At 38.6% G+C, this 142,113-nt stretch overlaps 12 protein-coding genes, 1 long non-coding RNA gene and 2 pseudogenes across 21 annotated transcripts in view; 11 read left to right on the plus strand and 4 right to left on the minus strand.

Moving 5' to 3' along the window:
• The window catches only part of LOC144639383 (uncharacterized), a 2,644-nt gene extending 2,199 nt beyond the window's left edge, over positions 1-445 (plus strand). The window contains exon 2 of the mRNA XM_078498696.1: positions 1-445. This exon is cut by the window's left edge and continues 598 nt beyond it. The gene's annotated coding sequence lies outside the window, so the exon portion shown is untranslated.
• A 726-nt stretch (positions 446-1,171) lies between these two features.
• Positions 1,172-5,538, minus strand: LOC144639382 (glutamine synthetase-like). Its single transcript, XM_078498695.1, has 4 exons — positions 4,672-5,538; positions 3,697-3,924; positions 2,649-2,815; positions 1,172-2,363 (listed from the first exon to the last, which is right to left on the minus strand). Exons 1-4 carry the CDS (start codon positions 5,038-5,040, stop codon positions 2,039-2,041), a joined length of 1,089 nt encoding a protein of 362 aa, XP_078354821.1. The 5' UTR covers positions 5,041-5,538; the 3' UTR covers positions 1,172-2,038.
• A 5,773-nt stretch (positions 5,539-11,311) lies between these two features.
• On the plus strand, positions 11,312-25,457 carry LOC144638675 (uncharacterized). Of its 4 annotated transcripts, none has more exons than XM_078497899.1 (4): positions 11,312-11,375; positions 11,490-11,531; positions 12,098-12,179; positions 13,166-13,919. In XM_078497899.1, the coding sequence occupies exons 3-4, from the start codon at positions 12,110-12,112 to the stop codon at positions 13,627-13,629; spliced, it is 534 nt and encodes a 177-aa protein (XP_078354025.1). In that variant the 5' UTR covers positions 11,312-11,375; positions 11,490-11,531; positions 12,098-12,109; the 3' UTR covers positions 13,630-13,919. The 4 variants fall into 4 exon arrangements, with proteins under 4 accessions (XP_078354025.1, XP_078354027.1, XP_078354026.1 ...); XM_078497901.1 differs by having other exon boundaries at positions 11,314-11,375; positions 13,169-13,918; XM_078497900.1 differs by lacking the exons at positions 12,098-12,179; positions 13,166-13,919 and adding exons at positions 23,865-23,946; positions 24,678-25,457 and having other exon boundaries at positions 11,360-11,375.
• A 4,772-nt stretch (positions 25,458-30,229) lies between these two features.
• Positions 30,230-33,686, plus strand: LOC144638436 (uncharacterized). The gene is made up of 5 exons (XM_078497635.1): positions 30,230-30,273; positions 30,361-30,408; positions 30,880-30,966; positions 32,400-32,518; positions 33,268-33,686. Exons 3-5 carry the CDS (start codon positions 30,903-30,905, stop codon positions 33,598-33,600), a joined length of 516 nt encoding a protein of 171 aa, XP_078353761.1. The 5' UTR covers positions 30,230-30,273; positions 30,361-30,408; positions 30,880-30,902; the 3' UTR covers positions 33,601-33,686.
• Positions 33,687-35,666: 1,980 nt separating this feature from the next.
• LOC144638631 (translation initiation factor eIF2B subunit gamma-like) lies at positions 35,667-48,691 on the plus strand. Its single transcript, XM_078497837.1, has 11 exons — positions 35,667-35,906; positions 36,873-37,030; positions 38,937-39,114; positions 40,473-40,581; positions 40,773-40,862; positions 41,721-41,851; positions 42,148-42,329; positions 43,062-43,142; positions 43,641-43,789; positions 45,250-45,353; positions 47,754-48,691. The coding sequence occupies exons 1-11, from the start codon at positions 35,756-35,758 to the stop codon at positions 47,804-47,806; spliced, it is 1,386 nt and encodes a 461-aa protein (XP_078353963.1). The 5' UTR covers positions 35,667-35,755; the 3' UTR covers positions 47,807-48,691.
• A 2,376-nt stretch (positions 48,692-51,067) lies between these two features.
• LOC144638642 (1-acylglycerol-3-phosphate O-acyltransferase ABHD5 pseudogene) lies at positions 51,068-52,280 on the minus strand (annotated as a pseudogene).
• A 2,889-nt stretch (positions 52,281-55,169) lies between these two features.
• Positions 55,170-59,849, plus strand: LOC144638641 (glutamine synthetase-like). The gene is made up of 5 exons (XM_078497858.1): positions 55,170-55,269; positions 55,337-55,737; positions 57,466-57,693; positions 58,081-58,247; positions 58,930-59,849. The coding sequence occupies exons 2-5, from the start codon at positions 55,375-55,377 to the stop codon at positions 59,252-59,254; spliced, it is 1,083 nt and encodes a 360-aa protein (XP_078353984.1). The 5' UTR covers positions 55,170-55,269; positions 55,337-55,374; the 3' UTR covers positions 59,255-59,849.
• Positions 59,850-63,455: 3,606 nt separating this feature from the next.
• Positions 63,456-66,387, minus strand: LOC144638507 (kelch-like protein 40). Its single transcript, XM_078497700.1, has one exon. It carries the CDS (start codon positions 66,336-66,338, stop codon positions 64,563-64,565), a length of 1,776 nt encoding a protein of 591 aa, XP_078353826.1. The 5' UTR covers positions 66,339-66,387; the 3' UTR covers positions 63,456-64,562.
• Positions 66,388-68,696: 2,309 nt separating this feature from the next.
• On the minus strand, positions 68,697-71,937 carry LOC144638489 (putative skeletal organic matrix protein 5; annotated as a pseudogene). The gene is made up of 4 exons (XR_013567956.1): positions 71,713-71,937; positions 71,054-71,090; positions 70,272-70,410; positions 68,697-69,601 (listed from the first exon to the last, which is right to left on the minus strand). The product of XR_013567956.1 is annotated as a putative skeletal organic matrix protein 5 (transcript).
• A 7,659-nt stretch (positions 71,938-79,596) lies between these two features.
• On the plus strand, positions 79,597-90,720 carry LOC144638684 (uncharacterized). The gene is made up of 5 exons (XR_013567980.1): positions 79,597-79,667; positions 83,655-83,802; positions 88,713-88,826; positions 89,715-89,845; positions 90,702-90,720. It is a non-coding gene; the product is annotated as an uncharacterized LOC144638684 (long non-coding RNA).
• A 1,856-nt stretch (positions 90,721-92,576) lies between these two features.
• LOC144638637 (uncharacterized) lies at positions 92,577-116,509 on the plus strand. 4 transcript variants are annotated; one of them, XM_078497849.1, is made up of 6 exons: positions 92,577-92,691; positions 95,128-95,200; positions 95,873-96,241; positions 106,294-106,662; positions 115,483-115,955; positions 116,352-116,509. In XM_078497849.1, exons 3-5 carry the CDS (start codon positions 95,921-95,923, stop codon positions 115,852-115,854), a joined length of 1,062 nt encoding a protein of 353 aa, XP_078353975.1. In that variant the 5' UTR covers positions 92,577-92,691; positions 95,128-95,200; positions 95,873-95,920; the 3' UTR covers positions 115,855-115,955; positions 116,352-116,509. The 4 variants fall into 4 exon arrangements, with proteins under 4 accessions (XP_078353975.1, XP_078353971.1, XP_078353974.1 ...); XM_078497845.1 differs by lacking the exon at positions 92,577-92,691 and having other exon boundaries at positions 93,382-95,200; XM_078497848.1 differs by lacking the exons at positions 92,577-92,691; positions 115,483-115,955; positions 116,352-116,509 and adding exons at positions 107,840-108,297; positions 108,767-109,409 and having other exon boundaries at positions 93,386-95,200.
• Positions 116,510-120,542: 4,033 nt separating this feature from the next.
• Positions 120,543-125,634, plus strand: LOC144638655 (uncharacterized). The gene is made up of 3 exons (XM_078497872.1): positions 120,543-120,788; positions 121,459-121,827; positions 124,820-125,634. Exons 1-3 carry the CDS (start codon positions 120,639-120,641, stop codon positions 125,183-125,185), a joined length of 885 nt encoding a protein of 294 aa, XP_078353998.1. The 5' UTR covers positions 120,543-120,638; the 3' UTR covers positions 125,186-125,634.
• A 2,923-nt stretch (positions 125,635-128,557) lies between these two features.
• Positions 128,558-131,224, plus strand: LOC144638678 (uncharacterized). The gene is made up of 2 exons (XM_078497905.1): positions 128,558-129,615; positions 130,512-131,224. Exons 1-2 carry the CDS (start codon positions 129,453-129,455, stop codon positions 130,799-130,801), a joined length of 453 nt encoding a protein of 150 aa, XP_078354031.1. The 5' UTR covers positions 128,558-129,452; the 3' UTR covers positions 130,802-131,224.
• A 51-nt stretch (positions 131,225-131,275) lies between these two features.
• LOC144638653 (collagen triple helix repeat-containing protein 1-like) lies at positions 131,276-137,450 on the plus strand. Of its 2 annotated transcripts, XM_078497871.1 has the most exons (5): positions 131,276-131,529; positions 133,972-134,044; positions 134,717-135,085; positions 136,375-136,841; positions 137,294-137,450. In XM_078497871.1, exons 3-4 carry the CDS (start codon positions 134,765-134,767, stop codon positions 136,738-136,740), a joined length of 687 nt encoding a protein of 228 aa, XP_078353997.1. In that variant the 5' UTR covers positions 131,276-131,529; positions 133,972-134,044; positions 134,717-134,764; the 3' UTR covers positions 136,741-136,841; positions 137,294-137,450. The 2 variants fall into 2 exon arrangements, with proteins under 2 accessions (XP_078353997.1, XP_078353996.1); XM_078497870.1 differs by lacking the exon at positions 131,276-131,529 and having other exon boundaries at positions 133,777-134,044.
• Positions 137,451-139,749: 2,299 nt separating this feature from the next.
• LOC144638992 (uncharacterized) lies at positions 139,750-141,062 on the plus strand (the record flags this gene model as incomplete). The annotated part of the gene is made up of 2 exons (XM_078498261.1): positions 139,750-140,249; positions 140,759-141,062. Coding segments are annotated over 2 exons (804 nt in total), but the record flags the coding sequence as incomplete, so codon positions are not given.
• Positions 141,063-142,113: the final 1,051 nt, after the last annotated feature.

A 142,113-nucleotide genomic window follows, 5' to 3' on the forward strand; every position in this document is an offset into this window, starting at 1 on the left:
CAGAAGGGAAAATGAAAAAGTCTTTTGGTGACAGATCTTTTAGTGCCAGTGCGCCTACACTTTGGAATGCGCTTCCAGCTAGCCTGCGTAATATTAGTTCCATTTTTATTTTTAAATCTCGTCTTAAAACATATCTTTTTTAAATTAGCTTTTTTTTAACTCTTAGATCTTGTCAATAATGTGTATATAGTTAGTATATTTTAATATTTTTAGGCTTTAATATTGTAATGTACCGGTATATGTAAATTTGGGACTGGTATCTTGGCAGTATTGCAGGTGGGTGAGCTAGAACAAAAGGAAATGTGGGTCATTAGCTTTTTGAGCCCCACAAATGGGAGTGCAGTTTTGATCTCAAAATAGAGGGTGGGTGATCACATGTATAAAATAATGTAAAATTATTTTTAATATCAAGTTACACACCAAATAAAACTGATCATTGTGTTAATTGTGAGCATCTTTGTATTCATGCCCTAACCTAGTCCAGTCCTTGCCCTGTCTGTCACACAATGTAATGTTATCAACTCTGGAAAAATTAGTCCAGGGACAATGATTGTTAGACTTGCTCCAAGTTGCTCGTTTTTTTTCCTTGCATCCAGATAGTTATTTTAATTAAAAAAGGCTAAAAAGAGAAAAAGTAAAAGACAAAACGTCGACTCTCTTTTAGCCTTTTAAAATTATTTTATGAGCAGAGTTATTTTAATAGAGCACTTAAGATGGTTTCTGCCGAACATTCAAGCAATACAGGCAAAAATAAAGTTACCACAGAGATCTCATAGCATGGTAACAGTTTGAGTACAGCTAACAAAAACCTACCAAAACTTTAGCTTTCAAGCTGACCCTCCCCCCCCCCCCCCACCCCAGAGAAAAAATGGATTTGAAACTATCAAAATTTCAGAATTGGGGCGCTGCAGGTGAGACAAGTCGCTGGTTCAGTGATCCGCTGTCATTTTGTTTTTCAAGCCCGTGCGCACCCTCCATGTCCATATCCAAACAAATGATTTGGATCAAGTCTAAATGATTTTGTCTGCACACGTTCACAGAATTATCAGATTTTTTAGCTGCCAGTAATTACCATTGCAAAATGTATTTTTGAGGTGGTTGTCAGTCATCTCTGCCTCCTGTTCTGGAGCTCACTAGTATCTTTATAATATCTTAAAAATAACTTACAATCTTGTGTTCAAAACATTTGGTTTATTCAATTCAATAAGAAAACTGAGATTTTAATTACCACTCAGGGGACACAGTTTGCCAAAGAGGAATACAATAGTCTTGACAATATTCAGTTATTGATAATCTGAGGAAATATATTTTTTAAATTTAAAGTCGAACATAATCTGTTTTCAATTGGTTAAACTGCAATTTTAACCATACAATAAATTATTTTTTGCTTTAAATAATGACGTGTTGTTCTTGAAAAATTGGTTTATAAAGTGAAGCCTAAAATAAAGCAGCCTTAACGACATCTTAACACATTCCCAGATCTGTTGTGGGCACGCGCAAAGCCAAAGGTGAGAATCTCACTCGATCAGCCCACAAGATCTGGAAAGAACAGTTGACTGTCCTTGTCTTATACAATCAAAATGGCTGAAATGTTATAAATTATTTCGTACCAAAGAGTCAGATAAATAAATTCAAATTTCAAATGTTCAGCTAAATAATGAATTCTTTTATCTCTCCATAAATTATGTGGGCATTAAGTTTTTAATGTTGCTATGCTAACTTTTATGACCTTAAGGTGATCACAACTTCAATTCTGATTCAATGATAATCATTTTAACACCGACTGATAAAGGGTAGCAGAATCAGTACATCAGCAGTTATTAGGGCTGTAAACTAAACCATGATTTTGCTTCTAACACTAATAAATAAAAATTAAGAATGAAAGTGAACAAGTCAAACAAAATTGACCTTACTAGTAATTCTCAAAAGTGTTATGTCTGCAATAAAAGCAAGCATCATCTATAAAGTCGCGCATCAGCATGTGCGCTCTTCCATTTGACAACAATTTCTGGTCAAATTCACTCAATGTCAGTTCTCTTTACACTTTTTGTGGTATTGTTGTTCTTACAATAGCTTCAGTAACACGGTATGGATCACAGTTTGATGAAGGTCGTCTGTCTTCAAGATAGCCCTTGCCATCTTCAGCACATTGGCGAGGGATACGTACACTAGCAGCTCGATTGGCCACCCCATGGGAGAAGTTCTCAATGGATGATGTCTCATGATGCCCTGTCAAACGTCGCTTATTATCTTCACCTTCATTGGGGTCATACATCCTTATATGGTAGTCATGCCTGTTTGACAACCTTTCAATGGCTTCATAGATGTACTTCATGCCTCCTTCCTCTCTCATAGGCTGGGTACTGCAAAACATGAAAATAACTACATGTTAAAATAATCACCTCTGGGTCAAGAAGGTCAAAGGATATTTTTCTTCACAGGGTCCCCAAACAGCAATCATAAGAAACCAGTTTTTTTAATTAAAAACGAGCAATCGTATATTGCAATTCCTACAATATCATGCAGCAACAGCAGCAACAGTTTTCTAGTAGTTTGTGTGGAGTCACTATGGAGTCTTACATTTAATAATATACAAAAAAATTGCATGAAAATGAAGCTTTCTATCTAACCATTGTTTATTTCTATACCTGTAGTTTGTGTGGGCTCCTGCTCCATTCCAGTCCCCAGGGACAGGTTTAGGGTCAAAAGTGACTTTAATCCCGAAGTCTTCAGCAACACGGTGTAACAGAAATCTTGACATCCACAGGTGATCACCCATTGCAATACCTTCACATGGACCAACTTGGTACTCCCACTGGAAAGACAGCAAGAAAATATATGTCCTTAAACTGTTATCTGGACATGAAGTCAAAGAATAATGGAGATGTGCGGGGTGTCTTCCAATGATCGATGTACACACTACTTCCAGTGTGACATCATAGCAACATATTGTTGTCAAAAAGAACAGTGGCCTTATCCGTAGTTTAGATATTTAAAATATGAATACCCACTTGGTCTTGATTTTGCCTAAGTTACATGAATGAGTGCAAATAAATAATATTTATTTAAAACCTGTATCTTACAACTGACAGTGTTTAATTCAGGGCCACCCAGACTTACCAAATCTTAAAGATAAAAATCTCAAACTCCTCACAAAATTTCTCTTCTTTTGAAATGCACCTCACTGAATGACACACTAGCTACATTACGGCATGGTCACCCATTGACATTGATTTTCTTATGCCACCAGTGTGAACAACATATAACATAATGACATAGTTATGACATATTAAGCATAACTATTAAATAATTGAAGTCTGCAGCAGGCCAAGTGGCCCACACAGCCAGTTTATATAACATTAAGGAATTAGGAGTATTTATACTCTCCCTGGATGGGATGCTTGTCCATTGGCCTGCAAGGTTACCCCCAGCATTAAATCCACCAGGGCCCATTTATACACCTGGGTAGAGAGAGGCCTTCTGAGGGCGGAGTGTCTTACCCAAGAACAGAATGCAATGACCCTGTCCAGGGCTTAAACCAAGACTAATCCCCAGGGGGGTTTTTTTTTTTTTCCCCCCCCCGCTATATCTGAAGTCCAGTGCACTAACCACTGGGCCACCGCACCTCCCATAAATGTATGTACCTGTCAGAGGCAATTCCTTTAGTTACTGCAACTGATAAAAATTCTCCATTACCTGAGCAGGCATAACTTCTGCATTAGTTCCAGCGATTTTGATTCCAGCATACAGACAAGCTCTGTAGTGAGCTTCCACAATATCTCGTCCAAAAACATTTCCAGTACCAACAGCGCAGTAGTAGGGTCCCTGTGGTCCTGGAAAACCTCCTTTGGGCCAGCCTAAAGGATGTCCGTCCTTGTCTAGCAATGTGTATTCTTGTTCAATGCCAAACCAGGGATGAGAATTCTTGGATAAAACAAAAAATAAAATAATTTTAATTAGAATTCCACTTTTGACAGTTCTGACAGCCCTATGTATTAAACTATACTCCAAGAGGGTCCTGAAGGTGAAAAATGGGAACTGGGATTTGGGCAGTTTTATTGGGAAAATGGAATTTGGGTCACTGGGACTGGGAATTACAGACAGAAAAACAGTAGAACTGGAACTGGGATTTTGAAATTTGGGGAAAACAATAGGCTGGGAAATGATTTGGGATTTGCGCAAAATGGCTGAGAAAATGGGATTTATGTGCCCCCTTCAGGACCCTCCTACTATATTGACAGAAAGCAAAGGAACAGACTGTACGAAACCTACATTCCTACATCTTTGGTGGTACAGAAAAAAATATGACTGTCTCCAAAAACAGGGAGAGTGGAGGGGAGGGGTGGTAGAAACTCGGCCAACTTCACTTCAATCGATAAAATTATTTTAAAATTTTACTTAGCGACTGGCACCCAAGGAAAAATAAAGAGTTTGTAAGAGAAGAGTCTTTAAACCCCCCCCCCCCCCCTCTCACCACCCCACCCCCCCCCCCCCCCCCCCCCCCCCCCCCCCCCCCCCCCCCCAAAAAAAAAAACCCCCCCCCCCCCGGGGCACCGCACAGATAAGCTTACGGGAATGAGGGCTTAATAATAAAAGAAAAGCTTACTCCAACATGCATTTCTTGTATTTTTTTGTAACGAATGAAAGCTTGTTTTAGAGAACACTTCTTACCTTCACAACTTCGCTATCCATGACATCAAAACAGCTTTTTCTCGTGTTGGTTCTAGTCGGTTTGTGGTTGTACTGGTACGTCTCGCACAAAACCAGTTTGTTTTTTCCCTTCCTGAATGGATCTCTAAACAACGCCACGGGATGAAGATAAACATCGCTATTACAGCCTTCAGCCTGATATGTACTGGAGCCATCGAAGTTCCATATTGGCAGATCATCTGGTACAGTCGGCTCCATGTTAACTGTTTTCGTCTTGCAGCGAAGATGTTCACCAGTTCCGTCCACCCAAATGTACATGGCTTGGACGCTCTCTCCTTGATCAAGAGACATGTACTTCGACAGCGCATACTTACTATTTTGCTCTTCCATGGTAGTAAAACGATAAACCGACCTCGATAGCAGCTATTCGAAGAGAGCTCCCGCTATAAACGGCACAAATCTAGAGCAGAACTGACCCGAAGGAAAAAAATTTCCACACGAAACGAGCAACGCTTTGCAAGGTTTATATGCAGGGCGCGTAAAGTTGACAGCCAATCAAAAACACGCGTGACTGATTGCGTGCGTTGCGTGCGTGATGGTCTGATGGGCATGTGACTTGCACATTGGTGCTGTAACTTTACTGCACGCTGGGCCCAGAAACAATATTCTGCCTGATTCTGCCTGTTTTAAATGCTTCTTTTGTTTTCGATGCCTAAAATAACAAATTGAAGGTAGCGGTGAGGTGTTGTTACATGATTTTCTCGACATGACAGCACTTGCTGGATACTGTTTCACGTTGTTTGAGTGTTGAGTGTAATATCCCGGGGGTATATGTGGTCTGAAAACAAACAGATCATGAAATTGATTTTTCCGTCAAAACTAGCTCTTCTGAAGACTCTTTGAACTGAAAAAAACTTAAATATAGATGATCTATCGTTCTTGAACACTTTCGACATTTTAAACATTGGCTCACACTAATTTCATTGTGTATTTTACGGTTTTGCACGGGAAACCCTGACGGTCGTATAATTATGACAGTCACGAGATTTCCTACCTAAAATTTATTTTTGGATTGAATTTGTTATGATAGTCTTTTTGTCTCGGCAAGTAAGATATCGAACTAGAATAGAACCTGAAATAGAATAAATGCCTTGCCAACAACCTTGAACAAAACAACAACAAATACAATGTTTTAATACCTGGATACTAGAAGTGTGCCCGACACTCACGTGATGTGTCTTGATGTCCCGGGGTGCTTGTTTGTTTCACGTAGCGCCTTCGAACCTTTTTCTCGATTTTTCGTCCTTTTTCGGCCCATATCTTGAACAGTTTCTGTGTGATTTTTTTCAGCAATCTCTCTCGGAATCCTTCGAGTATCACCAAAATCTCACGCCCAATAGTCTATTGACATAAGGATTCACTTGTTTCTAAGCTAAAATAAAGTGCGAATTTCTTCTCAGTCACCTAAATATATCTTCAAGTGGTACATATCTCGTGTCATGTCCCGGAGAGCTTGTTTGTTGAAAAAACACGTGAACAACAAGCTAAATTATTTTTGAGTAATGAAAGCATTACAGCATAAGGGATATGGGAGAAGATCATGCAAGTTCACATTTTTTGCACTGTTGGCTTTTTTAAAGACTTCAAAGCGCTTGTGTTCTAGTTCTATGTACTATGTAGCAGAACAGATTCCGCCGGATCCCCAACTCTTAATCTTATGTACCATAAACGTACCAAAGCGGCTGGCATGTTTAATACATTATGAAACTGAATGTTGTCTGTATTTACCCCTGTCATATTAACCCTTTTGCTCTCCCTGGCTCTCTGGCCTCAAATGAGAACAGAAGCCTGCCGGCCAGTACTGACGACCCTGCTCAAGAGGTTTCTTTCTTCATTCTTATACTGACGCGAAAAAGCCGCCGTTGCTGAGGTCGAACTAAGCGAGAGTCGTTTTCGACGCTTCTAGGCTCATATTTGATTGAATGAAAAGAGAAAACCTCTTGAACTAGGATGAGTGCTGACTAAATTAAACCAACCTTCCATGACAATCTAGCCTGCGTAGCATGCGCCTGTGTATTTTTTGGGCGCGCATTTGGGAAGCGAAATGCACAATACGGCCACACGAGGGAAAATCGTGGCCGTCTCGCCATGCACCTCTACGCACGCTAGGTACACGCGTTGCCTGCGCGTGGCTGGCCGTTTTCTCGCGCGATGTTACAGATTCAGCATGTGACGTGGTAAAAGTGTTGGGGGTGAGTTAGAGAGAGCTTTTTACGTTGCGGCACGGAAATTAGAAGATGGTTGAAACTTCCATTTCCTCTGTTTTCTTGCTACGGGAAACCAAGAGAAAATAAGGGGAAACTCAGATTTCTCAGGCCCTTCTCGCGATGCTTTGCTGGTCACAAAAAGTACAGTAAAGTTTCGCCGAAGAATAAACTATTCGGTTTGCAATTTTTACTGACAGATATAATAATTTCTTTTCTAGTGGTCTTAGCTCGTTGGCTAAAGACAAACACATCTCCAGTGTGCTTTGGTGCCAAGGTACCATCACTATGACACGTTTTATGTTCCAAGGGGCCTGTTGGCCGCCATTAAACGGTTCACTTTTACGGTTTCGTGTCTTGTGACACTCGAAGCACTTCAGTCTTTCTGGGTCTGTGGACACCATGGCGGGTGACATTCGTAAGTTCAGCAACACAGAGAATGTGCCACCAAATTCTTACAAATTCTTTCATTCTTTATTTTGCTCACGTTCGTTTATACCTTCGTTGAAGGGAAAATGTTCTTAGCGCCCTGAACAACATTACATGATACTGAGAAGTTGCCTTTTCGGCGCTATGTTGTCAGGCAGAGAAAATATGGCAAATCTAAATAAAAAAGGTGATCTTGTCGTTCTTTTGCTTATATCTAAGGGGACACTTTCGTATTTGATGTATAATTACTTAGCTCTCGTTTCGACACCAGTTGTATTTACAACACTTAGAATGCATATATCACTTTCTTATATCAGTATCCTTTTATTTTAAACGATTTTATGGAAAATCGCTTAAAAAACACTATTTTTCATATTTATTTTATTTTCACAGATTCTAAAGACAAAACAAACAGAAGATATAGGATCACTTAGAGTTTGTTTGCGTTTATGTGACAGCCATGCAAACACGTTAATCACATAGAACTCAATCGTTTACGATCAAATAACGCATTTGGCGCGCAAAATATTAGCATGTGGCGGCCAGCACACAGAAAGCAAAAACAAAGAGAAGTAAAGGACAACTTAGAGTCTATTTGCGTAACAACCTAGAAGTCACACACGGTTGATCGAATGGCGAAATGGGGCAGTTTTCACTACCTAGAAGAAGCTGTCATAATTGTGAGTGGACTGGAAAATTCTCAATTTAGATCTCAGCTGTTCCTCTTGAGTAAATTCATAAAAGAGAAAGAATCACTTAAGGTCTATTAGCATTTATTTGACAAGCAAACACATTAATCACACGAAACTCAAACATTCGTGATCAAGTGACACAGCCGGTGGGTAAAAGTCCATGAGATATTTTCCTCCTGATTACTGAACAAGAGCGGACATAGAAACTAGAAACAAGAAAAAACAAACCTTGCTGAATAAAGTTGCACTTTGTTACCAAAATAATCAACATCTAGATTCTCTAAAGACTAAAATTATCAATAACATTTGCCTTGATGCAATACCCAAATCTGGGAACCATTAGTCAGAGAACTATATATGTGAAAAACCGCGTTGGAAAAACATCTAATTTCAGTTTCCTTCGCCTGATTCCTTTCTCATTCACAAATATCAGACAAGGTAAAACAATCTTAATAGGGAAGAACAAGACTGTTTAAAAGGTCTTAAAAGGTAACACTAACTTCCATGCAGCAGAAATCTTATTTTTCCAAAAGCAAAACAGTGACTTTGAATGGGAACACATTCGAAGTTCCAACAACTTCTTTTTGCTATTTACCTTTTTGTAGGAATATGACGAAGCATTTTAACAACACGAACAAAAACTACGTGTTATAAAATTAACGCTCGAAAAGTTATGTTTACATGCATTTAATTAACGCGATTTTCCGTGTAGTGGTTTTAACAATGAAGTAATTCAAAGGGACACGCCTAAGGAAGCTTAGAAATCTACGAAAAGTGGTCCAGTATTGTTCAAAGTTACTATTCGAGTGTACTGAAGCTATAAACAATTGATATTTATGTGATGCCATCAGGAACTTTTGATCTCGACTTGAAAATGTCAGGCTGATTTTTTCAAGTTCTGCCCTTGTGGCCTGGAAAACAGCTAAAAAACTCCCATCACCCTTCAACACAATTTGCTTTATATCTTCACTTTGAACGTTCTAGATGCATTTCGTGTACGAGCAAGAGAACTTTGCCAATTTAGCACTTTTTACGGACAAGGAGAAAAATCCCCATGACAGTGTCCCTTTAAAGTGCATAAAATTAACGCGAATTTTTGAAATTCGCGTTAAATAACATGCATCGTTAATTTCTTATAATAAGGTAATTCTTTTTTAGTCAAAAATTTCTTTAAATTATTTCTCCAGAGGCACGCGTACACTCTTTGTTCCCAGAAATGATCAAAATCTTATTATATTTTCTCTCTTATTATTTCAATATAGCAACACGTGAAGAGATTTAAGAAAATCAACCAGGGAAAATGATCTTAATATAGCGCCAAAATTTTTGTAACTATTTGAAACTTAAATGATGGTTATATTTTGTTTATAACTGACTTAATCCAGTTAGAACTCGCACATTTGTGATCAAATTATACAGCTAGCGTGAAAAGCCTTGCATATAGTAACGTGTAAATTAAACAACTTTAATCTCAGCTGTTCGTCTTAAACAAATTCAAGCAAGGCAATGTTGATAGATAAATAAGAATTGCTCAGAGTCCACTTGTTTTAATATGACAAACAAACATGCTGTTGAAGGTAGCGTGGCCGAGTGGTTTAGAACGTTGGTGTTATAACCCGGAGGTCCCTGGTTCAAGCCCTCTAAAAAACTAAAACTTACTACCTCATACTACCTATCTCGAAGCTAAGCACACTGAATGGCGACCACTTTAAACGTTCACTTTTTTTTACACATCATGCATACACACAAAACTCACACATTCGTGACCAAATGAGGCAGTTGACAAGCAAAATCTTGGCAGAAACTGTTATGATTGTGGACTGAAAATAGTCAATGTACCTTATTATGCGAAATTAACGCTCCATGAGATTGTATGAGATTAACGCGAATTATCAAACTGTTCGAGTCAATTTAACTCGCGTAATTTTTTGTGAGCGTTCATTTCCGCGACATTATTTAAGTGGAGCCGCGTTAATTTCCATACCTTAATTTCATTCCAAATGCTGGATACTGTCCGAATACAAATAGAAACTAGAAAAAATATCCTACTCTTCTCTGTACACCATTTTTCAGTCTTTTTCAATGTAGAGGCCTTAAAGTTATGTCATCTGCAATATTTCCAGTTTATTCCTGTTTTCAGCAGAGCGGTACAGCGGCCAAATTATCTTTAGAGACATCACAAACCGCGTTAATTTTTTGCACTTTGAAACATTGTCCCGTCCCTCGCGTTAATTTCCTTTTTTTAAACTTTTTCACTCCAGTTCGCCTTATTTAAGTGGCGTTAATTTCAAAGACCTTAATTTAGGGAAGTGTTAATTTCTTGTAATAAGGTATAACTAAGCTGTTCGTATTAAACAAATTCAGGATTAAGGGCCGGAATACAAACGGAAGATATAAAACCACTTAGAAACTCATTTATCACTTAGAACTCAAGCATTCATAATAAAATTTTATTCACTCCATTTTTCCTACTTTCTACCGGTAAACAACCGTGGTTGGATCCTCTGTGCGAACATCTTACTTCATAAGGAAATAAACATCAATTATAACTTATGCTTGTGCACTATTTTTAGGTATTATATTATTTATATTCTCAATGATGAATATTAAACCGATTGTGGACGTGCTGTTCAGTTTACATCCACAAAAAAAGAATAAGATTGTTACGACGAACAATTACATTTAAGCCGTGCTTATGCAATAAAATGGACTCAATTTTTTTTTCTGAAGAACAAAAATTTGCGTGACTTGAGAATGAGAATTCTTGAAAAAAAGAAGAGGATGTGTAGTCAGGTTAATAAACATAGCCTGTTTGCAAAGTCATCGTTAAAAGCAATCATACAGGTTTAATCTTGGTTTATAAACACAGACACTATGTTCTCAGAGTTGTCAAAACTTTGATGGCTTGCTCAAAATAGAACTTTAGCTAAGTTTTGCACAAAGAGCAAACATCATTCAATTATTTTCCCTCTAAATTAACCTTCTACTATAAAGTTATGTTTCGCAATTTTCGAAATAATTGGGAATCATTTGTTAACAAATCTTACAAAAGATAAAACTCTTTTAGGGTTTCATGCTTAGTGGGTAAAAAAATATCCATGCCCACCGGCGCCAAATTACCCAACTCCCCCTTCAGAAGTTAAATGGTTGGCCCCTTAAAAGCAATTAATTATAGACCAGTGAATTAAGCTGAGAAAACAAAACTTAACAAACACATTGAATAAAAAGACTCGATCGTGACTTTATTCTATTGGACAAATGCACAAGTAAACAAACCATTCCAGCGTATAACATTGATCGCTCTTCAACGAGAAGCACATTCAGTTTTGAACAGCGAAATGTGAGTATTGAAGAGGCTTCAGCAGAAGTTTGAAGTTGTTTATTTTTCGAGGGATTCTTTGTGCGTTTTGATGTTATATCTAAATCGTTTTTCTCTTCTGTGCTTACGTTTAAGCTTTTTTGCGCTCTATCAATCCAAGTGCTGAGTTAAGTAAAGGTGAGTGATTTTTAAATAATTATGTACCATCGCTGATTTTTTAAGTGTTCTCCTCCCTCGGTGAAAAAAAGAAATCTGAGAAAGAAAAACGGCTGACTCAAATGCCCTACTGCGCCAAAGTAGAAACTTAGAAAACTAAGAACAAAGGCTTTTTACGGACGTGTTTTTTTTTATAGGTACAGTACTACTGAGTTATCAGGGATATACTTTGGGTATAGGTTCTCGATACTTTAAATAAGAAAAAACCGAAATCAGTAGACGAAAGGCTTTATATGATACATCTTCCGTGAAAAGAAAAGTAAAGAACATTTGCAATCCACAATCAACTTTTATCTAAAAGTCGGACATGTTGCGATTTGGTAGCAAAAGAGAAGAACTTAGCCGGAGAAAGACAAATCTTTCGAAATTACTCATTCGGATCCGCCCGGCTTCGACACTCCTTTAAATTGTTGTTCGAGTAAAAGGAACCCACGGAAAAAGCTTCAGAGGTTATAAAATACATTTCAAAAAACCTTATTGGCAATAGCGCGGGCGATTTTCAATGTAAATTCTTTGATTCATTTCAGGTCATCTCCAAAATGAAACTAAAGACAATCTTCTGTTTTTTGGTGATTTTTCTTGCTGTGACCTTCCCACAGACACAAGCAGGTAGTAAAGATATTATTTTGTTGCTAGTATTTTCTTTATATCCTGTTGTTTGTAGTTGTTAGTTCAAAAGGTTAGTCCAATTCATCGAATGTCCAAGAGAGCTCATCGCGACAAAATGACCTACGATTCCGATTACGACTCCATTAAATCCCCCGCCTCGGCCGGACTAGTTGTTAGTTGTTGTAGTACTCAAAAAATATTTGTTAAAAAATTTTTCCTTCAAAACTGTAACAATCCTAAAGTACCCTGAGCTTACCCTGAATCAGAAGAGTCTAAAAAGGTAAGGAGTATTATAGCAGCTCTAAGCAATGATGCTGTTGTTGTTGTTGCTGTTTTCCTTATTGCCAAATAAAAAGTATCTTAAAGGGACTTGTCACGGATTTTAACAGATTTTCAAGTGAACAGCCAAAATTTATATTTGTGTCGTAGGAAACTTAAAAATAATGGTCCATTTTTATTAACAATTGCTATTTTAGAGCACTAAAATAAGGAGGTAAAAAGTTTTGTTTTTTTTTTTTTGTGTTTTTTTTTTTTACTGTTTAAAAGCGCGTTTGGCTGCAGATGGCTCGGATGGAAATGGATTGCAATTTGAAAACGTCAGCCAACGTTTCAAGTTGTTTCCGCGCGCCTTCAAAAAAAAAATCGATATTTATTGTAGCTGAAGTTTGATTTCTATCCCCAAATAAAGGTTATATTATCTTCAGTTAAATGTTCAAAGATAATGTGTTTTATGGGAAAAGTTGCCTACCACTTATTTCAGAACATTTAAGACCAAAAATCTGCGAGAGCAATCAATCAATCATTCAATCAAAACCTTTATTTAGACACGATGGAGTAAAAAGGCTACATAGCTTGTAGGGTCGTGTGTAAATAAAAATTTAATAAAATTAAATAAAAAAATTAAAATATATTAAGGAAAAAAGCTAACCTGTGACATAGCCCTCTTAACATCTTAACATTACTGTATTCCTCTATTTTTCTCTCAGTAGCTATCTGGCGAAAGGCGAATTCGTCTCCAGTGTGTTTTGGTACGAGGAATACCCAGTATGGCAGATTCAACGCTCCAGCAAGTGGCAGACTGGCTGCGGTGAAACTGGTTCACTTGTATGGTTTCGTGTCCTGTCACACGGCCAATGCTAACAACTGGTCTTTCTGGGGCTGTGGGTGGGGCTTGAGGGATCTTACTAATGTTGTCATAACAACATCATACAATTACATCGTGTTGCCGCCAAGCCAGTTCATGCAGTTCGCGCATAGCGCCGGAAAGTGGGCCAAAATCCCCGGATATAACGCATTCTCCCCGACGATTGTCCTGTCACGCTTCTCCAGTACCTATTATGTCACCCAGGGCCGCCAGTTCCGCGTGTGGTACGGCGAGGATTTGGTGAATTACACTGAGAGCGACAATGGTGGAAGAGTTTGCGCTGATGTCTGGATGTTGTACGTCTGATCTGATCGATGGCCAGATTACCACTGAAAAGCTACAAGCCGATTCTTGATTTCGTTTATCATTGTAATTCGTATTCTAGCTAAGTTAATTAAGGGCTTGATTTATTGTAATTATGCTTAATTTCGAGAGTTTGCTGTACCTAGTTTGAGGTGGTTTATTGTACTAAAAGGTAAAGAAAGGTTTATTTTGGGTTAACAAAGTTAGAAAAAAAAACTGTTTCAAAAACTCATTGATTGTATAGCAACACTGTAATCAGAATAAACATAAATAAGGGAGTTTTACACGAATAAAAATAAACTTAAGGGATAAATGGAAAAAGTTGTTTTTGCTGTCGTGATTGCCCCCTACTTAGTTTACAAAAAATAATCAAATAAGTAGGCACAAGTTTAGGTTTCATTAGAGTTCTAGTCCCTGCATAACTCTCATTTTATATCCTTGCAATCATTATGCATTGTGAAGCGGAGAGCTGATGACAACAAACACGTCATCAACACAGAGAATATGCCAACAAAGTCTAAGAACAAACATTCAGAATTTGTGCAGAGAAAGTTGCTTGATGGCATGTTTCACCCCGAAAAATCGTCTTCAAAGTTTTTCAAACTTTCAGGAAAACGCTTTTAAACAATTATTGTATGAGGTTTTTTGTGATATCCGGAATAATCAAGGTCGAGGTAAGTGTTATCAGCCGAAGCCAAAGGCTGAGGCTGATAACACTTACAGAGACCTTGATTATTCCGAATATCACATAAACCGAATCTAATAATTGTTTTATTATACATTGTTTTTCTGGAAAAGAAAGTAATGACAAACGATTTCAACCTGTTTCAAAACTTGTGCTAATTCCGGCTGGTCGTCCTACTAAATTGTGAATGCTTTTTCATCAAAGTATGTCGTGGAATAGTTCCTACCCAATTTTTGTTAGTCATTTTTTTTAGTCATTTATTGTCCAGCAATTTTTGAACTTAGGTCAAATCATTTCTCTGTTGAAGAAGTGAATCGACGAACTATGAATTTCCTTCGCCGCCAGATGCCTGCCACATTGCTCTTGGAAATCATGCATTGCGCGCGCAACCTACAGATTAGTGAATAATCTGCTAGCAGATTATTCACTAATCTGTAGGTTGCGCGGATTCCCAGAATTAGCTGTAGGCTCTTAGCCAATTGCAATGAGAAGACAGCTAGTGACTACAATGTATAATAATTATTATAAGTGGCCACAAAATCGGCTACTGGTAAATTTTCTCATATTCTTCTAATGTCGACCGAGCAATTTGAACTAACTTCTTTTTTAATTGAAAAGGTCGCATGACAGGGTCTGCAAATTAAGGGCTGGCTGGCTGCGACGCTTTTTTTTTTCTCATGTGTATTTAACTTCAGTAAAAACTAAAGGAAAAACGGGATCTGTCGTTCTTTTAGCCTGCGTAGCAGGCGTCGAAAGGGGAGGAAGGGGGAGTTGGGAAGAGGGCGAGAAAGAGGGAAAAAACGGAGGGGAAGTTTACATTTGCCAATTGCGGATTTAGGAAAAAACGAAAAACTTAATCCACGTTCAGTCGGCCATATTTCATGCTGAGACGGACTTTTAGTTGGTGAACTACAGAATCTAAAGTAGATACTCGGACATTGGGAAGAGGAAAAAAGCAATTAGAATCCACTTGCTGTTAAAATAATGCGGTTGGCCGAAAAGCACACTTAGTTTAATAACAGAAATTGATAATATGACATGATTATGGGCTGAGTCGATATTCTAGCGGGAATTTAAAGTGTCTGAGTAGTAATTTGCACAAAGTATACTTCAGTATACTTTTCGTATAATTTTGACGAATAGTTACTTAGCTCTCGTTTCGACTCTAGTTGAGGCTTGATTTTGTATTTACAAGAAGAATGCACATATTTCTGGCTTATATCAGTATCTTTTTGTTAATAATAAACTGACTGTTAAAATACGCTTTAAATAAAACATTTACCACAATTCTTTATTCAAAAAAGGCAATAACAAAAAGAAGATATAGCATCACTTGGAGTTTGTTTGCGTTAATGTGACAGCCAAAAATTAACACATTAATCACACTCAACGATCAAATGACGCAGTCGGCGCACAAAATCTTAGCAAACTGTTATGGTTTTAGACTGTACAATACAACTGTTCCTCGGCTTTAACAAATAAGAATAGCAATAACGAATAGAAGACCACTTAGGATCCCTATTTGCGTTTATAATGAGACAAAAAAAATAAATACACAAATCATGACCCACAGCCGAAACCATTCTCGTCCCCAGAGGCCGCGATCCTTCTGGTCAGCACCCGGGATCCCAGGTGCTGACCAGAAGGATCGCGGCCTCTGGGGACGAGAATGAGCCCAAACACACTTGGCGCAGCGTTTGCTATCTACCAGAAGCTGTCATTATTGTGGACTGAAAAATACTCGATGTAGATCTCAGCTGTTCCTCTTAAGCAAATGCGTTAAAAAGCAATAGCAAATAAACGAGAAAGAATCACTTAGAGTCCATTAGCGTTAAATTGATAAACAAACACATTAATCAGACGAAACTGAAACTATTGAGTAAAGAATGGTCAGTTGTTAACAAATCTACAAATTTAAATTCATTAGAAAACCTCTTCTAGTAGATTTTTTGTTGTAGAAAAGAATTCAAAAATCTAGTTTCACTAACTGAACATGTTAGGCCTTATGCCTGTTGTCGTTTTTCTTTGCCCAGGTTAAACAAACATCACTATGTGAACAATGCTTGGAAAAGAAAATGTGACCAAAATGAGTTAAAAGAAAAATTTTTGAGTTAATGCCATTGGAATTAGATAAAGGAACACTTTGAGCCTGTCCGCGCTGTCGCGACAGACGAAAATGACTTACAACCCAAATTAGAATTACGCTGATGCGCACAAGCCAAGCAAAAGCTGTCATGATTGTGGACTGAAAAAAGACAATGTGGATCTTAGCTGTTTCTCTCAAGCAAATATACTCAAATCCAATAACAAACAAAAGATAATGGCCTACTTAGAGTCCATTAGCGTTAATCTGACAAACAAACACATAAATGTCACTGTAGATTGAGAATGGAAATGTAAACTAGAAACCCCCTTCCCCCCATTTCAATGTTGGTAATGCGTTTATTGATTTTTTAATTTTTTAAAAAAAATTTCAGGAATTTTGTTCGACAACTATCCCCTTGAAGTCAACGAAAACGCTGATGCAGTGTGGTGTCGAGCCGCAAACCACAAGAAACAACATTGAGTAGGGGGGAAGGGGATAAGATATTTTAACCCGCTTGCAAGTCGAGTCATTTGCGAAAAATGCGTGAAATGCGTATGTGTCAACTAGTTTTGTCCAAGATTGTAGGCTAAGTTGTACCTTGTTTCTTCGGTCGCTAAAACATTATGTATTCTGTTATTTACTTAGCACTGGGCTTTCATCCATTTGATGCTTCAAGTCTTAACTACAAGAACAGGAATCGGTCTATGAATTGATTGATTTAACGGCCGGTGTTTGACTGATACAAACCATTCTTTTAAGAGAGAGATAACAAAATTTTACTTTTGGACGTAGACATTTATAAAGTTCTAACTATTCGGACGTGCTAGTTCATATTGTTCACAAAAATAGGGATAATGTGTGTTTGTCGGTATCACAAATCTGATAAAATTGCTAAAGCCCCAGCTAAACGATCAAACATTTTCGTCCAACATTCACGTCATTGTGTTTATCGCACACAACATGGGGTGTCTAAACGAGCAAACAATGTTTGATCGACTGTTTGATCAAACATCTACCAAAGTGCGCCCACATAACGCTTTGTGTGTATTACCACTGAAATTATGGCGCGACGTCACATAGATTTGGTTTGGTTGCTTTTCCCCGCCAGGATTTGCTTGGTTTGCAGAGGTGGCTAAAGGCCCGGTAATACGGGCAACATTTTTGTTCAACTTGCCTCGCAACATTGTTGCATTGCAAGTTGAACGAGTTGTTGCCCGTATTACTACCGCGCGCTCAACTTGTCTCGCAACAAATTTCGGTGTTGCAAGTTGAAAAAAATTGTTGCAAAAAGTAGAACTCGGTTCTACTTTATGCAACATGTTGCTGTAACTTGCAACATCGAAATTTGTTGCGAGACAAGTTGAGCGCGCGGTAGTAATACGGACAACAACTCATTCAACTTGCAATGCAACAATGTTGCGAGACAAGTTGAACAAAAATGTTGCCCGTATTATCGGGCCTTAAACGATCAAACATTTGCGCGTGAAGCAAAATGTTGGGTGAAAATGTTTGATCGTTTAGCCGAGGCTTAAGTTTCCTGCAATGGCGTAGCTTTTTCACTTTCTTCTTTTTTTCCTCTAAACTTGTATTCTCGGACGTTTATTGAGATTTGGCATTGTGGGTAATAAAAAGGAATGTTGTCAGTTGTTAACAAATCTAATCTCCTCAAAAACTTCAAGAATAATTTTTTAACAAGAATTAAAAAATCTAGTTTCACTTCTTGTTGGGGCTAATGTCTTATCTCTGTTCAGGTGGAATCTCACACGGACAATCTGTCGTGTTTATGCCTCTACGAGCTATGCCTGAAAACAAAAGTGTGACAAAAAATCAAAAGAAAAATGTTTGTTCAATGCTATTGGACAGATCCAACAAGAAAAAAAATCGTCGAGTGAACAAAATCGATCACTGTCCAAGGAAGAAATTCATTCAGCTTTGATCAGCAAGAAGTAGGTATACACCTTTTTAATAAGTCGAGAGGCCATTTTGAATTTTTATTTTTCCGCGAATGACGTCATTAATACAGGGGCGGATCCAGGATTTTTCAAAGGGGGGTGGCTGTTTACCAATATTTTTGTTTACTATATTGTTTAAGCCCCAATTTGTTTATGAGGGAGGGGGTTTCAGGCTTTTAGGCATTTTTTTGAAAATGGGAGCGCAAATTATTTTGGGTCTGAGGACCATATTTCATGGAGCCATAGGCTCCATCCCCCTAGGGGGGTCTGGGGGCATGCCCCCCGCAGAAAATTTTGAAAAGTTGAAGCCTCTTAGACGTGATTTCCGCGATTCTGAGCAGCTTTATACAGCTGTCAATTAAGTTATTAAAACACTGTTTTTCCTTGATAATTTGGCAAAATATTCTTTCCTCAACTTACCTTGAGTTATATTTCGGAGAAAAAGTATAGTTTTCAGTTATGAAATGAACAGTGATTGAAATTTGACAGGCCACGAACTTACAGGAAATAACAGATATGCGTTGTTTTGCTCACCCACGTGCGTAGAAATTTTTAGCTCTTGGCAAAGTGGCCTTGGGACAACTTTGGCGACTTTGCTTGCTTGTGAAATCGCTTCGATGCGAAAAAACGGTAAGAAAACTCGCTAAAAAAAGACGTAAATGAAGACGAAAATCATTCTAGCAAGGCTAAAACAATTCTTGAAAGCTAAAAGGAATCTATTTTTTCAAAATTATACACACTGTTTTGTTACATTAAGCCAGAAGTTCGAAAAACAGGCTGTCGAAAATCTCCTATTATGGAAAAATGGCCGTCCTTAACTTTGAACGGCCGCCTGACTATGAGAGGTGGATGGACATTGTCCTTATTTTCTTATTCTTATTTTCATTTTTCTGGTCGATCAAGGGGGGTGGCTAGCCACCCAATCCACCCCCCCTGGATCCGCCCCTGTAATAAAAATATTCCAAATGACACCTCGGCTTATTGCAATGGTAGATACTTCATTTTAATACGTCGAGGCGCAGATGATTTTTTTTTATTAACAACGTCATTCGCGGAAAGTTAAATATTCAAAATGGTGTCCAGACTTATTAAAAAGGTATATAGTGTTTTTGTAGTCACTTTAAAAATCACGTTAATTCTACATTAAACGTGTTCGATATACTTTTTTCTTTTCTGTTCTAGCTTCTGCTTTCGTTCTTACAACCCAGGCGCTGAGTTTTCAGTAGAAGGGTGAGTTATTTTCATATATATTCAGAGTTTTTTTTGTATTTTACATTTGCGACTGAAATTTCTATGAAGGTCTTAAGCCAGTGAAACGCCCCACTTATTATGTGACGCGAACAGGCACTTGGGGTAGTAGAACAAAGCCTTTTTCAGGACTTCTAAATTCATGTTACACGTTAAGGAATTAAGATTGTCTTTATTTAAAATAGAATCATTTGAGGAATCTTTCTGGTTAATCAGGGATAAGCGTAGGTACTGCTTCTCGATATTTTCAAAGAAAAATTAAAAAAGTAATCTTCACACCTTTTTAAGAGCTCTGAAACTGTTGATTTGGATGTAAATAGATTTTTAAGTACGCTTTTGAAACCAAGGACTTTATGATCTACGTTATTTTATCTTTCCTGGCGAAATTTCAAGTTAGAAAATTCCAACTGGTTAACATATTTTCGACTTAATGCTCAGTTGTTTTATCTTCTTTATAGATACAGACGTTTTAGTTATCAGGGATATACTTGGGTAAAGGTTCTCGATACTTTAAATAAGAAAAAAAAAAAACAGAAATTAGTAGACGAAAGGCTTTATACGATATGGAAAAAAAAGTAGAAAACAATTCTAATCCACATTCAACTTTAATCTAAAAGTCGGACATGTTGTTATTTGGAAGCAAAAGAGAGGGACTTAGAGAAACGAACCCTTTCAAAATTCATGACTCAGCCTCCGGCACTCCTTTTTAAAACTGATTATTTGTCGAGTCAAAAAGTAGTCAGTAAAAAAGAGCGCCAAAAGGTTGTAAAAACTATTCTCAAACTCATTAATAATTCATGAATTCACAAGCCAATCGGGATACGCCAATTTGGTCAGGTGCGTGTGGTTTGAAACCCCGATGAAGCACTGGACAGAGGCCTTTCCACGATAGTTTGATGAAATATCAAACTCTAGAGTTTGATGAAACGTCAAACCCTTGTGGTGCGGGGTTATCCTAATTTGAATATTAATGACACAAACACCGACTAAATAGATAAGCTTCTGTTTGGAATAACTATAAAATTTACGTTTACCGCGCAATAGTCCATTTTACAGTTGCTTGCCAAGTGACCTGGCCTTTGAATGGTAGTGAGGCTGAGGGTGACCTTACATTGATACAAACCTCTCCGAATTATCATGTAAATGCAAACTAATTAGCATCAAAACAACATGATTTACAAAACAAAAGTAGTGAGGTCTGTATCAAAACAAGGTCACCTCTAGCCTTACTTCCATTCAAAGGCCAGGTCACTAAGCAGACAACTGTAAAATGGTCTATTCCACAGGGAGCCCAGACAAACTGTTTGTGTATGGCCTGTGCACATTTACATTTTTATAGAGAATGTATGGAATTTACCGAATGGTTTGTAGAATTGCGTAAAATGGTGCAAAACATTAACAAATTTGTGCTGAATAAATGTTAAGTTTCCTACCTTTTGTGTAGTGTCGTTCTTTTGGCTCAAAATGGCGAATTTGAGTCGATTGAAGGGTATTTTGCTTTCGCTGTTTACTATACATCTAATTATATGGAAAGGGTGGAAACTCCAACAGCTCCAAAGTAGAACACTTCCAGCGCCGAGCCGATTTTCGACCTGATAATCCCATCGCACAGCTTTCAAACTACGCACCAGAAAAGAGGAAGGCTTGACTAGTCTTCTCGTAAAATTTGATCGAAAATTTATCCAAACGGTCCGGAATAAGCCCTCAAACGAAAACGGGTATCCAAAATTTTTAAGCCGTCCGAATGCGTAGCACCAATTTGTGGTGCCGAAGGGAAACGCTATTCCTCAGCCTCTTTGTGATTGGATACAATTGAACAATGGTCGTTCAAGATTTTGTTTCGTGGATAGGGAGGCAAAGGCAAAACAAATATTCAGTAGTATAGGGAGTGATGTCAATTGTGCGACACAACCTAAGGACCCTCGCGCAAAATATGGCATTTATGACGGCGATGCCGGAAGCGATGCATTATCCTTTAAATATGCGTCGTTGTAACTTGTCAGTGCGGCGAAGTACCGTTATGAAATATTTATACTGACTTAAGAAACGAGTAAGTACCTACATCTAGTCGGTATGAGTTCATTTTTAAAGCTTGCTAGCTTCAAATAAAAGTCAGCGTTCATTTTTCAACGAAAAAAAATATTTTACAGCCCTAAAAAAATATCAGACTTTAGCCATCTCACCTAGTTGTTTTACAGAGATTGCAAAACAATACACCCACATGTGAAATTCTCGTGCAAAACCGTTCTTGTGATTTGCTATTCTTATGTTAAGATACGACTGATTGGGAAAACCCCGCGAAGTTCCATCACGACTTTCGTAGCGCAGAAAATGTAGGCGATCGCGAGTTTGCGGATTTTTTCGGGACATACAAATATGGCAAGGTACTCGTGTTTGAGTTCCTTTATTTTTCTTTCTGTTTTTGATGTCTTAAACATTTATGGCTGCAATCACCGAAATAGTCCTCATTTTCTAGGTTCGAAACCTTAACTTCTGAACAATCTGAAATCCTACACCTAGCCGAAGCTGGGCACAATATTCTTGTAACTGGGGAGGGAGGAACAGGGAAATCTTTCAGTGTGGTGAAGGCTATCGACAGTTGACTGCTAAAGCAAGGGAAAAAAGGTTTTCAATGATTGTGGGAGCGGTGTTTCGGGAAGAGTGCATTTGGAAGTAAATAAACAGACGTCAACGGCGCACTCCTTTTACTTCGACGCATACAAGTTACAACGACGCATATTTAAATGATAATGCATCGCTTCCGGCATCGCCGTCATAAATGCCATATTTTGCGCGATGGTCCTTAGGTTGTGTCGCACAATTGACATCACTCCCTATACTACTGAGTATTTGTTTTGCCTTTGCCTCCCTATCCACGAAACAAAATCTTGAACGACCATTGTTCAATTGTATCCAATCAGTATCCAATCACAAAGAGGCTGAGGAATAGCGTTTCCCTTCGGCACCACAAATTGGTGCTACGCATTCGGACGGCTTAAAAATTTTGGATACCCGTTTTCGTTTGAGGGCTTATTCCGGACCGTTTGGATAAATTTTCGATCAAATGATACGAGAAGATTAGTCAAGCCTTCCTCTTTTCTGGTGCGTAGTTTGGAAGCTGTGCGATGGGATTATCAGGTCGAAAATCGGCTCGGCGCTGGAAGTGTTTTACTTTGGAGCTGTTGGAGTTTCCACCCTTTCCATATAATTAGATGTATAGTAAACAGCGAAAGCAAAATACCCTTCAATCGACTCAAATTCGCCATTTCGAGCCAAAAGAACGACACTACACAAAAGGTAGGAAACTTAACACTTTATTCAACACAAATTTGTTAATGTTTTGCACCATTTTGCGCAATTCTACAAACCATCCGGTAAATTCCATACATTCTCTATAAAAATGTAAATGTACACAGGCCATACACAAACAGTTTGTCTGGGCGCCCTGTGGTCTATTCAAGAACGTTCCTGAATATCTCGTAGCGACCACCGTTCTTATTCGCAACCGAGTTTTGGACGAATTTTGTGAGCCAATACTTTAAAGACAGACTATCCAGGTCCTTCAACTTCTCTTCAAGACTTTGCACGCGATGAACATCGCAATCCTTGAACACACTTCCCGGGTCAAGAAAAAGGAATTTTTGCTCGCGCGCTGTTTGGCAAGTTCTCAAAACCTCTTTGTACTGTGTACTTCTACGGTTGGACTGTGCAAGCAAGAAATGTTCTTGCACACTTTTGGGCGGCCGAAACCGGCGAGATTCATCCTCAGCTAACCCATCCACGTTTCAAATCTAGCAGGACGCCACTGCATGCAAATTGTGGCGGCTTGAAGTAAACAAGCTTAGTTGTGAAAAACACGGATCTTACATAATCATCACCAGGTATGCGCTAATTAAACAAAAGATAGTACCAATTAAATGTTAACGTGAATAATATCCTTTCTTTGCAATAAGGCCCCGATTTCAAACTGTACGCTAATTAAACAAAAGAAATCAAAAATTAAGTTTTCGTGAATAATATCTTTTGTTTGCAATTAGGCGCCGATTGAGAAGCTATTTCAAAAACTCGTGCTTCGTGTTTCATCGGGGTTTCCAAACACTCGAAAACAATAAAAGCACGAGGCCTACGGCCTCGTGCTTTCATCAGTTTTCTCGTGTTTGGAAACCCCGATGAAACACTCGCGCTCGTTTTTGAAATATTACATCAAAAACCTTGTGGCAACGGCACGCAGGGTGATTTTCATTGTAAACTCTTTTATTCATTTCAGGTCATCTCCAAAATGAAACTGAAGACAATCTTCTGTTTTCTGGTGATTTTTATTGCTGTGACCTTCCCACAGACACAAGCAGGTAGTAAAGATATTATTTTGTTGCTAGTATTTTCTTTATACCCTGTTGTTAGTAGCTGTTAGTTCAAAAGGTTAGTCCAATTCATCGAATGTCCAAGAGAGCTCATCGCGACAAAATGACCTACGATTCCGACTCCATTAAATTCCCCGCCTCGGCCGGAGTAGTTGTTAGTTGTTGTAGTACTCAAAAAATATTTGTTAAAAATTTTTTCCTTCAAAACTGTAACAATCCTTAAGTACTCTGAGCTTACACTGAATCAGAAGAGTCTAAAAAAGTAAGGAGTATTATAGCAGTTCTAAGCAATCATGCTGTTGTTGTCACGGATTTTAACAGATTTTTGAACAGCCAAAATTTATAATTGTGTCGTAGGAAACTTAAAAATAATGGTCCATTTTTATTAACAATTGCTATTTTAGAGCACTGAAACTGTTTAAAAGCGCGTTTGGCTGCAGATGGCTCGGATGGAAATGGATTGCATTTTGAAAATGTTAGCTAACGTTTCAAGTTGTTTCCGCGCGTCTTCGAAAAAAATCGATATTTATTGCCGAAGTTTGATTTCTATCCCCAAATAAAGGTTATATCTTCAGTTAAATGTTCAAAGACAATGTTTTTCATGGGTAAAGTTGCCTACTACTTTTTTCAGAACAGTTAAGACCAAAAATATGCGGAATCCCTGTAATATAGTCCTTTTAACATTTTAATATGACTGCATTCCTCTATTTTTCTCTCAGTAGCTATCTGGCGAAAGGCGAATTCGTCTCCAGTGTGTTTTGGCACGAGGAATAACCAGTATGGCAGATTCAACGCTCCAGCAAGTGGCAGACTGGCTGCGGTGAAACTGGTTCACTTGTGTGGTTTCGTGTCCTGTCACACTGCCAGTCCTAACAACTGGTCTTTCTGGGGCTGTGGTTGGGGCTTGAGGGATCTTACTAATGTTGTCATAACAACATCATTCAACTACATCGTGTTGCCGCCAAGCCAGTTCATGCAGTTCGCGCATAGCGCCGGAAAGTGGGCCAAAATCCCCGGATATAACGCATTCTCCCCGACGATTGTTCTGTCACGCTTCTCCGGTACCTATTATGTCACCCAGGGCCGCCAGTTCCGCGTGTGGTACGGCGAGGATTTGGTGAATTACACTGAGAGCGATAATGGTGGAAGAGTTTGCGCTGATGTCTGGATGTTGTACGTCTGATCTGATCGATGGCCAGATTACCACTGAAAAGCTACAAGCCGATTCTTGATTTCGTTTATCATTGTAACTCGCATTCTAGCTAAGTTAATTAACGGCTTGATTTATTGTAATAAAGCTTAATTTCAAGATTTTGCTATACATAGCTTGAGGTGATAGAGAAAGTTCAAAATTTCATTGTTGTTGGGCTACTATATAAGAAGCTATTGTAAAACTGTCTGTAATCATTGATTGTATAGCAATACTGTAATCAGAATGGACATAAATAAGGGTGTTTTATACACGAATAAAAATAAACTTATGGGATAAATGAAAAGAGTTGTTTTTGCTGTCTTGATTGCCCCGTACTTATACAAAAAAGAATGAAATAAGTTAGCACAATTTTTTGGTGTTTGATTGGAATTACAGTCTCTGCATACCTTATTATAGGAAATTAACGCATCATGAAATTAACGCGAATTTCAAAAATTCGCGTTAATTTGAGTCGCGTTAATTTTTGTTGACGTTAATTTCCGCACCGTTAATTAAGTGGAGCGTTGATTTCCATGACCTTAATTTCCATTATTTTGGTCCCAGTTTCTTGTTGCAGTCCAGACGTTCTTGACTCAAAGGAAAAATCATTATTTTATCAGGGTGGACATCTGCCGCTATACTGATACTGCGAAGAACGCTCGAAGTGGGAAAAGTACCATGAACATAGTTTGCGTTTAAGATTATACGCAAACAAGTGTTGAAATAAACTTGTTCGTGTTGTGTAGGTCGCGTTAATTTCCTTCATTTTGAAATGTTACCCCCTCTTTCGCGTTAATTTCCTTTATTGGGAAGTAATTTTTTCTTTCAATTCGCGTTAATTTAAGTCGCGTTAGTTTCCAATACCTTAATTAACACAAGCGTTAATTTCCTATAATAAGGTAACTGTCATTTACCTGCGATCGACTAGCATCCCATCCAGGGGGGAGTAGAAATATTCCTAGCTGCTTAATGTTATCGAAACCGGGATAAGCTCCGGCATTTTGCGCCACTTGGCTCGAGGCTGCCACTTTTTTTGGAACTGTCATTTCGTATCCTTGAAATCAGCATAATTCACCAAAGTCTAAGGGCGCGTTCGTTTGGGATCAATCCGGAATAAGAATAATTGGAATAATGCGAGTTAGCGTTCGTTTGGCTGCTCTTCCTATTCCGGAATACTTGGATTTCTATTCCAGCTATTCTGCTCCCAGGAGCAGAATGACTTACTGACTTATTCCTTTAGGCTCCTGGTGGAGCAAAGGACGTCAACAATGCTTCGCCACCGAACTCTATTTGCTGCCGCCTTCTCTGCTGCGTCCCAGCTGATGTTAGCTTTCTTTAACTCCTCCTCAGTTGATCTTCTCCAGGTCTTAGCAGGTCTTCCCACCTTTCTTTTACCCTGCGGATTCCACTTTAAGGCCTGCTTGGTGGTGTCAGTGCCTGGTTTTGGCCGATCCAAGCCCATTTCCTTCTTGCTATCTCAGTTGGTATATGTGCTCTTGTCCTGTCCTGCTCCAAAGTTCTTTGTTACTGGTCTTTTCTGGCCAGTGAATCTTGAGGATCTTTCTGAGGCACTTGTTGACAAAGCCAGGAGCAGAATAGCCGGAATATATTCCGGAAGTTATTCTTATTCCAGAATATTCCCAAACGAACGCGCCCTAAGAACAAACATTCAGAATATTCGTAGAGAAAGTTGCTTGATGGCGTGTTTTACTCATTTTACCCAAAAAATGAAAACGCTATTTATCATCAGTGGCTACAAAATTGGCAACTGCTAAATTTTTTTAAATTCCCAAGCAATTTGAACTAACTTTTTTTAATTGAAAAGGTCACATGACAGGGTCTGTAAATTAAGGGTCTGGCTGCGAAGCTTTATTTTGGTCATATGTGTATTAAACTTCGATAAAGGAAAAAACAGATAACGAGATAAACTGCTTAGCGCCTTGAACTTGATAAATATATGAGAAATTGCTTATTCGGCGAAGAAGAAAATGGCAACCTCGTCCCCAGGATCTTCTCGGCGACGAGTTTTTAAAATGGCGATCTCGTCATCCGGCCGCCATCTTGAAAGCGGAGTAGACCCTGGGGACGAGGTTGAGAAAATGTGAAAACTGAAGGAAAAATGCGATCTGACGTTCTTTTTACTTCAAAAATTTAGGCAGCTAAGGGAAGAAAACACGAAAAACTAAATCATCGTTCAAAGTCGGCCATATTTCATGCTGAGCCAGACTTAAAGTTAGTGACCTACAGAATCTCAATTTTATACTCGGACATTGGGACATTGTTGAAACGATGCCGGTGGCCGCAAAACAAACTAAGCGGACAGAAAATAATGAAACGACATGATTATGGACTGAGAGTCGATATTCTAGCGGGAACGTTAAGTGTCTGAGTAGTAATTTGCACAAAGCATACTTACTCGACGAATAGTAACTTAGCTTTCGTTTCAATTCTAGTTTAGGCTTGATTTTGTATTTACAAGAAGAATTCACAATCACATATTTCTTGCTTATATCAGTATCCATTTGTTAATAATAAATGACTGTGAAAATTCGCTTTAAAATGAAACATTAACCACTATTCATCATATTTATTTCATTTTTACACATTCAAGAAAGGCAATAACAAAAAGAAGATATAGGATCACTTAGAGTTTGTTTGCGTTGATGTGACGGCCAAGCTCATTAATCTCACAGAACTCAAACGTATACGATCAAATAACGCAGTTGGCGCGCAAAATCTGAGCAAACTGTTATGGTGCACAATATATATACTCGCCTTTAGCAAATTTTAGAATAGCAATAACAAATAGAATTGAAACGACCACTTAGATAACTACATAAATTTACCCACAGCTCAAACACGCTTGATCAAATGGCGCAGCATTGACTCCCTGAAGAAGCTGTCATGATTGTGGAATGGAAAATATACTCAGCTGTTCCTTTTAAGCAAATTTGTTAAAAGGCAATAACAAAGAAACGAGAAAGAACAACTTAAGTTAAATTGACAAACAAACACATTAATCATACAAGACATTTTAGTGATCAAAAGTCCAGCAGAAATTTTCTCCCGAAATCGGGAAATTTAAATTATAAACAAGAAAGAGCAAACCTAAACTTTGTCGATTCAGTTGTTCTTTGTTTTCAAAACAACGTCAGAGAAAAAAGAAAAAGGTAAATAAGAATTCATTAGCGTAGTTTCATAACTGGTAGCATTGACGGAAAACTCACGAGTTTTTATCCGCACACTTTGAGTCCACTTTTTATAATGTAACAAGATAAATTGATTTATTCGTGCTTTGAGGCCATTTGTACGAATAAATTTCATGCATGAGCTTAATTAATTCCTATTTGACTTATTCCTTTTTGCTTTTTCTATGACAACCTGTCCTTATTGCAATTAGTTGTATATCACAGCTTGCAACATCGACAATTACAAACGATATTAGATATAGGAACACTTTGAGCGTATTTGCACTCGCTGTTGTGACCATAGTTGTGACAGACGAAAATGACTCACAACCCAAATTAGAATTACGCTTGTGCGCAAAAGCCAAGCAAAAGCTGTCATGATTGTGGAGGGAAAAAAGACAATGTTTGTTTCTCTCAAGCAAATATACTCAAATCCAATAACAAACAAAAGATAATGGCCTACTTAGAGTCTATTAGCGTTAATCTGACAAACAAACACAAAAAATGGCACTGAACTCAAACAATCGTGATCACGTGACACAGCAAAGGTCCACCATAAACTGATTGTAGATTGAGAGTGGAAATCTAAACTAGAAACAAGAAAAACAAAACCTTGCTACGCTAAGTTGTACCTTGTTTCTTCAGTCACTAAAACATTATGTATTCTGTATTTACTTAGCTTTGGGCTTCCATCCATTCGATGCTTCAAGTTTTGACTACAAGAACAGGAATCGGTGTATGAATTGATTGATTTAACGGCCGGTGCTTGACTGATTAGATACAAACCATAAGAACATTTAACTCCTTCAAGAGAGAGATAACCAAATTTTACTTTTGGATAGACTGTTCACAGCCCTCTATTTTTTCGTGTTTTCTCGATCGATGAGCGCGCGGTGAGAACAGCGTGAGAACTGGACGCCAGCGCAAAACGGAAGAAGCAAGGGGGTGGACTCGCGCTTCGCTCTCGCTCGCTCGCTTCGTTTGCTTTTTTTGCGTTGAAAAATCGAGAGGCTATGGACAGTCTAACTTTTGGACGAAGACCTTTATAAAGTTCTAGATATTCGGACGTGCAAATTCACATTCACAAAAATAGGGATAATGCGTGACAACCTGAATTCGTGAATTCTTGCACGACATAAAATGACATTTCGTTTGAACAAAGTAAATGGCATTAAACAAATCACTCTTTCCGACGCAATCGCCAACAGGAGAAAAATAGACTGTAAAATAATAAGTTGGCGGTATTGTTTGTCTCATAAATCTGATTACCAAAGAGATAAAAAAATAGTTTAATCTGTGAAAAAATATTACAGTCGAGAATCGTGATAAAGTATTTGAGCAAGTGCTGGTTTTATAAATATAGACTGTATGTCGCCTGGTTTATAAACACGACCTGTTTTTAAACTCATCCTAAAAAGCAATTAGCAGGCTCAATTTTGTTCGATAAACACAGACGCATTGTTCTCAAAGTTTTTAAAAAGAAGTTCTATCAGTTTTATTTATCGCTTAATTATGATAATTATTAAGTTTCTTGCAATGGCGAAGCTTTTTCACTTTCTTTTTCCTCTTAACTGGTATTCTCGAACGTTCATTGACGGTTGGCATTGTGAGTAATAAGTAGGAATGCTGTCAGTTGTTAACAAATCTAATCTCCTCAAAAACTTCTAGAATAATTTTTAAACAAGAATAAAAAATCTAGTACCACGTCATGTTGGGGCTAATGTCTTATCTTTGTTCAGGTGGAATCTCACACGGACAATCTGTCGTGTTTATGCCTCTACGAGCTATGCCTGAAAACAAAAGTGTGACAAAAAAATCAAAAGGAAAATGTTTGTTCAATGCTATTGGACAGATCCACCACGAAAAAAAATCGTGAAGTGAACAAAATCGATCACTGTCCAAGGAAGAAATTCATTCAGCTTTGATCTGCAAGAAGTAAGTATAGTTTTTTGTAGTCCCTTAAAAAATCACGTTTATTCTACATTTAACGTGTTCGATATACTTTTTTCTTTTCTGTTCTAGCTCCTGCTTTCGTTCTTACAACCCAGGCGCTGAGTTTTCAGTAGAAGGGTGAGTTATTTTCATATATATTCAGAGTTTTTTTTGTATTTTACATTTGCGACTGAAATTTCTATGAAGGTCTTAAGCCAGTGAAACGCCCCACTTATTATGTGACGCGAACAGGCACTTGGGGTAGTAGAACAAAGCCTTTTTCAGGACTTCTAAATTCATGTTACACGTTAAGGAATTAAGATTGTCTTTATTTAAAATAGAATCATTTGAGGAATCTTTCTGGTTAATCAGGGATAAGCGTAGGTACTGCTTCTCGATATTTTCAAAGAAAAATTAAAAAAGTAGTCTTCACACCGTTTTATGAGCTCAGAAACTGTTGATTTGGATGTAAATAGATTTTTAAGTACGCTTTTGAAACTAAGGACTTTATGATCTACGTTATTTTATCTTTCCTGGCGAAATTTCAAGTTAGAAAATTCCAACTGGTTAACATATTTTCGACTTAATGCTCAGTTGTTTTATCTACAGACGTTCAAACCAAGAGAGGAATTATGGACTTTAAGTTGATTCTGGGTGTTATGATGCTATTGGCACTCCCTTTCAGTGCAGAATCGGGTAAGAGTTTTTTTTTAACAATTCTCAGTTTAAAACTTTCAAATCGTTTGCAAATCGCCTTTGAATATCTTTAATGGTACAAAACAGGCTTTGGAATAAGGTGTCGCCAGTATTTTATTTTTTACAACTTTTGCGCTTGTATGCGTCTTCGCAGATTTCACATGCATTAATAAAAGAATTAAGGACGTTCGCGCGAACATTTTCTAGCTGATAGATGTTTTTTAGAATTTTTAATGTGATCAGATAATGAGTTGCTTCTGCTAGAAATTCAAAAAAAACAAAGGTTGTGATCTTCGTTTTAGAGATAAAGCGTGTTGGAAAAATTGTTGCGCGTAGCTCAGCGCGGTTTCCTGGGTTTATCGAAGATGTGCAAACGGAGGCAAACAATCTTAGTTATATTTTGTAGAAGTGCATCTGTTTCGTAAATAAAATCTAGTGTTGCTATCCTTTCTGTAAGACTTAAACCTGAAAGAGGCATAACCGTCGTACGGCAAAACAAAAAGCTAAAACGCGGAATGTGGGACAACAAAAAAAATCAAACTTTTAATGGATAATTTTTTCATTTTTTCGCAAAACGTTGATAATCGTTAATAAAAGTGATCCGTTGGAAAAAAAATAGGGGTCACCGACCATTTAAGAGAGCAATTGCAAGCGAAGTTAACGCAACGGCTACCCACCCTTTATGTGTTAAGAAAGTTTCCTCAGCGCACATGCACGTTCGATACATGACGTGGCATAAAATTACGATAAAGGGTCCTTATCGGTCTTACAAATTTTATATCCCTTTGGTTCCTGCTAGGATAGAATCGAAAACTCTACGGTAAAATACGAAAAATTTTGAAACAGAAAAATTTATTAGTCAGTTAATGCCAAGGAAAGTTTAAAGAAGAAATACAAAAAAATAAAGAGTAAGTTTGATGAAACATCTTCCTCGCTCATTCAGTATGCCCGGGTCAGTTTGTATCCTTTCAAGTCAACTGTCAGGCATATGATCCATCCCCTTCCTTTATTTCGCCCACACATTATTGAGATGATGATAATCATAATGCATTTATATGGCGCATTTTCCATATGTATATGTTCAAATGCACTATACACATACTGTAATTAACTACTCACAAAGGCCAGACCACAACACAAGGAGCTTCGTGTCTTACTCTTTTCGAATAGTGTGTGGGTTCCTTAACGTCCCCAGCAATAAGACGGAAGACACAGGAGACGGGAACTACGGTTTATCGTCCTTTTCCGAGAAGACTAGAATGTCTAACCATTTGCAAATGTAATTACAAAGGCAGCACATTTTCCTCAGTTACTTTAAGACAATGAGTGTTGGTCCGGTCTGGGGTACGAACCCGAGACCTCCCGCAGGGCAGTCCGGCGCTCTACCGACTGAACTTACATGCATAGTAAGTTAACAATATTATTTCTTTCAGGAACATGTTACCTTACCAGGTTCAATGGAGGATACTATGTGGGAACAGGACGTGTTCACACTGGGTTTATCCCAGCAATCAAATTGATGAACTGGTATGCCTACAAGTGCAAAGTGAAGGTTGGTTTGCAGTCGACTCCCGATAACTCCTCAACAACTCGAACCTTCCGCTAATTCGAAGCAATTTTCGTTTCCCTTCAGACCCCGGTTGTTCAAAGGGTAGATAATACTATCCACCGGATAAAGTGCTATTCACCGAATAAGTGTTGATGAAACATTTAGAGGATAATACATGGCTGCGCAGAGATGCGCTAACTCGTGAGATATCGATTTGCGGGGGACTGGGCAATTTTTCAAAAATATGAAGAAAATTAACGCGATTTGTGATATCTCTAAAGTAATTTTGCTGCTGTACCTTGCCTCTGAAAACAAGAATAAACTGGAAATATTGCAGATAACATACCTTAAAGGCTTTTTCATTGTAAAAAAACTGAAAAATGGTGTACAGAGAAGAGAAGGACATTGTTTCCTAATTTCCATATGCATGTGTTTGGACGGTACGACTTATATTAACGCGTATTTTGATAATTCGCTTTTTCACGATCCCTTATTACTTTTTTTTTTTTTTTATTTTTCCTTTTTTTTTTTTATTTTTTTTTTTTTTTTTTTGGGGGGGCTCGACCCCCCTATATATAAAAAAAAAAAAAAAAAAAAATATTTAAATTTTTTGTGAAAAAAAATGATTTTATAAGGGGGAAAAAAAATTCGCTAGAAATTTCATGGAGCGTTAATCATTTCCAGTAGGGTTGTCAATATTTGCCGTGTCTCGTTATTTTAAGTAGATCCTTGACCTGGTTTCGTTTATTTAGATTTATCTGACTAGCACGTTCAGAAAGGACACTGGAGGCACAATCAGCGGTGCTATTGTAAAACCCTCTAAAATCAGCAACCACTTTGTGGGGCATGCGATTGACATGAATCTGATTGACGGCCGCAATTTCTGCAACAGCCGATGCCTCGGAGACGTCAGCAAACACACCCCCGGAGTCAAGTGCTTCATCGCCAAAATCCGCCAGAACTCAGTTCTTCGCTGGGGTGGGGACTTCACAGTAAAGGATGTCGTTCATATTGATGACGGAATCAACATTCGCTATCCCAATGCTTACAAAATTCTGTACAAGTGGCTTCAGTCCTATTGTTAATAAATCGTGAGGTTAGCCTGCACTTAAGAGTGTAAAGCAATCTTGTTGGTTATGAAATAAAACACTGATTGCTGAAGTCTTAAAAATTGTGTTTTTTTTAGTTATGAGTGGATGTCTCCAGATAGCACCCTTTCGTTCCTTTCCAGTGCACAACTTCTCTCGCTTAAAGGTGAACCAAACGTTCAAACATGCAAACTGTACGAACAAACATATCGTACAACGTGTTGCGAGGCAAAATGCACTGCAACTGGGGGAATAGCTCAGTCAGACTTCAACTTCTAGGATCATAGGTCTTCTTTATTTTCAGCTCTTCTCTCAGCCGTTGCCAATAGTAACTCCTCAGTTAGTTGTTACCGGCCGTCCACTCTTTCTAAAGGTCTCTCCAACGAATTGCGGTCACAACGCCCACAAAATAAAACGCCCCCGAGACATAACGCCCCCTATGAGTCATAACGCCCCCTTATCCTGAGACATAACGCATCGAATCGCACCGTGAACAGGTAAGTATCTTTCCATAATTTTTCATCTTACTACTCGTTGCTCACATGGATCGAGCGAAATCGATCGAGCAACAAAAACAGAAGAATCACACAACTTACATAAAAACTGGCGATTAAGTACGCTCACACTACGAAAAATGTTATGTCCTGAGCAATGGCGGACTGCCCGACGTTCGGCAAGCAGATGCCGAAACGTCGGAGCAGTTTTACCGCCATTTAGCGTCATTTTGGAACATTAACAATTTTTTCAGCATAAAAGACGCTACGCAGTTTTCAACTATTATTAACTACGCTCACACTACGACCGTACTGCGCTGTGATTGGACAAAAGTTACATTCTTTTGAAGTTCGCGGCATCGCAGGGTTACTTCTCAGCATAAAATTTGCCTGTGAGAGTGAAGTGTCTCGCCCAAGTACTCAACGCAATGACCCCGGCCAGGGCTCAAACCCGGACCGCTCAATCCGCATTTCTTTCGAGAAAAGAAACAGGGACTTACAACTGTACAAGGAAATATCTTTCCAAATAAGTTTGTACGGAGTTCAGTCTAGGAAGGCCCTATTAGCAGTACTAGACACTATTAAATGTAATTCCTGAAATTGTATTTCCACTTATTACTCGCCTGTGTAGCACTCGATTCCTTTCCAAGCAATTGAGGCGAACAAACGTTCGAGTGAGCGAAGCGGGGAGGGGGAAAGAACAACCTCATCCCTTTTCTACAGATTTTGGCTCCCCTAGGCGCGCTGTTCGTTCGTTCGTTCGTTTGTTCGCTCGCTCGGTTCTCCTCATTTTTTGCTCGTTCGCACGTTTCGTTCGCTTCGTGCGCTTGAAAAGCAAACAACTGCTACGCAGGCTATGCAGACAGTTGCTGATAAGAATACAAATTAATCTACCATTCACCGTTTTAGGACTACATGTATCATGAAGATAGTTCTATTGTTAAAATAGGACCGCTCTTCACGTGAAAATTGAGAATTATTGTTATTTAAAGTGTCAAGTTAAGTTCATAATAAACCAAACGTTTCGGGCTTAGCCCTTCATCAGCGTGGGCTAAATTCAGATTTTTGTTTTTATTGAGGTTCTCGCGCGCGCGCGTGCTAGAGACCAAATCGTGGCGTATTTTTAACGATCGTTTTAAATCACTTTACCACCGATGAAGGGCTAAGCCCAAAACGTTTGGTTTATTACTGAACTTAACTTGGCACTTAAATAACCTTTGTTCTCAATTTTCTCAATTACAAGTGCCACGCAGCGAACGGAGATTTACTCTCTTCACGTTCCCAGGTGTATATAGAAGGACTTGCTACTTCCCTGATTGAGGGCCCGGGGTGGTCAGGTAAAGGGGAGGGAAAAATCACGTTTCACGGAGAATAAAACGGCCCTTTCACAATTCACGAGTAATATAATACTGCCATTTCTCGCTTCACGGCCACTATGGAAATCACGACTCACGAGGAAAAAAATTGCTATTTTACGAAACGCGGCAAACAAAACCGGGTGGTTGCAAAGAACTGGCACTAGTTCATTAGCTATGCCACCAGGCAATTTTACATTAAAAGCAAAATGGCGGATAAAATTGAAATTACCTTGTAGTACTATCTTCCGCCTTTAAAAGTATCATTTTAAGGCTGATAGCGAGATATTATTTCCCGGAACAATGGTCGAGTTTCAAGCCGTGATAATGGCGGCCGGCACGGGCTCTCGTATGTTTCCTTTAACTGAGAGGATTCCTAAAGCGTTGTTGCCTGTGGGAAACTTGCCTGTTATCTGGTACCCAATTAACTTGCTGGATAAAGCAGGATTTGAAGGTAAGCAACGGCAGTTCAATATTCAGAAATCAGGTGTGTAAAACTATCTGCATTCTCTTTCACTGTAAACTCCTGGATTAAATTCATTTGTGCCTTTCAGCCTTTGAACATTTTCTGGCGGGTGGAGGGGTTGGTGGGGGGGGGTGGTATGGGGAAAATGATAAATGTAGTATTAAATTTCTATTATTTTGAGGGGGTATTATGTCACCTTTTTGTCCTTATTTTTTTCTAGCTGTGGCTTATTTAGCCTGAAAAAAATTAAGGCTATGTACAATGTTATTATTTTTTTTTTTATGCACCTATCAATGGTTTGCCCAAGGATGGGGGGGGGGGGGGGGAGGGGCAACCCACAGGAATTTGACATCGTGAAGCTCTCCCAGGGTAGGGATTTTGACATCTAAAATGGTCTGCTGGGTTAGACATTTAAGAGGAAAATGTGAAATTTGACATTCACTAGGTGACCAGGGGTGGGGAATTCAACTCTGGATTCCAAAAAATGTCAAATTCCCCGGGGGTTGCCTGCCTCCCCTCCATCCTGGAGCAAGCCATTGATAGGTGCATTACTTTAATCAATCTCCAAAGATCATTTCATTCATTTCAACATTAATCTGCAGTTCATATATGTCTTTCATATATTCATTACGTCATCCACTCCATTTGCGGGATAGTAGAACCACAATTGACCTGCTCCCATCACACTGATATCGCGGAGGTCGTGGGTTCAAGTCCTGTTGTAGCCTTAAATGCAAATTATTGCTTAAATTGCTATCACACTGCAATGTTATTTTAATTTCAAAACACTACATGATGTACTAACAATTGAAAATATCTGCTTTTATCAGATGAGAGTAGTGACATCAATGAATAATGGATGGGTATTTCAATCTATGTCCAAATATAAGTTAAAAGTTACATGAAAGTCACTCACTACTTAAGGTGAGACACACTGTTTTGTTTCTTTTTCAGAGATAATCATTATAGTACTGGATTCAGCAGTTACACAGTTTCACCAAACTTTACCAAGTATTTGTAATCCTAAACTAAAGCTGGACATTGTCACTATTCCCGATGACGCTGATATGGGAACAGCAGATGCTCTTAGGCACATCAAAGACAAAATAGAGGTCAGTAATTTTCTGAAGAAAATTTATTGTAACAGAACTGCAAGAACTGCATATGGAAATGTTAATACAGTGAACACCCGCATATAAGAACACATGATTTCGGAGGTCAGGCTGATCGGGTTCTTATTAAATTGGTGCTTAGTGACAAATCAGCCTCAAAGTGTTCTTAAATGTTCTTAAATTTCTATATTAGTAATACTACCCCAAAATGTCCCTAGATGTGAAATTAGCATAAATTAATAAACATTCTTTGATTTTAATGATCACAATCAATACTGTATCATTGTAGAAACATCAGTACAGTACTCAATACAAAAATACAACCACTTGACAGCTGATAGCGTCATGACTGCCATATAAAATCACTTGTTTTTTATGTAATTACTGACACCTTTTCTATTTTATAAGAACATGCTGAATTTTTCAGGCTGATCTTGTTCTTATAAAAATGGGGCTTTATTGGCCAAATTTCAGCCTGGTGTTCTTAATCCATTTGTTCTTATATGCGGGTGTTTACTGTAGTGTAGTGTTATGTGCTGGATAGTGCGTTACAAGACCTGGACATTGCCCTAACTTCCATTAAATTGATTTCCTTTCTTTGTGGTTATTTCCTCTATGCAAAAGAAATATTTTAATCATGAAATATTTTGACCTTTATTGACCATTCACACTCTACGTCTAATGATTTTATTTTTTCAGCTTCCTTATGTATTCCACAGCTAAATGAAGATTCATGTTCTGCACCAATTTTTGATTTTTTAAAATTAATGTATAATTACTATTTGTCATCATTGTCATCCTCATTATCATTTGTCCATCTCTTTTTTGGAGAATTAGGTTACCTTTTTTTCTGTAATTTGTGGGTGTCTTATGGAGTAGTGTTACTTATGACAGGTTTCAATAAGGGCCAGGCACTGGGCAAATTGACCGGCTGTAAACACTTCTTTGCCTGGCTGTTTTCAACATCTGAATGTCCAGACTTGAGTTTACCAAGGAGGAACTTTAGGGCCTTGCTGATTATTTACCTGCATGCAAAACTCTGATGCCCTCCTGCTTCACACCTTAACAAATTTCTTGGATTACAACCCAGGGGGGTTTCCGGCTTGTAAAGGGGTGGGTTTTTTGGGTTTTTTGTTTTTTGGGGGTTTTTTTTTTTGTTTTTTTTTTTTCTTCCCCCCCCCCCCCCTCGCCCCCCCAACCAACCAACTAACCAACCAACTTTAATAAAAGAGGGTTACTGAGGGTGACCGCAAACAGTAAAAACTGATAAACTATTTTTAAATTATTATTGAATAGATATTGCAATATATCTACAAGACTTACAAGACTTCTATAGAACAGTAACCATGTTTACAGTACATTAGTGTATACAGTACTTGTGCAAAAAAAAAAGAACTGATAAACTAGCGGCCCTTAAAGAGGCCTTTCAAGAGGGTTTCTGATGTCACTTTGTCACTCGTTTCCAACCCACCTGTCGCCTATTTGGTGAGGGAAAGGCTGTCGCTGTTGCAAATTTATATACACCCTTTAATTTCAGTGCTTGTTTCTGTTGGCTGTTGGTGCTCTGAAACACGATTGCTACTACATTTTCAGCAATGTTGCCTGTCGCCACAACCCATTAGAAGGCCTCCTCAAAGAGTGTAAATTGTACTTACCTTTCACCACAGTGACTGTCATTTGGCTGCTAAAACCATTGCAGAGGGTACTATGAATATCAAGGGACTGCAGCAAGTGTACATGTCTTTATTGAAAAGCATTTTATCAGCATTTTGCGAGGCAAACATTTTGTGAGATTCATCTTGACCTCTCAGAGACCAATAAATCTTAATTACCAGTGCTTAAAGACACCATATTTATTTGAGACAGTTATTAATTAAATTGCCTAATGAAAATGGTTTCCTTTCAGAAAGATGTTTTTGTCGTCAGTTGTGATCTAGTAACAGACATTGCCCTTCACCATCTTGCCGATATTCACAGGAGTCATGATTCAACTCTCAGTGTTTTTCTAGCCCCTGTTCCCCAGACAAGTGCTGATAGAGAAGCAGCTAATAATCCCAAGGCAAAGAAGAAAACGGATAACACAGGTAATCATTGACCAACATCAAATTTCTCCTCTCAATACCAATACTTTATCAAAAGAAAGGTTATCTACATAATAAAATGATCTCCAAAGAGGAATTGCTTAATTGATCTTTTAACAATTAAATTGTCAATATTGGCAGAGTGCATTTAGAAGCAAAAATTAATCTGTAGCATGGATTTGTTAAGATTCATGTTACTGAAGAAGCTATGACATCATAAAGTTTTTGTGATGTTATAACTTTAAAAATAATGAACATTTCAACAAATCCACGGTGTAACGACCATGCAGACGAGACTGCAGACCGCGCGGTGCGACCAGATTTTTTTTCTTCCTTTTCACTTCCGACGTTCTCGAGTATGGGCACAAGTTCACGGCAGCGAAGGAAAGGTTGAGGAGTTCGCAATAGAAAGTTCGTAGTTTTAATTTGGTGAAATGAATCCGGAAGCCCCAAGTCAGTAAGGAGGACGAGGCTGCAAAATGTTTGAATGTACACGATTTTTCAGTCACCTGACATAGGCGCGAATATAGACGTTTTCCCTACACATAGTTTGGACGACTTTCTTCCGTTCTTCTTTTACACACCGGCGCCTAATGAAAAAATAGTAAAATCGACAAGGAAGTTTTTGGGACGAAACCCACCGCAACACCGCCGAGTATGACTGCTATCCCCAGTTCACCACAAAATGTTCATGTTAGTCGCGCGAAGCAAGGAACCCCCGCCACCCACACACACTGCCCCCCCTCAACCTCCGCTGCCGACAAGCGAACACACAATCCCCACCCGCACAAAAAAAGAAAAAAAACTCAGTCTCAGGCGAACGCGCCCGCGCACGGTCTGCAGTCTGCAGTCTGCATGGTCTGCGTTTTATACCGACCGACAAATCCATGCTACAGATATTGCATCTAATTGCAGTATACTCGTGGTGTTGTTTTCAATGAAGAAAAATGTAAGCTGTGTAAGTTTTTAGTGTTTTTCTGTTCTGGCCACGTGACTTACCAAATATGATCATGACTACGAAAATGAAGGTATCCTTCAATAGAACAAACCTGGCCAAAAGCTAAACCCAGGATACTAAGGGGGCCCAAGATATGATGGATAGAAGCCATCCATGGTAATTATGTAGCTAAGGGTCTCCCCCTTAAATTTATTTACTGGGGTTTTATTTTTAATTAATTCAAATTGTTTTCTTCAGGTTGAAACATATTACCAGTGAACTAAGTTGAAAACAGATTTATCCTGAAAATTCAGTTTGACCTACAACAAATATTGGGGCTAATAAATGGTTAAGAGGGACTATACCAGCCTGTGTTTTGGTAGAAGTTGGTTTAACTTTACTCTTTTTCTTTAATGTTTAACAGGTCAACTTGATTTCATTAGTATTGACTCAAAAGAGAACAGGCTGTTGTTCTTTGCAACAGAAGCTGATTTAGATGAAACATTAATGATAAGAAAACCTCTCTTGAAAAGGTAATTTGGACATGGTGTGGCTTATGGAACATTATATTTCATTTCATAGAATTAAATACGTTGTGAAGCAGACTGACAGAGAACACATGAACGAAGAAAGTGAATCATGATCATATTTTTTTATTTTTTTATTGATAAATATAATTATCTTTGAAGGGTCTCATAACAAATTCATCATTTTTTTGTTATAGATATCCTTGTATTAACATTGTGAAGAATTTGATGGATGCTCATTTGTACATAATAAAGAAATGGGTAGTGGATTACTTAGCTGAAAACAAGTAAGAATTAAATCTCAATCAGTGTTAATTTTTATTTCACAGTAGAATGCTAATTTCTTGAACCCTCAGTTTCTCAAAACTCCTGATTACTCAAACCAATAAACCCTTTCCCTTCAGCCTGAGTGGGTTGGGCTCGAACTTGTAATCCGGAGTTCCCGGGTCCACCTCCCTGCCACTGGGTGGATTTGTCTTTGGTAGCCCCGAATTCAACTCCTCCAATTCATTCTTTGTAAATAGCCAAATAAACTACTGGGACATCGGTTACTGTGTTTACCATATAAAGGTCATATAAAGGTTATTTTTTTAAAAAAGCTGTGAAATCACTTTTTTAAATCCAGGGTTCGTACACGTCTTGAAAACCCTTGAATTTCAGGAGTTCGATTTCAAGGCCTTTGAAAGTTCTTGAAATTGGTTTTCGGTCCTTGAACGTCCTTGATTTTTTATTGAACATCAAAAGGCTTCAAGGCAATGAGAAGACCGCCAAAATAAGAATTTTTTTAGTTCTTCAGCAAGCACATCAACGGCACAACAGACTGAAATCATTGGTTTAAGGTATATTTCATTAAAAAAGTCCTTGAAATTTGCAAGAAGGGTCCTGGAAAGTCCTTGAAAAGTCCTTGAATTTTTGGCCCGAAAAAGTGTACGAACCCTGTAAATCACAATAAAAAGGGTCAATGAATTTGATACAGACAAATGCATGATATGGCCTAGTCAAGTCACCACGTCTTTATTAATTTGCTGTTGGCTTGCATTCCCACAACCATTACTCTCAAAATGGTGAAAAAAGGTAGAGTTGCAAAGATGCAAAGAATAGTGTTACATTTACTTATAATAAAAACTGCTGTATTGATTTGGTAGGTCAATAAGCTCAATAAAGGGTGAGCTCATTCCATATTTGGTGAATAAACAGTTTCAGAAGCATAAGAAAGTGAACGATGTCCCAGAATCAGCTGACACCAGTGTCCAGGAACCGTGCAACAGTAAACTAGGTAGGAGTAAAAACAACTTTAACATATAGAACACTTGCACAATGTTGTCATTTGATATACTAACGGTCATTAGCATAACCCAGCTGCCAGGTATTGGCAAAACACGCAATCTGATTGGCTACGTATACGCTGAGTTCGCTGAGTTTTATAAATCAAAAACTTCAACTTAATTAAATGCATTCATTAGATAGGGACGATTACTTCAACACCTTTGAAAAGGTGGAGTTATCATTATCAGTATGTATACTGTCTTATGTAGTTGACACTTTGATTATTTTCTGCTACTCTCTTGACAGATATTTATGACTTTGCAAAAGAAGATGACATCATGTCATACACAAGAGAGCTGTCCTCATGGAGTGGCACGCTGACGGATATTGATCATACAAACAGCATCCGGTGTCATGCTTATGTCATGGAAAATGGAATCTGCCTTCGAACAAATACTGTCCCACTGTACATGGAGGCAAACAGACAGGTTTAAAACTTTTAAAACAGTGCTTTTTAAAACAACAACACATTTCAAAAGGACAGTGTTTTAAATTAAATTATATGAGTGAATAATTTGAATAGGCTTGGATAAATTATGAAGTTATTTTTTGCCCAGAAATTGATGTGTTGCTTATTGCAGCTTGTATGCTTTCATCAAGGAACAAAAGCTCCATTTTCAATTAAGATCAGTCCCTCTGACAATGGCAATCTGTCAACCATTTTTTTTTTGATTAAATTGCTCTGCATTGCTCTGGTCAGTGCACTTTGTCCATCTTGGGACATCAAAAGCAGTGGCATATCTAGGGGAGGGGCCCCCACCTTATTTTTGGAACTATTAGAGGCCCAAATGGCCTAGAAAAGTTATTTTCGAAAATGCCTTCCTTCTTATTCTAGGGTCTCACGGGTCTGGTTGAACAGTGGAGGGGGACAGGGGTGCGGGAGCCTGGAAGAAAAGGTACGGGAGGCGGGAGGTTTAGACCCCCCTGTCCCCCCCACTGAACAGCCTACCCCCCTTATCTGAAGATCTGGATCTGCCACTAGACAGCAGCTATGTTTATCTTTCAAACCCTCAAACCTCCTGATAACTCAAACTAAAAGTTGTTTCCCTTGTACAATGTATTTGTTGTGATGCTCTGTAATCTGGACTAGATGTATTAACCAACTCGTATTCATTTGGACAGTAATAATATATTTTTGTTTTAACTTAATTGTTTCTCAGATATCAAAGCTACTTCCTTGTTTAACCTCCAAGGAGATTCCCCTTATTCATCCACTGGCTACAATCAAACCTAAATCACAGGTAATATTTTGAATTTTAATTAGTACTAAGACAGGAACTCATTTAATAGGCCTTATTCGTATTCTCGGTATTGGACTGGAACTAGCTTGCAATGGAGGCTAATGCAGGTAATCTTTTCAAATGCAAATGACTTGAAGCTGTTTTAAATGATATTCCCCTGCATGAGCCTCCATTGCAAGCTAGTTCCAGTCCAATACCGAGAATACGAATAAGGCCTTTTGTCTTTCCTTCTGAGTTCTTTACTCCCTCCTCGTCTCATCCACTGGCTACAATCAAATCTAAATCACAGGTAATATTTTCAATTTTAATTAGTACTAAGACAAGAACTCATTTAACTGTCTTTCCTTCTGAGTTCTTTACTCCCTCCTGTTCTCATCTTTCTTCCTCCCTCTCCATCCTTCCTTCCCTCCTTTGTCCCTACCTTCCTTCCTTCTGGACCCAGGGTACTGGCTCAGGGTCAAACCATTTAATTTACTTTGTTTAATCATTGTTTTCCAGGTAGGAAATGATTGCATGGTGGATGAGAGTGTATCAATAGGAGAAAAAGTTTCAATCAAGAAGTCTGTTATTGGAAAACACACAACAATAGGAGAGAAAGTCAAGATTAGCAATTCTGTGATCATGGATCATGTAACAATAACGGAGGGGTAAGTAAGATGTGCCCAGCTCTTTTCAGGGTCCTTACATCAACTGTACTCTGTAAAGGAAACTTTAATTTAAGGTGGCTCCATAGTATAGCTTCATTACTGTGTGTGCACTGCTATTGCAAGGTTGTTGGAATATGCACCTGTGAGCATGCGCAAAACCGTAACTTGAAGAATTTCTATTTCTCTTTCATTATATAAAATGAGGGGAACTTCACTGTGTAGAAAGCTAGAAAAACCGTCTTAAAGTAAGCTTGCATCACAAAACAGGATAAGCGTCTCTGTCGCTAGTTGTCATAGCAACAAGATTAAGGTACTGAAAGAGTCTTTCTAAGATAGATAAAAGCTACAGATACTTGATTGTCAGTAGGCATTATAGCAAGTGTCATACGAAAAATATTTGCAAAAGCAAAAGAAAGCTCACATGCAAATGTAATTGCAGCGACTTGCAGATTACTATATTGAGCCACCTTAAGAACTTCCAATACCTCACTCAACCTTGGCTTATAGTTAACTCCCTGTGAATTGTTAGAGCAGCAATCTAGCCTGCAGGCAGGCTCTCTTGTTAAGGTTTCATGCCCTGTTTTGTTTGGTGTTTTATGAGAGCAGCTAAGCCGCAAGTTGCATGGTGGGAGCGGGATTATAAATGAGAGCCTGGCCATGTAAGCCATTGAGCTTTGAATTTCCACAGATGAAGCATTTTGATTGGTCAGAAATGACAAGCCCCTTTAATTTAATTCTTTCTCATGATGCTTATCCACTAGGCAAATAGTTCCTAGTGGGAGTGCAGAAAATAGTTAGTAAATGCAACAATAAGCTTCAGTCTTTCTTGTGACTTCCTTTCAGCCTAGCTTGGAAATTTAATTTTCTATAAGACGCATCCCGATTTTGGTATAAACTTCCCACAGAAAGACAGATTTTTCTTGAAAAAAAACGTGCGCCTTATAACCGAATAAATACGGTAGCATGAATTCCAATGTACATATCAGAAAAACCAAAAAAGGGTGAAGCAAGCTAATTTTGTGTATATAAATTTGTTTATAGTATAAATTTGTAGATATTTGAGATTTTAACAGTACCATTTCCTGAAAGTAAACATGATTATCTTTAAATGGAACAGATATAATTATTGTGTGCATCCTTTAGCAGTATGCATAAATTGTTTTGCCCATGCAAATGAAATCATTATGTTGTTGTAACTTATATACTAATGGTTTGTCCATTTGTACTTTTAATACTGTAGCAATTTAATAAAAGGAGTAAAGCCATCGGTTAGTTTCTATGTCTCTATAATCTAATAAAGATCCTAGCACGCCATTTTGCTCCTTCAAATGGCTGAAAAAAACTCTCGCCTGTGCTAGGATTCTCCATTGCCATCCCATGGCTTAGCTGTGGTCTTTATAAGATTGTAAAGTAGAAATGGAGGTTTTATTTCTTTCTAATAAATTATTATTATTTGCCAGATGCAATATTCAAGGAAGCATCATTTGTACAAATGCATATGTCAAGAAAAATGCCAGCCTAAAGGACTGTCAAGTAGGAGACTCGCACACCATTGCAGAAGGAGGTTAGTGCTACATGAACTGATTGAAAGTTTTTGTGAAATCTTATACCAGTATGGACTTGGCAAAATTATTATCATGTTCGATCCTAATCTGTTTCTATTTAGTTTGTTTTTAACTGAAAGGTATGGCACCAGACCCCCATGGGTGGGGGGTACTCCCTATAATGGCCTATATGGGGAGGCTCCGCCCGAAAGGAGTACCTTTTACATGCTTCAGGTATATAGAAGGGTAGGGATTTCACAGGTTTAGATATATGAAAGGGCAGAGATATCAGTCATCTAGGGGCCTTCAATTAAAATATTTCGAACAGACGCACTTTATGGCTGTATTATTAAAATTTATTAAAATTATGATTGATATATGATTAATATGATTAATTGAAGGGCTCGGTGCAAAAAGGGCGGTAGTGATTTTCTCTTGAAATGAACATTATCGAAACAGCTCCAAATTTCGCATGCAAATTTGTTTACGTGTGCTTAACACTGTCCTGTGTTTCATTTCGTTGTTCTTTCCTTCGTTTTCGAAAAATAACGTATGCAAAAAGAAAAAGATTTTTAACTTACATTGTCCACAGTAAACCAGCACTAGACATTTTTCCATGCATCGCATGTGCAAATCTTGCCTCGAGGCACTTTATTACAGTCGTCCGGGATGTAAAAACAGCTTTTCAGAAACCAACTTTGCTGACCGCCATGTTTTCTCATATTTAATTTGCTCCCAGGCGGTGGCAGCGAGGGACTGGGACTCGCTATTCTATTGTGACGTCTTAAGTCACATGTTAGTGGCTCAAGAACAGAGAACAAAAATGGCACCTTTCTTGGGGAAATAAACTACTGGTTCGTTTGAGCGAGTGCGTCCGCTTGGCGGTTGAAGGACATCATTAAGTCTGAAAACCCGTAAGTCCCACAGCATTTCTCGAAGAAATGAGAGATGTTCGGCCTTTGTTTTGTACAATAGTGCTCTTTAGCGCTAGAGAGAGAAAGTTGTTTGACAAAGGCCGGCGGAGCCAAGCGGTAATAAAGTCTAAAACACAGATCTCTTGTCGGGAACTATGTCAGCGTGAGTTTTGCAGTGTCCCCTTGGGTGCTGCCGCGACAAAGTTGCCGAGAAGTGACCTGGTTTTAGACTTTAAAAAATTCTTTATATGTTCCCCAGGGCACCTTCCCTTCGCAAAATATTTTCTGTGTCTCATTAAATATTCATCAATCAATCTATCGATTCGTGCGAACGAAAACCTCATAAGTTTATCTTGTTTTCGCGGGATTATGTAGATGTGTGATGATGTAAGGAGTGGAGATAGAAGTGAGAGCAAGCCGGCGGCACTCAACTGAAAGCAAAACTAGTATAATGTGACAACACGAGCAAGCGTATACAATCAACAATCAGTCTTTATTTCACTTTCACCTCGGCAAATTACAGCTAACGGTAACAGAGTAAAATAGTCTTGCCCGAAACAACAAAAACTAGATAATTGCAAACAGACTGCAGAAAAAGCTAGCTGCAAGCAAACTGGCGTGAAAGCTTACTGCATTAAAAGTGCGATCTATAAAAGGTTGAGGCTGACTCTGATCCTAAACTTAACTTGAAACGGCTTAACTCCCTAATCCCTTGGGGTTAGTGTTAAACTTGTTTTTTTTTTTTGTGTGTGTGTGTGTGTGTGTTAGGGCTAGGCTTTTGCATTAGGGTTAAGTCTGTAACCCTAATCTGAAACTCTAATCCCGACCCTACGGCCTTGGGGTTACCTTTTGCGTTAGGGCTAGGACTGTAACCCTAAAAATTTAGCTGACTTCATCGTCTTGAGAAACAAAAGGTTTGTAAAAGAAAAGTCAAAAGACGCCACGCAAGCAAAAACCTTGTCTTTTTGCATGTGTTATTTTTCGAAAACGAAGGAAAGACCAGCGAAATGAAATGCAGGACAATGTTTAGCACACGTAAACAAATTCACATGCGAAATTTGGAGTCGTTTTGTCCATGTTCGTTTTCGGCCAAAATCACTACCGCCCTTTTTGCAGCGAGCCCTTCAAATGATACATAAAAATGGCATCAAGACTTCCTGTTTTAGGCATATGTCATGTCTTTTTGGTATATGAAAGGGGTGCCTTTTTTCAGTAAAAGGTATACGAAGGGGGTGCCTTTTCTATCAAAATGGCATATAAAAGGGTAAGGGGTTGGAACTGATTGAGTAACCCCTCTGGGCACCAGACCTTGTTTTGAAACAAAAAATTTCAATGAAACGCTGTGATTTAGTCAAAGAATATTTATTTTGTTCCATTCTTTCTTGTAAATCTTTTATCCTAACAGACAACTGTCTCATCAAAACAGTAACACCTCTAGGTTTTTTTACATATTTTTCCCTCCAACGTTCTCTACTTCGTAACATTGGATTTATTTTTTCTTTTCAGCTGATCTCAAGGGGGAAGCTTTGATTGCAGAACAAATGATGGACTTTGAATAACAAATGATAAGGAAAAGGACAGCCTGAAATACCAGTCATGAATTGCTCATAACAAGTTCTTTCCGTGACTGTAAATCTTTTTGAACATAAAAGAGCTCATGAAGATTCCTTGTCACTTGTAATGTGAAACATTGACTGTTTAAACTTTAAAGTTTCTCAACAGTCAAGACCTTAAAATGCTGACAACATAAGGCCAACAGGATGTCTCTAGAACAGGATATAACAAGAATTTCATTGACTTGCACTGGGTGGCCAAGGGTGAAAAACTCGCCTGCATGCAAGGACCAAAAAAAACGCAGTCATTGCAAGTCAACGCATGTACACATAAGTCCTGACCAGAGTTGCGAGTATGACGGAAAATTTTAACTTGCATCTACAGTCAACTCTCACTAGAATTTGTTGTCTGTAATAGAGAAAATCTGTATAGTAGTAGCAGGAGTTTTTTTCAGTAATTCTTATTCGCCAGGACTTCAGCTTCTGTCTGTAATAACGGGGTGTTCGTAATAGCGAGGTGTCCATAAAGGCAAGAGTTGACTGTACTTGTGACTCTGTTTGACCAGATCTTAAGGGAAAGTCAAAGATGAAACCACTGACCATAATAACAAGGTGTTCATACTTGGCTGGTGTTTTTGGTTCAACTGTGGTTTTTTTTTCCAAAGCAATTTATCAAGCTGGTCAAATCAATGATTATTTTTATTGAGATAACTTCATCTTCCTTCACACCAGTCACCTTTACAATTTATAACTAGTGGTTAAAATAATTTTTGTCACAGCTATAAATTACCAGTACAAGTATTTAACATTAATGCAACTCTACATCTGCTCAACATTTTTTTTTACAAAACTGTCCAGTAGACAGGTGACAAGTATTAAGTTTCTAAAAATCAACTAGACTTGAGCTGCTACTCAAGTCTGAGAATAAATATAACAACATGAACTAATGTGTTTATGTTTTGTGGTTAAATTGAAGGATAGTTGGTGAGGGACTAAGCCTCAGGTCAGAAGCCAAGAGCAAGCTTGCAGTGTAATTGTTTTCGCCTAACCTAGTGGCTGATCTAATAAAATATCAATAACACTAATTTATTTACAGTTTTTCTATAGTAAATACTTTTCAGTCACAGTGCAATTACAACTATGCTTGCCCTTCTTGGGCCTTCTATCTATCATTGGCGTAACCCTGTGACAGACTGTTGGAATACTTGCAATCTGATTGGCTACACTGGCACCGACTATTTAAACAATGGTAAGAGTGTTTAAATTGTCTCAGAACTATCGGCTGATAGTTGCCCCACGGAAATTTGACTTTCTTAAAACAAACATTAGCCAGAGAAGCGAAGCTTTGAGGGCTAATAATATATGCTAGTTTTAAGAACATCAAATTTCCAAGGGGCAACTATCAGACCGATAGTTCCGAGACAGAAACACTCTATTGTCTTTATTGTTCACCACTAAATTTTCTTCCGCGCGCACATGCAAAAACGAGCATCCTGAATTATTTTTAATTTTCAGGATAAAAAACTCAATTGAAAGCCGAAATTTAACAAACGAAACAAAACCAGACAAGAAACCCACTAAATGCAGTGAATTTGGTTGGGTTTTTTTATCTGCAGGCACGCTTGTTTACAGAAAAAGTCACGGGCGGGCACTATCCATCCGGGTATTTTTCTTCGGCAGGCACTATGGGCTGATAGTGCCCTCCGGCGGATGAACACTATCGCGTCACGTGATCAATTTAAACCAATCAGAATCAGAGAAAATTTAGTGGTGAACTATAATGATCAATAGTTGGTGCAAGTTTGCCAATAGTCGGCCTCTGTGTTATGCTAACATTTCATATTATGGTAAATTAAAGTTTCCATATTAAATATCCCAATAAATACAATAAATATTCCACAAGCTAATGACACTTGGATAAATGCAAACGTGCCCAAACATACATATATTAAGTTAAATAATTTACACAACATTTGCATACAAATAATTGGATATGTTTTTTTTGTGGATGACAACAAAAATGAAAATTCTCTTGTCCTCATGCAAAAAATTATCTAACACCAACGGCTGGTTTAAAAATGATCTCTTATTCTTGAGTCTTTCTTAGCACTTTGAAATTTATGCCAAATCTAAAAAATACAAATGTATGTACAACAGCCAGTAATTTACAACCCAAAAGCTGCCAATGTTTTGGTTATTGGCAAATGTGTTTCTGTGCAAATATGCGAACAAAACCCCTTTTAAATTAAAATAAATAAATGGAGATGTACCTGAACTAGGTTTTTGATGATATTCCTCACACCCCCTCCTAAAAAGGCCTTTCCTCCTTAAAAAGCTTGTGTGCATGGCTCAGTTGGAAGAGAGAAACAGAACCTGGATAAATCCTCCAGAATGCTATTTAAAACTAGCCAGCCAAGAGCCCACTCCCAGACAAATGGAATTATCTTTTTTTACAACTATAAATTCCGCAGAAAATTCCCCAAAACAAAAAAAGGAAAATTGGATGAATTTTTTTGGAATGCTTTGGCACAATACTAAAGATCCTCTCAATTTATGGCCTACCTACAAAATGTACTCGAAGAGCTACAGTAATAAATTATATAGTTTAACTGCCTCAGCAGTACAATTAACATCCCATCAGTGCCATAAAATAGTGTCTTGTACATGGCACTTTTCTTGAATTCTTCAGAATAGCAATTAGGAGACCACAAATGTATTTCAAACAGACACAATGGATTTAAAGACATCACTGGTATGTTTAATTCTGTATTACATGATCGTGTCAAGTATGCAGTCAATATTCCAGCCATTGTTTCTGAGTTTTAGCCTGCGAATACAGCCGGATCTTGTCCCTCCCAGCCCAAGGGGCATTTTGCAAGAGAGAAACGCTCCTTGGGCTGGGAGCGATGAGAGCTGGCTGTATTCGTAAGCAAGTCTGTGTTTAGCTCTTGCAAGCAGTTAGGTGAAAAACTCTTGGGCGTTTGGGTGCACTGGGAAGAGCAGTGCCTCACTAAAGAGCGAAACAACAGCTTGAAGCTTGGATTAGTACATGATCAGTGGTTGCAACCACGGCAAATTTGTGTACTCACTGGGTCAAACAGAATGATATGTTAAATGAAATTTGAAACCCAATTTTTTTTGTAGTTGCAAGGTTCAATGTCCTATTGGATAAGCAATGAGTTTTGTCCCCCCTTGCCTCCTCAGCTCTGCTTAGGGAACACTGTGTGCCCCCTGACACACCCCCCCCCCCCCCCCCTCTTCCTCCTACCACAGGACACCGGGCCTTGAAGAAACAAAACTCACTGGTTCCCAAATATAAAAAAAAAAATCGAATAGCATAACTTCAGTCAACAGTTGTCCAATCCTCCTCATCTGAAATTTCTCCGAGAATTCCTTTCAATATCTTGTTGAATTCCCCAGCATTGTCAACATGGATGTCGTGACCAGCATCTTTCACAATGCACACTTCTACCTTGGCGTTCTTCCGGGTACATTTTATCTCGTAAGCTGTGCGATGATCAAAAAACGTTGAAGAACCATACATTACTGTCATTGGGATATCATCAGGAAGATCTTTTACTCGGTTAACCATCGGTGACTTAGCCCACATCAATAAAACATTCATGTTGCGAAAGGCATCTTCTCCAGAAGGTGTTTGGGCGTTGCAGTGATAAATATACTCAAGCATTGCTCTGTCTTTCCACAATTCTGACGCTCGTTTGTTGGTGTCAAACTGCGCTAAGCGAGCGACCCATGGACCAAATGGGCCTACAGCTCTGATAGGAGACAGCAGGTTACATGTATTCAGAATAAAATTCCCCCAATGTACCCACCTTGGGAGCAAATCGTAGCGCTGTTCCGAATCTGGATGTCTGTCTACAATGCCACCGGGCAAAATGGCAAACCCCCAGGGGTCAGAGAGAATCAGATGTTTGATTCTCTCGGGGTATTTCAGTGCGTAAGCCATCACAATGTATCCACCGAGGCTGTGCCCTAGAAGGATCATTTTGTCTAATTTCATAGCCTTCCTCCATTCCTCAATGTAATGCACAAATTTGCTTTCGGCTTCTTCGCCATCTTGCATCAAATCTGGCCTTGAACTTCGGCCAAAACCCGGTAAATCGAAAGCGTAAACACTGCGTTCTTCGCTAAGAGCTGTAAAGTTTTGGGCCCACCAGCAAACACCGCTAATAAAGCCGTGTACGAGAACAAGAGGAGGTTGTTTTGTTGGTGAGAGATTTACTTGAATAGTCCACATGTCGACATCTTGGCCAACACGAATGAAATTCCCGACCCAAGCTCTCATTATTCGCTGTTGCAGTATTTTGCATTCGGCATCTTGAAGCTGTTCCTTCGATGTCGGAAACCAGTAGCTTGATATCCAGTTTGAAACTGTCTTTAAAATATCGCTCATGTTAAGATAAAGAATGTTATAAAAGTCGAATCTCAACCCAACCAAAACAACCTTTTGTTTACAATCTTCAAATTTTTTTTCACCTGGTCACGTGACTTGAAATCCCGCCAAATTCGCGCGACAGGTGCAGCTGACGTTTCGAGCGTTAAGCCTTTCGCAACAAGCAGGGGCTACAAGTAGGTTTTTATAGATTGTGCTAGCATAATTTTTGGCATAATTGGAGCTAAAAAGCATAATTTGTGAAACGAGCACTACCACGGCATAATAAGCAATTTTTAGCACTTTTTGGAGCATAAATTCATAAAATGTAGTAAATATGGTGTACTTTCTACAGAAATAAATGAAATTTAGGTAGTTTGTTCTTGCAATGCGTGTTTTAGCTATACAATTGTGATTGTTAAGTCGTTGGAGGCATTTTACAAACGGTTTAGAGATGCGAGCAGCTAATTTGGACAGCTGACGGCCGTGATAAACTGCCATAAACACAAATAAATTTACAACAACAGTTTATTTAAAAAACATCATAATTTGGTGTCGTTATTGCGCACCTCTATGTATAGAATCTACGTCATTTTGTGAGCATAATTTCGGAAATCAGAAGCATAATTTGGGAATTCTGGCATAATTTTTGCATAATTTGGCAAAATTTTGAGCACTGCTAGTAGCATAATATGCCACTTTTAGGAGCACAATCTATAAAAGCCTAGCTACAAGGCTCTTAGGGAGGTCAAGAACCCTGGCTCCTGGCTTTGAAGCCAGGCTTTGAGGGCGGTCATTAAATCTAATAATGTTGTTGTGCCTTGCTGTCATATATTTGATATCTTTATTGGAACGTGGTTTGTGTGGTATTTCCAAGAAAGTCACCATCCACTGATATCTGATCAGTTGGAAAAACATGCCTGCAAACAGCTCTAAGCGTAACACTGCCCTTCCCCCAGCTTGGCACTTGACAAGCCCACACATGTAGGAAGATGCCCGGGTGCCCTGTGTGCAAGGGCAACCCTCTTCGCGATCTTGTTTGCATCACTTATACGAGGTTTTGCTTTCATATCGCTCGCTCTCATTTATACGAGGTCGACTTGAGCAAGACTACCCTCTCTGCTGGCAGGCTCTACCCCACAGCTGACTCCCGGGAGCTGACTATAAAGCCTGACCCCCCCAGGGGGGGTACTCTGGCTTGTAAATGACGGGGATGATCGAATGAAGGCAAAACTCAGGACCCCAAAAAAATCCTTAATTCCGACATTACCCCCAAAAAATCCCTGGACCAAAAATAACCCCCCCAAAAAATCCCTTGTCAAATTACCCCTAAATTGCCATGAGGGGCAATAACATAACACAGAGAACGCTCGTTTTGTTTATTCGTCATACCATAAATACGCCAAGGCACTTAAGTTCGTTTTTAATACCCAAGAAAATCCTCTATCTAAATCAAGTCACCCAAAAAAATACTTGCCAAATTTTCCAACCCAAAAAATCCCGGAATCGAAAATTTCAAACCCAAAAAAATCCTTCGATCATCCCCGTCACTGACAAGTCGGAGTACCCCCCCCCCCCCCCCTGGGGCCTGACCATAACTGGCCAATGTCTGGCCACAATAAGCGGCACAACAGTAAATCCCCCACTAGGGGAAGTAGGTTAGGGTTCAATCCTTTGCCATAAAAATAGGTCATACAGTGGAATTCCGATTTCTCGAACCACCAGGGGAAACGAAAGTTGCTTTGGGAAATCGAGGGAAAAATCGGGAGTTTCCAGAAACCAAGGGTTCGAGAACTGTGTATGTTTGATTTGCCTTTCTTTCTTTTTCCGTTGATTTGAAGCGTACGAGGAGTGGACACTCTTACTGTGTCTTGCTATACACGCTTCCAAATATGAAACAAAATTAACTCACCAGAGAAGGCTACTGGATAAAAGCCATAAAAGCCAGGGGGATCTTACGACTGGTCACGCGCAGATTGCGTGACGATTTACTCCTGGTGAATTGGCTATTATCTGATTATGTAAAACTACGAGTAGTTAAACTACTCGTAGTTTTACATAAATACACTCAAGCCTGAGAACCATACAAAACAAAGAACACATGCAGTAAATTGTTTATATTTTTTGAGGTCACGAGTTTCCGCAAAGCGTCTTTGGATGAAAGCCACGCGTTGTTCGTTTTCGATAATTTCCGTCTCATGCTACAACCATACACTGTTCACGTGAAGAAACTGCGTGAGCTGAGTAAGGTATTTTATTCCCTGTATTTATCCCTACATCTCGTATTCCACATTGAAGCCTCGAAAATAAATGGAAACATTGTAACCACAACTTTAATACGAAAAATCAAAATCAAACTTATTAAAGAATAAATAGCACGGGTTACATGTTGAGGTAGATAAGGAATAACAGTGAGGGTATTACGTTATTTTCGTTCAGTGGTTTTTGGGGAAAGCGTTTAGCAAGCTGATTAAATATTCTGACAGCGCGCGAACCTTGACCGGACTTGGTCAATCTGGCGCGAAAATAACCTTCGTATAAACATTTAGTGTTATACAAAATATAATCCATATGCTACAGTTTTTGGTCTTGGTATACGTTATTTTTTAGCTGAAAAGAAAAATCTGCTGGCCGTAAAATTTTCAACGCGCTATAAATAAATAAAACTCTTCAAAATATTTTGAAAACCTGCTAGCCCGGGCTATCACGGATCACGTGGAAAACACGTTAACACCACGCCGCACGTGTCACGTTTCTTTCGTGACAGACATTGAGTTGGCTTTTGAACATTCCCTTCCTCTGAAACCTTTTGTTTATTAAATTGTCACACTATTTTCGTTGTATTACTGGTCAAATTTTCACTGACTACCCTTAGTTTTCTTGTTCCCGTATTTCCACGTGTATGCAAAGAGAACTTTGCCCTATAAAATCATTCATCCGGTATGAAAACCTTCTTTTGCATATAAACAAAAGAGCCAAACATTCCGGTTGGTTGGCTGATTCCCATGTGACTTATGGATATAAATAGATTCGTCGCATGATTCGAACCATCACTTTCGTTACCTAGCGCGCGAAGGTAGGGAGGTTTTCCTTGAATTTTACTTATTTAATGTCAGTTTAACAACCAACCTCCTCTTTTCTAGATCAAAGACTCTTCACGTCTCCGTTTATCGCCAGAAACATGACGGAAAGCAACCCACTTCTCGACAAATACATGAGCCTTGACCAAGGCGAACGCGTCCAAGTCTTGTATGTTTGGATCGACGGAACCGGCGAAAATATGCGCTGTAAAACGAAAACTGTGGAATCAGAACCCATCGAACCTGACGACCTTCCTATCTGGAATTTCGACGGTTCTAGTACTTATCAAGCCGAGGGGTGTAACAGCGATGTGTATCTTCATCCAGTCGCTTTATTCAGAGACCCTTTCAGACGAGGAAAGAACAAAATCGCGCTCTGTGAAACCTTCAACTTCGATCACAAACCCGGTGTGTCTAACCACAGATTATCATGTTTCCAAGCCATGGAAAACGACAATGTGAAGGTTTGTAATACTTTACTTGGCCGTAGTTTCGTCTAAATCAGTGAGTGCGTAGAATTTTTACAATCAACTCGATTTCGTCATCGTTGTTGTATTTACCAAGCTCCTCGTGACCACGGACACGTCGCGTGTTTGTATTCTATAAAATTTTTCCCGGTTTTTCGTTTGAGCATTTTTTCCGGTGAGTTTCGATGCAAAACCTCGCTGAAAATAACGTAGACTATGTTAGTAGTCAATCTGTGAAATCTGTTTGAAGTTGAGAATGCCGGTCAACTAAAACAGTGAAACGATCAATGAAATCGGAATTCGAAAGAAAATTCTTCAAATTTTCCCTGACATTTTACATGTAATTTATTTTTACACGCCGATCTTCGTGCTGAAAGCGTCTTCGATCGACGTTACATTTGCTTTCTGAAATTACCGATCATTTTGGCCCAAATGCAGCTAGCTAAATACATTAACTTGAGGAATTGGTCAAAGACATTACGTTGATAACAGGGCTAGCAATTTGTGTTATTTTTGTTCTGTCTTTTCTATTCAGCATTGTTTTCTTTCGGAATAAAGAGCTCACACAGTGTTAAATTTAAAGTTTAACGTTCGAGGTTATCCCCAGCGTTGTAATTATGTTTTCAAGAAAGGAAATAATGAAAAATACGTAATTGCAAAATTTCGCGCCGTCTTGTGTCGAACGCAACATTAGTAAACACTGTTGACTCCTCGGTGTTGAATTGATTACGTGCAATGCTGGGAGATTACCCACCTTTAAACGTGGGTGAAAATAAAACATTCCCGAACCGGTTTATTTTTGTGCCCTGTTGAAATAGTAGCGCCACCAAGGTCAATTTAGCCTCCGCATTTTTCCCGCCTCGTAAAAAGGAAGGAAATGCGACGTTTATCAGTTTTATTATAATTGAATTTTAGGGTTGGAAAGGCGACGGAAGGAAGGGGCGTAAAATTATCGGCGATAAACTAATGCTCGTACAAATCGGTTGCTGAATCGTTTGTTTGGGACTACATTACATGTAATTCGTTACGTGACAGTTCGCAATATATCATGTTGCTTTCATGCCAGTTTGCCAGCGTCTTAGGTCATTGTGGTTCAACCACCAAAACAGAAATTTGTTGTGTAAACGAAGATTAAGAAAAGTTGAAATTGTTTTGATTTTTGCAGTCGAAATTAACGCCTAGTTTACACTTTGCATCTTTGTGAAAATGCAAAAAATGTAGACAGTGATCTTCGAAAAATCTCTCGAAACATTTCGCGCCCCCCCGGTCCCTTCTTAAGACACGGGTTTCTTTTATAGATACTTTTATAACAACTTTTGTAGTAGAATTCGGAATCTTGATTTTCTTGCTTCTCTTTGATTAAGTCTTCAAGGCAACAAGAAAAATCGACTGTTTCACTACAGAGAATCTTCGAAGATTCTCGACTTGCCAGACATCGTCAGGCACACGCGAATGTCAACAATTTGCGTTCTTTGCGTAACACTTCTTACGTCAGAGTCTAGTGGCAACCGGAAGTGGCGCCGCAAACGACGTCCTTCCGGCTTTTCTGGGAGAAGGCCGAAGTTTTTTCTTTTTGAACGAAGTTTTCAGAGGCAATTTCTTCTGAAGGACCTTTTTCTTTGGTTTAGCTTAGTCACATTTGCAAAAGTGCAAGCTTTTGTTCCCAACTGATTTCTTTCAACAACAATCTAAAACTAATGGGTATTTATTTTCATTTACTTGCAGAAATCAATCCCCTGGTTTGGCATTGAACAAGAATACACATTGCTAGACAAGGACGGACATCCTTTAGGCTGGCCCAAAGGAGGTTTTCCAGGACCACAGGGACCCTACTATTGCGCTGTTGGTACAGGAAATGTTTTTGGACGAGATGTTGTGGAAGCTCACTATAGAGCTTGTTTGTATGCTGGAGTCAAAATCGCTGGAACTAATGCAGAAGTTATGCCTGCTCAGGTGAGAGACTTGTTTCATAATACTGGTAATTTATATTTAGGCAAACCACCCTGTTAAAAGTAAAACCTTGTGTGAACTTGCACCACAACTGTTGCACCACAACACAAATTTTCAGAGAGTTAAGGGATTATTTTTGAGAGAAGGCCAATTTATATGCTTTCCATTTTTCCTTTTCCCATTTTTGAGAGGAGAAAGAAACTCGCACGGAAACCACTGACGGGTTCAGTTAATGATAATTTTTTAAGAGGTGGGATTGGGAGTGAATTGTGTGTTTGAAGATTTCCCTTAAATTTGAAATAAAATTTCCAAAAATAAGCCAAGGCATTTTAAAGATTAAAAGAGGTTGCATCAAGTGACATTGTCCAATTATCCTTTGTTGTTTTCTAGTGGGAATATCAAGTAGGCCCCTGTGAAGGAATCTCCATGGGTGATCAGTTGTGGATGTCCAGGTTTCTGCTACAGCGTGTTTGTGAAGACTTTGGTTTCAAGGCCTCTTTTGACCCCAAACCCATGCCTGGAGACTGGAATGGAGCTGGAGCACACACCAACTACAGGTGAGGCTTGAACATTGCGCAGACAATCTACATGTCGTGTTCAACCATATCCCTTTTTTCAAACAAATAAACAAATGTTTTTCACCATAACCTGCTTTTTCCAATCCCGTCACCTAACCCCAACAGAATCATTGAGCATTCACGGTTGTTATTTTGGCTGGGGAAAGCATAACCGAAAAAATTCAATCAGAGAAACTACACTGTTCTCGGTAGTCATCAAAAGGGATTGTTCTAATTTGAAACCTTAGTTGTCAAGGGAGACAAGAAAGGATCAATCTTGGGACAAGAGAAGTCAGGTCTCATGCTATTGTGCAGATGATTGCACAAGTCCTCTCATTTCCAGTGGCAGAGCCAGACCTTGAGCTAAGGGGGGAGGGGGAGGGGTTTTTTGTGAATATACACCCAAAAAATTTGAGTGGGGGGGGGGGGAGTCATTAAAAAAATTGTACCCCTCCCCTAGATCCGCCATTGATTTTGGGTGTAAATGTACAGTTTGCTACATCATTTATGCGGACACATGAAGGACTGAGAAAAACTGGGATGACCCAGTTTTGAACTCTGAATGTTTTTTTTTTTTTAACTCAGAATGTTGAAAGTTCAATGTCTTTGATTTGTTTTAATGATAAGAACAAAAAACGATGCAAATTTATTTAACTAAAACTTTTACCTTCTTTCTCCACAGCACACTAGCCATGCGTGAAGAAGGTGGAATCAAGTACATCTATGACGCCATAGAGAGACTCTCTTCCTATCACGACTACCACATCAGTATGTATGATCCTAAGGGGGGAGAGGACAACAAGCGTCGCTTGACAGGTCGTCACGAGACTGCAAGCTGGCATAACTTCTCACACGGAGTGGCTAATCGTGGAGCAAGCGTGCGAATTCCACGCCAGTGTGCTGAAGACGGAATGGGCTACCTAGAAGACAGAAGACCAGCTTCTAACTGCGATCCTTACAGAGTTACAGAGGCCATTGTGAAAACCACCATTATGGGTCATGATTAAGAGGCGCTGTTGGTCGCGAATTGCTACTTCATTACTGATTGGCTCTTGCTACCGTAATACTATTTGTAATATTATTTACCAAGGGAAAAGTGGAACTCCTTTATTTAAAGACATTTCAGATGAGAGATAACTTTTCTAGTGTGGCCTTGTACGATTTTGTCAACTTATGGAATATGTAACATGTTCAAGCCAAGGGAAGTCAGGCCAGCGGATTTCTATATTCGTGACATATTCCACCATTGTATAATTGTCACCAATATCACTAAATTGAGCATACTTTTCTATTGAATACTTTCTCACAGTCTGGCAAGTTCTAAGAAACTGGATCGGTTGGGTCACATGCAGTTTAAGTCTATTTTAGTAATATCTAATAAATTTGTACAAATATAATTGTGTATATTAATATTATTTGCACTACATTTAGCGCGCATGGGACTAGGTTTGCTTAAACAGCAAACAACAATATTCAACTGCTTGCGGTTAAAATAACTTTTCTTTTCTGTAAAGTAATTAAAGTTATTAATTTAACTACAAATTATTATTGTAATGTGTTAAGCTGAGTGGTTTATTAAAATATGGTTGTTATTCTTGAGAATTGAGTGACACTAGACAAATTGGTAGACATATTAAGGAATGGCAGCATAACAAATTGAACTTTTATACTGATACATTGTTTTTGACAAAGTTAGTCTTAGGTCAGTTTTCAGTTGAGTGTCGTAATACCAAACCAAGGTAATCATGCTGGCCAATCACGTTAAGAACACAAATTCTTGGGAACCAATCAAAACTCAAAGCAAATACATGTAGCCGACGAAAAGGGCTGGAAGAAAAAAATGGCTGTAAACTAGCTATCTCGAAGCTAAGTACCTTTTCAATTTTTTTTTTTTTTTTTACATTTCATTAGATGTATGTGAGTGAGTTTGCCTAGTTCCTTGGCCTCAAAAATTATGCCGTACAGTCGTTTCGGATCTAATCTCAAATCCCCCATGGAGATTCAAGCCTACTATAATATATCAAGCACAAGAGATAGTGTTTCATTGGGATATCCAAACAGCAAGAAGAGAGTTGAAAATACAATGCACAGTGGGTTATTTTTGATGAAACTTGAGTCTGGATAGCCAATGAAACACTGTCTCCAGTCACCAAATTGCCACTGTCAGTTAATTATTTAAAGGGTGAAAATGAATTTGCACCATCCCTACAGAAAGATTCTGGCAACTTTTACGCGTGTTTTTGAATTTTTCCAACAAGCACCACCATTTTTATTTAGGAGTCCACTACCCTACGTTTGTAGGTCCAAAACCCTTACTCTTTTATTTACCATTTTTAAAAGAACAGGTGGCCCTTTTGAATTGCCTATCGAAGGGTCCTTTTTTTTGTTTCTTATTTTTTTTACTTAATTGCGGTTTTCAGTGATATGCGAACTCTGAAATTAAATCCTCTTCCAACAGTTTATGCTTTTTGCTGCTGTCAATCATCTAAGCAGACCTCTCGAGAAAAAAGTTCACTTCAACTGGGTCAAAAGGTCACATTTGTCAGTTGTAAATGGTAGATTTCGGTCCATTTTGTTTCTGCTTTTCATGGTTCTTTGGCTGTCACCATAATTATGATTGACGGCAGCAAAAATGCAATCGTTAGCTGGATTTTGAATTTCAGAGTTTGCATATCTATGAAAACTGCAATAATGGGTCTGTTCAAGTTATTTTGTAAGGCCCTTTTAAAAAACCCAAATACTGGTTACAGTTTTCCCTTCTCTTTTGTATACTTTAACCCATGAAATTGCTACCCTTGTGTCACCTACAGCCTCAATTGGTACCTCTTTTGGGCAGAGCCTCCCCATATGGACCACTTCAGGGAGTACCCCCTCCCCTAACCATCAGGCTACCACATCTGGTCACATCTCCGTCAAGAAGAAAATTGAATAGTTGATAGTTCAGATCCCCACCAAAGTTCCAATAAGTCATTGGCTATCCCAGATTGGGGGGGGGGGGGGGGGGACTCCCATATCAAGCAGACAGGGATGCTTGATGGAAATTTTGAATTAAACTCCTAAAATAGACCAATCTGGGAGTGCTTTTTTGACCCCTAAAAGATACCATTTTAGAGCATTTAAAACTGATATATTTTTTACATTTTTTTGCGAGCAACCCTAAACGAGACCTTGACGGCTAAAAATACCAGTGTTTTGCCTGGAACACCCTAAAAGAACTAAAATCCGAAATTTACACCCCTAAGCCCCCCCCTCCCCCTTGTTGGCTATACTGCTCTGAAAATGCTAAAGGTATTTTTTTAAAGTCACTTTGACTTTGTTTCTTGAACTAAACCGAAAAAAAATAGTTAGATCTAATTAGCAATTTTTATGTACAGCAATAATTATTTATTACCCCAAATGATCAAACAATTAGTATACATAAATTCTAAGTGGCATTGACTGAAACCTTAATTATAAATCATAAACTCTACAATAATTATTCATCCACAGTCTGAAAGCTAAATATTATGGTCATCACACCTAGAGTAAAACTAAGCACTTTTTAGTGCAGAATGCACTATTGTGATGGTTTGGTGGGTTGTCGTCTGCTAAACCCCTCAGGCGCTAAAGCACTATGGTGTAAACTTTTAATCACCAATTAATTAATTAATATCAATTAATTAATTATTTCTGTAAGGGGATAGGGGGTGGGGAGCAACAGACCGTGTGCCCTTGGTAGAATGGGAAGTCTATTTACGACACAATTGAAGAGCTCAAAGGTATATATTTGTTTCAAAAAGCACTATGCTCTCCTTGTGGTACTTTTCTTTCTGGAAGAAAATTCTTTGTGCTAAACGCATACGCAGATTAATAGACGTCATGAACATCACGTAATTCTTCCTGCGGAAGGATTCCTGTAGACTACCTGGCGCTAAGTTAAACCGCAAATTAATTGAATTAGACACTAAGGCGTCACAGCAGTTCATGTGAAATAATTATTGTTATGGCAATGCTGTTTTCTTAGAAAAGATGATCTGTTGTAACATCTCATAATTCAGAAAAACCGAATTCTTTAATTAATCGATAATATCTGTGTTATAATCGATGTAGCCCTGTTTGCAGAAAATAAATCACGTTACCATGTCATCACGTTACATCCGTTTTCGACAAAAACAACGGTATCATGTTACAATCGATTTCAAGGAAAAGGAAAAGTATCTCGTTTGCTGTTTCAATATCAAACGGAAATTCAAACTAACGAAAATTAAAATAGCAGGACGTGTTTAGAAATTTTGTATCAAAGCCTAATGTGATGTGTTTTTCAATGCGGTAGAATTCTTGTAGAATGCGTGGCGTTAATTTAATTAGACTTTAAGGCATCACAGCAGTCTAAGAGAAAAACAAAGGTATCATGTTACAAACCTTTGCACGGAAAGCACAAATATCACGTTTGCTGTTTCAATGTCAAACTGAATTCAAACTAACGAAAATTAAAATAACAGAGAGTGACGTGTTTAGAAATTTTGTATCAAAGCCTAACGTGGTGTGCTTTTCAATGCGGTAGAATTCTTGTAGAATCCGTGGTGTTAATTTAATTAGACTTTAAGGCATCACAGCAGTCTAAGAGAAAAACAAAGGTATCATGTTACATCCGACACTTCCTTTCCTTTGATTTGTTCTTCAACAGTTGACTAACTTCCGTATCATTTTGTAAAACCTCTGCCTGAGAGGGACTTCGTGTGAAAGCGAAAAACTCTTTAGTGTTTGAACATGCTTTCGTGAAAGAAATCTTCACACTACGTGCTTCTCGGCTTCATGCTTAGTGGGCGTGTGACGTGTTCACCAGACTGTGGCGGGAGCATGACCTGGAAAAAGCCGGCTTCCTTGACTAAACACCTTCATTTTAACGTCGATTGATCGGTCGTGTGTGTGACCTTTTACTAAAGGAAATCCTTCTCCGGTTTATGGGCTGTCACATGATTTTGTGATTTGCTTCAAGGAAATCCTTATCCTGTATATGGGCTTTCACATGATTTTGTGATTTGCTTCATGTCAAAATCGAAATGTATCACGATCGGTCGTTCAACATCTTACAAGTAAACATGAAACAGCGCTTTAAACTGAAAAAAGTGAACTCATTGTATGTATTCTCAATCAAAGTTATTATAACAATGTCAATTGATTGGCCATATTGCATTCTGCACTACCCTTTGAGTCTCTGAGTTTTTAAAAACATCAAACCAATTTTTCTATATCAAATCTAAATAACTTGAACTTATTGTTATTGTTACGGCCCATATGGTCTGGGGTAACCGAGACAATTCCCCCTCCCCCTTCCTACAATTAACAGGAGAAAAGTGAACTCATCTCGGGGAACCCAGGCAAGTTGTTTTGTCTTGGTAGGTAGGGTAATGCTGATGGGCAGGACAACTTTTTTCCTGTATAAGCACTTGACCCGCCAAGCTGGGACAAACTCATGGCGTGCCAGATGTCACATAATGCCCAGATTAAAGCACAAACATATAAATTATTAAACTAACAAAATGTATCTCAGCAAAGCACACATTTATTGTACGAATAGAAGTAACTCAAGGAAAGAAGGATAATTCAGGGATGTCGCTAAGGGCTGGCTGCCGGATAATTTCACGGGCTGAAAGAGAACTTAAATCTGACTGAAATTTCTCATAAAAACAAAGACTTGGGTAAACCTTTAGAGCTCCCAAGGCCAGATTAATGCCAACTGGGCTTAGTGTATTCTTAGCTACATCCCTGATAATTTAAATATTTAAAAGGCACACAGGGTTAATGTTTTCTTATAAAAACGTGTGGTAAAGTTGTCCCAGGGAGGGTTACCCAGGACCATATAAATGGGGCCTTAAATTTGTTGTTTGCCCAGCAGAAAATATTATTAAACTTTTCTCCTAAATAAATTGATTATTGCATGACAGTAAGATTTTTATTCTGTAAGACCTGTCGACTTCAGCTAGTAATTAAACTTTCTATTTGGAGTACAATATTGACAGTTGTGTGTGGATGGTCCTTTTTGATGGCAGACTTTGGGACCAGTCACTATTTAATTTTAGAGGTGAGCAAGGGCTGTTGCAAATAGAGAGAGGCTATGTTCAAACTCTCCCTTTCCTGCATAAAAATCAATGATCCTCCCTCTATTAGCACCAACCCCCCCCCCCCATCCTCTAATAAATGACCGATCCCTTTTAACTAGCATTTTTTTTCTTTAGCAGACAAATGCAACAAAGGCCAGATAGCTTGAAATTGGGTGGAAGAAAGGCTTATAACCAGCATTTTATAGTGTATCAAATAAAACATTTTTACCAGTTAAAGCCTTTGAGTCCCGCTTAAATCTCTTTTGGGTCTTGACACTGTCGTGCATTTCCTTAAAACATCTCTTGATATTCGTAGTGCAGAAATGTGGTAAACATCCCCTTCTTGTACTTTGAAACTCATACAGCATCCCCATCTGTTTTTATCAAAGTTATATTTACATAATGCCATGATGTTTTGTTCAGATCTGCCTAAAATGTATATTCTCTTGTCAAAACTCACAGCACTTGCATAGTTTCTTGGGGCAATTTCACTTGGAATGTTACTCCACATGTTGGTGCATGGATCATACATTTCACAGGGGTCCCCAGCTGTTGATTGTTTGTTAAGGCCTCCAAACACAAACACTTTTTGTTTAATGACTGCACCACTAGCAGATGCTCTTTTTGCAAGAGTTGAAGGAAGTTTGTCCCAACAGTCTTTCCTGGGGTCAAACCTTTCAACAATGTCCAGGTATTCACCAGTTGCACTCTCGCCTCCAATGGCATACAAATAGCTTTCGTCAGCCACTGCACATACATTTGATCTGGGACTACTCAGAGGGGAGACTTCTTGCCACTGATTTGTATCAGGATTGTACTTCTGTACAGTGCTGAGTTGTTCTCCATTCTTGTCTTTTCCGCCAACAACATACAAGAAACCTTGCAGTGTAGCAGTACCTGCACAACACTCCACTACTTCCGGGGGCTTTGTGGGAGTCCACAGGTTATGTGACGGGTCGTAGAACTCGGCAGTGCTGCTTCTTGCACTCATGCATCCTCCAACAACGAACAATTTATTGTGAAGGGAACTCATGGTATAACTGTAAGGGTCACGGGTGGATTGCATGCCAGCCAGTAAATACAACTTCTCTTTATCATTAGGAAGATAACAAAATGATCTCTTTCCTCGAACTCCGCAAACAACTATAGCCTCTTCATGGGTCTTTAGACAATCTCTTGGAGGCTGAGAGAAAAAGCACTCATCTGTACCATTAGATACCTCACTCATGGCATCTAATATGAACTTTGTGGATGCTGCACTAGCTTTCACTAGTGGGTGCTGCAACATGACGTTAAACAAGTAGTTGCGTGACACATAAATACAACGAACATGTCGCAGCAACTGCAACAAATCAAAGTCTTCCCTATTCGGCTTCTTCTCGATCCACTTAACAATTACTTGGAAAACTTGTTCTTCTTCTTTCACAATGAGATTGTCTCTTGAAATCCATTCTTCAAAGTCTTTGCTGCTCAGATTCAGAAAGTCTTCAGTTCCAGCCACAGCAACAAAGTTGGCAAGAATGATTTCCCTTGCTCCATCTTGCAGCTCTTCACAGTCATACTGAATGGCAAAATAATAAGCCATGATACAGTTGGAAATGTCTAGCGTTTGTAAAATGAATTTGCTCGACAAACCCTTTAGACTTGGAATCAGAAAATAATCTGCTTGTGCAAACAATTCGTATGCATTCTCTTTAGTAATCTCGACATTTCCTGTGTACAGATAATCCAAGACTTTCTCCATTACAGCTTTGCTCGTTTCTTCCAGTTGGATCACTCCTTCTTTCTTCTCTTTCATGTCACTGCTCAGAGCGTTGTAAAAGAACGGACTTGCTGCACATAACACGATTCTGTGAGCTTCTAAACGAGCTTGATCGTCACCAGAACCAACCTTTAGAATTACATCACAGAAATGTCCATTTCTTCGCTGAATATCGAAGCGTTTCATCATTTCAGTACAAAATGAATGTCCCTCAGTCTCCTGGATTGGTTCAAGTAGAGAATCCATCGCCAAGATGATGAAATAAAGCTGACTTTATAAGGAAGAAGATGGAGGACACAGCGCACAGCAAACTGAGCAAAGTGAAAATTGCGCCACGCCACGCGCCAAATCTTTGACGCTGTACGCAGTAGAGCCCGCATTCACTTATGGCGTACGATCCCCGCCAAAATTCATTGTTTGGATTTTAACTTCATCATTTAAATTTTCAACTTCAACAATTGAATTTTATATATCAATTCAAAATTTTACACCTTTCTTTCAGATTTCACATTATTGGAGATGTGTTGTACACTTATCTTTCCTTTTTCTAACTCAACGTTTGTACTTGACCTTGCTCGCTGTACATTTTTAACTCACGTAGAAAATTTTCAACTCGACTTTTTAATTTTTGTTTACGCTTCAGTGATCATTTGTCAAGACAATGATCCTTTGTCGGGGAGGGAGGGGAGGGGGATAGACCTCCTCCCCAGGCTCTTTCGGCTAGATTCCTGCCAGGACGAGGAATTGCCATAATCGCCCTAGCATGTTTATCGAGTGCACAGCAATCGAGCGTTCCTACATACAGGACAGACCGTTCTTTCACTGGTCGATCGCAAAGGTCGCCCTCCTTTTATTGTATCGGATCGAGGATCAACTGATTTTCCTGGTAGATATGGGTTTACAGTACCTAAAATCAGTGAGCTATTGGGAATTTCAAAAAGGACGGTGGAAAGGGGGATATCTATGTTTGGAATCAGGATATCAAGTGAGCTATTAGGTTCTTGGTCTTGTCACGGTTTTCACTAGGTTGTGATAGAAAAAAATGGTTTTTACTGATATTTATAGCCTCCAAAGCCTTAAATACTACTACAACATCTTGCACCATGGATGTTTATCACATATACATGTACCTTATAGTATTTTTTTGGATTCAATTGTTTCCGATGGGATTTTTACTACATTTTAAACTACATTTCAGACTTTGATGTCCGCCATGCTGGTCTTGCAAAGGTACGACAGCAACGTATACAAAATGGCCGCTGCAAACATATTTAACAAACTAATCGCTAGTTGGGCAACAACAACAAAACAACTGAGGAGCGGAAACGTAGACTTACGGAATCAACCTAGTAAAAAACCGTGACAAGACCAAGAACCTAATAGCTCACTTGATATCCTGATTCCAAACATAGATATCCTCCTTTCCACCGTCCTTTTTGAAATTCCCAATAGCTCACTGATTTTAGGTACTGTAAACCCATATCTACCAGGAAAATCAGTTGATCCTCGATCCGATACAATAAAAGGCGGGCGACCTTTGCGATCGACCAGTGAAAGAACGGTCTGTCCTGTATGTAGGAACGCTCGATTGCTGTGCACTCGATAAACATGCTAGGGCGATTATGGCAATTCCTCAAAATTTATAAGAATACGATTTAAATACTCCAATCGAAGCAACATTCTACTATAATCACCGTCCTGGCAGGAATCTAGCCGAAAGAGCCTGGGGAGGAGGTCTATCCCCCTTCCCTCCCTCCCCGACAAAGGATCATTGTCTCGACAAATGATCACTGAAGCGTAAACAAAAATTAAAAAGTCGAGTTGAAAATTTTCTACGTGAGTTAAAAATGTACAGCGAGCAAGGTCAAGTACAAACGTTGAGTTAGAAAAAGGAAAGATAAGTGTACAACACATCTCCAATAATGTGAAATCTGAAAGAAAGGTGTAAAATTTTGAATTGATATATAAAATTCAATTGTTGAAGTTGAAAATTTAAATGATGAAGTTAAAATCCAAACAATGAATTTTGGCGGGGATCGTACGCCATATTCACTTCCCCAGACCAATGCCCCAGACCAATCCTTCAGAAGACCAATCCCCAGACAGAGTGGTTCCCAGACCGCTTGCTCCGGGATTTTCCGTTCAACCGCTCAGATTATATTTACAAATAAAACAAAATTCATGATAGTAACTGAGAAAAGGCAAGTTTTTCGAAATCTTTCATTTTTTCTAATTTCATTGACAGTACCATTGTATAATTGTCGCCAATATCACTCAATTGAGCATACTTTTCTTTTGACTATTTTCTTTCAGTCTGGCAGGTTCTTAGAAACGGAATCGTTGGGTTATATGCAGTTCAAGTCTATTTTAGTAAAATCTAAGAAATTTGTACAAATATAATTGTGTATATTAATATTATTTGCACTACATTTAGCGCGTGCGGGATTATACACTCTATATGTTTGCACCGTTTTATTAAAAGTACAGAAATGAGGAAGGGTGGGGGTATTTTTTCCAAATACTCCCGAATCGATGATAGCTGTTCATTGATAGTAACAGAACTCTTAACAAAACTCCCTTGCCTGTATTTTCAATTAATTATAACTAAACTCAATGCAGAGAGACCAACGCTCATTTATTTATGTTTCAACCCTTTATTGTAGCCAGCATTTTACAATATGCTATCAATTTTGTAAGTTCCTTGATAGTTACAGAACTCGTCACAAAACTCCATTTTCTAAACCAACGCTCGCAAATTTATTCCAACCCCTTATTTAAGTATTAATCAGCATTGTACAATATGCTGTCAGAATAAACAAGTTTCTTGGTAGTATGGTAGTAGAAGAACTTTTATGATACATGAATTAGGTGCTGGCAAATTTATATTTCGACCCTTTGTTGCACAATATACTCTCCTTAGAATATGACAATAACTAAAAGTTCCACTCCCCCCTGTGCAGGGGGAGGGGGTGGGGGCGCTGGCAGTAGTTCACTGGACCAATATATACCCCCAAGCTTTGATATGTTTGTTGCCATTATCTGGTGACTGCGGTAGCCTCGTTTCCACAAGTGTTTGAGTCGTCGCCTGCTCCTCCGGTTCCAAACCCGATCCTTGAGTCGCAGCTATTGCAGTCATTTTGATCGTTGCCAATGACACCGATTCTTGCTTTAGAGCGGAATGTATACTTTCCGATAGAATTGAACCCTTCTAGGTTACAATGGGTTTGCAAGGACGCGTCCGTTCCAATCAGAGTCTTCCATTTGTCTCGACCCAGGGCTGTATCACGATGCTTCCCATCAGCAATCAGTGAGTGAAGAGAGGTGGCTGTCTTTTCGATGACGACAAAGTTCAGTTCTCCATAGTTTCTCATACCAAGACAAATCTTGGTGAAGGGCGTGTTCCAGTAGGTTGGTAGCTTAACTTCTTGTTTGTCCAGACCCGTTGCCCCTTCTGGGAGACCGTATTCAATTTTATTGCTCCAATAGGTGGAATCGTAATGAAAGGTTTTCTGCCGCGATAAAAGAAAAGTACACGAAAAGAAGTGTTAACTAAAGGAAATAATAGCAAATATCAAACCAGAAGATTTGTTTGCCATCGCCTTTCCCATCCCTTTTCTGTGCATTAGTCTGAAAGCAAACGAGAATTCTCATATTGCGCCGGCTAATAATGTTTGTTGTCGTCCTTGTCGTCTTGAATTCTGCTGAAAGTGGTTGGTTGAAGTAAGGAGCCCAGTTGATATTGTAGTAGATTCGAGTTAAATGACACATGGGAGTTCTGTTCATGAAATCATATTCAGGAAGAAAAAAAGTTGCAAAATAGGATAAAAAAACGTTTAAGAGTTTTTGAGGGATTTAAGGCCGTTAACGTTTTGGATTTAATTACAAGAACCATTAGACTGAGTGGATGTTAAAAAAATTGAATTTATTCACTAATCAGAGAAAATTGAAATAATTCGTGGAAAAGAGAAAAACAATTTTAAATTAATTTTCTTGTGAGCGCGAAACGAACACTATGCGAAATAGAATTTATCGCTTTTGAGATTCTAAATGTCCCCTTTTCAAATGGTAGAGAGTTCTTTTAAGGTGAATATTTCTTTCTATTTTGAATAAAAAGTAATCGTGGAAATAGTTGGAAGTTGAAAAAAATCAAAAATTTCACGCCAATGGTTAGTACGTTACCTGACTGCCGTCAATCTTCATAACTAGGGTCCAGCCTCCCCCGCCACATTCACCAAGGCCAGAGTTAGTCATGTGACAATAAACAGGGATTTCCCCAACATCGCGCATCATCAGTTGATAGGCTTTGTCTCCATTAGCCCTGAAAGATCAGTCATAGGTATAAATAATAAAAATAATAATAATAATAATAATAATAATAATAATAATAATAATAATAATAATAATAATAATAATAACATTTTCTTTTATTACTCCAGTTTTTTTAAAAAAAATTGTACAATTTGTTTAATTTTCCATTCCATGAGCATTCTGGCTTGATTTTGCATCAATTTCCTTTTGTTTCTGACTTTCTGAGAAAATGGTGAAACTAGATTCAAATGGCGTATCCAAGATGGCGGCTCTAATGACGTCATGTGATGTCACAGCCAACAAAATCTTGCAGAGTAAGCCATGGGCTTTTTATTTAGCGTAAAATAATTGCGCTGCGCCTTACTAGAACGAAAACCCTGGGGAGGGGCTCTATCCACGCCTCGCCTCCCCTACCCTGTTGTAGGTACCACGGTGGGAGTATGAATTTGCTTGCACATTCGAGGGTTTATCTTTCTCAGCCGAAACCAATATCAATTACTTCGGTTTATTTTACTTTTTTGGTGTTTATCTACCTGCGATTTTAACGATTTGTTCAATTTGAAAGGAATTTTGTACATCAGAAAAATAAGTGACAGCTCAGATAGCTACTTTTAAAAAGTTGAAAACAAAAACTTGTATATTGGCAAACTCACAGTGACTTGTCATAGATCTCTTTACAGCTAGCAGACCCTGTGAAAAAAGGAAAAAAACGAAATTAGGAACAAGCCTGAAAATTAGCGGTACCTCTCACATCAGACTAAGCGCGCCAAGGCAGAACTCAGCTGAACACTGACAAACTTCAGGGGCACCCAACGGAATATTTCGTTAAAATATCTGTTCGGAAGACGATTTGAGATCTAGAATTTTCGGAACATTCATTGTAAATTTTTTTGCTTGCCTGCCTTTCCTAAGATTTTCGAATATCTAAAAATGGTATAATTGTTCATTTTTAACGGATTTTTTACTCTAAAAAGGTCACCTAGAATTTTCGGGAGCCTTTCTCTGGCTGGAATTTTCGAAAAGGTAAGTTTTGATCCCTATAAGTTTCGGATCACTAGACTTTCAGCTAAGAAATCCGAACAGATAAAAAATTTTTAGGGGATAAAAATATGCCTATATCTACCGTTTAAATATTAAAATACGTTTAACGGTGCTATCTTTAAGTGGTTTTGAACTATATTCTCGATGGGTGCCCCTGAAACTTAGCAACTCAGGTAGTTTTTTTCTCTCCTTATTTTTGGCCACGGAATGGGTCAATTGCTTGTTTCAAGCACTGAAACAAAATGAGTGAGATCTCTCAGCGGGGACCTACCTGGTATCAACTGGTCTAACTTGTTATTTGCCTCCTTAATTTGTTGGCAGAGCTGGCAGCCCCAGTTGGCGTCAGCAGCTGAAATCCGGGTGATCAAACTGCTTAAAATAAATAGCAAGAGTGGAGTGATAAACACCATCCTTCAAGCGCACGGAAAGAGAAAAATCAGCGAATGAACACGAACGGCAGAACTCTTCCTCTGGCGTGAGGTGCTCAGAGCTGTACGTCTTTATGTACAGTTTACAATTCACAAGTCAACGTCGCAAGCAAATGAAAGATATTACCTAGGTGAATTTCAGCTACCTAGAAAAATTTCTGCCTTCAGGGGATGAAAATCAACACAACATTTTCGAGGAAGTGTTTTGATGAAAATATTACCTGGGTGAATTTCATCAACCTAGAGGGAATTTCTGCCTTCAGGGCATGAAAATCAACACAGCATTTCCATGAGGTTAGAGAGTACAGTACTTCTTACAGGGTTGCGTTCCACATCTCTGAGTAAATTTGGCAGTTTTCCTAGTCGAGCCTAAAAAAATGGTTACTCTGTGAAAAGGTGAACGCTGTATTTAATAAAATAAAAACTTGTAAAAAGTTAAAAACGATTCACAATAAAGACAGGAATCTGCTCTCTTTCAACGCAAACACATTCTTCTCGCCGTTTATTGTGGCCTTGGTTTACTGGAAACACATCCGTGAATGTACTATAGGTGTTTTTCTGCTCTGAAGTTGTCACATGTTTCTAATTTCCAATTCGGTTAAAAGTAAATCAGGGTTTTCACTGCTCCTTTGCTAGTGCTGCAGTAATGATTTCTGGGTTCTTCGATAAATAAAAATAAATGAAACATCGTAAATTACTTTAAAAAACTCCCCGCAAAAAGAAACTTAAGGGGCGTCGTACTACATACAATTCTGATAAGCTTTTATAACTATCGAATTGTTTTCGAGCCTCCGCGGGATAAAAGACTCGCACGAATTAAACAGCTCGGTTTTCTGGATTGCTATCACTAGTTAAATCAACATTTCCTTCACATGTAGTAGAGTCTGTCACTGGCAAATTAGTAGAAAGAACACGAGTCGAATCTTCGTTAGTTGAAATATTATTTACACCGAAAACAAGCCCTTCCTAGCTCTTCCTGACTCGGCTCAAAAGAAGTCGATATTGGTTTAAATTCTAGTCACCAGGGGGAACGAAACTACGCCGTTCTTTCCTGGTCCTCGAGTTTTGATCCCGTGGTCGCGTTTGGAAAGGAATACGTGGGTCTCTCAGCCTGCCGCTTTCTACATGTGAACGCAATATGGTCAACTTTTCTACCTGATAATTACATACTGGCCGTAACTAGTAAGAGGCAAGACGAGGAACTTGCCGCGTCTAGATTTTAACCCAAAATTAAACTTTCAGGTGAGAAATAATACCTAATTGAACCTGATTGATTTTTTAGGAATAAATACTTCATGAAAAATGCTTAAAACAGTGTCTGAGAGCTTCTAGATTTCAAAATTTTCGTTCCAAACTCCGCTAATGGCTCGTGCCTTCGACAGTCACATCTTTTGTCAAAAGATGAATTTGCCTGCACGTCAAAAGTCTGGCTATAGCCCAAGAGCTCGGCGCATTTCGTGCCTAAACTGTCGAGATATAATTTAGCTATCTCTTATCTACCTGGGCTTTTCCCTCTTATATTCCGGGCCTTGTGTATTACTGCTATTATAATTATGCGAATTGTATTAGCCACAACAGTCGGCTGTGAATTGTTCCCCCTAGTTTGTATTTTAGATTTTTCCCGCTAGTTTTAATTTAGCTAGCGTTTGCAAAAGTTTTTCCTGAGTGCAGTTCACAGTTTGTGGCTCTGGTACTAGTAAAGATTCTTAATTTTAAGCACCGCAAAACTTGTTCCAGTCAGGAGCGGCCGTGAACTTGGCCACAAATGTAAATTAGCGTGTACAATTAACAAAAGCGGTAGTATTTGTGCTTTTTGCTCGTCGGAAAATTGGTAAAATCCGGCCCTTTTTCATCCTCGTTAGCTGCGCCAGAGAACTTCGGCAAAGGAATACTATTTGCGCCTGAAAATGACGGCAAATCATTCGATTTTTCAAGTCACTTCCTTAGCGCTACTATTTGAACTTGCAGTGTTTGGATTTTGACAATTTTGTAAATTATCGCCAGAAGCAAGCATGATTGAGCTAATTTGATTTTCTATTTCGTGATATTTCTTTTTATAACACGTTTTTAAATCTTTTTTAAAATATTTTTAGACCCTTTACACATATTATTGAAATTTTCATTGTATTTTTTTCAATTTCCGGGATGTTCTATGTTCCTGGTTTTATCGACGGCCATTTATTTTAAATTATAGCACAACTAAAGTAAAGCGCGCGTTCTGATTGGTTAATTTAGCGTCTACTATTTGCCCATGGGTGCACGCTGACGTATGCTTCAACCTAAGCGCGCGTGCTGATCTGTTGCGACATGGCACAAGAAAGTGCCACTACTTCACGAGTTTTTACATGTTTTCTTCATTTTCCTGTGAATTTGAAAAGCTAAACATAAGAAAAACCATTTCTCCATAATGCTGAAAGACTTTGAGCATGGATAGTAAAAGGTACCATGCTCATCCCTACACAGAAATCAGCAACTGCTAATGAAACGATGAATGCGTTGGTTTTGGTGCGAAGCTGCCGTTTCCTGCAAACAATGAAGATAACAAATCCATTTCCAGTCATCGTCAGGATGGAAAGAAACCAGCCAAGGATCCATAACCAGGTTTTCATTATCAGTTACACTGTAGAGAGTCAAAAATATTTTAATGATTATCAGGAGCGGGTTTTACTGAAAAGAAAAAGCGTTTTTTTAACGTGTTTACATAAAAGTTGCTTAAAACCATCTGGTTTTAACTAATTGAAATGCATCGCTTAGTTTTTTTCCTTCTGGTAACTGTCTTATGCGAATGAGTTCTTACTGTTATGTAAAGAAGTGATGTCGGTTGATACACAATTGACTTTGCAGGAAAATTCGCTCATTTTTTCGAATCTCGTTTTAGAAGATAAGAAAAATTTTCCACATCCGCATTGATCGCTAAAACTTTTGTTGTTATTAGTTGAAATAAAAATGATGTAGTATATTCTAAAGCTAAAAACCTTAGTCATTCAATAAAGATTTTTGACTGACGTTTTGACATGACGTCGAGTATGACTGCTGTTTGAGTGGTGATGTACAGGCCCGCAAATGATCCCGACCCGCAAATGATCCCGGGACTGCAAATGATCCCCAAATTGGACCGCAAATGATCCCGGGACCGCAAATGATCCCAAAATTGAACCGCAAATGATCCTCGGACCGGAAACAGTCGCCTAACCGTAAAAAGTTGGATATGCGTGGACTAAAGAATTTGGACAGGGGATTTAAATTTATTTAATCCATTTCTTTATTAATAATACAACAATTAGAAAAACAATTAACGCGAGAGAGTGTACCGTATTTAAACGATTTACTAAAGTAAATTCAAAACCACAACTGTATCAATATAGCTGATAAATATGCTCCGATTAGTAACCTAAAACGTGACACAAAGTTTAACAATCCAACCAACAGAAATATGAACTCTCTCCAATCAAGGGATGATTTATTTGCGGCGAAATGCTTTAAGCTGATAGCCATTCACACGCAGTCACGCAGCGTTCATAGCGACATTATAAATGTCTAGACGTAAAGTCTGGAAGAAAGTTGAGTTTTGTTGCTGATTTCTATCATATCGATCTCCGACTCTTGTTATCGAGCTACTCTCTTTCGAAATCTGTGGTTATTTTTTTATTTGAATGTCTTCATCAAGTCACTGAAATAAATTCTGACACAGGCAACTAAAAATTCTCTCAAAAACTGACTTCATTTTCGCGTAGCTTTCAGTACAGATTAATTGACAGTAAGAAATTTGCACGTGCAAAAGTTGACAGCTCTATGCGTGCGGTATGCAAATAAATTTACCCAGAGACGCTGTAACCGTTAACTGTATTTCATTTTATATTTGCAAGAACGAATTGTGAAGGAAAATGTGTTTTCAAATAACGGTTTCAAAATCTGTCATAAACTCCAAAATTCGCACGTAGAAATTTTGTGCGCTTCCAAGGAAAAGGAGGCTCGTGTCTACCAAGGCAGCATTATACAGGAAGTGGCTAATTAGACAACAGAGGCGTCTTCGAAGATTCATGTTTAATTTTTAGGTGCGTTTTCTAAATGAAAAAGTTAGATAGTCACATGTTAATTTTATTATTTCGCGCGTTATTTTCACCGCTTTTAATCGTTGCGTTTTATTATGCCTGAGGCACTTGGTCTTTTATAAAAATACATCCATAGACGATTCATAAAGTCCACGCCATTCCAAGTATTCTGTTGTATCATTTACACAAATCATTTCCGGTACTGGGATCATTTGCGGTCCAATCTGGGATCATTTGCGGTCCCGGGATCATTTGCGGGCCGGGATCATTTGCGGGCCTGTACAGTGACTCTTTTAGTGTTTTTTTTTTTACTTCTAACCAAATAAACATGGATGACTCATTGAAAGAGATTGAAAGAGACTAGCCTAAAATCCAGAACCAGCTTTTCAATTTCTCAGCTTCACTCTGGAGATGGTTATGACGAAAAAACGGGTATCTCTTAAGATCGAAAAAGCGTCATTTTATCGTGCTTATTTTAAGGCTGCTTAAAACCATCTGGTCTCGTCTATAAGACATCTCTTTCACTTCTTTGTTTAGAACTTTATTTATGCAAATGAATCTAACTAGGCTGCTGCTATACGAGACTGGTTGCAAATAAGAGTCCCAAAATGAAATACACAAGTAGATAGTATTATTATCATCCCATCAAGATTTGAAATTTTGACGCGGCGAGAGCGACCGCTGCAACCTCGTCTCCAGGGTCTTCTCGGCGACGAATTTTCAAAATGGCGGTCTCGTCGTCTAGCCGCCATCTTGAAAGCGGAGTAGACCCTGGGAACGAGGTTACGACCGCTATAATGGTTTCTTATCAAATAAAAGATTGATGACGCAACAATCAAGAGCATTATTTCAACAAGGCGGCCTCCAGGCTAGGCTCCAGATAACTTGCTATCAAATGATGAATGCCGAAAATGATGTTGAAAAAGCACACAATGAACAGAGACGGAGACATCTCTTTTTGACCATTTTACTTTCATGAACCTGTCAGATTCTCGCGTATCTGATAGGTTAAGCAACCCTTTATTAATCCAATCAAAATCGAGTCTCTCTTTTTGATTATTGAACTTTTCATGTAACACCACGCTTGTAATATTATTGATTAAGGACTTCTGTGTCGCATGACGCAAAAAGAACAGTTTATCAAATAATGCAAACTAAGTCGATATAATTCACATAAACTGCTTATTCCTACAACTGGTGTTTCACATGATTAGTAATATGACATACAATCTTACTAGATCGAACAATTTGTAAGACATTTAAGGTTGTTCAAGTTAATTTACATTTTTTAAAGATCACAGAATAGATACACCATTCTTTAAAAAACCTTCTTAATGTCTCTCTTGAAGACAGCATTAGCTAAAGGGCTCACAGCGGAGTTGGAAATCATAAAGCGTAGTTTGAATTCGTTATTACATGGTGCTACAAAAAGCTACAACGCATAGCAATTCCGTAACTCACAAGACTGAAACCGATAACAATTAGCATCATTTTTACTGCCCGTACAGTGCAGCTCCAATTTCTAAGCAACGTCATTGTTTTTCTTTTAATTTTTTTCCTAACTGATTTTCCTTATTTAAAACTTTTATACTCATTTTCTTTTTTTTTTCGTGGCTAGCCTGACACGCATTTTTCTTCTCCGCCAAGAGAGACTCATCAGAGACCTTTCGGTGAAGCTAACTTGTCGAGCATTGCGTTCCAAGTCCCGCTAGCGTCGAAATGATAGTGGCATTCTGGCCTTACATCGCTTAAGCATTCCTATTACGTATAAAATGTCAATTGTTCATTAATTAATTTTTATTTTTCCCTTTTCCATGTAAACAATGACTTTTTACACTTCATGCTACGCTTATGTTATTGACTCAAATTTAAGCAAAATTATTATGTCCATGTACACTCTTTTTTTCATATAAGAACCATTTTCATAAGAACGTCGAGGCTGAGATTTGCCCAAAAATTTAAGAAAACGTATGGGCTGAAATAAGGCTCAGGCTTAGCCAAATTTTACGCGTTCTTATAAAAAAAATAAGAGTGTAACGTATTTCTCATACCATGACTGATTCAAGGGCATTTTCAATCCAGTCAAAAACCTTTGTTAAATTCAATGTTGAGCTACCTTGAAAAGAATACTGTAGCTATTTACTTACACTTTGTTAAGATCACAGAATAGATCAGTTTTTTAAACTCCTTCTTAAGTGTCTCTCTTGAAGACGGCGTAAGCTAAAGGGTTTACAGCGGAGTTTAGAACAAAAATAGGCGGTTTATATTGTGGTGTTGTACTGTTTAAATGAAACCACAGCAAGTTAAACACAAGTCTGATTTATTGACTCCATGCTCGCGACGACTACAAGGGAAGCGGGAGTTCCTTTCTGACCGCGTGCCCGCAAGACTGAAACCGATAACAATTACCATCATTTTTACTGCCCGTACAGTGCAGCCCCAATTTCTAAGCAACGTCATAGTTTTTCTATTTATTTTTTTCCTAACTGATTTATTATTCTTTAAAACTTTTATACTCATTTTCTTTTTACCTCATGGTATCATGAGGTATAGTGAGCATTGGATGTCACTCCATTCCCGTTAAACAATTAATGTATGCATTAAATCCGCAGTAAAAGTAAATTAAACACGGTTTTTCCTGTCTCCCCTACTAGGTTTTGTTTTGTCCACAAAGTCGTTCCATTGCCTGTTCATATATGTGGGGGGAGGGGGTGAGGCAAGCGCGGCAGTTCTGTACATGTTTTCAAAATGGCGTCTGTTGTGTCGAGCCTGACGGTAAAATTGTAAAGGCGGATTTTTGTTTCTTTCGCTACATCTTTGATGAAAATACACTTTTAAAGACCTCAAGAACCAAAAGAAAATATGCTCAAGAATGCTCGAATGAAAAATATGCAGCCACATGCAATCTTTGCCATTTTGCTTCGTTCGCAATGGGAGAGTCGTATTTTTTTCTTTTAAGATTATAGGGCTTCACAGTTTTATCAGGGCTGTGCTCTAGCAGAGCAGGGGTGCCTCAAGCGACTTACTTTTGTCTTTGGGCCACCTGAGTGTATAACTTTTCTATCATAAAAGCTTTTAAGAGCTGGGCACCCAAGATTTCTTACTGATTTTTTACTGATTCGTAAAATATTGCTTTACCGCTCGAAAATAAAATTCGTATCTTCGCGCCGCCGTGTAATATCCTCTATTTACTGTGATAATAAACAGCTACCGGAGCCTCCATTTCTGCAGTCAATTCCCGCAAGAAAATAAAATTTTGACACCAAAGGTATTGCGCTAACGCATAATATATACGCCACTTTTTGACGCGATAAAATCTCGATATTTTATTTCCCATATGTCGAACAAACGAGGGCTACAGGACTGTTATAAAACCATCAACGCTTTCCTTTTATGTAACTAAGGTCCGGGTTGAGGAACCTTCGGAACAAACTCCTATCCGAACTTTTAGAAAGTGATACCCCCCCCCCCCACCCCCCAGACCTTAGACAACATATTTATATTTGAACCACTCACAGTTGTTTAAGTAAATAACCTCTCTTCTTTCAATTCTCAGACGTGTTCAAGGTTCCAGTTTAGAATATTCTGTAGAACAGTGTATATCGAACCCGGGACTAAAATGGACAATTTGTAGAGGTAATCCAAAAGGGCATGCAGAAGGACCTATGTGAGGAAGACCCATTGACTCAAAATGGGCAGCTCAAAGAGCAGGCAAACCTTTTCGTTCTGGGTGGTACCCATTACGTGTAAGTTTTTACTTTTAAATGCAACTTTGAAATCTATATATCTTATTAACCACGCGCGAGGGCCGTACTGGGCGAATATTGGCCCGAGGTCTTGACAGTACGGATCGAGCGCAGCGAGGTCCGTACAAAAAAGACCGAGGGCCAATATTCGCCCAGTACGGTCCCGAGCAAGCTTGGTTAAATAAGAGATTTATTACACGACTGGAAACTTTGTGTAGTGAGAATTGCTACCCGGTAGATGTCCTGGAAAACAATGTGCAGCAAAACGTTTCCGCGCGCTATTAAAAAGAAGTTATAATTATTTCTGTGTTTAAGGTCATTTCATTTTCAAAGCAATAAAAACTCCGAAAAAATCTTGCAAAAAAAATCTTGCGCTAAATCGCGCTGGAATTAGCGCGGGATCATCCGGGACAAAACCCGGTCCGATACTTGCAACCTCGTTCCCAGGGCTTTTCCCTTGGTGATTTGGAACGTATACCATTCTCACTCATTAATTATGCCGCTCATTGTCCGGCGTGGATAAGGTATGGGGAAAGATTGTGGCCGAGGCAATGAGTGACAGGGTGAGAAAGCACTATAGTTGTCTATTACGTCGCCGAAGGGGAGGTGGGAGGGTCGAAAATTCGCCCGGACTTCCCGGCTTGCGTATCTCTTTCGAAATGCCCCGAAACTAAGCAAAGGGATCTTTAAATACGGCGATTGTGCACGTGGTGATTAAGCATTACCTAACACAACTATCTATAAACAAATGGGGTTATGTAATCCACGCACTTCTGAATTCCGCGTCATAATTATGAATGAGAATAGTATACCATTCTCACTCATTAATTATGCCGCTCATTGTCCGGCGTGGATAAGGTATGGGGAAAGATTGTGGCCTTCGGCTGCTCACGCACCTTGCTGCTTCAGTACAAACTCAAAAGATCTTCACATTTATAGGAAAGAGTACCCCAAAAATACACCTTCTCCCCAAAACTCAAAAATCCCCTCAAACCCCAACCGGTATGCGAGAGGCCCGGCCAGGCTAGTGGGGTTACTTCCCTACACCATAGCATGTATTTCGATCGTGGCTTATAATGAGAGTAGGAGATTCAAGAAAAAACTCCTTCAAGAAATCGCCAATACCTAAGGCGGGCAGATTAAAACCATTGTTGTTACAGAAAGGAAAACGTAAGACAACAAACGAAAAATGAACAAAAGGGAAAAAACCCCACTAGCCAAGCCGGACCAGGAATCCGTCGTAAACGGATTATAGGGCGTAACTGAGATTACCCTTCTGATCGCGACAAGGCCAGTGGAGGGGGTGGACTGTTTAAAATTATTTTTTTTTATAATATTTTGAATTTTAATTTTAAAACTTCTAGCTTGGGGAAAAATAAAGGATAAACATCACTTCCATATATCCCACGTTGTTCGTGTCTAAACGTGGATAAAACATTAAACTCCGTGGATGAAAACGGCCAACCGGCGAGCTTTGAAAATTTAAACACTGAACCTACAGAGATACACAGATCCATAAAACAAACATGCGTGATACCTGTCCAATAAAGTTCCGCACTGGGATGGGTTACGTTACAAACCTTACGTAACCAACTCGTAAACACTTTAAACCTAAGCTCATTAACACTCTTACTGACACCAGTAAGCTCTGAAACAAATGTCCATCAATCGGCAACTACTTGATTTTCTTGACATGCAAGCAAAACAATTCCAGCCAGATATACCGTAACGAAACACTTAGCACACTAACAGTTAAAATACAGGGTGCCCCCCCCCCCCGGAATGGTCGATACATGATTGTTGCCAAATACCCACAATACACAGTTCAAACTTTAAACAAAACCGACACAAGGCTCCTGCCAACTAAGCTCGACCCACGAGCCAACCTTTAGACTAAAACCGACACGGCGTGTAACAAATTGTGCTAAACGCAAGAGCAAACATTGAGCAACGTAAAGCCGACACACGGCATCTGACAATTTCTGCTCGACACACGAGCGAACGTTTTAGCTACAGCCGACAAACGCATCTGACAGTTTCTGCTCGACACACGACACACGGCATCTGCAAATTTCAGCTCGACACACGAGCGAACGTTTTAGCTGCAGCCGACATACGGCCTCTGCCAGTCTCTGCTCGACACACGAGCAAACGGTTAAGCTATTACCAGCCGACACCCGGCGTCTGCCAGTGCCTGCTCGAAACACGAGCGAACGTTTTAGCTACTACAGCCGACACACGGCGTCTACCAATCTCTGCTCGACACACGAGCGAACGTTTTATAGCTACTACAGCCGACCGGGCAGCCGACACACGGCGCCGGCGTCTACCAATCTCTGCTCGACACACGAGCGAACGTTTTAGCTACTACAGCCGACACACGGCGTTTGCCAATCTTTGCTCGACACACGAGCGAACGTAAGCTACTACAGCCGTAACACATATGGTAATAAATTGCTATAAACAGAACTACGTAGATATAAAACACACTACGGGATAAACAAACGGATAAGCAAGCGAAAAAGAAAAACACATAAAAATGTTTTAAAATACCGAGTAAACTATTGCTGTACGCGTTGTCCCGCTACTCCGGCATGATGTGGAACTTGCGAAGCGGCAGAGAATGGACATGCAGTGTAAATCTTCTAGTTAAACAGCAGAGGCAGGGTAGGTACAGCCATGAACTTGAGAAAATAAACGACGAAACAAACTAAAGCACGTGGTTGGGCTTCGGCGACGTAGCGCGAGAGTATAAGAAAATTCGCCCGGACTTTCCGGCTTGCGTATCTCTTTCGAAATGCCCCGAAACTAAGCAAAGGGATCTTTAAATACGGCGATTGTGCACGTGGTGATTAAGCATTACCTAACACAACTATCTATAAACAAATGGGGTTATGTAATCCACGCACTTCTGAATTCCGCGTCATAATTATGAATGAGAATAGCTTGGTGATTTGGAACGCCCGCTCGGACCGCCTTAGTCGTGTAATAAGGTGTGTTATTTACCTTTTTTTAATAAAAGATGATATAAAACCGAAAAAAGTGATATTGAAATCATTTTGACTTCAAAACAATTTACAGTGAATTAATTATTGAATTGCGGAAATAGAACAGGCCCTCCTCCAACTGAGTTCAATGTTGTTGATGTCTTACATATTATTTGGGCACAAACTATAAAATACATTTATTAAAAGTTAATTCAGTAACAAACTTAAAATTTGAGAAGAAATAAGAATAACATAGTGAAGAAATTATTCTACATGACACGAGCGTGGAACAAAGAAAAAATCTGAGTCCCCGACGGGAATCGAACCCATGGCCTCCCAGATACCGGTTCGGCGCTCTAACCAACTGAGCTACGAGAGACTCGCTGAGAGCTGGGCCATTTACTAGGTTGATAAGTGACACGCGTCCTGCATACTGCTAGGATCAGCAATGTCGAAATCATCAAATTTGAACTAAATAATAAAGATGGTAGATTTTAAGCTCGGTGATAAATAGTGAAGAAATTATTCTACATGACACGAGCGTGGGACAAAGAAAAAATCTGAGTCCCCGACGGGAATCGAACCCATGGCCTCCCAGATACCGGTTGGGCGCTCTAAACAACTGAGCTACGAGAGACTCGCTGTGAGCTAGGCCATTTACTAGGTTGATAAGTGACAAGCGTCCTGAATACTGCTAGGATCAGCAATGTCGAAATCATCAAATTTGTACTAAATAATAAAGATGGTAGAATAACATAGTAGGTTCACATCAGCTGAAAGTTGTTATTTATTGTTTGACCTATAGTTATCAAACAAATGCGTGTATGAATGAATGCGTTCCAAACCCTTTTAAAAGCGATCAGTATTGTAATGTCTGTAATCGGTATTGTTAGCAACTTAACAACGTGTTAATATTTTGATTCACATAGAATTTTTTTTCATCGTTAAGTGTTCGCACCTTTTTAGCGTATAATATGTCTTCACTCCATTTGGAACACAGGTCTGCACTCAAGAACCTTGACGACAAAGGCGAATGTCTTGTAAACGCAGCCATTTACACAAAGCTTACTGAGGAAGAGAGGGTTTGGCTGGGTAACCAACACAATAACAACCAACATCAGTCAAGGAAACTGTCCTCGAGAGAACATGTAAATTTTGCAATCTATTTCGTCCTTCCGACGATGTAGTCTGCGAATACTGCCGCCTCGCATTTGCCCCGTTTCGCACGCAGTAGGGGAAGCGAACGAGAGGCGACTGTGCGTTAATTAGTTTTTAGAGCTTTCGATACGGCGTTTGTTGGGAGGCCAAGTTTATTTAAGGGCGCTGTATCTCCTTTCAAGTCACCGACAGAAACTATTATGCAAATAACTAATATTAGCGTTATGTAAGACTGTAAACGTTTAATTTAACTGTTAACAGTTCCAATTCCCAGATTCATTGGTACATCCATCCTCGGAGACCCAGGGGCAGTTAGTGGGGCGAAACGAAGGAAAACCGGGCAGAAATCGTAGCGACGAAAGTTTTCAAGTACGGCACGAAGTGCCCCTGGGCAACGATTCTCTCCAGACCATTTCCAAACGGCTCTCCGAATGCTGGCTCCCGATTGGGCAGAAAAAAACCTTTGCATTATTCTGCCCAATCGGCGAGCAGTAACTTGGGAATCACTTTGGTGTGTTCTTACACACCGTCTACGGTGTCCGCCATACTTGTGTCGTTCGTTCACCAAAGCTCTGCATGCGAGGGAAATTTCCATTTAGCTTACATCAGATAGCCCAAAAAAATCAGGGAATCTTTTCCGATGTCAGAGAGAAAAATATATTTCAAGATCGACGGGAAAAGTTTCGTTTGGACTGATCAGAGGTATCGTAAATACTGGCTTGTTTATCGATCGCCCGCTCGATTGAGCTTGTAGGTTTCAAATATTTATTTCTTTATCCGAGCTTCTTATTTTAATAGTATCGCTATTAAAGGCTTGTACATTTGGATTCTAGCCTTTCCTTGCAATTTTCTCGGCTAACTGGAACTTTCCCGTATTGCGTGGACCAGACAAGTATGCTGAAAATGTTGTTGGGAAGGATATATTTACTGCATTAGCTATCGAATAATAATAAAATAATTATTTTTGCTGAAAGATTGACTTTGTAGATTTGCCAAGCGATTATAGAATTAGAGTTATGTATGTCGAGGGTTTCTCCTTTGAGTCGATTGTTAAAGATCAGGTTAATTACTTTTTAATTACTTTTAAATTCCAAGCCAAGAACGCGGGGGGAGTCTTGGCTTGGAAGCTGCATTCATTGAAGAAAGTGACAAGGGAAGGCTAAGTTTTGGAAATTGTTTTGCAACGCGACATTACAGGCAGAAAGTAGTTGCTGTTGTCTGTGACAACGTTCACCCTGTAGTCCAATTTAATTCAATTTAGATGACTTGTGTACCAACCAAAGATACAGATAAAACTTTGCTGTTATGTAGCTCATACACTTCATTGTTCAAGGTGGCAAGAAGATAAACCCAGCCCACTGTCGAGCCAAAGTGTACATATGCCTGCCGTGTAGTCTTGAAATACAAAGAAATATACAACCCACTTTTGATTTGCATCAGTATGTAATAGAAAATATTATTACACTGACTGTTGTCTTTATTTTAATACCAGTAGCATCTAATTTCATTTATTTATCCAGCTGGGAAAAGGGAAGGTGCTAGCTGTTACATTTTCTTGGGGTGAGTCCAGGGTGAATAATTGGGACTTCAAGTTATGGGGATGATTGTATGGAGTCAAAACTTAAAACCCCAAATAATCCTTAGGACTTCAAACAAAGCCCAAAGAATCCTTGAACCATAAATGAGCCCCAGGAACAGGAAATGTACTTTGCAGACTATCTATATACCAAGTTTAATACCACATGCAATGTAAGGCAACACCTTTGTTATTTATTAACTCAGCAAAAAAAAATTCAGATGTCTACAAATCTAAATATATGTAACAGATTTTAAAATGTACAGAAAACTGTACAAATCAGTTTTCATGGGAACTTTATCGCACAAAGCACACTACCCAGATGGTGCTGGGCAATTGGCAACCCGGCATTTCTAACCTAGTGGTTAGTTCGGGTTGCCAGAACTTTTTATCTTTAGCAATATATTTATATAACAATTCTGTAATTAATTTATTGATAAGGAAATAAAGAGGATGTTGTTGTTAGAAGCCTGTGAAAGGAATGGTGTCAATGTACCACAACAGCACTTCACCCTCTATTCAAAAGCATGTGTTGCTATTTGGATTGGTAAAGCCAGAATTGTAATTGCAACAAATCCTCCTAGGTGTGATCATAAGGGATTGCCTCATAGCATCAACTATGAGTCTCCCTGTGATTAAATGTGACCCTATTTGGGAAAACCAGGCTTAACGAAAATAGCGTGGTGTTGCATTTCAACGAAGATTGAATGCATTGTCAATGCATTGTAACGCTTGGCAAATGATCCTCAACGCATTTTCAACGTTTCTTGACGAATGCTTTAGACGCAAACAACGATCTAAAATGTTCCAGAATGCTTTAGTAATGCCTAAACACATCACGTTCTTTTAGTTCTGTTCGTAGTCGCCTGAACAATTTCTAACTGACACAGATCTATATTTATATATTATTCCGCTCGAGTTGTTGTCAAGTTTCGATCTCCGTTTGAGCGAGCATACGCAACGGTACATCGCACGATTTCGTGAAAACATTGAAGAAATCTTTGGCTGTTGCATTGTCTCCAAGATCTCTGGTCGGGCCATGACGAATTGAAATTAACCCATTGACATCCGATGCGCCCTCATGCGCCGGGAAACAAAACCCCTCTGAAATTCCAATGCGCCCACATGCGCCCTGTCAGAAATGGCTCGTTTTAATTGGCTGTAGCTTAGAAACAAAATTCCCCTGGGCATAGAAATGCAGTGAAACGTGACATGCATAAATTAAGCTTTCATTTGAGACGAAACTCGCGTTTCTACGTTTACTGTACGATTTTTCACGAATTTTTCAATAAAATCTTAGTTTTAGACATGGCTTCTGAACGTTTTCAATAATTGACGATAGTGCCGTTTCATCTGGTGAAGATGAAGATCTCTTTGCTGGTTTTACTATTGAAGAAATCGGCCAAATCCGACAAGATCGTCAAAGACGTCGAGAACAACATTTGCTTCGCGACATGGACGACCAGATCGAAGAATTTTTCGACCTTCATAATCAACCACAAGAAAGGGGAGGCGATTGCGGATTCCGATGTTGAGCTATATGCTAGCGAAGAAGAAGAAGAAGACGGCGACGAAAGTAGCGATGAAGAAACTGTGCCCGATAATTCGGAAGATGAGCCTCCAAATGCAGTTCAATGGTCGAACAACTTAATGTATACACAAACATACATCTCGCTTACTGATTCTCTCCCTTCTGTATTTAAAAGCTCCACAGGTTTATGTTGTCCTAGATCTAACATTTCAACAGATTATCGGAACTGATAGCAACGTTTCATTGAATGCTTTCACTGCTGGGCGGTTTCATTGAAATGCGTTGTCAATGATTGAAAATGCGTTGCAAATGTTTCTCAACGATTTTCAAATGGTCTTCAACGTTTTTCGTTTCTGTTGGAAAACATTGCCAACGTTTGAAAACGCAATGAAAATGTTATCAAATGCATTCTCAATGTTAGAAAATGCATTAAACTGAAAAAACGGTACAACGATATTTCCATTAAGCCTGGTTTTCCCAAATAGGGTCACAAATCATATCTGCAAGAATTGGGATAGGGAGGTAGAGATGTTCAGCCATTTGAGGTACTTTTATTATTTCATGATATGGGATACAACTTCAGCAAAGTGAACCTGAAATGTTACGTCCACCTCTTGTAGACAAAAACAAATACTTGCTTTCTTTGAAGTTACTAGGAAGTCTCTTTCAGAACAAAAAGAATATGTTGTGATTTCTGTGCAAAAGAATGTGACTACATATGGACTAAAGTGCCCACAGAACTTGGGGAGTATGATTTCAATGTTGTCCCTCAGAAATGTAAAACAGGGTGAAAGAAAAGCACTAAGATTTTCTAAAGGAGTTTCAAGAAAGTATGTACAAGGAAGTGCTAAATTCAAGTCAAGATTATTTGTTTCAAACGTCGACCGAGTTACATGACTGTTTCAATAAATAGTTGAACGAACTCCTCCTAATAATAATTGTTGTACAAACTCCTGTCTTAAGTGTTTAACGTGCTATCAAAGTATAAGACTGGGTACGATTTCCGCACAGTATGTATGGAGTTGTGCAGAAATCTTGCCTATGTAAAGCACATACAGATCGATCTACACGAAGAGAAAAATCTGGATCAACCCATTAAACACCTTTAGCTGTTTTATAATGTAAATCTCTTTGGCATACTTGTCTGGTCCACGCAATACGGGAAAGTTCCAGTTAGCCGAGAAAATTGCAAGGAAAGGCTAGAATCCAAATGTACAAGCCTTTAATAGCGATACTATCAAAATAAGAAGCTCGGATAAAGAAATAAATATTTGAAACCTACAAGCTCAATCGAGCGGGCGATCGATAAACAAGCCAGTATTTACGATACCTCTGATCAGTCCAAACGAAAATTTTCCCGTCGATCTTGAAATATATTTTTCTCTCTGACATCGGAAAAGATTCCCTGATTTTTTTGGGCTATCTGATGTAAGCTAAATGGAAATTTCCCTCGCATGCAGAGCTTTGGTGAACGAACGACACAAGTATGGCGGACACCGTAGACGGTGTGTAAGAACACACCAAAGTGATTCCCAAGTTACTGCTCGCCGATTGGGCAGAATAATACAAAGGTTTTTTTCTGCCCAATCGGGAGCCAGCATTCGGAGAGCCGTTTGGAAATGGTCTGGAGAGAATCGTTGCCCAGGGGCACTTCGTGCCGTACTTGAAAACTTTCGTCGCTACGATTTCTGCCCGGTTTTCCTTCGTTTCGCCCCACTAACTGCCCCTGGGTCTCCGAGGATGTGGTACATCATATTGGTGATTTCTAAACTCCGAATGAAATCTTCTTTTAGATGAGAAATTTACGTCGCCTCCTCCTTGAAAGTCCTGATGTTAATCGGGAGCCACCAGAGCAGCCCCAGAAAGGATGGAGGCGTAAATGTCAAGGTCTTCTTCCAGATGGAAAGGTATAGTAAACATGGTAAGACGGTTTCCGCTGAAAATTCGAGCAACGAGTGCGAAAATTAAGTACCAAAAATCTACTCATAGTACGGCAACATTTTGTATACTTTTTAAAAGATCTTATCGAAATTCATTTGTCCTAGTGACCCCGTAGATAAATTCTAACGCATTCTTGAGAAAATTAAAGTTAAACCTCGTAAAAATGTTTATAACGCGCGACATTTTGTTTTGAACTGGCGCGAAACGTCCATTTAACTGGAATATTGACAATTTCAAATCCATTTTTCTCTCGCGGGGTCAGCTTGAGTGCTAAATTTTTGGCAGGTTTTTGTTAGCTGTACTTAAACTGCTACCATGCTAAGAGGTCTTTTTGGTAACTTTATTTTTGCCTGTATTGCTCGAATGTTGGGCGGAAACTATCTTTCCGACGATGATTCTGATCATATAGTCCTGTCCTCCATATTAGTGAAAGCGTGGTGTATTCCTTGAATGGTTGAAGGTAACATAGCAGTAACCAGCATCTTATTGATTGTCAATGCAACACCTTACCTTTTGGAGATAAATCGCAAAATGGTTTTACAGTTGTTACAGTATTTTAAATGCATTTCACGGAATAGCCACCGTCTTACCGCTTTCAATATATGCGCCAAACCTCGAATAAGCGCCCACCATATAGGTGGCAAAAGTTAATAGGCACCCACCCCTATCTCCCTAATAAAAAACCCATCATATGCAAAAGAGGAGTGTTGATTATTATTAACTAAACTGGCAGAGGTCATTTGTCGTTGTTAAGGGTCTTACCTTTCCTGGCTCACTAAAAAACAGCTTTCCCCACCCTTTGCAAACTGCGAAGCATTTTCAATGTAAATAATATTTACAATTTGCATTTTTAGGATGCTGAAAACAGGTCTCGGTTACAGAAGTTGAGCGAAACGATGTCCACGCAGCTTACAATGCCGTGGCCAGAGATTTCAGAAAAATTTGGTAGCAGAGTATCAAGTGAAGTATTGCTACCTTTTGCAAGGTGACATTTCACTACATCATAATGCCGGGAAAATTTATATTAAAACATAAAGTATGCAATCAACAACCGTCAACATCAACAAATAGTCTCCCGGATAGAAAAAATGTTGTAGCTAGTTTGGCCTGCACTATCTTATAAACCGGATTTTTTATGAAGTTATGTTCGCAGTGTTTTTAATCATTTGTTTAATACTTCAACGTAATAAAGTTTGTTTTGTGAGCTCAAAAAAAATGATCAAGGCTACAATGGGATTTGATCTAGTGGCTTCTGTGGTATTGCATAACAAATATGCATGGGTCTGCAATGCATACATTTCTTAACTTTAGACAAAAACATAGACTTTACCAGGATGTTTCCCTCTTGTAGTAAAGTTCTAAGAGAAAAGTCTGGGGAACAACGTTGAGAAGTAAAACAAAATATGTTGATACAGCCTAGTCCCTAGGCGTTCTCCTCCTATCTCGGGCGAGCGCGAGGTCCACGTAAGGGCCTGGGAACGGGTTGGCGTGCCGCTCAGTGTCAATCGGTGACGTCACGAAATTTCGCGCCAAATCGAGAAGCGGGAAGGGAACGCCTGGGTACTAGGCTGATGTTGATATATAACTTGTGTTACTAAATCAAACTCTGTAAGTACCTATTCACTCCCACCTATGTATTCCTGCTTTTTTTTCCCCACATACCTGATTCATTTTGTACTGAATTTGATGCACTGAAATGTTATCCGCTTCACAGGCTTGCCAGTGTGGAATCCGTTCCAATTGTATTACAAGATTTCCTGGACGAGTTGAGGACAGGAATAAGACCCCTTGACGAGTCCATATGGCAAACTGAGACAGAGGTTGAGATCCATCTTTCGCAGGGCACTCCGTTAAGCCCCCCAAAAAACAACGGGAATGTTATTATTTTGGAGATGACTAGCGGGGATGAAGTAAGTTCTTAAATGTTAAAAATTAATTTTAACTGAATGTGCTTTTAACGACTTGCCTTCGTCTACTATTTAATAGCATTGCCCCAGAGATATTGGCCGAAACAGTAAACTATCAACTATCTGATTATATTACCACAAGGTACCAGCAAATCAAGAAATAAAGACAATGTAGGTTATTACACAAGAGACCCATATGCTGATATCAAAATTATTACGATGGCGCTAATCGAAAACATAACCTGCCTTAGACCTCAAAATGATAGAGTTTGAAACGATAACTCCTTGAGAGTCGTATTAGACAGAGTTGGCTAATCTCGTTCCCAGATCTCCGGCTTCGTCTAACCCGCGAGATGTGGGAACGAGATTAAGAGTTGGCACATTCGTTTCCATGAAAATAAAATGTTTAAATCGCATCAAATAATCACGCTAAAGAAGTCTATTTATATTTCCTTTTGACAGAGCCATTCTAAAGATGAGGTCCGGTTGATTATCAGCAAAAACAAAAACCATTTACAGCGCCAGCTGTTTATAGTCTTTACGGACTACTTGTTCCTGCCGCAGCTGTTTGAGCTCGGTGACGAGCTCAGACTGGACCTCGAAATAGTGACTTTAGAAAAAGATCATTGCAGGAAGCACGAAATAAAAGGTGAAGGCCGCACTACCACGACATATTTAAACAAAATCATTCCTTAAGCAGTAGCAGTTTTTGAAGCTTACACAAACTTGGAACTGATATTTCGAGCCATGGCCAATTCTAATATATTTGTTAATCTTTGTATACATTACTGTGAGTTCAATCCATCAAATATTTTTCGCTTGGTATAATCACGTCACTTTATGCGTAGTGCAGCCGAAAACTGAGACATATCAGATGATATATATTCTCTAGGTTACATTTCAGTTCAGGCTCGAACTTTTGAGTTACATTCAAAAGTTAGTTTTAAATTGTAAGAGATTCGTTAATTCCAATAAACCTGAAACATTTTTAATATACTACAAACATTCCTTTTGCCGAAACTTTTTTAAACTCAGTAACTGATGAGTGGCCTACGAAAGTTTGTATTAAATGTTCATCTTTTAGTTTACTGACCAACTGGATTATTTATCGTTCCTCCGCTGGAAGTAGAGCACTGTATTGGCTTTGCCGCTGAAAGTTTAACTGAATTATATACATATATCTTTTAATAAAAACTTAACTACCTTCTTTCTTTTTTTTTTAGACAAAACATTACCAGTTGGCGTAAGGCCCGTGGCCATTTACAAGAAGATTTTACCTGCTGTCAAACAGACATACAACCTGCCATTAAATGGCACAATATATAACTACTTCCAAACACTTGAGAGCCTTCTACAAGTTTGTATATTCCCTTCCGACATCGTGGTCGATACTACGTTAGATGGTAAGAACGGATTGTCATTATACCAGAAAAAATGCTGTACTTATGTTCTTCTCAAACTTTTAAGATGATTTCATTTAGCACCCTTACATGTGCATCACGCAAACTTCTTTCCTGAACACCTTGTCATTGTAATCTTCGTTCTTGAACACTTTCTTTTTTTGGAAATTTTTTATGGACAACTAAATGCGCTTGCTGCAAAAAGTGCTTGCTCGATAAGAAACAATCATATAGAAAAATTTTGGCCTTCGTTATGGTTGCTAGGTAAATAGAGGGAATAGGTCATGAGAGGGGGCAGAGGATGAACAAGGAAGACCCGCTACGAAAGACCCGCTACGAAAACTGAGACCCTGTCTTCGTCTTGGAACAATTTAGTGGCAGTTTGTTGTTAGTTGCCCACTCATGTACATTGGAGACCTCACTGGAGAGAGTGTTCTTAAGTTCTTCAACATTTGCACAATCGGAAGAAGCGAGAAGGGTGGTGTCATCCGCAAACATGTCCAACCGCGTATGGACATGTAGAGGTAAGTCATTGATAAACAGCACAAAAAGTAAGGGACCCAATATGGAACCCTGTGGCACACCCGCTGTAATGCTCCTAACGGTCGAAGTTTCTCCTTTAACTGATACCAGTTGAGTTCGATCGGTTAAGTATGAACTGAACCAAAGTAAAGCGTTACTGTCTAGTTTGTAAGCTTCAAGCTTGCTAAGCAAAGTCACATGATCCACCATGTCAAAAGCCTTCTTATAGTCTACTAGAAGCAGACCATTAACATGGTTTTTGTCTAGATTGAAAAACAGGGTGTCAACAATATATGCAAGCGCCGTTTCTGTGCTGTTAAATTAGATTATTGTTTATAGTAGATTCGTAATTTTTTAGTACATTAGAGAGGGCCACAAATTTATTAGTTGTAAAACTATTACGTGTAACCCTCTATAAATAAAGTTTGATTGATTGATTGATTGATTGATTGATATATTAAAATCAGAAAAAACATTGAAATAACTATTGTAGACGTACAATGAGCACCAGTAACTGTTATTTTAGCTTTTAATATGTGACGACAACGGTGTGACACTTCGTATCTCCTGAACCTCTGTATTCTGTTGTGTCACATCTCCAAAGGAACCTTGTCCTATCCTCTGTTTAAACTGCAATTGACTACATTTGAAGCGCGGAATGTCTTCACCAATTTCGCTTTCAGGCGGCCCTTTTCGTAATAGCTGAGGAAGCTTAAACTTTCGAAAAACCGACATAGCTGAAAATTTTACCCCTCGATCTAAACATGTGTCTCAAGTTCGCGCCAAAATGTTTACTTCTGTCTCACGTCCGATAGCCGACCTTCGACCTTATTGGCTGAAAGCAAGCTATTGTTCCACCGAGCTATTGTGCACTTCTGTCACGCAACAAAGAGAGTACGCGCTCGAATTCAGTTTGCTTAAACCTATTGAGGCCCTAAACTATTCCTATCGCTCTTTCGACGTGGAAATTTGTTGCGAACTAGCACTCATCGCACACACAATTGCGTAGAAAAACAAAGCCAAGAGCCGAAAGGAGTGTTGACTGAAGAAAGACCTAGAAAACACTACGCGCGAAGTGTCTCACATATTAAAAGCAAAAATAACAGTTACTGGTGCTAATTGTACGTCTACAATAGTTATTTCAATGGTCTTTCTAATTTTAATATAGGGTCTTAGTTTCGTAGTACGAAAACTAAGATCTGGGGTCTTAATTTTCGTAGTACGAAAACTAAGACCGGGTCTAAGGTCTTTAATAGGTCTTCGTTTTCGAGGGTCTTAGTTTTCGTAACACCCCCTCACAGACACCCTAGCTGTTATCACCACACACGTTTCAGATTCGCGCGCCGCAGAAGAGATCTATTGTTACCGGACAGATCTTGGTTCGGGGACGAGTAACAAACTAGCAGGCCATGAGACTTGCCAAGCGTTCTTTATTGCGGGGACAGAGCTACTGGCGTGTACTACACTGCTGAAATTCTTCTCGATTCTTCTACTTTCACAAACAAATACTCGTTAATGTTGTTCTTGCCAATTACAAGTATAGATTTGAGATTCAAGTTTAAGTTTCGATAAGTTAAGCGTAATTTTGTGACGTCAATTCAAGTATTTTTTCAATTGTACCGTTGTCGTGCGTCGTTTAATTGAAGGCCAGGAGAGCCTGTGTTTCAGGTTTAAGGGCCAGAAAATTCCACGTTTTCCGTGCCACGAACATCGTTAAGTTAAAATGACGAATTAGGACGCCACAAGTAAGTTTGAAAAGTGCAATGTTTGTCAATTGTTGTATTTCGGTTTATCTTCGGATGCCTTTTGTCCTTGCGTAGTTTTCTCTTGTCCCATTAAGTTTAAAAACTCTTCGTTAGTTTTTAACATCGGTTCCTAGGTCGTGCTGTTTCCACAGTAAAACTCGTTTGCCGGAACACGCTTGGCACCCCTGAGAAGCATGTGTACTAATGTTAACGCCTAGGGGCACCTAACAAAAATTTCTGATTCTCAATAACATTTTTCGAACCTGTCCTCTTAACGTCTTCCCCGGCTCATATCAAAAGAAAATATGTCAGCAACCAGCAAAATCTACACTATCCTTCTTTTTCTAGGAGCTTCTAGGGAAGTCCTTGAGCCTCCCTTTAACAACCAGTAAAATCTTATCTCCAGCCTGCACGTGTGTGACTTGAGATCTTCTTATCTTTTCATTAAAATACAGACATTATCTTACAGGCAATTATCTAAAATCTAAATTACATTCCATGGAATAAAAAGAAGCGCCTTTAAAACTAAGCACATTCCATCACGGAGCTTGCACGAAGCGAGTTAAACCACAGAAGTGGAGCCCCCGACTGCTGTTGTTTCTAGTGCTACTCTTGAATGAAGTATTTTTATTGTTCTGTCTGTTCGAACATGGCACAGTTTGTATATTTTGCTGTTCTGTTGGTGTTCTGTAGAACAGGAAACTCACTGGAAACCACTACCAGTCCTCAACAACAAGACACCGGTGCTACCAAAGGCCTATGTGAGGTACAGATTAGAATATTGATTGCCTCTTTTGATGATTTTATTGATTTAAAATATGGTTATTGCGTTTTCGAGCTTGTTGATCAGATTGTTAAAAATTAGCGGTCAAGTTAAGTCGTGATGTTCTGAACTCTCTAACTAAGAAGTTAAACAGAGCGATATGAGAATTTCTACTTCATACTTTCATTGATATTTTTATTAGTATAAAGAAACGTTAATGATGTCCGTGTTGCTGCCCGTAAGAATTGTCTTCACAAAATAGCAAACATCCTTGTTATTGAAGGATTAGTGAAAAATATTTAGCTTGCAGAGGTGAGGTCCAATATGTCTGACGCAGATATCAAGGTTGTAAATTACTATTGAAGTTTTAAGAACGTGATTGTTGTCTCAGTCTAAATTAAGAGGATCTTTTAATCAAAGTAGACCTACAAGGCCACAAGTCTAATAACAAACAAGCAAGGCAGACAAGCTGACTCTAACAGTTCTCTTGTTACAAGTAACTGACACTGCAGCGGTTAGAGACAAATAAGAACGCAGACTTCCGACTTTTTCGTATCGTCTCATGTGAGATTACGATATGTAACGACATAAGAAACATAGTACTCTTTTCCTGTTATGTTAAGCTTTACATTGTGTTTTTTCATCCAATGAAAACATGTTTTACTTCCTTTCTAGAAATTCATATCTGCCCATGGATTTCCAGGTATCCCAGGATCAAATGGCATGCCGGGAATGCCTGGCATTCCGGGGTCGCAAGGACCACAGGGAAGAGATGGAGAAAAAGGACAGACTGGCGACCAGGGATCGCAAGGAACGATGGGACCCAAGGGAGAGAGAGGTATTGAAGGGCCTCGTGGGAAGAACGGACCGCCAGGTATGATGGGAATAAAAGGAGCGCGAGGACTTGTGGGAGACCAAGGAATCAAAGGCGACAAGGGTGAGAAAGGTGAAAGCTTGACAAGTCCTTCTAGTGCAGTGCCACAAACCAACTGGAAACAATGTGTGTGGAAAAGTGAAGATGGTAAAGATAGCGGGAAGATCAAGGTAAGAGAAAAATTAGTCTTTGCCACAATTACCAACTTTGCCAAAGTGTGGTAGGGGTGGGGAGGGTCTGCAGCCAGCAAAAGCTTTGCTGGTACAAGTTGATTCATATTGGAGCCGCAGAACACAACTAGGCAGCCTAGCCGCGGTGGTAAAAGCTATAAAAAATCTCCCGCCAGTTTGGATTGTTGATAATGTTATATAGTCAACTCTCGCCTTGCGGACACCCCGCTATTACGGACAAAATCCAGATCCCCAGCAAAAGTAATAGAGGTTTGACTAGAAATGACTCCCGCTATTACGGAATTACGGACACTTTCGTGGTACAAAAAAAAAACAATTTTATTGTTTTGACTCTCAATAAATGCAGACACCATGAACTACTCATATAAAAATATTACGAAAAATTGCAGTCTGCTGCTCACTACGTGTCAAAACTTACACAGTTCACAAGTCTTCTTTGCGATTTATTTTTCATCACTTGCTTCAGTAGCTGTACAAAAGACTTTGCTTCGTCACTTCAGCTTGCGCCCTTTTTCTTCCAGACGACTCTTTAGACATCTTTAGGAAAGATCAAACCCTCAAACCCTCATCCATTGTCATCCTCTATACCCGAAACAATTACTGAGTAGTTTCACAACTGTCGATATGCTCATCATTATTTATAACGAGAGTTGACTGCATTCGTTTGCTATATTTTTTTTATTGTTTTGGTGAAAGTGCATGATTCAACAAGTATGCTGGCAGAATCTTTCCGTATGGCTGCAGTCGTGTCAGACACTTTCACCTGACAATCATCTATGTATGGAAACCGCTTTAGGTCTTATCCCTGACAGCTCTAATTTTAAACTCCAAATAAATTTTTGTTGCCTCATGGCTAAACACTACATTTGGACATGTCGATCGAAAGAACGCTACCCCACCCAAAACAATTTCTTGTTTTTCTTATTGCTTACTAATTACAGTGTTGCGAATAGGTCATCGGTAAAACTTGATAGCGTACTATAAACTGAAGAATTAGCTTGTGTGATTCTTTTTTCGTTTCTCACCATCTGTCTCAGTTTTTTTGTTTTCAAGTCATCTTCCCAGTAGTTATTTGCAGGCCCGTAGGCTGGTTTTTGCCCGGGTAGGTTCGTTTTCTTTTAGAACGGACCATTAGTTACCAGTGTCCCACTAATTTAAAAAAAAATACCGTTACTGAAGAAGATTTTCCAGTTGTAGTCGACGGGGGTGAAGGTGGGCGTAACAGCTGACTACCGTGTCTAGCTCCACGGGGGTATCGTAGTGAATGTGCAGAAGCGCAAGGTTGGACAACCTTTTTCCCATTGGCGCTCGCATGTAGTTATTCAGTCGTCGCAACGTGCTTGCACTTCGTTCACATTCGCATGATGTTACTGGTATGGTGCAGGCAATTTTTAGAAGAATGCTGATGTGGCAATCTTTGATTGCCACTGCAGGTGAAGCTGGCCTTAATTCCGGTTCCATCGCCAGGTATCGACCTCTCCATCGCATAAGCTCCATTTCAAACATTTCAGGGGAGGGGAGATCATCATTGTACTTGTTAACAGCTGCTTCAAGATTAACATTCTTTGAACAGAGAACACTTGGTACGAGACCAAGCAGTGACGCGGCAACGGTCGCCGAAGGTGAAAACTGCTCATTGATGCACATGATGATGTGATCAAGGAGAGGAATTGCCACGTTTCGTTGGAAATAAATTTTAGGATTTTGAGCCTCGGTATTGGAACGATGCTGTTGTCTCGACGTAATTCGAGGCATTTCGGCAGCAGGCCCACCTTTTCTGCCATTGCAACACTTTGAGTGTAAACAGCTGAAAAGGAATTGTCACAATCTTCCCTTTGTTTTCGGTAGAAACTAGCAACTTCTGTGATCATGCCATGGGCCTCCACGATGTCAAGAGCTGCTCTCTGTAGCTTAACCGTGATTCCAGCCAGGTGCGACAAATATTGGTACACTGCCATAAACACGACAATGAACTCAAAGGACGTAATACTTGCCAAAATTTGTTGGGCTTTATTACGGTTTTCACTTAAAAATATTAAGACAAAGAGAGAAAGAAATTTTAAGCAACAGCAAGAAATTAAAGATAGGAAGCCACAACTCTCCAAAATCAGTGAGAACGAGAATTTAAGGACTCAGAGCGCACTATCTCATGTACTTATTCGTTTGCCAGCTGGCCTTATCCTGATATGGCTTTTAAATAAGAATTTTGTTTACCCCGCTACCGTCATGACGTGATTCAAAGTCATTTCTTTTAATTTCCTTCTTTGCTCTACTTTCCACAATGTCACGCTGTCCAGGGGAATTGGATGTCAATTATATTGTTTGCGTTAGGCTTCAGAGCTTAGCTTCAGATATATTTAATTTATTTATACGACCGCGACATATTCAAATCGGTGAAATCAACATCAGTTATAACTTGAGTCACACTTTGCTAATGGTTCCAGTCTGAAAACCGAAAAAGAGGGGAATATACGAATACACGAGAAACGATTGAAAATTAGTCGATATTGTTGAATATCAATACAAATAACGTCAGTATGTTTTTATTTTTATTTTATTATGCGCGTAGGCCATACACTCTTTTTTTTGAATAAGAATACAGTTTTTCCGACCCAGGCTGAATATTCTTATTTTTCTGCCGATTTTAGGCTGAAATATTCTTATAAACATTCTTAGAAAATATCGTTTGACATTTCCGTTTTAGCAAGTATTGGGTAATCAATTACAAGTGTTTGGTGTCCAGAATTGTTTCGTGTTATATTGTGCACATGTAACCTTGCTTTTGGTTGCAGCCTGGCCGTTTTGGCTTTAAACAAAGCATTCCTCACAAAGATAAAGTGACGGAAATGAAAATACCAGATTTTGTTTCAACTAAAAACATATTTAATTGTATTGTATTTACAAATATTTAACTCAAAACTATATTCTTTTCAAAATCTCAGCCTCAGGTTTATTCTTAAAATATTCTTAAAAATTCGCCAATTTCAGCCTCGATATTCTTATAAACTAGATTCTTATAAAAAAAAAAGAGTGTATGTATGCTGTACCATTCAGACCGGTACATTAATGCTACACCATTCAGACCGGACCTTTTCAGGCGGTGGGGGGGTTCGTCCGAACCCCCCGAACCCCCCCAGCCTACGGGCCTGATTTGGGACGTCACACAATGATTATCCAGGAACGTTGCGTGACGATCATAATAAAGGAAGTTATCTTTTTTGTTGGTCATCGTGTTAAACCATAAAAAGTCGAGGTTTTTGAACGGTTGTTTTGCACTACAAATTTAAATTTTCACGCAATAAATTCATTTCTTTGACACCTTTTGTGGAGTTATTTTTATCATCAAACACTTTTTTCATCTTTGATTACGGTATCAATTATATACTGATTTTTGGGAATGTTTGAATTGAGTGCAATTTTGGTTGAAGTTATCTTTCTTATCTAGTGTGTTTTTTTTTGTAACGAGAGTCAAGGTTTCTTGTGAGATACTTGCCGGAAAACAGTTTTGTTTGACTATTGGACGACAAAGTAAATTCATAATATTACTCATTCCTAGGTAACCTACACTATCAACCATTGTTTTAAGAACAAAAGACATACTTGCTTGCTTATTTATAATTAAATAGATCTTGACCTTTTTGACGTTAGATTGGTCAACCACGGATTCTTTCCTGGAATAACTTGTTTCCTGACCTTAAGTTGTTTTATACACTGTATTCCGTGATATTTTTCTAGCAGGAAACCTTGACCTTATTTTTACACGTTCTGTAAGTGACAAAGAACCTTTTCAACTATTGTACAATGTTTATTCATTTTTGTACACTCTTGTTTGAACAACCATGTACGTAAGTATTCTTTTAAATTCGGCTTGTACAAACGACTGCTCTGAACTCGTAAGCAACTTAGTATTCATTTATGGAAAGGGGTCGGACTGCAGTTACCGAATAACACGCCTCTTCTTCTTCGAGTTTAGTGAAAAAGTTGTTGTTGAACTTTGTTCACAAAGAAACCTATTTCCCGCTCTAACTGTACAATTGTAAAACTTGTAACTGTTTTTGTTGAAGAAAAACAATGTTTGTAATTTTTATATTGCTCGCGCTGTTTTATTTTGGCCAGTTCACCTTTGGTTGGTAACGAAATTTTGGACAGAAAAGCGTTTTCGACATCGCAATTAGCTCGAAGGTTTTTAAGCTAATACCTAAAACGCGCAGTCGTACTTCAAAGAAAACTAACTGCGCAAGTCATTACGTAAGCTTAGATACATCAAATTTGACGTTTTGACAGAGATTGACAGCTAGAAATCTGGCCACTTTAAAAGAGAGCGAGCTGCTTTACACACCAGAGAATTGAGAACATCATTGTCAGAAAAGGTTCTACGCCTGAGTGTACTGATTATTAAGGTCGCGGGGGACACCTTAGGCTCATCATTATACATTTATTTAAAGCGTATGCACGAAGTGCAACGACTGACATCGACAACTTTACGAGATATTCATGACTGGATAAAAACATGAGAGCGTGCGCGTGATTTAAAAAAATCCTGTTTCTTTGATATTTTGACCGATTTAAAACAACACTTAGCTTTATACGTTGATATAGATTGTAGGAAGTTTGTGAGCTTGTTTTTATTCAAATTTGAAAATTTCTGCAGCTCAGAGTAATCACAATAATATTCGGCATAAACAATCGTGTCCTTTTTTAAAACGCATTGTTCTCACCATAAAAGCGTGGAATATAATTATCATAATTACATCTCTCCTTTGGAAACTGATCGTGTTTTGGTCGGGATACCTTCGGAAATCTCAAAGTTTGGACTTTTCCGACAATTTTGTGGCAGAGAATACAGCGCGCATACATAACTTCATGATTTGCCACTGCAGATAGGTAAACTATGAATACTGTAGTGTGTCATAACAGAAGCGGAATTTTAAAAGAGCGCTTTTAGAAAGAGGAAGAAGGCATTCAATTAAAATTTGCGCATTTAAAGCGCCATTACTTGCTGGCAAATCTTGAATTAAAAATCCGCTTCTGTTATGACACTCTAGAGATATTGACTGATTAGTTTTTGACAAGATCAGAGTGTGCTGTCTCCTACTCGTTCCGCAAACTCTGCCACAAAATCATGTTCTTCCCAATTTGGCACTAACAAGGCTATAACATCGCCGTTAAGTCCAATTCACCAAATAAAAGATGACATACATAAACATTCATCATTTCTTTATGTCTCTGTAAAATTTGAGCTTAATCGCACCCATAACAGCGGAGAAATAAGCGTTTTAAAACATGCAGGTCTAGCGAAATTTCGCTTCATGAATATATTCATGCTGTAGGTATCCCCCGCGACCTTAAAGAATGTGAATCAAGACGAAGTTGACCGTCATTCCTGTTTAAAAGTGGGAGCTGCTAGTCCCCCTTAAACCTGCTTTTAACAATCAATGATCAAGATGATGAAGAAATTGTAATGTACTGTATGTAATTCAAGCTTTGGCTAAAAATCAGTTTTATAAAAACCAGCCACACAGTGCGCGAGCAAACTATTTCGCCATGTTTAAATGTAGCCTGTGTTGTAGGCGTAGCAAGGGGAGGAAGACGGGGAACTGGGCGCCACAGCGCGAATAAGAAGCGCGCGAGGAGGTATAGGTATCCCACTCTTTTTTCCTCGCGAAGCGAGGCCGAAGGCCGAGCGTAGCGGGGTGTATAATTTTGTCCCTCAAGGGGCTCAGGCGGGATGAAATCTCGTGTGGAGTTTACGGTCATATATATATATATATATATTTGTGAACTTGGTGTCTGGCGGAAATGACGTCACGCGGCCGCGCGCTGGTGGCCTAATGGTGTGAGGCGTCGAACTTGAAATCAGATCTTCGGGACTGAGGGCGGGGGTTCGAATCCGGCTAGGGTTTTTTTTTTTTTTTTTTTTTTTTTTTTTTTTTTACTATTATTTTTTTTTTGTGGGTTCGAATCCTGAGCCTTTCATTTTTATCGTTTTTCTTTTCGGATTAAAATAACACTGATTTCCACATAATACTCCCTCAACGCCTATTCAGGCTATAAACTGCCGGGTCTGTAATCGTGCAGTTCGTTGTTGTTCTGTTTCTGTTTGTATTATGTCTGCTGTATTTTGTCGAAGTCTCTGTAATCGTGCAGTTTGTTGTTCAGTTTCTGTTTGTATTTTGTCTGCTGTATTTTGTCGAGGTCTCTGTAATCGTGCAGTTCGTTGTCGTTCAGTTTCTGTTTGTATTCTGTCCGCGGTATTTTGTCGAAGACTCTGTAATCGTGCAGTTCGTTGTTGTTCAGTTTCTGTTTGTATTCTGTCTGCTGTATTTTGTCGAAGTCTCTGTAATCGTGCAGTTCGTTGTTGTTCAGTTTCTGTTTGTATTCTGTCTGCTGTATTTTGTTGAAGTCTCTGTAATCGTGCAGTTACTAAGCAACAATAACCCAGAGCTTCGCGAGGCCCTGCGAGTCACGTATTACTAGTTTTATAAGAATACAGTTTTTCCGACCCAGGCTGAATATTCTTATTTTTCTGCCGATTTTAGGCTAAAATATTCCTATGAACATTCTTAGAAAATACCGTTTCACATTTCCGTTTTAGCAAGTATTGGGTAATCAATTACAAGTGTTTGGTGTCCAGATCTGTATTGTGTTACATTGTGCACATGAACAATTACTTTTCGTTACAGCCTGGCCGTTTTGGCTTTAAACATAGCATGCTTCACAGAGATAAAGTGACGGAAACGATAATACCTGATTTTGTTTCAACTAAAAGCTATATTCTTTTCAAAATCTCAGCCTCGGGTTTATTCTTAAAATATTCTTAAAAATTCGCAAATTTCAGCCTCGATATTCTTATAAACTAGATTCTTATAAAATAAAAAGAGTGTAGCACAAAGAGAAATTAAATTACAGTTATTATTCCTGGAAATGACAGGTCGAGTTGCTTTAGTTGAGCCATGCATAGCACCAAATCATAATATGCGAATTTTTCCCATTGTTTTCTTTTTGCATTCGACTAAGTCTTTCAAGGGACCCGAGAACTTTATCTAGAATTGATAGATGAGTCAGCACATTTATTAACGATTCTGCAATAGAAAGTCAAGATGTTTTTCCTCGCTCTTAAGTTCGGCAAAACATGTTCCATCTTTAAAAAGCACTGAGAAAGAGAGAGGGCACTGGGAACGATGTTGCTCGTGCGACAATTATCCCGGCCTGACCAATCGATGAAACCGATAATCGATGATAATCGATACCAATCGATAATAATCGATGCCAATTAATCGATTGATATTGGAAATCGATGACCAATCGATGACGGAACATTTTGTGACTTTTAATTTCATCGATTTCATCGATCGTTTTTTATTTGGCTTGATACAATATAGGTGTTATTACATCAACTCAGTCAGCTCAGTGCCTCTTAAAAGCGATCAATACCTCATTTATTCGTTTTCGTGATATACTGTTATGTCTGTTATGCAGCAAAAACAACGTTATTAAGAAAAGGGGCAAGGTTTACACTAGCGTATAGGTTACTTGAGAAGATGGTAGCCTTTGACTACGCACTTAATAACAAGTGTAACGTCCGTTGCTTTATCCCCGGCTTTATCCACTTCTTCAGACATTGTGCGCTCAGCTCACGATCAGTCGTTTTAGGATTGCGAAAATTTATTTCCGGATATCCTGAAGAATTATCCTAGGGATGCCCAAATACGCCGCAAGGTATCGATAACAATCGATGACAATCGATGAAAATCTATAGCAATCGATGACAATCGATGTAATTAAGGAAATTTTATCTGTAACTATCGATTGGTCATCGATTGGCCGATGCCAATCGATATCAGTTAACTAACCATCATCGATTGTTTGAGTGATTTCAGATCATCGATTTCATCGATTGGTCAGGCCGGGCAATTATCTTCTGACTTATTGTTGACGTCACAATAGCTTGGGTATATATTTGTACATGCTGTCCAATTTGGAAATAATTTCATGAAAAAAATTCTGAGCGCAGCCAAAATTGGACGAGGCCGTAGGCCGAGTCTAATCTTGATTCTCAAAGAAAACGTAGAATAAATAAACTAGAACTTGAAACTTAACTATAAGACAGAATACAACAATAGAACAAGAATCGAGAAAATACAAGGAAAAAACAAATACTTACAAGATTGTACGGCAAACGGGATAAGACGAAAACTAATTTACAAGCAAAGCATGCGAGATTTATACTGACTTGAAAATAAAAACAATAGCGCTAATGAAGTTACGAAAATTGATAATAAACGATTACATAATACTACACCGAGAAACTAACTTGCAGAGAAATACATAATAATGAGCTACGCTAACAAAGAAACTAAAAAACCGAACAAAAATACTGACAAGAATTACAAACTAATTACAACGCAAACACGCAAACACGAAAAAATTGAAAGCTCGTGGCTACACTTGCTATTTAGGTATATAGTAGATCATCTGCAATGTTTTCTTTGTTCTTGCATTGTTAGCAAATCAACCTTATGTCGTCATTGTTAGCAAATCAACCTTATGTCGTCATTGTTAGCAAATCAACCTTATGTCGTATAAACATATCACATATCACATATAACATCAATTTCAGATAACTTTTCACGACACTTTCTCAATTATGGTTTCTCACTTTCGACTGTTGTCGAATCCTCTTTTTTCCTGTCGCCGTGATGGATACAAAAATTATATCAGTTGAGATACGAATTTCACAAACTGGTTTGAATGCATTTGTTCTATTGAACAGTAAAACTCATTTGCCGGAACACGCTTGGCGCCCCTGAGAAGCATGTGTACTAATGTTAACGCCTAGGGGTCCCTAACAAAAATTTCTGATCTTCAAAAACATTTTTCGAACCTGTCCTCTTAACGTCTGCCCCGTCTCACATCAAAAGAAAATATGTCAGCAACCAGCAAACCAAACAGCAAAATCTACACTATCCTTCTTTTTCTAGGAGCTTCTAGGGGAGTCCTTGAGGCTCCCTTTAACAACCAGTAAAATCTTATCTCCAGCCTGCACGTGTGTGATTTGAGATCTCCTTATCTTTTCATTGAAATACAGACATGTCGGTTATCTTACAGACAAATTCCTAAAATTTAAATTACATTCCATGGAATAAAAAGAAACGCCTTTAAAACTGAGCACATTCCATCACGGAGCTTGACGAAGCGAGTTAAACCACAGAAGTGAAGCCCCCGACTGCTGTTGTTTCTTGTGCTACTCTTGAATGAAGTATTTTTATTGTTCTGTCTGTTCGAACATGGCACAGTTTGTATATTTTGCTGTTTTGTTGGTGTTCAGTAGAACAGGAAACTCACTAAAAACCACTACCAGTCCTCAACAACAAGACACCGTTGCTACCAAAGGCCTATGTGAGGTACAGATTAGAATATTGATTGCCTCTTTTGATGATTTTATGATTTAAAATATGGTTATTACGTTTTCGAGCTTGTTGATCAGATTGTTAAAAAATAGCGGTCAAGTTAATCGTGATGTTCTGAACTCTCTAACTAAGAAGTTAAACAGAGCGATATGAGAATTTCTACTTCATACTTTCATAGATATTTTTATTAATATAAAGAAACGTTAATGATGTCCGTGTTGCTGCCCGTAAGAATTGTCTTCACAAAATAGCAAACATCCTTGTTATTGAAGGATTAGTGAAAAATATTTAGCTTGTAAATTACTATTGAAGTTTTAAGAACGTGATTGTTGTCTCAGTCTAAATTAAGAGGATCTTTTTATCAAAGTAGACCTACAAGGCCACAAGTCTAATAACAAACAAGCAAGGCAGACAAGCTGACTCTAACAGTTCTCTCGTTACAAGTAACTGACACTGCAGCGGTTAGAGACAAATAAGAACGCAGACTTCCGACTTTTTCGTATCGTCTCATGTAAGATTACGATATGTAACGACATAAGAAACATAGTACTCTTTTCCTGTTGTTTTAAGCTTTACATTGTGTTTTTCATCCAATGAAAACATGTTTTACTTCCTTTGTAGAAATTCATATCTGCCCATGGATTTCCAGGTATCCCAGGATCAAATGGCATGCCGGGAATGCCTGGCATTCCGGGGTCGCAAGGATCACAGGGAAGAGATGGAGCTAAAGGACAGATTGGTGACAAGGGATCGCAAGGAACGATGGGACCCAAGGGAGAGGGAGGTATTGAAGGGCCTCGTGGGAAGAACGGACCGCCAGGTATGATGGGAATAAAAGGAGCGCGAGGACTTGTGGGAGACCAAGGAATCAAAGGCGACAAGGGTGAGAAAGGAGAAAGCTTGACAAGTCCTTCTAGTGCAGTGCCACAAACCAACTGGAAACAATGTGTGTGGAAAAGTAATGATGGTAAAGATAGCGGGAAGATCAAGGTAAAAGAAAAATTAGTCTTTGCCACAATTACCAACTTTGCCAAAGTGTGGTAGGGGTGGGGGAGGGTCTGCAGCAAGCAAAAAGCTTTGCTGGTACAAGTTGATTCATATTGGAGCCGCAGAACACAACTAAGCAGCCTAACCGCGGTGGTAAGAGCTATAAGAAAATCTCCCGCCAGTTTGGATTGTTGATAATGTTGTATAGTCAACTCTCGCCTTTCGGACACCCCGCTATTACGGACACTCGCTATTACGGACAAAATCCAGATCCCCAGCAAAAGTTATAGAGGTTTTACACTAGAAATGTGTGGTACACATTTTATTGCTTTGACTCTCAATAAATGCAGACACCATGAACTACTCATATAAAAATATTACGAAAGACTACAGTCTGCTGCTCACTACGTGTCAAAACTTACACAGTTCACAAGTCTTCTTTGCGATTTATTTTTCATCACTTGCTTCAGTAGCTGTACAAAAGACTTTGCTTCGTCACTTTAGCTTGCGCCCTTTTTCTTCCTTCTTGTCATCCTCTATACCAAACAATTACTGAGTAGTTTCACAACTGTCGATATGCTCATCACAGTCTATATAATTTATAACGAGAGTTGACTGCATTCGTTTGGTATATATTTTTTTATTGTTTTGGTGAAAGTGCATGTTTCAACAAGTATGCTGAATGCATCTAAGCGTCAAGTGGAAAAACACGCTAACAAAAGTTTCGATTGAAGTGATGGATTTCTTGATATCTATTAGCTCGATGTCAGTTACAACTTACAACTTGGATTTTTTGAAAATCTCGTTCTTAAGGCGGGGTACACCTGAAGACCGTTTATCCACCGCTTAACTTGGGTTGAATGAGAATATGTTGCGGTGTTTGGGAATTGGTTTGGAGATCGCTGTTTGGGAGGCGTTTTTGGTAGTAAAATTAAGAGAAATAAGATATATTGAAGATTTCAATAATGTGATTTTAAAATTAGAATTTAAAGATAAAATTAGTAGATGGACACCAGTCCCTTGACAACCCGGGTGCCTTTGCCTTTACTGTCTGGTGTCGTTCCAAAATAATTTTCTTTCTTCTACCCCTTCTTTAAACCTCTTAAAATTTCACTCACATTTACATTTACGCCCGCTTGAAGACGTGAAAAATGACTTGTTTCACGTTCTTTCGTTCCAGAATTGCTCGTTTAACAAGCTTCAGTCTGATACAGCGATCAAAGTCTCATTCCAGGGAAATATGAGAGTCTTTGGTGATACTAAGTGTAATCGGTGGTTCTTCAAGTTTAATGGTAACGAATGCAGCGGACCAATGACAATCGAAGCTGTTGTGTACAATGATTGGTCATCTGGAAATCCCGAACTGCTTCATCATCGATCATTTGAGGGATACTGCGAAAACATCCCACAAGGCACGGTTAGAGTGGAATTATGGGTAGGACAATGTCCTAGTGGCAATACCTTGGGTGACGCTTACACTGGATATTACTCGGTGTCCCGGATAATGATCGAGGAAGTGTCCAGGCCCCAGTCATGATTGATCAGATCTCGGCATCGAAATCATCGCTGTTTTAGCGTATGCTGATTATTTTCTGGCAGTGAAAACTTTAATGTTTCTTTTCGTGTTTTTAATCAAAACTTAGAACTTGTAGCGACTTTAAAATTTAAAACTTGTAGCGACTTTAAAATTTTCTGCAGGGGAGTCAGAACGCACTTTCTTAGGTCAAGATGCGACCAATAGTAGCTTTTAATATTTTTTAGCTATAGGAATTTTTGTCGTTTTATATTAATTGTAAGTTTTTAGCTTTAGGAATTTTTCTATTTGTCTTTTATATCAAATTGTAATTTTTTTTCATGTTAGCTATATGAATTTTTGTCTTTTATATTAATTGTAATTTTTTTAGCTATAGGAATTTTTTTTTCTTTTTTGTCTTCTATATCAAATTGTAATTTTTCTATATTCAATTAGAATTAACAGGTGAAAAGCCATGTAGTATGGATATACTGTTAACAAACCATTATTATTATTATTATTTTTATTATTATTATCATTATTATTATTATTATTATTATTATTATTATTATTATTATTATTATTATTATTAACTGTTTTGTCAGAAGGCTAAGCTTTAAAATAAGACCATAAACGTTTTCAGTCTAGCGTAAACATTTTCTAAACTTAAACGTCAAAAAAATCGAAGCTTAACTTCTTGTTGATAAACTGTTGAGAAGCAAATTTTATTGCAAAGAGCTTGTAATAAAAACCACTTGAGTAACAGGTAAAGACACTCCTTTAACTACAAGTTTTGCCAGTCAAATGCAAGTCCCATCAATTGACTTTACGCGGCATGCATCAGGTTACAGTTACATTGCACTGATGCTGAAGAGTGTTTTCCGATGTATGATGGTACAGTACAAGTACTCAAAAAACGTGCGCAAACCATGATTTTAATTTTTTGGTAGGACTAGAATGCAAACGAAATTAACAAGAATTATTGACCAGTAACAAAAATAAATGTTTTATTGCTTACTAATTACTATCCATGAAATTAGTAAGCAATAAAACATTTATTTTTGTTACTGGTCAATAATTCTTGTTACTTTCAGTGTTGCGAATAGGTCATCGGTAAAACTTGGTAGCGTTTCTCACCATCTGTCTAAGTTTTTTTGTTTTCAAGTCATTTGGGACGTCACACAATGATTATCCAGGAACGTTGCGTGACGATCATAATAAAGGAAATTATCTTTAATTTTTTGTTGATCATCGATGATCAAGATGATGAAGAAATTTTAATGTCCTGTATGTAATTCAAGCTTTGGCTAAAAATCAGTTTTATAAATCCAGCCACACAGTGCGCGAGCAAAGTTATGCGCCATGTTTAAATGTAGCCTGTGTTGTAGGCGTAGCGAGGGGTAAAGCGAGGGGGGGAGAAGGGGAACTAGGCTCCAGCGCGAATGAGAAGCGCGCGAGGAGGTAGCACAAAGGGAAATTAAATTACAGTTATTATTCCTGGAAATAAATGACAGGTCGAGTTGCTTTAGTTGAGCCATGCATAGCACCAAATCATATGCGAATTTTCCCGATTGTTTTCTTTTTGCATTCGACTAAGTCTTTCAAGGGACCCGAGAACTTTATCTAGAATTGATAGATGAGTCAGCACATTTATCACCGATTCTGCAATAGAAAGTCAAGAGATTTTTCTCGCTCTTAAGTTCGGCAGAACATGTTCCATCTTTAAAAAGCACTGAGAAAGGGAGAGGGCACTGGGAACGATGTTGCTCGTGCGACAATTATCCCGGCCTGACCAATCGATGAAACCGATAATCGATGATAATCGATAGCAATCGATAATAATCGATGCCAATTATGAATATTGGTAATCGATGACGGAAAATTTTGTGACTTTTAATTTCATCGATTTTCATCGACTGTCATCGATTATCATCGATTACCATCGATTTTCATCGATCTTTTTTTATTTGGCTTGATTCAATATAGGTGTTATTACATCAACTCAGTGGCTCTTAAAAGCGATCAATACCTCATTTATTCGTTTTCGTGGTATACTGTTATGTCTGTTATGCAGCAAAAACAACGGTATTAAGAAAAGGGGCAAGGTTTACACTAACGTATAGGCTACTTGAGAAGATGGTAGCCTTTGACTACGCACTTAATAACAAGTGTAACGTCCGTTGAAAATTGGACGAGGCCGTAGGCCGAGTTCAATTTGGCTGTCAGAGAAATTTTTTGAATCTAATTATTTCCAAATTGGACATGTAACTCACCAGGAGCCCATCATGATCAACTCCTGAACTCAATCAAAGCATTGTATTCACAAATAAAACTTAAACAAAACAGTACAATTTAATTCACCTGAGTTTGCAATCAAGCTTGCTACAAAGTGAGTAAAAACAATGCATCAATCAATGAAAGTCGTAAACAAAGTGACCGAAGAGCTTTACAACTTCTTGAATCTGACATACTCCTTTCCACTATCTCGTTCGTACTTCATCGCCGTCTTTTCTTTTCGAATTTCAGCAAAAAAGACAAAAAATTGCATCTAGCTCATGACGAAAAAAAAAATGACAAAAAATTGCATCTAGCTCATGACGAAAAAAAAATGAAAAAATGAATCTAGCTCATGACGAAAAAAAAAATGACAAAAAATTGCATCTAGCTCATGACGAAAAAAAAATGACAAAAAATTGCATCTAGCTCATGACGAAAAAAAATGACAAAAAATTGCCTTTAGCTCATGACGAAAAGCAAAATGACAAAAAATGGCAAACTCTAGCTCATTGACGACTAATTAAATGACAAATTGAATTGCATCTAGCTCTATTGGAGGTGTTTTGCCCTTGGTTTTTGCTTCTTAGTGTAGCTAGCTCCTCTTCTGACAACGTAGAAAATTTCTCTTTGTTGTTACTATTGCTGGCAAGCTAAACTGAAAGGAATGAAAAAACGTAGCAAACTTGCCTTATAAAATTCCGCCATTGTCGACTAACAATGCGAACAAGTTTACAGGGCTGACGCTATGCTTTGTGCTAATTGGCTAATATCCGTCACATGTTGTTTTTTCTCCGACTTGATTGGCTGAGACAAAACTGTCCAATTTTTCTTAAATTGACATATTGTGCATTTTACCTGAAAGGCCTAATTGAACCTATCCAAATTTAATCCCAAATTGGACAGTTTTCAGAAATTAAGGAAAAATAGCTGGGCTGACAATATATAATTTAGTGACAGCTATATAATTATAGCCGCGAAAAGTTTTATTCGCTTCTCTGCTCTTCCGTTCGACTAGTCCAGTCCCTGAACTCTCTCTTCCACGCGATTTTTATAGGGGTTGAACCCTGGCGCGCAAAGAGAGTCCAGGATAACTTGCATGCGCATGCTCAGAACGAACCAATCAGAAGCGAGGAGTGTGGCGTCACTTGCTTCGGACGCGCTTGCTTGCTAAAACTGGCTCGCTCGGCTCACTCAAATGACGAATTCAACTACGCGACCGAACGCGCGAATAAATGCAAGAAAGAATAGAATAATAGCGCTAATGAAGTTACGAAAATTGACAATAAACGATTACATAATACTACACCGAGAAAGTAACTTGCAGGGAAATACATAATAATGAGCTACGCTAGCAAAGAAACCAAAAAAACCGAACAAAAATACTGACAAGAATTACAAACTAATTACAACGCAAACACGCAAACACGAAAAAATTGAACGCTCGTGGCTACACTTGCTATTTAGGTATATAGTAGATCATCTGCAATGTTTTCTTTGTTCTTGCATTGTTAGCAAATCAACCTTATTTCGTCATTGTTAGCAAATCAACCTTATGTCGTATATCACATCAATTTCAGATAACTTTTCACGACCCTTTCTCAATTATGGTCTCTCACTTTCGACTGTTGTCGAATCCTCTTTTTTCCTGTCGCAGTGATGGATACAAAAATTATATCAGTTGAGATACGAATTTCACAAACTGGTTTGAATGCATTTGTTCTATTGAACAGTAAAACTCGTTTGCCGGAACACGCTTGGCGCCCCTGAGAAGCATGTGTACTAATGTTAACGCCTAGGGGTCCCTAACAAAAATTTCTGATTCTCAATAACATTTTTCGAACCTGTCCTCTTAACGTCTTCCCCGGCTCATATCAAAAGAAAATATGTCAGCAACCAGCAAACCAAACAGCAAAATCTACACTATCCTTCTTTTTCTAGGAGCTTCTAGGGGAGTCCTTGAGCCTCCCTTTAACAACCAGTAGAATCTTATCTCCAGCCTGCACGTGTGTGACTTGAGATCTCCTTATCTTTTCATTGAAATACAGACATGTCGGTTATCTTACAGACAATTCTCTAAAATTTAAATTAGGTCTACTCTGGGACCAAGTCGCCGTAGTTTGGGCGACTTAAGGCGATTTTAGCTTATTTGTCCACTACGGGGCGATTTTGAGCGACTTTAGGCATTTTAGGTGACATTTTAGGCAATTTAGGTGACCGACCTAGTACAGTTGTGATATACATGTACATGAGAACATCAGGTACACCATAAAGCATTGTTAAGAATTCTACTATTTGAGGCGACTTAGAGCGACTTAGGGCGACTTAAGGCGATTTTGGGCGACTTTAGGCGATTTTGGGCGACTTTGAGCGATTTCGGGTCCCAGAGTAGGCCTTAAATTACATTCCATGGAATAAAAAGAAACGCCTTTAAAACTGAGCACATTCCATCACGGAGCTTGACGAAGCGAGTTAAACCACAGAAGTGAAGCCCCCGACTGCTGTTGTTTCTAGTGCTACTCTTGAATGAAGTATTTTTATTGTTCTGTCTGTTCGAACATGGCACAGTTTGTATATTTTGCTGTTTTGTTGGTGTTCTGTAGAACAGGAAACTCACTGGAAACCACTACCAGTCCTCAACAACAAGACACCGGTGCTACCAAAGGCCTATGTGAGGTACAGATTAGAATATTGATTGCTTCTTTTGATGATTTTATTGATTTAAAATATGGTTATTGCGTTTTCGAGCTTGTTGATCAGATTGTTAAAAATTAGCGGTCAAGTTAAGTCGTGATGTTCTGAACTCTCTAACTAAGAAGTTAAACAGAGCGATATGAGAATTTCTACTTCATACTTTCATTGATATTTTTATTAATATAAAGAAACGCAAATGATGTCCGTGTTGCTGCCCGTAAGAATTGTCTTTACAAAATAACAAACATCCTTGTTATTGAAGGATTAGTGGAAAATATTAAGCTTGCAGAGGTGAGGTCTAATATGTCTGACGCAGATATCAAGGTTGAAAATTACTATTGAAGTTTTAAGAACGTGATTGTTGTCTCAGTCTAAATTAAGAGGATCTTTTTATCAAAGTAGACCTACAAGGCCACAAGTCTAATAACAAACAAGCAAGGCAGACAAGCTGACTCTAACAGTGCTCTCGTTACAAGTAACTGATACTGCAGCGGTTAGAGACAAATAAGAACGCAGACTTCCGACTTTTTCGTATCGTCTCATGTGAGATTACGATATGTAACGACATAAGAAACATAGTACTCTTTTCCTGTTGTTTTAAGCTTTACATTGTGTTTTTCATCCAAGACTTTGATAATGGGTTTTTTTGATGAAAACATGTTTTACTTCCTTTCTAGAAATTCATATCTGCCCATGGATTTCCAGGTATCCCAGGATCAAATGGCATGCCGGGAATGCCTGGCATTCCGGGGTCGCAAGGATCACAGGGAAGAGATGGAGCAAAAGGACAGACTGGTGACAAGGGAACGCAAGGAATGATGGGACCGAAGGGACAGATAGGTATTGAAGGGCCTCGTGGGAAGAACGGACCGCCAGGTATGATGGGAATAAAAGGAGCGCGAGGACTTGTGGGAGACCAAGGAATCAAAGGCGACAAGGGTGAGAAAGGAGAAAGCGTGACAAGTCCTTCTAGTGCAGTGCCACAAACCAACTGGAAACAATGTGTGTGGAAAAATCTAAATGACGGGGAAAATAACGGAAAGATCAAGGTAAGAGAAAAATTAGTCTTTGCCACAATTACCAACTTTGCCAAAGTGTGGTAGGGGTGGGGGAGGGTCTGCAGCCAGCAAAAGCTTTGGTACAAGTTGATTCATATTGGAGCCGCAGAACACAACTAAGCAGCCTAACCGCGGTGGTGAGAGCTATAAAAAAATCTCCCGCCAGTTTGGATTGTTGATAATGTTATATAGTCAACTCTCGCCTTGCGGACATCCCCGCTATAACGGACACTCGCTATTACGGACAAAATCCAGATCCCCAGCAAAAGTTATAGAGGTTTGACTAGAAATGACTCCCGCTATTACGGACCCTCCCTATTACGGAATTACGGACACTTTCGTGGTACAAAAAGAACAATTTTATTGTTTTGACTCTCAATAAATGCAGACACCATGAACTACTCATAAAAATATTACGAAAAACTGCAGTCTGCTGCTCACTACGTGTCAAAACTTACACAGTTCACAAGTCTTCTTTGCGATTTATTTTTCATCACTTGCTTCAGTAGATGTACAAAAGACTTTGCTTCGTCACTTCAGCTTGCGCCCTTTTTCTTCCAGACGACTCTTTAGACCTCTTTAGGAAAGACTCAAACCCTCATCCATTGTCATCCTCTATACCAAACAATTACTGAGTAGTTTCACAACTGTCGATATGCTCATCACAGTCTATATTATTTATAACGATAGTTGACTGCATTTGTTTGCTATATATTTTTTTTATTGTTTTGGTGAAAGTGGATGTTTCAACAAGTATGCTGAATGTATCTTAGCGTCAAGTGGAAAAATACGCTAACAAAAGTTTCTATTGAAGTGATGGATTTCTTGATATCTGTTAGCTCGATGTCAGTTACAACTTGGATTTTTTGAAAATCTCGTTCTTAAGGCGGGGTACACCTGAAGACCGTTTATCCACCGCTTAACTTGGGTTGAATGAGAATATGTTTTGCGGTGTTTTGGGAATTTCTGGGTAATTTTTGGAGATCGCTGTTTGGGAGGCGTTTTTCTCCAAAGGACTAGTAAAATTAAGAGAAATAAGATATATTGAAGATTTCAATAATGTGATTTTAAAATTAGAATTCAAAGATAAAATTAGTAGATGGACACCAAAACAGTCCCTTGACAACCTGGGGTGCCTTTGTTCCTACTTCTGGTCTGGTGGCGTTCAAAAATAATTTTCTTTCTTCTACCCCTTCTTTAAACCTCTTAAAATTTCACTCAAATTTACATTTACGCCCGATTAAAGACGTGAAAAATGACTTGTTTCACTTTCTTTCGTTCCAGGATTGCTCGTTTAACAAGCTTCAGTCTGATACAGCGATCAAAGTCTCATTCCAGGGAAATATGAGAGTCTATGGATCTTCTACCAAGTGTAACCGGTGGTTCTTCAAGTTCAATGGTAACGAATGCAGCGGACCAATGACAATCGAAGCTGTTGTGTACAATAACTGGCCATCATCTGCTGGGAATCCAAATCTGCTTCATCATCGATCATTTGAGGGATACTGTGAAAACATCCCACAAGGCACGGTTAGAGTGGAATTATGGGTAGGACAATGTCCTAGTGGCAATACCTTGGGTGACGCTTACACTGGATGGGAATCAGTGTCCCGGATAATGATCGAGGAAGATAATATGTCCAGGCCCCAGTCATGATTGATCAGATCTCGGCATCGAAATCATCGCTGTTTTAGCGTATGCTGATTATTTTCTGGCAGTGAAAACTTAAATTTTTCTTTTCGTGTTTTTAATCAAAACTTAGAACTTGTAGCGACTTTAAAATTTAAACTTGTAGCGACTTTAAAATTTTCTGCAGGGGAGTCAGACGCACTTTCTTAGGTCAAGATGCGGCCAATATAGCTTTTAATATTTTTTAGCTATAGGATTTTTGTCTTTTTATATTAATTGTAATTTTTAGCTTTAGGAATTTTTCTATTTTCTTTTATATCAAATTGTAATTTTTTTTATTTAGCTATATGAATTTTTGTCTTTTATATTAATTGTAATTTTTTTAGCTATAGGAATTTTTTTTTCTTTTTGTCTTCTATATCAATTGTATTTTTTCAATAGAATTAAAGGTGAAAAGCCGTAGTATGATATACTTTAATAAACCTTATTATTATTATTATATTATTATTATTATTATTATTAACTGTTTTGTCAGAAGGCTAAGCTTTAAAATAAGACCATAAACGTTTTTCAGTCTAGCGTAAACATTTTCTAAACTTAAACGTCAAAAAAATCGAAGCTTAATTTCTTGTTGATAAGCTGTTGACAAGCAAATTTTATTGCAAAGAGCTTGTAATAAAAACCACTTGAGTAACAGGTAAAGACACTCCTTTAATACTACAAGTTTTGCCAGTCAAATGCAAGTCCCATCAATTGACTTTACGCGGCATGCATCAGGTTACAGCTACATTGCACTGATGCTGAAGAGTGTTTTTCCGATGTATGATGGTACAGTACAAGTACTCAAAAAACGTGCGCAAACCATGATTTTAATTTTTTGGTAGGACTAGAATGCAAACGAAATTAACAAGAATTATTGACCAGTAACAAAAATAAATGTTTTATTGCTTACTTTATTAGTAAAATAAAATTTTTTTTTAATTTCAGTGTTGCGAATAGGTCATCGGTAAAACTTGGTAGCGTACTATAAAATGTAGAATTAGCTTGTGTGATTCTTTTTCGTTTCTCACCATCTGTCTCAGTTTTTTTGTTTTCAAGTCATCTTCCCAGTAGTTATTTGGGACGTCACACAATGATTATCCAGGAACGTTGCGTGACGATCATAATAAAGGAAGTTATCTTTTTTTTGTTGATCATCGATGATCAAGATGATGAAGAAATTGTAATGTCCTGTATGTAATTCAAGCTTTGGCTAAAAATCAGTTTTATAAATCTAGCCACACAGTGCGCGAGCAAACTTATGCGCCATGTTTAAATGTAGCCTGTGTTGTAGGCGTAGCGAGGGGTGGGAGAAGGGGAACTAGGCTCCAGCGCGAATGAGAAGCGCGCGAGGAGGTAGCACAAAGAGAAATTAAATTACAGTTATTATTCCTGGAAAATGACAGGTCGAGTTGCTTTAGTTGAGCTATGCATAGCACCAAATCATATGCGAATTTTTTCCCGATTGTTTTCTTTTTGCATTCGACTAAGTCTTTCAAGGGACCCGAGAACTTTATCTAGAATTGATAGATGAGTCAGCACATTTATCACCGATTCTGCAATAGAAAGTCAAGAGGTTTTTCCTCGCTCTTAAGTTCGGCAGAACATGTTCCATCTTTAAAAAGCACTGAGAAAGAGAGAGGGCACTGGGAACGATGTTGCTCGTGCGACAATTATCCCGGCCTGACCAATCGATGATAATCGATATTATTATTATTATTAATATTATTATTATTATTATTATTATTATTATTATTATTATTATTATTATTAATCGATACCAATCGATAATAATCGATGCCAATATTGGAAATCGATGACGGAAAATTTTGAGACTTTTAATTTCATCGATTTTCATCGACTGTCATCGATTATCAGCGATTACCATCGATTTTCATCGATCTTTTTTTATTTGGCTTGATTCAATATAGGTGTTATTACATCAACTCAGTGGCTCTTAAAAGCGATCAATACCTCATTTATTCGTTTTCGTGATATACTGTTATGTCTGTTATGCAGCAAAAACAACGGTATTAAGAAAAGGGGCAAGGTTTACACTAACGTATAGGCTACTTGAGAAGATGGTAGCCTTTGACTACGCACTTAATAACAAGTGTAACGTCCGTTGAAAATTGGACGAGGCCGTAGGCCGAGTTCAATTTGGCTGTCAGAGAAATTTTTTGAATCTAATTATTTCCAAATTGGACATGTAACTCACCAGGAGCCCATAAACTCCTGAACTCAAACAAAGCATTGTATTCACAAATAAAACTTAAACAAAACAGTACAATTTAATTCGCCTGAGTTTGCAATTTCAAGCTTGCTACAAAGTGAGTAAAAACAATGCATCAATCAATGAAAGTCGTAAACAAAGTGTCCGAAGAGCTTTACAACTTCTTGAATCCGACATACTCCTTTTCACTATCTCGTTCGTACTTCATCGCCGTCTTTTCTTTTCGAATTTCAGCAAAAAAAAGACAAAAAATTGCATCTAGCTCATGACGAAAAAAAAAAATGACAAAAAATTGCATCTAGCTCATGCAGGTGTTTTGCTCTTGGTTTTTGCTTCTTAGTGTTGCTAGCTCCTCTTCTGACAACGTAGAAAACTTCTTTTTGTTGTTACTATTGCTGAAAAGCTCAAAAAGCGGAATGAAAAACCTGGCAAACTCCGCCATTGTCGACTAATTCAATGCGAATTGAATTATATATAACTACTATTGGAGGTGTTTTGCTCTTGGTTTTTGCTTCTTAGTGTAGCTAGCTCCTCTTCTGACAACGTAGAAAATTTCTCTTTGTTGTTACTATTGCTGGCAAGCTAAACTGAAAGAAATAAAAAACGTAGCAAACTTGCCTTATAAAATTCCGCCATTGTCGACTAACAATGCGAACAAGTTTACAGTGGGCTGACGCTATGCTTTGTGCTAATTGGCTTATATCCGTCACATGTTTTTTCTTCGACTTGATTGGCAAACAATAAGTTGAGACAAAACTGTCCAATTTTTCTTAAATTGGACAGTTTGTGCATTTTACCTGAAAGGCCTAATTGAACCTATCCAAATTTAATCCTAAATTGGACAGTTTTCAGAAATTTAAGAAAAATAGCTGGGCTGACAATATATAATTTACTGACAGCTATATAATTATAGCCGCGAAAAGTTTTATTCGCTTCTCTGCTCTTCCGTTCGACTAGTCCAGTCCCTGAACTCTCTCTTCCACGCGATTTTTATAGGGGATGAACCCTGGCGCGCAAAGGGAGTCCAGGATAACTTGCATGCGCATGCTCAGAACGAACCAATCAGAAGCGAGGAGTGTGGCGTCACTTGCTTCGGACGCGCTTGCTTGCTAAAACTGGCTCGCTCGGCTCACTCAAATGACGAATTCAACTACGCGACCGAACGCGCGAATAAATGCAAGAAAGAATAGAATAATGAAGTTACGAAAATTGACAATAAACGATTACATAATACTACACCGAGAAACTAAATTGCAGGGAAATACATAATAATGAGCTACGCTAACAAAGAAACCAAAAACCGAACAAAAATACTGACAAGAATTACAAACTTATTACAACGCAAACACGAAAAAATTGAACGCTCGTGGCTATACTTGCTATTTAGGTATATAGTAGATCATCTGCAATGTTTTCTTTGTTCTTGCATTGTTAGCAAATCAACCTTATGTCGTCATTGTTAGCAAATCAACCTTATGTCGTATGTCACATCAATTTCAGATATCTTTTCACGACCCTTTTCTCAATTATGGTCTCTCACTTTCGACTGCAGTCGAATCCTCTTTCTTCCTGTCGCAGTGATGGATACAAAAATTTCAGGGGGGGGGGGGGGGGGGGGGGGGGGGGGGGGGGGGGGAGGGGGGGGGGGGCGTATCAGTTGAGATACGAATTTCACAAACTGTTTTAAATGCATTTGTTCTATTGAACAGTAAAACTCGTTTGCCGGAACACGCTTGGCGCCCCTGAGAAGCATGTGTACTTATGTTAACGCCTAGGGGTCCCTAACAAAAATTTCTGATTCTCAATAACATTTTTCGAACCTGTCCTCTTAACGTCTCCCCTGGCTCATATCAAAAGAAAATATGTCAGCAACCAGCAAACCAAACAGCAAAATCTACACTATCCTTCTTTTTCTAGGGGCTTCTAGGAAAGTCCTTGAGGCTCCCTTTAACAACCAGTAAAATCTTATCTCCAGCCTGCACGTGTGTGATTTGAGATCTCAGGTCTACTCTGGGACCCAACATCGCCCAAAGTCGCCTAAAATCGCCTAAAGTCGCCCCAAATCGCCTAAAGTCGCTCTAAATAGTATAGATATTTTCTGTAACAATGCTTTATGGTGTACCATGATGATTCCCATGTACATGTATACCATAACTGAACTTAGGTCAGTCACCTAAATTTGCCTAAAAGGTCACCTAAAATTGCCTAACGTCGCTCAAAATCGCCCAAAGTCGCCCAAAATCGCCTTAAATCGCCCAAAATCGCCCGTAATTTTGGACAAAATAAGCTAAAATCGCCTTAAGTCGCCCAAAAATACAGCGACTTTGGGTCCCAGAGTAGGCCTGATCTCCTTATCTTTTCATTGAAATACAGACATGTCGGTTATCTTACGGACAATTCTCTAAAATTTAAATTACATTCCATGGAATAAAAAGAAGCGGCTTTAAAACTGAGCACATTCCATCACGGAGCTTGACGAAGCGAGTTAAACCACAGAAGTGAAGCCCCCGACTGCTGTTGTTTCTAGTGCTACTCTTGAATGAAGTATTTTTATTGTTCTGTCTGTTCGAACATGGCACAGTTTGTATATTTTGCTGTTTTGTTGGTGTTCTGTAGAACAGGAAACTCACTGGAAGCCACTACCAGTCCTCAACAACAAGACACCGGTGCTACTAAACGCCTATGTGAGGTACAGATTAGAATATTGATTGCCTCTTTTGATGATTTTATGATTTAAAATATGGTTATTGCGTTTTCGAGCTTGTTGATCAGATTGTTAAACATTAGCGGTCAAGTTAAGTCGTGATGTTCTGAACTCTCTTACTAAGAAGTTAAACAGAGCGATATGAGAATTTGTACTTTATACTTTCATTGATATTTTTTTAATATAAAGAAACGTTAATTATGTCCGTGTGGCTGCCCGTAAGAATTGTCTTCACAAAATAGCAAACATGCTTGCTATTGAAGGATTAGTGGAAAATATTTAGCTTGCAGAGGTGAGGTCCAATATGTCTGACGCAGATATCAAGGTTGTAAATTACTATTGAAGTTTTAAGAACGTGATTGTTGTCTCAGTCTAAATTAAGAGGATCTTTTTATCAAAGTAGACCTACAAGGCCACAAGTCTAATAACAAACAAGCAAGGCAGACAAGCTGACTCTAAGAGTTCTCTCGTTACAAGTAACTGATACTGCAAGCGGTTAGAGACAAATAAGAACGCAGACTTCCGACTTTTTCGTATCGTCTCATGTGAGATTACGATATGTAACGACATAAGAAACATAGTACTCTTTTCCTGTTGTTTTAAGCTTTACATTGTGTTTTTCATCCAATGAAAACATGTTTTACTTCCTTTCTAGAAATTCATATCTGCCCATGGATTTCCAGGTATCCCAGGATCAAATGGCATGCCGGGAATGCCTGGCATTCCGGGGCCGCAAGGACCACAGGGAAGAGATGGAGCTAAAGGACAGACTGGTGACCAGGGATCGCAAGGAACGATGGGACCCAAGGGAGAGAGAGGTATTGAAGGGCCTCGTGGGAAGAACGGACCGCCAGGTATGATGGGAATAAAAGGAGCGCGAGGACTTGTGGGAGACCAAGGAATCAAAGGCGACAAGGGTGAGAAAGGAGAAAGCGTGACAAGACCTTCTAGTGCAGTGCCACAAACCAACTGGAAACAGTGTGTGTGGAAAAGTGGTGATGGTAAAGATAGCGGGAAGATCAAGGTAAGAGAAAAATTAGTCTTTGCCACAATTACCAACTTTGCCAAAGTGTGGTAGGGGTGGGGGAGGGTCTGCAGCCAGCAAAAGCTTTGCTGGTACAAGTTGATTCATATTGGAGCCGCAGAACACAACTAGGCAGTCTAACCGCGGTGGTATATACGCGTAAGAGCTATAAGAAAATCTCCCGCCAGTTTGGATTGTTGATAATGTTATATAGTCAACTCTCGCCTTGCGGACACCCCGCTATTACGGACACTCGCTATTACGGACAAAATCCAGATCCCCAGCAAAAGTTATAGAGGTTTGACTAGAAATGACTCCCGCTATTACGGACCCCCGCTATTACGGAATTACGGACACTTTCGTGGTACAAAAAGAACAATTTTATTGTTTTGACTCTCAATAATTATGGGTTAGAGACTGTTGTGAGTGTTTTGTTGACAAATACACGCACGCGCTGGCCGCACAATGAACGAGAAATTTTCAATACTGCACGAGGCGTAGCCGAGTGCAGTATTGAAAATTGTGAGTTCATTGTGAGGCCAGCAAGTGCGTGTATTTGTCAACAAAACACGAACGAACAGACTCTAACCCTTTTAATATACAATCTGAGTACACTGCATCGAACTGCAAGCGATCATCGACTTAACGAACTTCAAACAACAAACTTAATGTTTAAAAATAAGAAGTGTAGTAGTACATAATTACACGGGATTACATCAATAATATAAAAATCACAAATTAGCCGTACAGAAATAAAACTTAGAATGGTTCATAAAATCGTTCATCAGCTGTGGTCGTTCATAAATACAGTCAGCGAGAAGCTTGTTCAATGCAAGTCGATGGCTTTCACAATCAAGCAACTACAAGCAAGTCAATCGCACACAAAAATGTATTTATTGAGCTGCAGTTTACCTTTGAACATGAAAGCGCTTCAAGTTGTTATCCTCTTCGATTTTGTTTGGTATTGGATCGTTGATAATTTGAAGAATATACTTTTCTTCCACTTCTACAAGCTTTGAAGCTGAAGACACCTTCAATAATGCACGATTTTCGTGCATTATTGTCAATACTGCACTGTCTGAGTTTGCTGACGACAGGTAAAGCAAAATCACGTGATCTATTTTAACCAATTGCGCGCGTGGATTTTGGACAGTGAACGAAGATTGTATATTAAATGCAGACAGACACCATAAACTACTCATATAAAAATATTACGAAAAACTGCAGTCTGCTGCTCACTACGTGTCAAAACTTACACAGTTCACAAGTCTTCTTTGCGATTTATTTTTCATCACTTGCTTCCGTAGCTGTACAAAAGACTTTGCTTCTTCACTTCACCTTGCGCCCTTTTTCTTCCAGACGACTCTTTAGACCTCTTTAGGAAAGATCAAACCCTCATCCATTGTCATCCTCTATACCAAACAATTACTGAGTAGTTTCACAACTGTCGATATGCTCATCACAGTCTATATTATTTACTAGTAGTAATCAGCGATTAGGGGAATGCGTTCGAGTAAGGCTTGAAAGGAGGGGTAGTTTTTGGTGTTGACTGAGATTTCCCCTTTTTCTTGTACAATTTGTTGGTGATGGGACAAAAGAGGAAGGTGAAATGTTTGTAAGAATAATTTAACAACATTGATTGCGAATAAACTGTGAACAATAACTTTATTAATTCCAAGAATGAATGACAATTGCTTGTCTTTGAATGTGTGTTATGTGTAACACACAAGTATGAAAGTAACGACACAGTTCAAAGTTCAAACTTAAACTCAGCTGTGGCACTGTTCCTTTAAGGTTACAGACAACATTATTTTATATTTGAAACAGCAACATGTGAATTCCATAGAAAGCACTTTTAACTTGAAACAGCAATATATTGAAGTATGAATTAATATTGCAGAATTTGCTTTCAACTAAAAATACTTACTGCCTGGATAATTACATTGTCACACCAAGTTCCTGGTGTTGACATTTGCTGAATGTAGTCTTGCCAACTATTGTCAGAAACGCTCTCAACATAAAATTCTGTATGATTATTCAAGTGCCTAATACCAGCAGCACGAATTTGAAAATGCAACTCTGAAGTTCCATACAGTTGGTGTGAAACTGACCTAAAAAACAGTCTCCACTGCCACCAACATCATAAGGCATTAAACTTATTAATGAAAGTCTTTGTTTGCTATATTTTTTTTTATTGTTTTGGTAAAAGTGCACGTTTCAACAAGTATGCTGAATGCATCTTAGCGTCAAGTGGAAAAATACGCTAACAAAAGTTTGTCCACCGCTTAACTTGGGTTGAATGCGAATATGTTTTGCGGTGTTTTGGGAATCTCTGGGTAATTTTTGGAGATCGCTGTTTGGGAGGCGTTTTTCTCCAAAGGACTAGTAAAATTAAGAGAAATAAGATATATTGAAGATTTTAATAATGTGATTTTAAAATTAGAATTCAAAGATAAAATTACTGAGATGGACACCAAAACAGTCCCTTGACAACCTGGGGTGCCTTTGACTTTACTGTCTGGTGGCGTTCCAAAATATTTTTTTTTCTTCTACCCCTTCTTTAAAGCTGATTTCCAGTCCGTACTGCGCAGACTCGGGGTTTGTTTTCGTTTTTGTTTTGAATTCGTTGAAACGTTACACTTCGGTGACAGCATACATGAAGTTTTTTAGTCCGCTGTTACAGTTCGTTTCGTTCAAGAATTTCCGATGAGCTGAAATGTCGGTTTGAAATAGCGTCAAGGTTCCTCTACTCGTTATTTTTTGTTCTGCAAGGATATCTGGCGTTAATTATGAAGAAAAAGGTAAGTCTGTCGTGGAATTTTTAGTTTTGCTTGTAAACATTCGTTCGTGTGGGCTCACATAAACATTGTAGCCGAGATTGCGCAGTACGGACTGGAATTCATCTTTAAACCTCTTAAAATTTCACTCACATTTACATTTACGCCCGCTTAAAGACGTGAAAAATGACTTGTTTCACTTTCTTTCGTTCCAGGATTGCTCGTTTAACAAGCTTCAGTCTGATACAGCGATCAAAGTCTCATTCCAGGGAAATATGAGAGTCTATGGATCTTCTGCTAAGTGTAACCGGTGGTTCTTCAAGTTCAATGGTAACGAATGCAGCGGACCAATGACAATCGAAGCTGTTGTGTACAATGGCTGGCCATCATCTGCTGGGAATCCAAATCTGCTTCATCATCGATCATTTGAGGGATACTGTGAAAACATCCCACAAGGCACGGTTAGAGTGGAATTATGGGTAGGACAATGTCCTAGTGGCAGTACCTTGGGTGACGCTTACACTGGATGGCACTCGGTGTCCCGGATAATGGTCGAGGAAGTGTCCAGGCCCCAGTCATGATTGATCAGATCTCGGCATCGAAATTATCGCTGTTTTAGCGTATGCTGATTATTTTCTGGCAGTGAAAACTTAAATTTTTCTTTTCGTGTTTTTAAACAAAACTTAGAACTTGTAGCGACTTTAAAATTTAAAACTTGTAGCGACTTTAAAATTTTCTGCAGGGGAGTCAGAACGCACTTTCTTAGGTCAAGATGCGACCAATAGTAGCTTTTAATATTTTTTTAGCTATAGGAATTTTTGTCGTTTTATATTAATTGTAAGTTTTTAGCTTTAGGAATTTTTCTATTTGTCTTTTATATCAAATTGTAATTTTTTTATGTTAGCTATATGATTTTTTGTCTTTTATATTAATTGTAATTTTTTTAGCTATAGGAATTTTTTTTTCTTTTTGTCTTCTATATCAAATTGTAATTTTTCTATATTCAATTAGAATTAACAGGTGAAAAGCCATGTAGTATGGATATACTGTTAATAAACCATTATTATTATTATTATTATTATTATTATTTTTATTATCATTATCATTATCATTATCATTATCATTATTATTATTATTATTATTATTATTATTATTATTATTATTATTATTAACTGTTTTGTCAAAAGGCTAAGCTTTAAAATAAGACCATAAACGTTTTCAGTCTAGCGTAAACATTTTCTAAACTTAAACGTCAAAAAAATCGAAGCTTAATTTCTTGTTGATAAGCTGTTGACAAGCCTATTTCAAAGAGCTTGTAATAAAAACCACTTGAGTAACAGGTAAAGACACTCCTTTAACTACAAGTTTTGCCAGTCAAATGCAAGTCCCATCAATTGACTTTACGCGGCATGCATCAGGTTACAGCAGAGGTTACAGTCAAATTGCACTAATGCTGAAGAGTGTTTTTCCGATGTATGATGGTACAGTACAAGTACTCAAAAAACGTGCGCAAACCATGATTTTAATTTTTTGGTAGGACTAGAATGCAAACGAAATTAACAAGAATTATTGACCAGTAACAAAAATAAATGTTTTATTGCTTACTAATTACAGTGTTGCGAATAGGTCATCGGTTAAACTTGGTAGCGTACTTTAAAATGAAGAATTAGCTTGTGTGATTCTTTTTTCGTTTCTCACCATCTGTCTCAGTTTTTTTGTTTTCAAGTCATCTTCCCAGACGTCACACAATGATTATCCAGGAACGTTGCGTGACGATCATAATAAAGGAAATTATCTTTAATTTTTTGTTGATCATCGATGATCAAGATGATGAAGAAATTGTAATGTCCTGTATGTAATTCAAGCTTTGGCTAAAATTCAGTTTTATAAATCCAGCCACACAGTGCACGAGCAAACTATTTCGCCATGTTTAAATGTAGCCTGTGTTGTAGGCATAGCGAGGGGAGAGAGAAGGGGAACTGAGCGCTAGCGCGAATAAAAAGCGCGCGAGGAATGACAGGTCGAGTTGCTTTAGTTGAGCTATGCATAGCACCAAATCATATGCGAATTTTCCCGATTGTTTTCTTTTTGCATTCGACTAAGTCTTTTAAGGGACCCGAGAACTTTATCTAGAATTGATTGATGAGTCAGCACATTTATCACCGATTCTACAATAGAAAGTCAAGAGATTTTCCTCGCTCTTAAGTTGGGCAGAACATGTTCCATCTTTAAAAAGCACTGAGAAAGCGAGAGGGCACTGGGAACGATGTTGCTCGTGCGACATCTATCGCGGCCTGACCAATCGATGTAACCGATAATCGATGATAATCGATACCAATCGATAATAATAAATGCCAATTAATCGATTGATATTGGAAATCGATGACGGAAAATTTTGTGACTTTTAATTTCATCGATTTTCATCGACTGTCATCGATTACCATCGATTTTCATCGATCTTTTTTTTATTTGGCTTGATTCAATATAGGTGTTATTACATCAACTCAGTGGCTCTTAAAAGCGATCAATACCTCATTTATTCGTTTTCGTGGTATACTGTTATGTCTGTTATGCAGCAAAAGCAACGTTATTAAGAAAAGGGGCAAGGTTTACACTAACGTATAGGCTACTTGAGAAGATGGTAGCCTTTGACTACGCACTTAATAACAAGTGTAACGTCCGTTGAAAATTGGACGAGGCCGTAGGCCGAGTCCAATTTGGCTGTCAGAGAAACTTTTTGAATCTAATTATTTCCAAATTGGACATGTAACTCACCAGGAGCCCATCAACTCCTGAACTCACTCAAAGCATTGTATTCACAAATAAAACTTAAACAAAACAGTACAATACCCGATTCCCTCTATAGCGCACGCCTGCAGGGAATCACCGTAGTTGTATTCATCAAACCATGCGCGAGACTCAGCAACGTGCATCGTTGCTGAGTCTCGCGCATGGTTTGCTGAATACAACTACCGTGACTCCCTGCAGGCGCGCGCTATAGAGGGAATCGGCTATTTAATTCACCTGAGTTTATCAAAGCTTGCTACAAAGTGAGTAAAAACACTGCATCAATCAATGAAAGTCGTAAACAAAGTGACCGAAGAGCTTTACAACTTCTTGGATCTGACATACTTCTTTCCACTATCTCGTTCGTACTTCATCGCCGTCTTTTCTTTTCGAATTTCAGCAAAAAAACGACAAAAAATTGCATCTAGCTCATGACGAAAAAAAGATGACAAAAAATTGCATCTAGCTCATGCAGGTGTTTTGCTCTTGGTTTTTGCTTCTTTGTGTCGCTAGCTCCTCTTCTTCTGACAACTTAGAAAATTTCTCCTTGTTGTTAATATTGCTGGCAAGCAAAACTGAGAGGAATGGAAAAACGTAGCAAACTTGCCTTATAAAATTCCGCCATTGTCGACTAACAATGCGAACAAGTTTACAGGGCTGACGCTATGCTTTGTGCTAATTGGCTAATATCCGTCACATGTTGTTTTTTCTTCGACTTGATTGGCTGAGACAAAACTGTCCAATTTTTCTTAAATTGGACAGTGTTTGTGCATTTTACCTGAAAGTCCTAACTATCCAAATTTAATCCCAAATTGGACAGTTCTCAGAAATTAAGGAAAAATAGCTGCGCTGACAATATAGGGGTTACTGACAGCTATATAATTATAGCCGCGAAAAGTTTTATTCGCTTCTCTGCTCTTCCGTTCGACTAGTTCAGTCCCTGAACTCTCTCTTCCACGCGCCTTTTATAGGGGTTGAACCCTGGCGCGCGAAGAGAGTCCAGGATAACTTACATGCGCATGCTCAGAACGAACCAATCAGAAGCGAGGAGTGTGGGTCACTTGCTTCGGACGTGCGCGCTTGCTAAAACTGGCTCGGTCAAATGACGAATTCAACTACGCGACCGAGCGCGCGAATAAATGCAAGAAAAAAACTGATTTTTCGCCACTTTCGTGATTGACTTGGGCGAATGATCGACGGCTGAATGATGTTTAAAAAACCCGGGTCTTACACGCTGCACTTAAATCGGCTTTTATAAAATCCATCCGCTGTTCAAATATATTTCGTTGGTTCTCATTTCTGGCGACACTTCGTTCTCCCGAACATATATGGAATCATAAATATTTGACCATTTTCTAGTGCGTGCCTCTTTATCGACTCTTTATGTTTAAAAGGATTATTTCTTCCTTTCAAAGAATAATTTATGTCCACAGCCTAAAGATATCTAATTGGCAGTCTTGAATAACTTTTGAAATAGATACCGATATCTTTGCTAACATTTTTTGTGTTGCAATCAATAATTCAAGCAAATAGTCCGTTGAGAAATCACTTTGTCTCGGGAGGCAAATAACTAATCGCACTTCTTTCATATTTAATATCAGTTCCAAGTGATTTCAGCGAAATTTTACTCTACTGAAATCCTCCTCGCCTAAAAAAAGCTTTTATGTGTTTGTGTGTGTTCATTATGCGTAAATTGGCCATGAATCCATTTTTCAGCATTGATATTTGTTTTCAAAAAACCGCGAGCATTCTTTTCTCTTTAAAGTATTCTTTATGGCCCATATGCTGATATCAAAATTATTACGATGGCGCTAATCGAAAACATAACCTGCCTTAGACCTCAAAATGATAGAGTTTGAAACGATAACTCCTTGAGAGTCGTATTAGACAGAGTTGGCTAATCTCGTTCCCAGATCTCCGGCTTCGTCTAACCCGCGAGATGTGGGAACGAGATTAAGAGTTGGCACATTCGTTTCCATGAAAATAAAATGTTTAAATCGCATCAAATAATCACGCTAAAGAAGTCTATTTATATTTCCTTTTGACAGAGCCATTCTAAAGATGATTATCAGCAAAAACAAAAACCATTTACAGCGCCAGCTGTTTATAGTCTTTACGGACTACTTGTCTCCGCCGCAGCTGTTTGAGCTCGGTGACGAGCTCAGACTGGACCTCGGAATAGTGACTTTAGAAAAAGATCATTGCAAGAAGCACGAAATAAAAGGTGAAGGCCGCACTACCACGACATATTTAAACAAAATCATTCCTTAAGAAGTAGCAGTTTTTGAAGCTTACACAAACTTGGCACTGATATTTCGAGCCATGGCCAATTCTAATATATTTGTCAATCTGTGTATACATCACTGTGAGTTTAATCCATCAAATATTTTTCGCTTGGTATAATCACGTCACTTTATGCGTAGTGCAGCCGAAAACTGAGACATATCAGATGATATATATTCTCTAGGTTACATTTCCCAGTTCAGTCTCGAACTTTTTAGTTACATTCAAAAGTTAGTTTTAAATTGTAAGAGATTCGTTAATTCCAATAAACCTGAAACATTTTAAATATACTATCAACATTTCTTTTGCCGAAACTTTTTTAAACTCAGTTACTGATAAGTGGCCTGTGGGAGGCGCGGTGGCCTAATGGTTAGCGCGCTCGACTCCGAGTCGAACGGCCCGGGTTCGAGGCCTGGCCGGGGCGCTGCGTTGTGTTCTTGGGCAAGACACTTTACTCTCACAGTGCCTCTCTCCACCCAGGTGTATAAATGGGTACCGGCGAATTTACTGCTGGGGGGGTAACCCTGCGATGGACTAGCATCCCATCCAGGGGGGAGTAGCAATACTCCTAGTCGCTTAATGCTACGGAAACCGGGATAAGCTCCGGCTGTATGAGCCTCATGGCTCGGACAAAGACTTTACCTACCTTACCTTTTTACTGATGAGTGGCCTACGAAAGTTTGTATTAAATGATCATCCACTCAAGTCTTGAGTAGTTCACTGACCAACTGGATTATTTAACGAGCACTGTATTGGCTTTGCCGGTGAAAGGTTAACTGAATTATATACATATATCTTTTAATAAAAACTAAACTACATTCTTTCTCTTTTTTTTAGACAAAACATTACCAGTTGGAGTAAGGCCCGTGGCCATTTACAAGAAGATTTCACCTGCTATCAAACAGACATACAACCTGCCATTAAATGGCACAATATATAACTACTTCCAAATACTTGAAAGCCTTCTAAAAGTTTGTATATTCTCTTCCGACATCGTGGTCGATACTACGTTAGATGGTAAGAACGGATTATCATTATACCAGAAAAAATGTACTTATGTTCTTCTCAAACTTAAGATGATTTCATTTAGCACCCTTACATGTGCATCACGCAAACTTCTTTCCTGAACACCTTGTCATTGTAATCTTCGTTCTTGAACACTTTCTTTTTTTGGAAAATCTTTATGGACAACTAAATGCGCTTGCTGCAAAAAGTGTTTGCTCGATAAGAACCAATCATATAGAAAAATTTTGGCCTTCGTTATGGTTGCTAGGTAAATAGAGGGAATAGGTCATGAGAGGGGGCAGAGGATGAACAATAGACGTTTTGTTGATGGTATAAAATAAATATTTATTATGCTTTTAAGTTAATACACATTTTATATCATGTTAAAAATGTCTCTTCTTTTGCAGTGCAAATCGCAAAAGATATTATGTGCCAGGAGTTGATAGTCATTGCATCCGAAAAGGATCTATCCATTTATAAAGAAGAGTTGTCACGGTCCGGCAACGACTGCGAGCAGATAGGAGTTGGGTCCTCACAGACGGGTGTTACGAAAACTAAGACCCTCGAAAACGAAGACCTAAGACCTAAGACCCGGTCTTAATTTTTCGTAGTACGAAAACTGAGACCCTCGAAAACGAAGACCTAAGACCTAAGACCCGCTACGAAAACTGAGACCCTGTCTTCGTCTTGGAACAATTTAGTGGCAGTTTGTTGTTAGTTGCCCACTCATGTACATTGGAGACCTCACTGGAGAGAGTGTTCTTAAGTTTTTCAACATTTGCACAATCGGAAGAAGCGAGAAGGGTGGTGTCATCCGCAAACATGTCCAACCGCGTATGGACATGTAGAGGTAAGTCATTGATAAACAGCACAAAAAGTAAGGGACCCAATATGGAACCCTGTGGCACACCCGCTGTAATGCTCCTAACGGTCGAAGTTTCTCCTTTAACTGATACCAGTTGAGTTCGATCGGTTAAGTATGAACTGAACCAAAGTAAAGCGTTACTGTCTAGTTTGTAAGCTTCAAGCTTGCTAAGCAAAGTCACATGATCCACCATGTCAAAAGCCTTCTTATAGTCTACTAGAACCAGACCATTAACATGGTTTTTGTCTAGATTGAAAAACAGGGTGTCAACAATATATGCAAGCGCCGTTTCTGTGCTGTTAAATTAGATTATTGTTTATAGTAGATTCGTAATTTTTTAGTACATTAGAGAGGGCCACAAATTTATTAGTTGTAAAACTATTACGTGTAACCCTCTATAAATAAAGTTTGATTGATTGATTGATTGATTGATTGATATATTAAAATCAGAAAAAACATTGAACTAACTATTGTAGACGTACAATGAGCACCAGTAACTGTTATTTTAGCTTTTAATATGTGACGACAACGGTGTGACACTTCGTATCTCCTGAACCTCTTTATTCTATTGTGTAAACATCTCCAAAGGAACCTTGTCCTATCCTCTGTTTAAACTGCAATTCACTACATTTGAAGCGCGGAATGTCTTCACCAATTTGGCTTTCAGGCAGCCCTTTTCGTAATAGCTGAGGAAGCTTAAACTTTCGAAAAACCGACATAGCTGAAAATTTTACCCCTCGATCTAAACATGTGTCTCAATTTCGCGCCAAAATGTTTACTTCTGTCTCACGTCCGATAGCCGACCTTCGACCTCATTGGCTGAAAGCAAGCTATTGTTCCACCGAGCTATTGTGCACTTCTGTCACGCAACAAAGAGAGTACGCGCTCGAATTCAGTTTGCTTAAACCTATTGAGGCCCTAAACTATTCCTATCGCTCTTTCGACGGGGAAATTTGTTGCGAACTAGCACTCATCGCACACACAATTGCGTAGAAAAACAAAGCCAAGAGCCGAAAGGAGTGTTGACTGAAGAAAGACCTAGAAAACACTACGCGCGAAGTGTCTCACATATTAAAAGCAAAAATAACAGTTACTGGTGCTCATTGTACGTCTACAATAGTTATTTCAATGGTCTTTCTAATTTTAATATAGGGTCTTAGTTTCGTAGTACGAAAACTAAGATCTGGGGTCTTAATTTTCGTAGTACGAAAACTAAGACCGGGTCTAAGGTCTTTAATAGGTCTTCGTTTTCGAGGGTCTTAGTTTTCGTAACACCCCCTCACAGACACCCTAGCTGTTATCACCACACACGTTTCAGATTCGCGCGCCGCAGAAGAGATCTATTGTTACCGGACAGATCTTGGTTCGGGGACGAGTAACAAACTAACAGGCCATGAGACTTGCCAAGCGTTCTTTATTGCGAGGACAGAGCTACTGGCGTGTACTACACTGCTGAAATTCTTCTCGATTCTTCTACTTTCACAAACAAATACTCGTTAATGTTGTTCTTGCCAATTACAAGTATAGATTTGAGATTCAAGTTTAAGTTTCGATAAGTTAAGCGTAATTTTGTGGCGTCAATTCAAGTATTTTTTCAGTTGTACCGTTGTCGTGCGTCGTTTAATTGAAGGCCAGGAGAGCCTGTGTTTCAGGTTTAAGGGCCAGAAAATTCCACGTTTTCCGTGCCACGAACATCGTTAAGTTAAAATGACGAATTCAGTCGCCACAAGTAAGTTTGAAAAGTGCAATGTTTGTCAATTGTTGTATTTCGGTTTATCTTCGGATGCCTTTTGTCCTTGCGTAGTTTTCTCTTGTCCCATTAAGTTTAAAAACTCTTCGTTAGTTTTTAACATCGGTTCCTAGGTCGTGCTGTTTCCACAGTAAAACTCGTTTGCCGGAACACGCTTGGCACCCCTGAGAAGCATTTGTACTAATGTTAACGCCTAGGGGCACCTAACAAAAATGTCTGATTCTCAATAACAATTTTTGAACCTGCCCTCTTAACGTCTTCCCCGGCTCATATCAAAAGAAAATATGTCAGCAACCAGCAAAATCTACACTATCCTTCTTTTTCTAGGAGCTTCTAGGGAAGTCCTTGAGCCTCCCTTTAACAACCAGTAAAATCTTATCTCCAGCCTGCACGTGTGTGACTTGAGATCTCCTTATCTTTTCATTGAAATACAGACATGTCGGTTATCTTACAGACAATTATCTAAAATCTAAATTACATTCCATGGAATAAAAAGAAGCGCCTTTAAAACTGAGCACATTCCATCACGGAGCTTGACGAAGCGAGTTAAACCACAGAAGTGAAGCCCCCGACTGCTGTTGTTTCTAGTGCTACTCTTGAATGAAGTATTTTTATTGTTCTGTCTGTTCGAACATGGCACAGTTTGTATATTTTGCTGTTTTGTTGGTGTTCTGTAGAACAGGAAACTCACTGGAAACCACTACCAGTCCTCAACAACAAGACACCGGTGCTACCAAAGGCCTATGTGAGGTACAGATTAGAATATTGATTGCCTCTTTTGATGATTTTATTGATTTAAAATATGGTTATTGCGTTTTCGAGCTTGTTGATCAGATTGTTAAAAATTAGCGGTCAAGTTAAGTCGTGATGTTCTGAACTCTCTAACTAAGAAGTTAAACAGAGCGATATGAGAATTTCTACTTCATACTTTCATTGATATTTTTATTAATATAAAGAAACGTTAATGATGTCCGTGTTGCTGCCCGTAAGAATTGTCTTTACAAAATAGCAAACATCCTTGTTATTGAAGGATTAGTGGAAAATATTAAGCTTGCAGAGGTGAGGTCTAATATGTCTGACGCAGATTTCAAGGTTGAAAATTACTATTGAAGTTTTAAGAACGTGATTGTTGTCTCAGTCTAAATTAAGAGGATCTTTTTATCAAAGTAGACCTACAAGCCCACAAGTCTAATAACAAACAAGCAAGGTAGACAAGCTGACTCTAACAGTGCTCTCGTTACAAGTAACTGATACTGCAGCGGTTAGAGACAAATAAGAACGCATACTTCAGACTTTTTCGTATCGTCTCATGTGAGATTACGATATGTAACGACATAAGAAACATAGTACTCTTTTCCTGTTGTTTTAAGCTTTACATTGTGTTTTTTCATCCAATGAAAACATGTTTTACTTCCTTTCTAGAAATTCATATCTGCCCATGGATTTCCAGGTATCCCAGGATCAAATGGCATGCCGGGAATGCCTGGCATTCCGGGGCCGCAAGGACCACAGGGAAGAGATGGAGCAAAAGGACAGACTGGTGACAAGGGATCGCAAGGAACGATGGGACCCAAGGGAGAGAGAGGTATTGAAGGGCCTCGTGGGAAGAACGGACCGCCAGGTATGATGGGAATAAAAGGAGCGCGAGGACTTGTGGGAGACCAAGGAATCAAAGGCGACAAGGGTGAGAAAGGAGAAAGCGTGACAAGTCCTTCTAGTGCAGTGCCACAAACCAACTGGAAACAATGTGTGTGGAAAAGTAGTGATGGTAAAGATAGCGGGAAGATCAAGGTAAGAGAAAAATTAGTCTTTGCCACAATTACCAACTTTGCCAAATTGTGGTAGGGGTGGGGAGGGTCTGCAGCCAGCAAAAGCTTTGGTACAAGTTGATTCGTATTGAAGCCGCAGAACACAACTAGGCAGCCTAACCGCGGTGGTATATCGAGGAGCTATAAGAAAATCTCCCGCCAGTTTGGATTGTTGATAATGTTATATAGTCAACTCTCGCCTTGCGGACACCCCGCTATTACGGACACTCGCTATTACGGACAAAATCCAGATCCCCAGCAAAAGTTATAGAGGTTTGACTAGAAATGACTCCCGCTATTGACGGAATTACGGACACTTTCGTGGTACAAAAAAAAGAACAATTTTATTGTTTTGACTCTCAATAAATGCAGACACCATGAACTACTCATATAAAAATATTACGAAAAACTGCAGTCTGCTGCTCACTACGTGTCAAAACTTACACAGTTCACAAGTCTTCTTTGCGATTTATTTTTCATCACTTGCTTCAGTAGCTGTACAAAAGACTTTGCTTCGTCACTTCAGCTTGCGCCCTTTTTCTTCAAGACGACTCTTTAGACCTCTTTAGGAAAGATCAAACCCTCACACCCTCATTCATTGTCATCCTCTATACCAAACAATTACTTAGTAGTTACACAACTGTCGATATGCTCATCACAGTCTATATTATTTATAACGAGAGTTGACTGCATTCGTTTGCTATTTTGTTTATTGTTTTGGTGAAAGTGCATGTTTCAACAAGAATGCTGAATGCATCTTAGCGTCAAGTGGAAAAATACGCTAACAAAAGTTTGTATTGAAGTGATGGATTTCTTGATATCGTATTAGCTCAATGTCAGTTACAACTTGGATTTTTTGAAAATCTCGTTCTTAAGGCGGGGTACACCTAAAGACTGTTTATCCACCGCTTAACTTGGGTTGCATGCGAATATGTTTTGCGGTGTTTTGGGAATTTCTGGGTAATTTTTGGAGATCGCTGTTTGGGAGGCGTTTTTCTCCAAAGGACTAGTAAAATTAAGAGAAATAACATATATTGAAGATTTTAATAATGTGATTTTAAAATTAGAATTCAAAGATAAAATTAGTAGATGGACACCAAAACAGTCCCTTGACAACCCGGGGTGCCTTTGACTTTACTGTCTCGTGTCGTTCCAAAATAATTTTCTTTCTTCTACCCTTTCTTTAAACCTCTTAAAATTTTACTCAAATTTACATTTACGCCAGCTTAAAGACGTGAAAAATGACTTGTATTTCACTTTCTTTCGTTCCAGGATTGCTCGTTTAACAAGCTTCAGTCTGATACAGCGATCAAAGTCTCATTCCAGGGAGTTACGAGAGTCCATGGATCTTCTAACAAGTGTAACCGGTGGTTCTTCAAGTTCAATGGTTACGAATGCAGCGGACCGATGACAATCGAAGCTGTTGTGTACAATGGCTGGCCATCATCTGCTGGGAATCCCGAACTGCTTCATCATCGATCATTTGAGGGATACTGTGAAAACATCCCACAAGGCACGGTTAGAGTGGAATTATGGGTAGGACAATGTCCTAGTGGCTATACCTTGGGTGACGCTCACACTGGATGGCAATCAGTGTCCCGGATAATGATCGAGGAAGTGTCCAGGCCCCAGTCCTGATTGATCAGATCTCGGCATCGAAATTATCGCTGTTTTAGCGTATGCTGATTATTTTCTGGCAGTGAAAACTTAAATTTTTCTTTTCGTGTTTTTAATCAAAACTTAGAACTTGTAGCGACTTTAAAATTTAAAACTTGTAGCGACTTTAAAATTTTCTGCAGGGGAGTAGAAGCACTTTCTAGGTCAAGATGCGACCAATAGTAGCTTTTAATATTTTTTAGCTATAGGAATTTTTTCTTTTTTATTAATTGTAATTTTTAGCTTTAGAAATTTTTCTATTTTCTTTTATATCAAATTTTTTTTTTCATGTTAGCTATATGAATTTTTTCTTTTATATTAATTTAATTTTTTTAGCTATAGGAATTTTTTTCTTTTTTCTTCTATATCAAATTGTAATTTTTCTATATTCAATCAGAATTAACAGGTGAAAAGCCATGTAGTATGGATATACTGTTAATAAACCATTATTATTATTATTATTATTATTATTATTATTTTTATTATCATTATCATTATCATTATTATTATTATTATTATTATTATTATTATTAACTGTTTTGTCAGAAGGCTAAGCTTTAAAATAAGACCATAAACGTTTTCAGTCTAGCGTAAACATTTTCTAAACTTAAACGTCAAAAAAATCGAAGCTTAACTTCTTGTTGATAAGCTGTTGACAAGCAAATTTTATTGCAAAGAGCTTGTAATAAAAACCACTTGAGTAACAGGTAAAGACACTCCTTTAACTACAAGTTTTGCCAGTCAAATGCAAGTCCCATCAATTGACTTTACGCGGCATGCATCAGGTTAAGGAGGTTACAGTCAAATTGCACTGATGCTGAAGAGTGTTTTTCCGATGTATGATGGTACAGTACAAGTACGCAAAAATCGTACGCAAACCATGATTTTAATTTTTTGGTAGGACTAGAATGCAAACGAAATTAACAAGAATTGTTGACCAGTAACAAAAATAAATGTTTTATTGCTTACTAATTACAGTGTTGCGAATAGGTCATCGGTAAAACTTGGTAGCGTACTATAAACTGAAGAATTAGCTTGTGTGATTCTTTTTTCGTTTCTCACCATCTGTCTCGGGGAGTTTTTTTGTTTTCAAGGTCATCTTCCCAGTAGTTATTTGGGACGTCACACAATGATCATCCAAGGAACGTTTAGGCTTTTATAGATTGTGCTCCTAAAAGTGGCATATTATGCTACTAGCAGTGCTCAAAATTTTGCCAAATTATGCAGTAAAATTATGCCAGAATTCCCAAATTATGCTTCTGATTTCCGAAATTATGCTTACAAAATGACGTAGATTCTATACATAGAGGTGCGCAATAACGACACCAAATTATGATGTTTTTTAAATAAACTGTTGTTGTAAATTTATTTGTGTTTATGGCAGTTTGTCACGGCCGTCAGCTGTCCAAATTAGCTGCTCGCATCTCTAAACCGTTTGTAAAATGCCTCCAACGACTTAACAATCACAATTGTATAGCTAAAACACGCATTGCAAGAACAAACTACCTAAATTTCATTTATTTCTGTAGAAAGTACACCATATTTACTACATTTTATGAATTTATGCTCCAAAAAGTGCTAAAAATTGCTAATTATGCCGTGGCAGTGCTCGTTTCACAAATTATGCTTTTTAGCTCCAATTATGCCAAAAATTATGCTAGCACAATCTATAAAAGCCTAGGAACGTTGCGTGACGATCATAATAAAGGAAGTTATCTTTTTTGTTGATCATCGTGTTAAACCATAAAAAGTCGACGTTTTTGAACGGTTGTTTTGCACTACAAATTTAAATTTTCACGTAATAAATTCATTTCTTTGACACCTTTTGTGGAGTTATTTTTATCATCAAACACTTTTTTCATCTTTGATTACGGTATCAATTATATACTGATTTTCGAGAATGCTTGAATTGAGTGCAATTTTGGTTGAAGTTATCTTTCTTATCTAGTGTGTTTTGTTGTAACGAGAGTCAAGGTTTCTTGTGAGATACTTGCCGGAAAACAGTTCTGTTTGACTATTGGACGACAAAGTAAATTCATAATATTTACTCATTCCTAGGTAACCTACACTATCAACCATTGTTTTAAGAACAAAAGACATACTTGTTTGCTTATTTATAATTAAATAGATCTTGACCTTTTTGACGTTAGATTGGTCAACCACGGATTCTTTCCTGGAATAACTTGTTTCCTGACCTTAAGTTGTTTTATACACTGTATTCGGTGATATTTTTCTAGCAGGAAACCTGGCTTGACCTTATTTTCCCACATTCTGTAAGTGACAAAGAACCTTTTCAACTATTGTACAATGTTTATTCATTTTTGTACACTCTTGTTTGAACAACCATGTACGTAAGTATTCTTTTAAATTCGGCTCGTACAAACGACTGCTCTGAACTCGTAAGCAACTTAGTATTCATTTATGGAAAGGGGTCGGACTGTAGTTACCGAATAACACGTCTCTTCTTCTTCGAGTTTAGTGAAAAAGTTGTTGTTGAACTTTGTTCACAAAGAAACCTATTTCCCGCTCTAACTGTACAATTGTAAAACTTGTAACTGTTTTTGTTGAAGAAAAACAATGTTTGTAATTTTTATATTGCTCGCGCTGTTTTATTTTGGCCAGTTCACGTTTGGTTGGTAACGAAATTTTGGACAGAAAAGCGTTTTCGACATCGCAATTAGCTCGAAGGTTTTTATGCTAATACCTGAAACGCGCAGTCGTACTTCAACGAAAACTAACTGCGCAAGTCATTACGTAAGCTTAGATACATCAAATTTGACGTTTTGACAGAGATTGACAGCTAGAAATCTGGCCACTTTAAAAGAGAGCGAGCTGCTTTACACACCAGAGAATTGAGAACATCATTGTCAGAAAAGGTTCTACGCCTGAGTGTAGCGATTATTAAAGAATGTGAATCAAGACGAAGTTGACCGTCATTCCTGTTTAATAGTGGGAACTGCTAGTCCCCCTTAACCCGCTTTTAACAATATTGTAAAACTATTAGGATACATTGGAATCAACAGTTCCATACTCCTAGTAACAGCGAGGTCCGTGGATCGTTTTGTATCTGTTGTTTACCCGCATTTCTATCTTCAGAAAGTCAAGCCAAGGAAACTCATCCTGTTCAACGCATCCATTCTCGGTTTCTCTTCGATTTTTGCTTCACTCCAGCTCACTGGCAAGTCAATGGATGTTTATCTGCTGATAGACATACATTTGCACACGACATTTCCTCTTGTCACAACCACTTTATGTTATGTTGGAATATTTTTATCTTTTAGAAAACGCTCTCGAGTTGACTTTCAAAGACAAGCGTTGGAGTCTATCAACCCAACACTACACGATCTGCGACGATTACATAACGCAAAGAAGGAGCGAAAAATTTCTACAACTTCGTTTTTCATTTTGATTTTTTTAATCATCTCTCTTATTCCATATTTTATAGCCATTCTAATTGATGCGAACTGCAACCATTGCGGGAGCCAAGAATGGTTTGTGTATCTTAGCCTAAGATACACAAACCAAATACAACATTGAGACCTATTCATGGTATCGTCTGTCTGAATGACAGTAAGACAGAATTCATCATAATAGGCACTAAACAGCAGTTGGCGAAAGTGAACATTGATAGTCTTTGTGTAGGTGACACAAGTATAGTCCCGGTGACATCAGGAAAAAATCTTGGGTCCTGGTTCGATGAAAACATGTCCATGGTGACTCACATAAATAAGCTGTGTAAGGCCGCATCTTTCCATCTGCACAACATAAGGCGTATAAGAAAGTACCTTACTAGCGAGGCTACGCAGTCCCTTGTTCACGCAATTATTATGGGTCGTGTACTAGACTACTGTGATAGTTTGCTATTTAACACACCCGCTACACATATTGGTAAGCTTCAGCGTATACAGAATTGTGCGGCCCGATTAGTCAGTCAGACACCTAAATTTGACCACATAACACCTTCTTTAAAACGTCTTCACTGGCTTCCGGTATGTTTTAGGATCGAGTACAAAATGTTGATCCTAACTTTTAAGGCAATTTATGGCGTTGCACCGTCTTATATCTGTAACTTGATCAAGATCAGAGACCAAACAAGATTCAACCTGCGATCTTGCAAGGAACTATTGCTGCAGCCATCAAGAGCAAAGACCAAGAAAACCCTAGGAGACAAATCGTTTCAAGTAGCAGCCCCTGGACTGTGGAATAAATTACCATCGGACATAAGATCGATAAAAAGCTACGATCTTTTTAAACGAACAATTAAGACATACTTGTTCAAGAAAGCATTTGCGTGTTACATCTAGAGCCTCTTTTTAGCATGAATTCCACGAATTTTGGTTTTAGATTTAGTTTTAATTTTAATCTTGAGTTTTCGATTTTTATACTAGGAAAGTTTTTAATTGTATTCTTATATATCTTCATATAATATTTGTAAATTTGTTTACTTTTTCTTCTTTTTAAGTTTTAAATTAACTTGATGTAGGCGCATTTGATCATATTCATATGCTAATTTGCGCCGAATAAGTATTAAATTATTATTATTATTATCGTGTATTAACACCTTTGCTTATGACTTGTCGGCTCATTTAGCTGACATCCTGTCCCCACTGACAGGCAAATCAGAGTACGCAGTTACCAACTCTACTCATTTCGTGCATACCATCAACCGTGAAAGAATACAAGAAAAGGAAATCATGGTATCATTTGACGTAGAATCTTTATTTACAAACGTGCCAATCGAAGACGCCGTAAAGGCCGCACTTCGCAAACTAGAAAACGATCCCGGTCTTGCCGAGCGCACAAACCTAACACCTACACAAATTTGCCGACCTTTTAAACTTTGTTTTACGATCCACGTATTTCCAATACAATGGATCAATTTACGAACAAAAGGACGGAGCCGCTATGGGGAGCCCTGTCTCCGCGGTTATAGCCAACATCTTCATGGAAGATTTTGAGGAGCGTGCGATAGCAAGTGCGATCTACAAACCTAAGATCTGGAAGCGATATGTAGATGACAGTTTCACTATATTAGATCGAGACCAAGTCGACGGCTTTTTACAACATCTTAATAACCAACAGCCCACTATTCGTTTTACCATGGAAACTGAGAAAGATAACAGCATTCGCTTTCTCGACACGTCAGTTATAAGGGACTCAAACGGCCTTTTTACTACCAGTGTATATAGAAAGCCCACACACACCGATCAGTACTTAGCCTATGACTCGCACCATCCTCAGTCACTGAAGCGTGGTATTGTTAAGTGTCTATATCACCGAGCCAAACACCTCATAACAAAACCATCAGTTATCTCTCAAGAAAAGAAACATTTATCAGTCGTCGGTACTTGTTTC

The sequence above is a fragment of the Oculina patagonica genome, chromosome 14, assembly GCF_052425735.1.
Source record: "Oculina patagonica isolate OP01 chromosome 14, crgOcupat, whole genome shotgun sequence".
NCBI lineage: Eukaryota > Metazoa > Cnidaria > Anthozoa > Scleractinia > Oculinidae > Oculina > Oculina patagonica.

Bases quoted from the DNA above. Each gene is read 5' to 3' on its own strand.
- LOC144638631 (XM_078497837.1), top strand. From the start codon at position 35,756: ATGGTCGAGTTTCAAGCCGTGATAATGGCGGCCGGCACGGGCTCTCGT. The intron at 43,143-43,640 runs GTAATATTTTGA...ATTGTTTTCCAG, and splicing joins CAATCAAACCTAAATCACAG to GTAGGAAATGATTGCATGGT. The intron at 43,790-45,249 runs GTAAGTAAGATG...ATTATTTGCCAG, and splicing joins CATGTAACAATAACGGAGGG to ATGCAATATTCAAGGAAGCA.
- LOC144638436 (XM_078497635.1), top strand. From the start codon at position 30,903: ATGGACTTTAAGTTGATTCTGGGTGTTATGATGCTATTGGCACTCCCT. The intron at 30,967-32,399 runs GTAAGAGTTTTT...TATTTCTTTCAG, and splicing joins CCCTTTCAGTGCAGAATCGG to GAACATGTTACCTTACCAGG. The intron at 32,519-33,267 runs GTTGGTTTGCAG...TCGTTTATTTAG, and splicing joins CCTACAAGTGCAAAGTGAAG to ATTTATCTGACTAGCACGTT.
- LOC144638678 (XM_078497905.1), top strand. From the start codon at position 129,453: ATGATTATCAGCAAAAACAAAAACCATTTACAGCGCCAGCTGTTTATA. The intron at 129,616-130,511 runs GTGAAGGCCGCA...TCTTTTTTTTAG, and splicing joins CAAGAAGCACGAAATAAAAG to ACAAAACATTACCAGTTGGA.
- LOC144638655 (XM_078497872.1), top strand. From the start codon at position 120,639: ATGAAGTATTTTTATTGTTCTGTCTGTTCGAACATGGCACAGTTTGTA. The intron at 120,789-121,458 runs GTACAGATTAGA...CTTCCTTTCTAG, and splicing joins CTACTAAACGCCTATGTGAG to AAATTCATATCTGCCCATGG. The intron at 121,828-124,819 runs GTAAGAGAAAAA...CTTTCGTTCCAG, and splicing joins AAGATAGCGGGAAGATCAAG to GATTGCTCGTTTAACAAGCT.
- LOC144638637 (XM_078497845.1), top strand. From the start codon at position 95,051: ATGAAGTATTTTTATTGTTCTGTCTGTTCGAACATGGCACAGTTTGTA. The intron at 95,201-95,872 runs GTACAGATTAGA...CTTCCTTTCTAG, and splicing joins CTACCAAAGGCCTATGTGAG to AAATTCATATCTGCCCATGG. The intron at 106,663-115,482 runs GTAAAAGAAAAA...CTTTCGTTCCAG, and splicing joins AAGATAGCGGGAAGATCAAG to GATTGCTCGTTTAACAAGCT.
- LOC144638675 (XM_078497899.1), top strand. From the start codon at position 12,110: ATGAAACTAAAGACAATCTTCTGTTTTTTGGTGATTTTTCTTGCTGTG. The intron at 12,180-13,165 runs GTAGTAAAGATA...TTTTTCTCTCAG, and splicing joins CTTCCCACAGACACAAGCAG to TAGCTATCTGGCGAAAGGCG.
- LOC144638641 (XM_078497858.1), top strand. From the start codon at position 55,375: ATGACGGAAAGCAACCCACTTCTCGACAAATACATGAGCCTTGACCAA. The intron at 55,738-57,465 runs GTTTGTAATACT...ATTTACTTGCAG, and splicing joins TGGAAAACGACAATGTGAAG to AAATCAATCCCCTGGTTTGG. The intron at 57,694-58,080 runs GTGAGAGACTTG...GTTGTTTTCTAG, and splicing joins CAGAAGTTATGCCTGCTCAG to TGGGAATATCAAGTAGGCCC.
- LOC144638507 (XM_078497700.1), bottom strand. From the start codon at position 66,338: ATGGATTCTCTACTTGAACCAATCCAGGAGACTGAGGGACATTCATTT.
- LOC144639382 (XM_078498695.1), bottom strand. From the start codon at position 5,040: ATGGAAGAGCAAAATAGTAAGTATGCGCTGTCGAAGTACATGTCTCTT. The intron at 3,925-4,671 runs GTAAGAAGTGTT...GTTTTATCCAAG, and splicing joins TGGATAGCGAAGTTGTGAAG to AATTCTCATCCCTGGTTTGG. The intron at 2,816-3,696 runs GTAATGGAGAAT...CTGTCTTTCCAG, and splicing joins CAGAAGTTATGCCTGCTCAG to TGGGAGTACCAAGTTGGTCC.
- LOC144638653 (XM_078497870.1), top strand. From the start codon at position 133,895: ATGAAGTATTTTTATTGTTCTGTCTGTTCGAACATGGCACAGTTTGTA. The intron at 134,045-134,716 runs GTACAGATTAGA...CTTCCTTTCTAG, and splicing joins CTACCAAAGGCCTATGTGAG to AAATTCATATCTGCCCATGG. The intron at 135,086-136,374 runs GTAAGAGAAAAA...CTTTCGTTCCAG, and splicing joins AAGATAGCGGGAAGATCAAG to GATTGCTCGTTTAACAAGCT.